This window comes from Solenopsis invicta, chromosome 16 (genome assembly GCF_016802725.1).
Source record: "Solenopsis invicta isolate M01_SB chromosome 16, UNIL_Sinv_3.0, whole genome shotgun sequence".
Lineage (NCBI taxonomy): Eukaryota > Metazoa > Arthropoda > Insecta > Hymenoptera > Formicidae > Solenopsis > Solenopsis invicta.
Window position 1 is genome coordinate 10,024,560 of NC_052679.1, and position 108,002 is coordinate 10,132,561.

Genomic DNA, 108,002 nt, shown 5'->3' on the forward strand with positions numbered 1-108,002 from the left:
AAGCCTCATTTTCATCTATCCGTGTTTGTAATCTTTGTATCTTGCGCATAACATCTTGTAGTGTCAAGTTTGCCTCTGGGTCGGCACCCAGGAGGTCCTGCATTTGTTGCGTTTCACAAGTTGTTGCGGCGTTCGACGGGCCGGGATTACTCGGTCCCGCAGCCGTTCCGACGGAGGAGCGTACCAATTGGAAGTTGGCATTGAACGGTAGTTCCGTTTCCGTCGCGTTACTAGTGTCGTTGTCTATTAGGCTGAAGTCGAGCAATCGAATTTAAAGTAGCGTTCGGTAATCACACGGGTTGAGTCGTACTCACTTGACGGAGTCAGCTAGCGCTTTATCTGCGTCGCGGTACGTTTGTCTAGGCGCGTTTTTCTCTACTCCACTCGTGTTAGGTGAGTCGGATAGTTCGGTTCTCTTCGCGGTCAGTGAGTCGCTTTTCTCATCTGACATGTGCGGGAAAAGAAGAGTAATAGTGACTTACATTACGGTGAGAATGACCGCTCGCATTTTGTCGTCTCGTTCTGCGCTGCGTAATCTGATGCTCGGCGGCTTGTCAGCAGGGCAGTAGGTCAGCGTTGGCCTTGTCGACTCTGCAGGTCGTTGGTTCATTAACTCAGCGTTTCAGCGGCACAACGGCTCGGTGGCTCGGCGGCTGGCAGCTCGTTGCTCAATGGATCTGCGACTCGATTGCTCGTGGCTCGATGGTTTTGTGGCCTTGTAGCTCGATGACTCCGTTGTTCTGCGGCTCAATGGTTCGATGGCCTTGTGACCTTATGGCTCGATGGCTCGACGGTTTTATAGCTCTGCGGCTCTGCGGTAAATGGCTCGATGTGTTGGTAGATCTCCTTGGGTTTTGGTAGGGGTATCTCGCCCTGGCTTGCCCTTTATTTTCCTTATCTCTCAGGGTTACCTCTTTTCCGTGGTGTCGAGATAAATACTTCTGACAGTTTTGTTGTGCGGCGAACGCACGAGGCAAGTCTAGGCTCGCGGACACCAAGAATCTCGAGGTCCGGCGGAGAAACTTGAGAAAAAAAGGAGTCCAATGGTTTCAAATAATAAATGTAATTGCCTCACGGTTAGTTACAGCGTAGTTACACTTAGATGTAGCTTTGGGTACGACAAGACACACTGTTGCACGGGCGACTTCGCTGATTACTCTCCGTCGCTTAATCGCTTCGACGATGCTTTTGTACAGAGGTAATTGCGCTAAGTCGTTATTTAGCGCAATCGTTTGTCAGTACTTTTGTGACACGGTTAGTTCAAGTAGTCCGCGGGTTTTGAGGATTTCAGGCTCCGTGTTGCGAAAATGCTTTACATTCGTTGCATGGTAACCTCATTTGATTGTCATGCTGCGTATTGCTAAATTATAACATTTTTTGTGGCATGGTAATCTCATTCGGTTGCCATGCCTCGCGTTATTGCTTAGCTGTAACACTTCGAACAATTTTTTGCAAAAAAAATGTTTAAGAAACTTCTTATTTCAGAAATAACTTCAGTAATATGTTAAATATAATGGAATAAGACTCATGAAATTGCTAATAATGATAACATAAAGATGGCAAATACGAGTCAAGCGCGCTAAGTAGTGCACAATAAAATGTAATCTCTGAGAGTTTTTAAATTTATATAATTTATTAAATGTTTCGGATGCTCTTCCAATTTCTTCCTGTAAAGACGTTGTTTATAAGATTTCATGTTGTGATTGCGATGCGTCTTATATCGGACAGACTTGAAGACAAGTCAAAACCCGTATTTCAGAACACCGTAACCATATTCGCAGAAGCGTCTTTTCTCAGTCTGTCATCACTAATCACAGAATTGAGTGCGGTCACGATTTTGTCTGGGATAGCGTTGAGATTCTCAATCACAAGAGATTTTACCATAAACGATTTATTTCTGAAATTTTACACATCAAACAACGGGCTCAATTTACAATCTAACACGGATTTCTTATACCACGCGTCGACAGCTTACAACTTATTTTTGTTATCTATTTATTTTCATCCGTATCTTTGTGTATCTCTTCAAATATCTGTTTGACAGGCAGTATCAGTTCTTTTCTCAGTATTATTTTTAATTATTTTTAATTCTTTTATTTGCGCTATTTCGTTGACATGTGGTTATCTGCACTGAATTTTTTATACATATTGGACAATTACTGACCTTGAGATGAGTCTTTTATCTTAAATAATTTAAATCATGATTCATTATAATTTCCCTGTCTTAATCTGAATCATGCTCCGATTTTCGAGCCTAACAACTCGTCGAAACGTAGCACCTTCCTGATAAGGAAACCTTTTGCCTAAACCTCAGCTGCGCCATCTCTTTGTATTTACTGAAAATGGCTCGAAGAATAAGCCGTTTAATAAATTATGTAAATTTAAAAACTCTCAAATATTACATTTTATTGCGCACTACTTACCGCGCTTGATTCGTATTTGCCGTCTTTACATTATTATTTCAGTAATATGTCTCTTCGAAGATGTAAGGTCTTTCTGAATCAACCTGTATATATAAGAATAATTTTTATTTACCCATACATAATCTTAAACTTATCTTAAACTTATATCTTTCAGTAATTTTTTTGTATTTTCTTTATGTACTTCAATAAAATAAACGACCATTTTTTTGTTTTAATTGATGTTTTATTCATTTATGGCTTTTTTTTATACAGTTGTACTTTTTGACTATTTATCGACATTGATCGATATGACCGACGTGACCATCACGTTATCGATGTGACCATAGTGAAAGGAAACAAGGTGAACCATTCCGGTAGATGCGCACTCGTCCAAAAGTAGTTAGCCAATCAGCTTTTCCCCAAAATTCAAATTCAATACTCTTACTTCATAGTCGACACTCACATGTGTCATTGATAAAAGTTTAACTTTAATTGATTAAAGATATATATGTTATATATTATATATTAAAGTATATATTAAAGTTATATATTATTAAAGTATATTAAAGTTATATATTATTAAAGTCATCAATATGCCGAATTGTTTTGTAAAAAATTGTAAAAGTCGGACAAATCATGTTTTTAATAAGTGCGTAAGGTATTTTTCATTTCCTCAAGATTTGGAATTGCGATTAAAATGGTTGAAGGCTTGTCGCAGAGATGACAATTTGAAGATTACTCATGGTAAATATAAATATCATTTTAATTAATTTAAAAAATATTACATTAAAATTAAATCATATATCATAAAAACTAAAATCATATACCCTTAATATTTTGCTTATATGTTTTAGTAAATATACGCGAGTAGTTATTGTATTATGCAAGAGAATGAAAAAATTTATTACTTATATATGTAACTTTCAGAACGAGTATGTGAGATACACTTTTCTTCTGACTGTATGGAATATCGAACGACCAAACCTCGTTCCAAAGATATTTCACCAAAAGTTATATGCAAATTAAGAAAAGATTCGATACCAACAGAGCTACTCGACTTGCCAAATAAAACGCAGAAACTGTTACGTAAGGCAACTTGTGATAATGATGCAGGATCTTCACAGAAAAGTGTTTGGTAAAATGTAACACAGCCGCAAAAATTATTTTTTTATAAAAAAAAATAATCTTAATCTTTTTTTATTAAAATACAATAATGCATTGTTTATGATGGATACAGTCCTGGAATACCAACGTACGCAGAACTGGTTAATTGCACAAAACATAATCCTAAGGCAGACATCTACATCCCACAAGATATTAGTGAACCAAGCAGTTCTGCGCTATGTACAACAAATGTACAAGAAAGAATGTTATCGGACAGCATCAATTTTAATGAAGAGTATGTACTCTTTCAAATAATATTAATTCTCCTTCGTTTAGTCCCAAAATTATATTAAATTAATATAATTAATATAATAAAGGACGGGTTCCGATAGCGCACGGTGCGATAGCTCACTAACCAATCATCTTGACTTATCTAACCCAACCTACGGAAAATCTCTAGGCATCTGCCATTGTGAGTGATTTATGTGCTATCGTGATGTGCGCTATCGGGATCCACCGTATAATAAATATAATAAATAAAAAATAAGTAGTGTGCACTCAGTGCGCACTAATTTTCCTAATGAAAAACGCTATTACATAAGTCAATAATAATAATTGTAATAGATTGTTTTTAAAAAAGTTGTATTATTGAATATACTTTATATTTCTCAGATCTTCGCCGCAATCGAAAGAAATAAAAACGCCAGAGAAATTTAAAAAGCTAGTGACCGTTTTGGCAGAAGTAAAAGACAAAAATAAACAGCTTGTTAACAAGAATCTTCAACTGCAGGCCGAATTAGAAAAGAAATGCGAGATCATTGAAAGCATAAGAAACAATGTGGAAAAAATGGGAGAAAATGTAGCGATAAATATTATGCAAACCATCTTCACACAAGTGAAGAGGATTATATCCAAAAAAATCGAGTAAAATAGACAACTGAAGATATACAAGTAGCAATTATTCTTCAGTGTTCAAGTGCAAGAGCCTATAACTATTGTCGCAACATTATGAAAATCCCGTTACCTTGCATTCAAACTTTGCGAAACTGGGTTGCTGAGTTCAAGATGAAGCCTGGAATTCTTCAAGAAGTTTTAAAGATAATGGGAAAAAAAAGATAAGATTTATCCACTGCAGAAAAAATTGCTGTTTTGACTTTTGATGAAATTTACATTGATAACAAAATAAATTTAGAGCGAAGAGAGCAACAAATTTACGGACCATACAAAACTTGCCAGGATGCGATGATTCAAGGTTTGTTTTCCAAATGAAAACAACCAATCTACTATGAATATGAAAAACCTATAACAAAAGACACTCTATTTAACATTATAAGCGCTCTATACGACATTGGCTACATAGTGATAGCGACAACCAGTGATATGGGTCCCCCATGGCCTTATAGAAGAAACTTAATATTGGAATTACAACTCAAAAAACACAACAGCAAAAAAGTAATGAAGATGTACAAAAACAACTTCCCGCATCCATCGGACAATTCCTTGAAAATTTTTGTGTTTGCTGATGTTCCACATCTGATTAAATTATTAAGAAACAATTTGTTTAATTCAGGATTTATTGTAGATGATAAGACATTAGAAAAATCACTTTTGGAAGAATTGTTAGGTCTGAATTCCAATAATTTAAAAATTGCATTTAATTTGACCAAAGCTCACCTCGACGCCAAAGGTTTTCAACGGCAGCGTGTGCTGTTAGCGGCTCAAGTCTTCTCAATGATGAATGCTAAGGCTTTGGAATATTGCAGGAAAAAAGAATCTCTTAAATGAAAATTGGCAGATAATGTCAAATGTAATAAAAATTATTAACAATTGGTTTGATGTGCTAAACAGCCAAGTAAAGTTTGAAAAGCATAGTGGTGTTCATGCTTACGGAATTGCTTTAGAAGAACAAAACAAAACGATAGATGAAAGGATCGAACTTATTGGAAAACTTAGAGTAGTAAAACATTCATGTCTAATGCTATTCCAAAAGGGAATATCAGTATCAAGTACATCACTAAAACAGCTACTACCTTACTTAAAAGAAAAGTACTCCGAAGAAATGTTCCAAATTCAATATATCATCTGATTTAACTTAAATAAAATACAAAATAGAAAAAATTACCGAAACATTATTTGAAAATAAAAATAAAAATAAAAGAAAATAAGTTTTAGAAACTTTTACTTATAATGTATGAACAAAGAAATGTGTATTTCTTACTTCTCTTTATAATAATAAAGTATTTTTTATAAAAAATAGTTTTTTATTCAGTTTATTTAACGTGAATTAACAAAAAAATACATATCTGTAGATTCTATAGTAAAGTATTTAAATTATAAAAAAAACATCTTATGTTTAAAATTCAAAATGTGCAATCGTTAAAAATTAATTTAATTGTTAAAGATACATTAAGAAAAATATTGTTCAAATATATTAAATAATTACTAATATAATTTATTATGTATAATTTTTATATGTTTGAAAAAAAAATTAAAATGTCAACAAAAAGTAAAAAATATATTATAAAAAACATTAAAAGTAATGTATAGTTACTTTTACTTTAAAATCACTACCATCGTTTAATTGCTGGTAAGTTACTTACAAATGGTTGATACTAAATTCCTCAAGAAAAGCTCAATGCGCAATATGTAGAGACGCAATTAAAAGGAAAATGCCTTTGCAAATTTCTACAAACTACAAATCTTCCCAAGAAACTTTTGTAGAAAAAGAATACGATTGGTGGGAAAACGCTTCTTCAAGATTTAAAAACTCCGAGAATAATGCATCGATAAGCAATCCTATTGTTAGCAACAGTAAAAGAAACAAATGTTGTACAGAAATTTTTCAGTGTAAAATTAAATGAGATGAAAAATAAGCAGGTAGCATTACGAAATATTGAATAGCATTACAAAAAATCTTCTCAACGATTTTAACATTGGCTCGACAAGGCGCAGCACTGCGGGTAACTCAAAATAATCAAATAATCAAAACAATCAAATTTCCAACAAATTTTAAATATGCACGCAGATGACGTACCTGAGCTGAAGAGATTATTAAATCAAGAAAGTTAGGATAAAAATAAAACATAGGATAACTTAGTTTCACATCTCATCATATTGTAGATGAGATACTTACTGTGATGGCCGATGCAAAAGGCAACATCTTTAAGTCATCAAAGCTGCGCGCAATTATTCTATATTATTGGACGAAACTGCAGATATATCTTGATCAGAACAAGTTTCCGTTTACTTGAGAATAGCTTCCGATGATTTAGAAACATTTGAAATCTTTCTAGGATTTTATAAAACTGAAGTTACAAAGGCAGAAACATTATTGAAAATAATACAGGACATCTTAACACGGTACGATTTGGATTAAGAGACGCGGTAGCGTCTCGCGTTAAGTGTATTTTTTTTTTAAATTGTTTTTTAACCAAGTAATTAAAAGACGCTACCGTGTATCATTTACAGGAAGGAACTCAGTTTTTTACAAATAAATGGTTGTCCTTTTTAAACAAATTATATTAGAAACTTGCGTGAACAATGCCATGATGGAGCAGCAAACATGAGTGGACGGTTTACTGGACTACAATCACGGATAAAAGAATTGGAACCTCGAGCCCTTTTTGTTCAATGAAATGCTCATAATTTAAGTTTACAAGACTGCAAGCACAAGGTAGTGTTGAGAACGTTCTGATTAAAAATTTTATAGGGATTGTTAACACGTAAATGGGTCTGAGAGACCCCACATGAAGTTTCGAACGCTTTCTGTATGAAGACGGAATGAGATAGGAGGTTCGGATTAATACGTAAAAAAAGTTTGAAATTTCCTCTTTTGATTGATATGGTTGATCAACTTTTTTGGTCAATTAGAATTCAAACGGCACGGCAGCAAAGTTTTGTTAGGATCAGTGCGACCAATATAGTGTGTATAGTAAGTGAAACTTTTTTTGTGAGTATTTTACATAAAAAAGTTGGACAAAATACATTCGAACAGGTTGGTTTGCGAATGTTACTCGCATATACTTTGTCTAAATCTGGATACTATAAAATGCTGTAGAAAAAGGAAATTTTCCAAAATATATCATGAAACACATCAATTTTCAATTTTAGATACGATTTAATCAAAAATACCTCATATTCGCCTTGTTACATAAGTACATTTTTTAATAGAAATGGCAATGATATAATTTTTTTTTTAAAGTATGAATCTTTAGCTTTAAAACGCCATATTGTAAAGTTCTTCAAAGTGTTTTGTTGGAAAGAGATGATTTTATTTTTCTAAGTGGATTTTTAGATGCCCAAAAATACCTCATATTCTCCATGTTACATAATTGTACTTTTTAAAAGGAATGACTTTGCCAAATTTTATTTTAAAAGTGTGACTCTTTAGCTTTAAAACGCCGTATTTAAAAGTCTTTAAACGTTTTTTGTTGCAAAGATATGATTTTTTAAAGGAAAAGTTGATTTTTAACCAATTTCTTATTTTTGTTTAATGGTTTTGCTTTTATAACTTCACAATAAATTATTTTTCGGCAATGCCGATTGTGCAGTCACACTCTTGAGATTCTGAACTTTCATTGAAAAAAAAAATTGTAGAAAAATATTGATTGGAATCAAAGTTATAGCTTCTCAAAGTTAAAAAAGTTTTCCAGACCCGAAAATGTGTTTCCGTATTTTACAGGATCGGCGTGTTTAAGGGTTAAGGACTTAATCAACTTTATTCGCGATTCGCCGAAAAGACTCTTAAAGTTTAAAAATTTGCATTCTGAAGGCAGCCTTAATTTGTCACCGTTTTGTCCAACGAGGTAGGTATAATATACTATAAATTATTATTATGGTTTGTTTGGTATATAGCCTTATTATCTGTGTTTTATTTCATAGATGGTGCATGCGGATTAAGTCATTGAAAACTGTCTACAGAAACTACGAATCGGTATTGAATTTCTTGAATGAAATGACGAACGATTCGGAACTTAATCATGTAGCATCAGCAAAAATTTCAGGATTCTTTAACCATTTATTATCATTTGAATTCTACTTCTTTTAATACTAATGATAGACATTTTTGAAAAAATTGAAATGTTAAATGTATTGATGCAAAGTTCGAATCTTCGCGTATATAGTTCGCATGAAAAAGTGAATATTATTTTGTCTATCAAATAGTCTATCAAAAGTGCAAGAAACAACATTTGAAAAGTCCTGTCAAAAAGCAACTGTAGGTGGTAAGGTATTGGATCTGAAAGATCCTAAATTGAAGCTGCAAAGATTCGGCTATATGTATAAGTGTCGCTGCTTCGTCACTCGTGGCATTCTCTGCCGATTCCGCCCAGTCCTGCCGTTCCGAGTCCGCTTTTCCTACAACTTTCCTATCCGCTCGCATACGAACTCAAGCGCCTTTGGTTCTGCCAAGCGATCTTGGCAAAGGGCATCGATCCGTCCTCCGACTTTACGGGCTCAAGCGCCTTGGGCTTCACCGAGAGATCTCGGTGGTTCGAAAACGCCTCGATCTGCTCTTCCGTTCTATCGGCATCGACTCACGACCAGGGGTGTGGAGTTCTGCGCCTCTACCAAGCAATCTTGGCATGAGTTGTTGCCACCGCCGCATAACATCGCGGTATTAACCGCAGCGCGTCGCGATCATTTTTGCCCAGTACAGCCTGTACTGAAGTGGCGGCGTTTATATAGCCGAATCTCAAGAGGAGGGGCGGTACGGGGGTTACGGACGGTACGGTCGGCGGAGAGGGAATCCCCGCCACTCGAGATTCGGTAAAGCCCAAATCACACTAGCGATTGCCGATTGCGATTGACGATTGACGATTACTTTTCAACCAATCAAAGCAAAGCAGTCGCCGATTGAGATTAGAGATTGCCGTTTAGAAAGCGCTCTATTTTATAATCGTCAATCGCCATCGGCAACCAATCGTAGCCAATAAAATAATCACGTGATTATTATAATCTAACAGAATCAGTAAAGTACTTGTGCCCATGGTGGACGTCTGTCGTATCATACGGAAAGCACTTTAATTATTAAAATTTTAACTCTAATTATCATAACAATTAGTAATGATCAAGGTCCATACTTGTGTTCTTGATGGACGCCCTTGGTGGACGCCTGTGCCATAAATGTAATATCGTAAGAAAAGCACTACTTGAAGACAATCAAGCTGATAGCGAAGAAAGAAACAATAATCTTGTAAATTCAATTAGAAGCAATATGTATTTTGATACAAATTTAGAGGTAACTATTACTAGAATTAAATTAATAATTAGTTCTAGAAGAAACGATGTCTTTTTTTAGCCGATTATATATTTAATTTTATTATAAATGTATGTTGTATGACCATGTTTTAGAAATGGGTATTGATACCACCTGATACAAATGCATCTTTACATGCTTCACATCAAGATGACAGCCAAACAGGTTTCAACCAGTCTTCAATTAAAACAGTTGGATTTTCCAGTACATCATCATTGTCATCTGAAGGATTTGGATGTGACTTAGAAAATTTTGAACCTGTTTCTGAGAATTTAACTTTTGTGACTAAAAAAAGAACGCGATTAGATAACGATCCAGTTTACGTAAAACGTGGGGCAATGAAGAAAAAATCATGTGTTATGGAAGAAGAAGTAGAAGCATTAAAAAAAATAAGTAGTGAGTAAATGCCACAAATTCAGCAATCAAAGCCTCATCATACTACTGATGCTTGTGAACATCTGGGTTTATATATTGGTGCTCGATTAAGAGAAATGAAACCAGATAGACGTTTGCGTTGTGAAACAAAGATTATGACAAATCTCACTACTTTTGAAAGTACCGAAACAAAAGAGTAAATAATACAGCATGAGTGCTATTGTTATGTTTGCTGTTTTTACTAAATTTTATTTGATTCAATTTTCTGTTTATTTAATATAGAATGTTTTTTTTCTATTTACATATAACTTGACATATTTTCATTAAAGGGCATTATATTCCTATGAAAAAAAGTTATTATATAACCGTTATTTGTTAAAAAAAACAGGTTCAGTAACATTACAGATATATTAAAATATTTAAAATAAGATAATATTTTAACATTTTTAAAAATTTAATACTTAACATTATGCATATTTAAAATAAAAATAATTAAAATGTTATCCTAGCAAAGTGATATCTTATATAATTTTAACGTTTTTGTTATTTCAATAAGATTCAACGATAACATTAATTTCATTGAAATGTTATTTAACGTCATTTTCAAATAATTTTTTTAACAAATAAATTTTACGTTTATTTTTATGAGAAATTTTTATTTCCAATTTCTTACAAATCAGTATATTATTCTGTATATTATTATCAATCAATGTCATATATGCATATGTATATACTCGTATTTGTCCTCGTTACGAGTAGAATGACGCATTCTTCATCTATTATTAATTAATAAAATTTATTTTTTTGAGAGCGATCTAATTCTATCGCTGGCTTGTTGCACACATTCTTTCATATACCCTTCCACTTTGGCAATTGTCGTATTTATTGAAATCATAATTGTTTCTAGAAAGAGATGATAAAATAATGGAACGGTTAAATGCGGAATGAATGAAACAAATAAAAAGTATATTGTGTTGTAACGCTGGTAGTTTCTCGGTGTCGGTTACGGGATTTAGGTTCAGGATCGGTTGCTCGGATGTGCTCGCCGGATGTCCGGGTTCGTGTCAAATGATAACGCCGTGGTTTGGTAGTGGAAACGAAATAGTTTAAATATATTTTGCTATGGTTTAGTACAAAAGAATCATAAGGTCCCGATCTCGTTATCGGATAATACTGAACTCCACGAATAGTATTACGGCACTGGAGTGCTTAATTGCGCGGTCGTCGGCCCGTGTGAAACTAAGAGAACGGTCATAATGTATTCGCGGCGTACTTAATATCTAAACACTTAGAAGAAACGGATTTTAGAAACTCTGGAAACAGACGGACACGTGTTATGCGCTATGCGCTCGGAGGTAGCAATCGGGGTTGCTCGGTTAACAGTCATCGGTTCCGCGGACAAGAAAATATAATTCGTGGTTTCACTTAATATTAAAGAACGGACTCGGATAGTTATAGCAACAGACGGACAGGCATTATGCGCAAGGCTCGGAAGCAATGATCGGAGTTGCCGTGAAGCGGCTAACTTAACTTACGGTTAAATGGGCCGTGATTGGTCCGCGCGACGGACGGTCGCGATCGCGGAATCGGCAGTGCGCGGTGCAGCGGACAGTTCCGCAATACGCGAGAGCGGTCGACGGTAGAGACCTAAGCGGTCTCTCCTGCGGAGTGTTGTCACCCCGTAGGGAACAGGTTTGCGGAATGAGCCGGAGGACGGCGTCGAGCATTCCCGACGACGGTGCTGGTCTCGAGAATCCCCGAGAACGGAATTGCGGGACGGACGGTTTCTATTGGCCGAGAATACCCAGTCGCGGAAACGACGAGTATTCCCGTCGCGGACGGAGGATGAGATCGGCCGAGTATTCCCAGCCGTTAGGACCGACGAGTATGCCCGTCGCGAGAAAGTTAGAACGAGAATGCCTGTTCCCGAGGAAGTGCTTGAGAATGCCCAAGCTAAGGAGCGTCGAGAATACCCGGCGCAGGAGCGGAGTAGGTTTGAGATCGGTGGCTCGGAGCGATCTGATTTCGGCTGCCCGCTGCCGGCTTATATAGCGGTCCGCGCGGTCGCAAGTACCAATCAGCGCGCGCGGTAGGGCCGGCCGGAGTAGGAGCGTTTGCCGAACGCGGCGCGCGGCACGCATGGTAGCGCGTGATCACGGCAAGCTTAGCTGAGCGCGTGCACGTGCTTGGTCTTACGCGTTGCATTCGGCGTTTGGACCGGAGTGGTGGCACGGCGGAGAGACGTAACGTTTCAGTGTAAATATGAATAAAGTAAATATATATATGTACCAATAATAACGTCTGAAATTTTAGTTTTCTTTAACGCTAATCTCTTTTTTTAACCTGTCCATGTATAAATTTGGGCCAATTCATCTGCAATTGTTTGAGACATGACATTTTGCACTATCTTACAGACAATATCTCCGCCAAACTTTGACATTTTTTTTTTCTTATAATATAATAGATATATTTTGAATATAAAAAAAAACACAAAGATATACATTTCTTTTAGTGTGCTTTGAAGTTGGAATTTCCAATTTAGCTTTTGAAATGTTTTATATAATACTAAAATTTATAAAAAAAGAATGCTTAATTATTCAATTATGAAACATATAAATTACAATAGTTAAAATAACTAAAAGATTATACTAGTTTTGCTTTTTATTATTATAGTTTTGTTATATTGTTATATTATTATAATTTTGTTTTATATTTTATATATTTTATTAATATTTTATGTCAATATCTCTTAAAAATTTATAAATTATAATAAACTTACGAATTGTCATTGAACGTCATTCTGCATCAATTACTCGTTGAAATTATTCAATTCCTGTATTGTAGTAAAAGGAAAATCTGGTAACAAGTTATTGTTATTTTGTTCGACTGGGTCGGCTTCATCACCTTTTTTATTTTCCAGCAGATTAATGATGCGGTTGAATTTACACTTTACTTTTGCATTTTCTTATAAAAATTTTCGTCGGCATGCGTTTGAAAGACAAAATAATTACTTTATTAATAAACAGAACACAATTCTATTGGTATCTTTTATATAACGTTATGTTTTACTGTCCTGGGATTGATTGTGTATTTTTGAAGAAGAGTGAAAATGTAAAAAGTAGCAGTATTGATTGATGACATCGTTAGATCTAAAAGTCTACACCATGCAATCAATGCTCCACTTTTCACATTTTCGCTCTTTCAAAAATACACAATCGACCCCCTGAAAAAGTAATCCTTTAATTCCTTTAATTTTTAAGTAATTATCAAAACATTACATATAATTACATCTTTACTCGAACACGACCATGTTTCTTGAACATAACCTCTGTGATTTTAGGTTTTAAAAGATACTCGCGAAAGACTTTCGTGCTTAGTGACTAAATCTAGTACGAAAAATCGTACCGTGTGCCATCGGCTTTACTCTTAAAATAGATGATTTTTATCATACTTACCTCGTAGATACCGAAGCACATGGAAGCAGGAAGAAACAGAACACAACACACGCAACACAGAAACTGGTAAAGAGAGAGGCTTGGGAGAGCTGCGCAGCAGATCGCAGCGCAGCTCTGTTGCTATGCTAACGGGCTACGAGCAAATTAAAACTAAAATTTCTTTTTATGTTAATTGTCTTTTTGGCAATATAAAATATCTGTTATTTATATCTTTTCGCTTTGCCGAAGAAAAAGAAGAAAAAGATATAAATAACTTAAAAAAGTATAAGATCTTTTGTCATAAAGAGAACAGAGTTTTTGTCGACTTTGAGTCATATTTCAGTTGACTATTTATTAACCATTTGTCGACTTTCAAAAATCGACAAATATAGTCAACAAACAGTCAATTGCTGTCGAGTTATAGTCGTTTTTAAGAAGTCCATAATGATAACACTGGATGTTTTTAAAACGTCTTTATCACTTTTGCTGCGGCTCTTTGGGGGTGTGGAGTTACTTGGACGCGGCAATGGTTTTTTTAAATATATCGCATGTTTGGTGTCAGAATTCGATTATTTTGCATCATGAATGTACATTACAGGACTTTCACCAATTTTTCTGCTCTGGCGTCGATAGGTGCCGTGTGCACCTAAGCTAAAAAGATGTTGCTCAGTGCTGAGCGGCGCCTATTGCTGTCGCGCAAATTTCTGACTGAGTTTTACTAATGGAGTGTAAGTAAACAATTTTTGCATAACACAAATAGAAAACATTTATTTAAACATTATGCTAAAGAAACAAGTCAATGAAAATAAAGTAATAACTTTTATAATAAAAGTAAAACAATAGGAACAAGAAATACGCACTAAACAAAAAGAATCAAAGAGGAATAATAGAGAACATAAAAGGAACGTTTTTCTCTTACAAACTAGGTATGAGCTATCGCGAAACACTCTCCAACGCAAAATCCTGGTTGTTCTGGATACTTGTCACAGTGGTATATTGTTAGTTTTCTTATCTTTTTTTCCAGAACACACTCTGCAACGCATTCTATTTATTCGGCCGTCGTTACTGAGTGACGTAATTTTTGTAAGTACATGTTTTGATATATTTCTACAGACAGGTGTCGGTTTACTTTCTTCTATATAGTAAAAGACTGCTCAAAAGCGATAGTCTGAAGTCGTAGAGCGACATTTTATTTCCAGAGTATTGCTTATATAATAAATGGGAATTCAGTACCATCAGCTGTATAAAATGTATTCCTAATTTCTTATACCACCTCACCGTTTTGTTGTGCGAGGGATAATAAGCGTTTAATTGGTCTTGGCGGTCAACACCGCCCATGTATTTATTGTAGTAATAAATGGGAGCAGGTTTCGTTCTACTGCGATTTCGCCTATCCTCGTATTCGATCATGTCATTTCCATGCTCGTTAGAGATATACAAAACGTCTTGATTGTTTTTCCATTTTCTTATAAATATATTATTCGAATATGCAGCTATAGTTTCACCTTGTTTTAGTTTCTTTGTAAGAACGGCTTTAGGATTGCTTTTTCTTCTGGAATTGAGAGTTCCAGTACAGTAAGTAGCACGGCTGGTTAGCTGATGAGCCAATTCAAATGAATTGTAAAAATTATCCGTGTAAATGGAATGGCCTGAGTCTAAACGTTCTTGCAATAAATGTAAAAGAATCTTTGTTGCGTGACCTTTTCCACTTGTATCGTCTAAAGCTCCTGTATATACCAATGATTTTAAGATCACACTACTGGGCTCTGTGAGCATATACAACTTTATGCCATACTTATGGCGTTTATTTTTTATATACTGGCAAAAAATCAATTGCCCACGCCATAACACTATCGACTCGTCAAGTGACAATTCTTTGCCGGGAGAATAAATGAAAGACATTTTATTATTAAAGAAATCTATAACAGGTCTGATTTTATGCAACCGGTGGGTTTTTCTCCTTGATCTGGATTTTTAGAAAAATGCAAGTACCGCATTATCAATAAGAAGCGGTCGCGGCTCATATGATCAGAAAAACATTTAAAATTGAACAATGGGTGCTTTTTCCAATAGTCTTGGAGGCGTTGCAGCTTTATTTTTCCTGTATGCAATAATAGTGCCACAAAGGAGGGGTGTCAATAAGGCCGTTTTTTGGACCACGTCAGAATCGCTCCAAACTGTGATATTTTCTTCCTACCGATGTAGCTCACAACCTCCTAAAACCGTTTGCTGTCCGAGCGTTTGACGAGCAAAAAAGAAGTGGAAATGCCACCCCTCTCGCTCATTCAAAAAGGGAACTTTCCTTTAGCTTTACCCAGAGCTAACGACGTGGACGTAGAAAGTTTTTGTAGCTCTTTTTTTGTTTTTTTTTGTTTTTATATATTTTTTGTTTTTTATATATTTTTTGTTTTTTTATATATTTTTTGTTTTTTATATATTTTTTGTTTTTTTATATATTTTTTGTTTTTTATATATTTTTTTGTTTTTTTATATATTTTTTGTTAATAACACCGTTATTTTTAATAGCAATATTTTTAATTATCGTTTATTTTTAATACCGTTACAATACTCTTCGAATTCACAATGAAGAAGTGAACAGTCAGTAATTGAGAAATTGGGAGTAGGCGCCGGAGAATCTTCAATTAGATTGGTCGCCATCTCCACCTGACTCATTGTCAGACCAGTCTGAAATGTTCTCAGCTGCATCTTGGATATATTGTGCGTAGGATTGGGATGGTCGTTCTTGAAGTTTTTTAGAGTGTCTTGAATACCCCAAATACCAAAGGACGGATGCCACATGTGCACAACAACCAACGGTTCTAGCACCGACCTCGCATTGACAGTACCAGGATATGATGGGATTGATTCCTTGACTATATTCAATCCACAGGTTATACATCTTCGATGATGTGTGGCGCGACTGTATCTGAAGACGTAAGATATTCCTCTCTTGCCTATGGACGAACAGTTCATACATCCCATCTTCAGCTGTGTGCTCCTCTGCATACGATTGCGCTTGCTTCAATTGATATGAACCAATGGTCAGATGAGCCAACTCGTCTAAGGTCAATTGAGGGAAATCAGGGAGTGAATCCGCAACTACGGGTTGCCACATCACCCTTTTCCTGGACCAACCTTCTCTTTCAACTCTTTCCTGGAGGAGGTTCGGCATTTGCGATAGACGCAACATACGCTCGACAATGGTCGTATCATTTGGATCGTCACTGATCCTCGGTGATCTGAAAGCATTGCAAAGAGCGGATACAATGCGCACGTAATCTCCCACATACGGTACTTGAGAATTTGGGAATACATAATCTAGTGCTTTCCACTTCTTGAGGAGACCGTTAACCGCCTCTATCACCCAGCGTATTTTAGTCACGAGGCGTGATTCATTGGCCTCAGATGTAGTATGTTGCGAACCTTCTCGGAGGAAATGGGGCATTTTAGTTATGAGACCTATATCTTGCAGCATCTCGAGGCAATCTCTGAAACCATGGTCCACCACCAAAACATCGTTAGGTTGCAACCAAAATCGGAGCCTACTCGCGTCAAATCGCATTATGCTGGTCAAAATGTTTGCATCATTATTTTTACCATCCGCGAAGTAAGGTCCGAAAACTTCTAAGATGTATCCTGTTGAACTTACGAGAATCATGGGTTTCACTAGCGGACGTCCTTTGTTGAGTGAGAAAGTTCGTCTCTGGAACTTGTAATTAGAATTTTTCTCTATATACATATACGTACCGTCGGCTACAAGGATACAGACATCCTCTTCACCCGCGAAGAGCGTTTTAGCCATGGTTCTCGTATGCTTTGTGATGAAATCTTCTCGAGAGATATGATTTGTTCCCAAAAAGTTCGGGACAAACATTGAAAGGAGAGCAGTACGAGCTGCAGCTATCGCTCTACCAACTCTTCTCTTTTGGAGAGCGAATAAGGTAGACAAAACTGAAAGCGAAAGACCAGTACGTAGTTTCGTCAAAAGCAAGGCAAGTCCGAGGAGAACGTCCAGATGTAGATCTAATATGACCAGAGATTGAAGCAAGAACGGAATCGAATTGATCTTTCTTCAACCCAGTCAGATTATAATAATCGTCATCAGTAAGTGCAGGTGGATAATCAAAATCGAGTCCTTTCCGAGAAGCAACGGAACGCAAGTTTTCTAACAAACCACAAAGAGTTTTATCATCTAGAATCGAATAGTTTGACTTTACTTCGATATCATTTGTTGCTGTTTTACTGAGAAAACCATTTTCCAAGTGTCTTCTACAACATCGAGTATCTGGCGGAATAATTATACCTCTGTCTATGAATATTTGTGTTCTCGCCACAGGAGAAATACGAGTCAGTTTCTTAGCCTTCTTACATACGATGCATCTCGCCCCGGATACTCTGCAGCCCTGGATGCTGACTCTTATTTTCACCGAAGAAGGGATGTTGCTTGATTCTGAGATGTTGGAGCACTGAGGAGTATCAGTTGTAGCAACAGATTCAGTACTGATAGTACTTAAAGTGCTGCTCGTACGATTGCTCATAATGTCGGATAATGGATATTAACGTAATAGTAACAAGAAAATGGTAATGAGCGATAAAAAGTAGTGAAAACGAGAAACTAAGCTACTGAAGAAGATCAGCGCGCAATACTGTTTATGCTCTGAAAATGCGCTGATCGTTGATAAAGACGATTCATTTAAACATAAGTGCGATGAGAATAATGTGGTGACAGTTCACCTACAATGCTTTCAGTTCAAGAATGCGCTAAAAAGACAACTGTGTATCCAAGTCGATGTTGAATCTGTTGAGAGGAACGAATGCCGGGAAGAAAAACAAAAGAACAAAGCTACTGGAAGTGTGGATAGTGCACAGTACTGTTCTCGTTTTGGGAATGCATGAATTGTTAATTAAAATGGAACGATTGATTATTTGTTGTACATACTGTGCAGCAGAACACAATAACCTGAATGATACCAATGCTCCGCGAAGCTGAGCATTGCATTCTATGAAAAAAAAGTCCGTTCCGGAAGGTATTCTTTACATCTCTTCACTGAGGTTTGGAATTCAAATATTTTTTCACAGTATGTGATTTCGAATATACATTGCATTCGCAAAATGATGTTATTCCTTAAAATCAAGTTTGGGCTTATAGTAGTATCGTCCAATTCATCACAAGGGATGCTATTGCATGATTGTTCAGTAATATGGCAATCCGTTCAAAATACCAGGCTTGATTCTATCTTAAATGCATGAAGGTCTGATGAGCTCCTTTTCGTATTTAAAGCAGCAAATACTCTAGTAGTTTTTGAGAAAATATGGTGATGGAAGCTCAACAATGACATGCTGAAATGAGACCGGCACTACCACCATGTGAAAAACTCTATTGATTTTTGAGATTTCAAGTTGCCCGTTCTCAGACTCTAATTGCTCGGACAGCAAACGGTTCTAGGAGGTTGTGAGCTACATCGGTAGGAAGAAAATACCACAGTTTGGAGCGATTCTGACGTGGTCCAAGAAACGACCTTATTGACACCCCTCCTTTCAACATTTCTTCGCAGGTAACCGGTTTCCATTACGTAATTCTCGATTTTTTGGATTTTCCTCCCGTGCAGAACATTTCTTCAGCATAATGATTCGTTTCTTCAACTATTAGATTTAGAAATTCGTCGTCGAATAGTAATCGAAAGTAATCAATAGGTTAATTATTGTTAGGAATCGTCACTAAAAGTTTAATACTTTTTGTAAAAGGAAACTGTAAGGAAATCGTAAAAAAAAATAAGTCTAAATCTTTGTTCGTTCGTATTCTGTCGAGACAAATTTGTGATGATATCAGGAATCTTATTAGCTATATCTGGCTGTGGTAATGGCAAAGGCGGTTTATCCGATATTGATAAAAAATAAACCTAATAAGACCCATAAACCTAAGAATTCAAAATTTTTACCTTCATCACCTTCGTCTGTATCCTCCTTTTCTGATTCAGAATCACCCTATTCTGGAGCAAAATCTAAATCGCTCATATAATCCAAATCAATAGTATCTTTATCACTAGAGTACAAAATACTAAAAAGTTTTTTATCTGCCAGTAATTTTGGATTTTTAAACGCTAACCTGCGTTTCTTAGGCTTTGAAGGACCCGCATCACTTTCCTGCATCTCAAAATAACAAAAATAAAAAAACCGGAAACGGCAAAAAACTTTCAAAGTTCTAGGTCCTAACCAACACGCTAACAAACACACTTGCGATTCTCTTCAGTGCCGGTTGCGTATTAACGCCTTGAATAATAAAAGGCATATGGCGCCTATCGGGGCCATGCGCATGCGCGAACGTAGGGCTTCGGCACCCATAGGCGTCAGCTGCAGCGAAAGTGTTAAGATATCCATAGATCTAAACTGGATATTTTTAATATGTCCAAAACGTCTAATACGTACGTTTTAAATATGTTTTTAAAACGTCACTGTGCTATCTGGGTCCATTAACAGTTCTTTAATCATCAAATGTTCTTGAATTTCCGGAAGTTGACAATAAAGAAGCTATTAAATTTTTTACAAAAAAATACAATCTGAAACTTTATTACTTTTACTACAATCATCTATTAGCAGCTTACAGTTATTGTCTATTGTTAGCTTACAATCATCTGGTGATGATTCAACATTTGTTCTTCGATTGAATAAAAAAGAAAAAGTTCTAGAAATGTCTTTTCAGTGAGTTGTAGCGTCGCATAAATGCTTTTCTTTGCGGTTTATCAACGGAAATCATTAATGTGCCATTTGAAGCCCGAATACAAGTCTTTAAAAAAAAAAGAATTTTTATTCCTAAGGGAAATCGGTGTTGTTCTACACACATCATAAAAAAAAGATTTTTCAAAGACAAATTAAATAATATAAAAATATATTCAAACTTCAATACAACAGAAGTATTAGACCTTATGAATTTCGTCAATCAGTTGTCTGACAACTGTAATCATGAATTAAAAAATGCAGTTAGAGATGGTTCTTTATCTAATGAACGCTTAAAAACATTCACTGGCTTCACGTGGGAAAATCTTAGTAAATTATGTGGCATGATGACATCAATGAGAAATTCAAAAACTTGAACTGTTTTGCAAACTTTAGTAGTTTTTTTATTCAAATTAAGAACTGGTAGTTCAAACAATGTGATTGCAGCTGTTCTTGAACTCGATTATGGGCAACAAGTCTCTGATTACTGTGAAGAAGTCATGAATCCATTTGAAAATTTTGCCAAATCATTTTGGCTATTCCAGTTTATCTCGCGAAGAACTCATTAATAATCAAATATCCGAGATAGCTAAAATGTTGTATGAGCTAAATGATCAATTGGTATTAATATTTGATGGCACATATATTTGTCATAAAAAAAGTACCAAAAATAACTATCAACGAAAATCATACTCTAGACAGAAAAAACTACTATTGTGTGAACTATTTACTATTTCCACAACAAATGGTTATATTGTTGAAATGGAAGGACCTTTTTATGCAACTCAAAACAATGCAGAAATAATGAAAATACTGCTAAATAATCCTAATGGTTTTTAAAAAATTATGAAAGCAGGTGATATTTGGGTAGTTGATAGAGGGTTTCAAGATGTCGTGAAACAACTGGAAGAACAAGGATATGAAGGATTATGCCAGTTTTAAAAGGAAAATGAGCACAAATAAAAACCGAAGAATCAAATGACTCTCGGGTTACTAAAATCTGTTGGGTTGTTGAAGGAATTCATGAGATTCTCGGGCAGAAATATCAACTTTTTCACCACACTTTGGATAATAAACTCCTTCCAAAAATTTGGTTATTCTTCAAAATTGCTTGTTTTTTTAATACTTTTGGCAAGAGACTACAATCTGATTTTGAAGTTTCGAATAAAATCATTCAACAAATAAAGTCTTGACGAAATGTAGAAAATTCGTTGGCTGAAGGAATAGAAACAGAACATTGAAACCGACAAAAAATTTAATTTCAACAATTGACATCAGCCAATTTACTGGATTTTTCTGAAATAACGGAAAGAGATTTAAAAATTCTTTTCACTGGATCATATCAATTATCACAGGCTATTTCCTATTTAGCAGAAATGATGAATGAGTCAGAAAAAATCATTCTGAAAACATCAGAAATCAAAATAACACTATAATAAAAATTCTTGTAAAATCTAGGCACATAAATAGCAAAACTTACATATTGTTACGAGCAAAAAGGGGTACTTGTTTACTCGCGCTCTCACTCCGGAAAAGAACTAGACTTCTTTATCAAACACAAAATCACTTTAATTGTTAACCACCAAACACGACCATATCATCACACACCAAACTCCAAAATTACAGACAGCTCATTTTTTTAATAAACAAGGCCGTTGTCAAGGAGAACGTTTCACGGCCTTATTCACACCGCAGCTCGAACTCGCCTCGCAGGGACGGCTCGGCTCGTAACACTATCCCCCTTCTTCAAGGTTGTCGTCCCGACAACTAACGCCAAGGATTTCCAAAAGCTCTTCAATTTCTAGCTTGTGCGCTTGTCTCTTCGTTTTTCGGACAAGGGGGAGGAGAAGATTAAATTTTCCAAGGACTCATCGCCATAAAGGCTCCCCAAGTCCCCGTCTCGGCATTTGCCCTAGGGCCCGCGGGAAAACCTTGGATCAAAAACACCGGGGCGAGACGGTCTTCTTAAGAACAAGAAATATTTCAGTGACTCTCTATACGATGTACATCATCTCAAAGGAGCCTTAGAACTGAAATGAAAAACAAAATCCGACAAGTATTTTTTTGTAAATAACATAACTCTGAAAAGAAAAAGCTTTAGTCAGACATCCTATGAACTCATCTCCCAAGGTGAAGATTTCTAGAAAAACACGACGATTTGCTGCTCTACCCCGGGTCACTGACACGGGTTACCGAGCGTCGCTCGCATTATTCCAAAACTCACACTTTTTTTAGGAGAAAAAGAAAATGTTTAGATGTTTTTTCCTACCCCAGTTTTTTACTTTGGGTAACTCAACACCCACGATTCAAACCAAAATGACGATTTCCTGCTCTACCCTGGGCTCCTGCCACAGGTTGCCGAGCGTCGTCCACTTCTGAGACCCATTTGTAAGACAAACCCATTTGTTCAACCCCGGATCTCAGTTATGGGTTACCGAGTGTTGTCTTCTAAAATGCTGAATCTTATGATAATCTCCTGTCACGGGGACTTTAAGCGTTGTCTGTGTCACTTCCAAATCAACAACAAATAAATTTTGCGGGCTCTGATTCTCTATTCTTACTCCAATTGCCTTTCCAAATACGGTGCTAACCTATCCGCATGAACCACTTTTTTCCTATGTCTCAATGATTTCTGGATACAGAATACCACTTTGCTAAGTTTCCTCATTATCTTATAAGGACCCTCCCAATTTCTTTGTAACTTAGGAGCTTTCCCTTTAACTCTTCGAGGATTAAACAACCAAACCTTTTGCCCTTCCTGAAAAAGAATTTGCTTAACCCCTTGATCATACCTGTTTTTCCCTCGAGTAGACCTTAAATCCATTTGTTCCCTAACGTCATTATGTATCGATTCCAACTTTTTTTTTAACCCTCTAACATAATCTTCATCAAAATTTTTTTCAAATTCTGGAGGACTTCCTCGCAACAAATCTAAAGGAAGTCTTAAATCTCGGGCAAAATATAACTCAGCAGGAGTTACACCAGTGGTTTGAAGATCTGTACGCTAGAAGAAACATTGGAACCCAATGATCCCAATCCTGTTGATTCTCGGAAATAAATTTTGATAAATAACTAATTATAGTCTGATGTTGGCGCTCTACCTGTCCATCAGACTGAGGATGTAAGGGAGTCGTCCTTGTTTTCCTAATTCCAAGTATACGCATTAATTCCAAAAACACTTTAGATTCAAAATTCCTTCCTTGATCGGTATGAATTTCTAAAGGAACTCCATGTCTAGAAATAACTTCTTTGACTAAAATCTCTGCTATCGTATTAGTCCTAATATTCTTAAGTGGAAAGGCTTCTACCCACTTGGAAAAACAATCAACTATAACGAGTAAATACTTATTTCCAGAAGAAGTTGGAGGAAGAGGCCCAAATATATCCATTTGTATTCTCTCGAATGGAGCTCCTACATTATAAATTTGTAAGGGAGATTTTCCTTTTCCGGAAGGACCCTTTTTAGAAACACAAATTCTACAAGTTCTACACCATTCTTCAACATCTTGTTTACACGTAGCCCAGAAAAATCTTTTACGAATTTTCTCCAGAGTTTTATTAACCCCAAAGTGACCTCCAGTAGAAGAATCGTGCGCTTCTTCTAAAATTCGTCTAATATGCGTACGCGGAACAACTAGTTGCAAAACTTTTGATTTCAAATTTGGAGACTCCCATTTCTTATAAAGAATACCATTTCTCAAAACAAGTGCATCCCAATATGACCAATAGATTTTACAAGAAGCATCTTTAGAAGCAACCTCTGTCCACGAGGGTCGTTCTCCTGAGACTTTGTTTTGATAGATGAAAGAAATGCTAGGATCTTCTTTTTGATCTTTTTGCCACTCTTCTAAGTTTTCTCCTTCCAAAATAAGACGTCTTACAATCCCTTCCTCTAATAAGCTATTTCTCATTTCCACCTTAGCACAATATTGACACCCGTAATCTTCACACAGTCGTCGAGAAAGACCGTCAGCGTTTTTATGATATTGACCTTTCCGATGGATCACTTCAAATTCATATTGCTGAAGCCTTTCCATCCAACGGGCTAGCTGTCCTTCTAAATCTTTAAAGGACATTAACCATTTTAGAGAAATATGGTCCGTTCGGACCGTAAATTTCCGTCCGTAAAGATAATGACGAAAAGTTTTTATAGAATCAACAATAGCTAACAATTCTCGACGCGTTGTACAATAATTCCTTTCAGCTTTGGAAAATACTCGACTAAAATAAGCAATGACTTTTTCTTCTTCACCTTGCTTTTGTGACAAGACTGCGCCAATTCCTACATTTGAAGCGTCAGTATCTAAAACAAATTCCCCGTCTCCCTTTGGAAAAGAAAGAATGGCAGACGATGTTAATGCAAGTTTCAGCTTATCAAAAGCTCTCTGACATTCCTCATCCCAAAAGAATTTTACTTGATTTTCAGTTAAAGCATATAACGGTTTAGCTATAGACGAAAATTCTTTAACAAATCTACGATAATATGAGCAAAATCCTAAAAAACTACGAATATGCTTTTTATTATGCGGAATTGGCCAATCTTTTATAGTTGCAATCTTTTCTGGATCCGTTGTAACGCCCTTAACTGATACAATGTGACCTAAGTATTTAATTTTTCTTCCAAAAAGAACACATTTTTTAGGATTAATCTTTAAGTTCGCGGAGCGAATTCGAAGAAACACCTTTCTCATGTTTTCCAACATTTCTTCAAAATTTTTGCCGAATAACATCATCGAGGTAAACTAAACAAATCTTTGATAATAAATTTTGCAAAATCTTCTCCATTAATCTTTCAAAAGTCGCAGGGGCGTTAAACAATCCAAAAGGCATCACATTAAATTCCCAAAGACCATTACTGATAGAAAAGGCAGTCTTTTCTTTATCTTTTGAAGAAATTTTTATTTGCCAATAGCCGCTTTTTAAGTCTAAAGAGGAAAACCAATCGTTACCTGTTAATTGATCGAAGATGTCATCAATCCTCGGTAACGGAAAAGAATCTTTTTTAGTAATATCATTTAATTTCCTATAATCCACACAAAATCTGATAGTTCCATCTTTCTTTTTTACCAAGACCGCCGGAGAAACCCAGGGACTTCGAGATTTTCTAATAACTTCATGTTCCTTCATATCCTGAATAATTTTTTTTACCTCTTCTCGCAAATGAATTGGAATCCGTCGAGGTGTCTGTTTTATTGGGGAAGAATCTTTTACATTAATGACATGTTCAACAATATCACAATTCCCTGCAACAATTTCATCAGAAAATACATCCTGAAATTCAATCAAAAATTTCGCAAAAATTTCTTTCTGACTTTCCTCCAAATTTTCTGAATCCTTAATAAAAAGCTCTTTCAAAATATCAGGAACTTCCCTGGAAAAACTTTCCATACGAGAACATCTTAAAATATTTTTTTCACTAGATAAAAATTGAGTTCCAAAAGCGGAATCAAATACATTTTTTAAATTCACGATTTTAAGAAAATCTACTCCTAAAATACAATCATCACTAATGTCAGCAATTAACATTGGAATCTCTACAGAATAATCTCCAAGTTGAACTTTCACAACTGTATTTAATTTCTTGTATTTAATTAAAATTTTCTCCCCCGTAGGATATTTCAAACCACAATCAAAAATCTCGACTTTCTGTTTATTAAAATCGACAAAACTACTATTTAAAATTGATACATCAGAGCTCGTATCTATTTTAAAGACACAATATTTATTATTTACTTCTCCAGAATAGCAAAACTCATTTAAATTACATTTAATTCTGTTTAATCTATAGGAATGTTTAATTCTCTTTCCCATAACCCTCGGGGCTCTTCTTCTCTTAGTCAAACTCACCCCGTCAAGTTTGACTATACCCCGTTTCCCAATTTCCCGGGACATTCAAAACGTAAATGTCCCTCTTTCCCGCAAAGCCAACATTCCATTCGATTTTTATTTTCGTATCTTTTTCCATTTCCATTTTGTTTTATGAATTTACTTTTATTTTACCGTTTATTTTACCCTGTTTATTTTACCCATTATCTTTACCCTGTTTCTCTTCTTTTTCAACATCACTCTCTCCTTTCCTTAAACTGAAATAATTCTCTTTTCTTTTATAAAAGTTAAAATTACTTCTCTTTTTCTGTTCAAAGTAACTTTCCTGGATAGATTTTACTGTCTTGGCTCTTTCGATCGCTACTTTTAAGGATGATATTCCCTCTAACTGAAGAGTTCTCCTTATGAAACCGTCCGATATCGCAGAAACAAATTGTGCACAAGCAATTTTGTCCCGAACGGAATGTGGACATTCGGGATACGCAAATTGAGACAATCTCTCAATTTCTGCCCCAAAAGCAGCAAAATTTTCCCCAGACTTTTGTTTCCTATTCGTAAATTGACAGTAATAACTTTGTAGAGAATGAATTTCCCCGAATCGCAATTCTAATTTTGATTTTAATTCCGCGAATTTAAAATTATCCAAATCTTGAACATTTTCTAATACCGCGCGAGCTTTTCCTCTTAAGCACGAAACGAGCACGGCAGTTTTCGTGCTTCCTCATTCCAACGACTCGCCCGAGCAATTAAGTTAAACTGCGAAAAGAATTCACGTAACGGAGTACTTCCGTCAAAAGTATCTGGTTTTAATTTAAGACCCGACTCATTGTTTAACAAAATTCGAGAGGTTTCCTCCTCTCCCGTGATAACAGTTTCCCTCTCAAGAGGCAAAATGTTCTGATCGCGTGCATCTCTGGTTTTATTAGCGGCACTATTACAAGAAAGACTTAGCTGGTTTTCTTGAAGATGCCGGAGTTCCATTTCTCGTTGTCGCAGAAGCGTCACAAGATCCTCCTGCTGCCGTATCTGTAGCGCGCGCTCTTCGCGCATCTGTTTAAGCTCCTCCATCGCCGTCCGAAGAAGCGTCTCCGCGCTCGACGTTTCACCTTCAACACTTTCAGGAGTCCGCTCAATTCCCGTTGTTAACATTGCATGCCCGGCGTCTCCCGAGGAACGTGTGCAGATCCCTCGGCGTGGGGTATTTGTAAGAGGCATTGTATATCGTTTCTCTCTGTCCGTCCGTTCGATCCCGGACGAGCCCCCAAAATGTTACGAGCAAAAAGGGGTACTTGTTTACTCGCGCTCTCACTCCGGAAAAGAACTAGACTTCTTTATCAAACACAAAATCACTTTAATTGTTAACCACCAAACACGACCATATCATCACACACCAAACTCCAAAATTACAGACAGCTCATTTTTTTAATAAACAAGGCCGTTGTCAAGGAGAACGCTTCACGGCCTTATTCACACCGCAGCTCGAACTCGCCTCGCAGGGACGGCTCGGCTCGTAACAATATGATAGATCGATTACATTTATCATTCTGTAATCTACTCTGGTATACAACGTTATGTATGTGATTGTCCTAATGATAGACGCAGATTTGGATCTTGTTCTCATATTGCTGCAATGATACACTACTTATTCCATGCTCGATATCTATTAAAAATCATAGGATCTAGCGTAATTCTATCTAATATGTACACTACAGAAAAAGTTTATCCAGTAATTAATGAAGATAGCGATGAGAATTAAATATGTTTTTTGTTTAAAAATGAATACCAGGTGTATGCATAAGTTTTTTCCGGTTTCACTAAGAGATGGCGCCAGCAAAAAGTACGCAGCGTATTAATTTGACACATATGTCATTTTGTTCGTCTGACATAGAACTACAAACACACACAAGTTGAGTCCGCCAAAAACTAGCGTCTTTGTTTTATTGTTCAGTGATCATGTCGAGTTTTATGCCTGAAAAACAACATTTGCGGCACGCATTGCTTTTTTTATTTAATCAAAAGAAAAAGGCTATTGAAAGTCATCGTTTGTTGGTAGAAACATATGGTGAACACGCTCCATCGATTAGAACATGTGAGACATGGTTTCAACAATTTAAAAGTGATGATTTCAATGTGAAAGACAGTGAGCGCTCTGGTAGACCACAAAAATGCCAAGTCGAGCAATTGCAGGAGTTATTGGATGATGATCCAATTCAAACTCAACGGCAATTAACAGAAGCATTACATGTATCACAAGAAACAATTAGCAGACGTTTACGAGCAATGGGAAAGATCAATAAACTCGGTAAATGGGTCCCACACAATTTGAATGAACGTCAAATGGAAAATCGCAAAGTCACTTGTGAAATGCTGCTTCAACGCTACGAAAGGAAATCATTTTTGTATTGAATTGACGGGTGACGAAAAATGGATTTATTTTGAAAACCCGAAGCGGAAAAAATAGTGGCTTTCACCTGGCGAAGACGGTCCATCAACACCAAGGCCAAATCGCTTCGGCAAGAAGACCATGCTCTGTGTCTGGTGGGACCAGAGCGGTATTGTGTATTATGAACTCTTGAAGCCCGGCGAAACCGTTAATACACAACGCCAACAAATGATTAATTTAAACCACACATTAATCAAAAGACGACCCGAATGGGCCAGAAGACATGGCAAAGTGATTTGTTACACGACAATGCGCCGTCTCACACAGTAAAACCAATGAAAGACATCTTAAAATCTCTTGGATGGAACATTCTTCCGCACCCGCCGTACTTCCCAGACCTGGCGCCATCTGATTATCACCTCTTTGCATCAATGGGGCACGCGCTCACAGAGCAACACTTCAGCAATTTCGAGGAAGTTGGAAAATGGCTCGACAAATGGTTTGCCGCAAAAGACAAGCAGTTTTTCTGGCATGGTATTCATAAATTACCTGAAAGATAGGCGAAATGTGTAGAAGCCGATGGCCAATATTTTGAATAAAAAAAAAAATAATTTCTCTTGAAAATTACGTGTTCTTTTTTTACCAAAAAACCGGAAAAAACTTATACATACACCTGGTAAATGTCATTCATTGTGAATCAAACTAACTGCTTTTTGACCCAGTGATTTATAAAATGAAAACTGTTCGTATCGTAAGCGCAATTGCCTTAATTCTAAAGAACTTGGAGCCCTTCCACGGTGTTAGTGGTCGGAGTAGACAAATTAAACTCTTGTTTTAGAATTCACTTGTCTTTAATGCTCACTCGATTCTCTCGCGAAATACAAAAGCGGGAAGGCGCGCGTTTTCCAAGCCGGCAAGCCTCGTGCTTCCCTTACACCGCCGACCAAATTCCAGTTGCTCGATCCACCGGGGCAACGGGAATTCGACCGGCAGGTACAGCCATCTAGTCTAGATTTAAAGGATAAGCAATATGAATGCGAACATTCCGCCCGCCTCGTCAAGTTGACGAAACGGACGCAATGTTGCCGGCGGAACTTCGTGAAGCGACAGTCCCGCCTATCGTTTTCAGGAGGCGCGGTCGCGTCTCGCGGTATTTTTTTTTTTTTTTTTTTTTTTCATCATCAGCGTTAGCGTCATCATCAGCGTCAGCGAGAAAGACCAGCGCCTCTTTTACGCGAGTCAACGAGTTCAAGCATAATGAGATTATCAGATCTCAGTAACGGCTGAACCGATCAAGTTCCGAGTAGTCTCAATCGATAGCTTGGGGAAAATTGCATAATAAAAGTGTTTTTATTTTTTCTCTCCGTGCCCTACGAGCTGAGATATCGCGACGCAAAGTCCAAATCTCGACGATTTACATTTAAGATACGTCATTATTATTATCGTCGCCAAGCGAATCTTGTCCAGTACATTTTTTCGACACGAGTAACGAGTGGCGCTCGTTACTACACTATATTAGAGTCCCTAGAAGTGGAGAGTCTGGACATTTCGGGGTTCCACGTGATTGAACTGCACCTAAAATGGCAGCACCAATACGGATCCTTATTTAATCCTCTTTAGCCAATGCGATAACAGCATACCACACGTTTATGTGCACACAATGATAAACATACACACACACATAAGGTATACATATGTATACATATATGTACATACACTGACATATTCATCACCGACATTTTAGGGGCAGATGTCCAGACTCTACTTCTAGGGACTCTACACTATATCAGCCCGCATGCAACCATGTGATGCATCACGATGGCCGCGAGTGTCGCGACAATGATTGTCGTGATATCATAGCTTTCCTAACCCGTAACCTGAACTGAATCGGCAATATATCTCGGTTTGCGGGACAGACGACATTCTTTTTGCCGATCGTCGCTAAGAGAAACTTGTATACGTTTTCGACACGGAGTGGTGCTCATTATAGCCGTTTTATGTGATTATGGGTGCGTTCCTTTTCATGCATAACATAACATGCGATTCACGCATAACATAACATGCGATGCATCATTTATCCTTGTTGTTTTTCAACTAACTAACGTTAAACGAGGATATATAATGCATTATGCACGTCATGCGCATCTCATGTGATGTGATGCATGTATATCGTATGGTACTATTTCTGTATTTTAACAGAGAAATTTTTCTATGCTAACCCATGTGGTACTCTCTTTAATTCTATACAAAACCTAAGTGATTCTATTTCTGCATTTTCATTGAAAAATCTTCCTATTCCTAACCCAAGTAGTATTTACCCAAGTGGTACTATTTGTGTATTTTAACAGAAAAATTTTTCTATGCTAATCTATGTGGTAATTACGTTTAACTTTAAGTCTACAAAAGTATATTATTGCTTAACACTACAAAACGCGTGATATCAGTACAAAATTACCTTTTCAAAAAAAGGTAAAAAAAGGCGGTATTTATGTGTGTGTGCGCACCTTATCTTTAATTTTACCTAAAAACACAAGTGATACTATTTCTGTATTTTAACAAAGAAATTTTTCTATGCTAACCCATGTGGTACTCTTTTTAATTTCTATACAAAACCTAAGTGATTGTATTTCTGCATTTTCATTGAAAAATCTTCCTATTTCTAACCCAAGTAGTATTTACTTAAAAATAAATATTTTTTATTTATTTAATCCAACCTAAATGTATTCTTCCCAAAAAATGTATGAAATCTTTAAATTGCGCCATTTATAAAGAGAATATGTTGCTCTTTGAAATAATTGCTGTACTACTTTTAACAAATAAAATGCAAGTGATAGTATCTTTATTTTTTAAATAAAATTTATTTTTTAAATAAAATCCAAGTGGTATCTTTAATTCCTTTTTAAATAAAATTCGAGTGATACTATCTGTGTATTTCTATTGAAAAATTTTTCTGTTTTAACCTAAGTAGATGTACTTAATTTTAAAAAGTTTCAAAGGAATATATAACATTTAATCTTAAAGAATTAAGGAAAAAACAGAAATGAGAAAGTTTTATTAAAATATAAAATTTTTAACTACAAAAAATTGCCGCTGCTAGATAAAAAAAGCAATGAAAAGAATTGACATAAGAAAGAATGCGATAAATGTAACACTTGTAAGATACGCGTTATAAAATAAAGTAATTACGCGAAGTAAGTTAATGAGTAAATTTCTTCAACACTTGTTTCTTTTACAAGTAACATTGTAAATTATTATCTTTTACAAGTAACATTGTAAATTATTATAATTATCTAAGTTACCATAACTATTATAATAAATATTTTACAACATTTTATTTAGATATTTAAACATCTAGCAGCGGCAATTTTTTGTAGTTAAAAATTTTATATTTTAATAAAACTTTCTCATTTCTGTTTTTTCCTTAATTCTTTAAGATTAAATGTTATATATTCCTTTGAAACTTTTTAAAATTAAGTACATCTACTTAGGTTAAAACAGAAAAATTTTTCAATAGAAATACACAGATAGTATCACTCGAATTTTATTTAAAAAGGAATTAAAGATACCACTTGGATTTTATTTAAAAAATAAATTTTATTTAAAAAATAAAGATACTATCACTTGCATTTTATTTGTTAAAAGTAGTACAGCAATTATTTCAAAGAGCAACATATTCTCTTTATAAATGGCGCAATTTAAAGATTTCATACATTTTTTGGGAAGAATACATTTAGGTTGGATTAAATAAATAAAAAATATTTATTTTTAAGTAAATACTACTTGGGTTAGAAATAGGAAGATTTTTCAATGAAAATGCAGAAATACAATCACTTAGGTTTTGTATAGAAATTAAAAAGAGTACCACATGGGTTAGCATAGATATATTAGTCGGCGGGAGCCCCGGCGACGTCCTTGGCGTAGTCCTGGGCAGGATTAGGATCCTCCACCGCCTCAGGACGCAACAGGCACAGTTTTGTGACTGGGCGCGTCAGCATGGAGGAGGCCGTCCTTACGGTGACCACACGTACGAGTCCATCCAGTCCTGGGCTCACCACTGTGACACATCCCAAGAGCCACTTAGCCGGAAGCAACAATTTGTCCTTGATCAAAGCAAGGTCTCCGGTTGCAAAGTTGCGTCGGCTGGCGTGCCATTTGGTGGTCAACTCGGTTGGCTGCAAATGGCTTCCACCTTGAAACATGGGATTTCAGCCAGCTGAGGATCACCTGCGCGTCTGTCCAGGCATAGATCGACGTTACCGAGACAGCTTCGCAGATGTTGCAATTTCTGCACCGCGGGGATGTCTAGCACATTATGTACGAACGAGCTGAAGAGGTCGCGGAAATCCTCCCACGCGAGTTGCTCGCCCGAGAACTTTGGAAGGTCGAGTTTCGGAAGATGCAGTTGTTTTAGAAGTGGCTGCGTACTAGCTTTCGATTTGTCAGTCTTCCTCTCCGGCGGTTGTTTTTTTAGATAAGGCTGTCAAAAACTGAGCTCGCACGGAGAAATAACTTTCTTCAGTTGTGGTGAAGACATCGTTCTTATTATACGCGCTCGCCTCGAAACCCTCGAGAGCGATCAGTGTCGCTCTTGAAACTGTTTCCAATAATTGTCAAATCGCGTCAAGCGCGATTTAATTTCGTGCTGATCGATCTTTGCCTGGCCGAGTTTCTGCATATTCGTCCACATACAAGAGATATAGCTGGCCTGCAAGGTTTGCTGTTTAACAAGCGTCTCCAAAGTAGCCATGCCAAACTCCGATTGAATACGTGGTTGCACTTAACAACAAAAATGCAAAGAAACGAAGCAGTGTATCGTGTACTTCCGGGACGCCCGGTATAGTTTCCGCGAAAATCGAATCCCGTCTCAATATTCGCGCGTGTGCCAGACACGCGGTGCGAGGCGACTCCGGGATACGCGTTCCTAGCAGCAACCCACAAGAGCGAGAGAAAGAGAGCGCGCGTGATCAGAAGCGGGTAACCCGCGGGAGCATCTCATAGACAACGAGCAAGAGAAATATAGCAAGTGCGAGATCAGCGCGAGTAAGACACGCAAGTATGCCACTAGCGGCGAGCACGAGAGAGCGAGAGAGAGAGAAATAAACAGAGCGCGTGATCAACGCAAGTAAGGCGCGTGATAATCACTGGTCACTAATGCGGCAAGATCGCACTTACCGTTTGATGTCCACTGCAGCAAGCCTCCAGCAGGCAAACTCTGTCCACTGCACTCACAAATGTATTAAAAAGTCACGCCATAAAGCGCGGTGCGACAAAGATCGCCACAGCTCCAACGAGAGCGGCCACGCAGTTCGTACAATGAACGCAAGTCACTCGCAAACTCGCGTTGCTCCGTAATTTTAAAAATCGGAATGATCCGGCTCAAAGGACCAAATGTTCGTATCGTAAGCTCGGTTGCTATAATTCAAAGGAACTTGGAGCCTTTCCACGGTGTCAGTGGTCGGAGTAGGAAAATTAAACTCTCATTTTAGAATTCATTTGTCTTTAATACTCACTCGATTCTCTCGCGAAATACAAAAGCGGGAAGGCGCGCGCTCCCCAAACCGACAAGCCTCGCGCTTCTCTTACTCCGCCGGCCGAATTCCCGCTTCAGCTGCTCGATCCATCGGGGCAACGGGAATTCGGCCGGCAGGTACAGTCATCTAGTCTAGATTTAAAGGATAGGCAATATGAATGCGAACAAAAACCTTATGTTATAGAATTATAAAAATTGAAAAATAATTTAACTATCACTAATTTCAACTTGTGATCAGCAAAACATTTCAATATGGAATTTTATAGACAAATAAAACGTTAGCAATTAATCTACTTATTTTTTGAAAAAAAATTAACAAAAAATGTTATTTTAATTTTTTTTTATTGTGGCTCACCTTTTGAAAAAATCTAAAAAAAGTATATGTTGTAGGTGTTGGGAGCAGAGATCACATGTAATTTTTTCAAGGTGGTCAATCAACGCAATCAGGGTGAAAAAAATGTTTAAAAGTTATTTTCATTTTTTTAATAATCGACATTTGCAGCGAAAACAAATGTATAAAATATTTTTATTAATGTCTAAGTGTAATTAATTTTTCAAAATTTGTTCAAAATTTTGTTTGATTTGTTACCAAGTGAAAATCGTGAAAATGTAAAAAAATCGTTTTTTCTTTCTATCTTGGTCATGTCTCCATATAGAAATCTAAAATTTGATATGTAAGCGTCTTTTCATGTAAATTATCTTAGAAAAAAAGGCCACCTCAAAACTCCGTGGGGGCACTTTTACCGTACTTATTGCGCTAAGCCCTTTAAACTTACTATTTTCTTCCCAAATTATCATACGCGAATAGGACTTCTTTACAAAATTAGCATAAGAGTTCATGACTCCTAATAAATTAACAGCCTTAGTACATACTGTCGTTGCGTTACAAGATTGAGGACATGAGCACAGCACCAAACATTAATTTGGTTAGGTACAGTTTTAGTGAACCATGCGGAAAATCCATTATATTGTCCGCGCATGTTGACCGCACAGTCAGTAGAACTCCTGATATATTTTCCTATATCAATTCCATTTTTATCTAATAAGTAGCTAATGAGATGTACCAAATATTTTCCTGTTTTGGATTTACAGTTTTCTATAGCTATTACACGCTCATTTACCTTATCTGTTACATAACGCAAAATAATGCACAACTGATCATACACATTATGTCCTGCGTACTATCAATTTGAATATTGAATTCCTGCGTTTCTTATATTTCTTGTGCTATATGTGCCTTCATTAGTTTCGAAATTGATTCTATTATGTAATTTATTGTGGTTTTTGATAAAAATGTTGTAAAAGTTTCAGATCTACCAAGATCAGAGTTATTTCTGTTTAACTTTGAACTTGACGTGATGTATTCATCCACCTGTTTTTGTAGAATCGGATCATATTTTGTCAAAAGTAATATAATTTCCAGAAAGTTCTTATAATCCAAATTTGAATCTTTCAAAATGTATGCTGTTTTTGCATTTTTTGCACCCCTATAACTCGCTCCTCGTTTTTCTATTAACTTTATCGTATTTATAATTCTTTCTAAAACTAATCTTCTCTCTTTAATATCTTCATGTCTTTTATGTTGAAGTGAGCTAACAATCTCCAATTTTCGTGACTATAACATATATGCCTCTGCGCATCCATGATGAATTATAGATTGCTCATGCATTCGTAAAGATTTCTTTTTCTTGTAATTCTGCATCCGAGAGTAAATCGATTATCTTTTTTATTAAAAGCTAGACAAAATGAACAAAAGAATTTTTATTCGAATAAGTTAACCATTGTCTTTTAATTTAGTCACTTTCCTTATCTTGAGCTTTATGAAAGTAGGCTTTAAGGAGATTAAAAGGAACTTACTGCATTGATTGTTTCGGATGAAACTTGAAGAACATAGTTAAATTTCTGTCTTTCTCGTGTTTCTTTAAATATTTGTTTTGATCCTTGTCATCATCGTGTGTATGTACAGATCCACTTTCAAATCTATTATTTTTCTAAAAATAAAAATATATTTTATAAATTTACAACCTCTTCAATTTCGTTTTGTCCTTAACTGCTTCAATTTCTTCGTTTTTACCATCTAGAACATCCGGTAACATCTCAGTGTCAGCAATGTCAATTAAGATTTTCTAGTAAATAAAATTAATTTATTAATTTTTATTTTTAACTTTTTATTACCTTCAGTAATAAAAAATAATATCTTGTGCTAAAATTCGCAATCCGGGTATAGATGCGCACTCTAATTAAAATTTTTTATTGACGTTATTTACTGTAATAAAGTATATTTAACCATGCGTAAGTTGCGCTTAAAAAATTCGGAGAAATACATTTCCGAAATGTTTTTAATTATCTACATATCACGTTATTTTTATTTTGTTTCATTGCATCTTGTAAATGATTGGCTTTATCACCGTCAGTTTCTTCTGCTTGAGCAGCCTAAAAATAATAAGAACGTTTCTCCGTATTTACATAGTTATTACATACTATTTATCACCTTGGATTATAGATATACACATTATACTAAATCGTCTATTATTAAAATTAGATTTATACAAAAATAGATTTAAAAAATTTCAAATAACTCTATTTTTCTATTATTTAAATCTAGTTACGTGTAGTTTTATAACAAATTTTTTTTTTATTTTTTCTTTATTTTGTTTACTTTATTTACATTACACTATATTAAATAACTATTATTATATTCGTACACACAAGGACTTTGAATCTGTCCATGGGAAAATTTTCCAAACTGAGAAATCGCTATCTTTCTACATACTTACAGTTCATGATTAACGTAACGACCAATAAGCTCTAGTCGTTTCATTAATCATGAACTGCGAGTATGTAGAAAGTGATGATTTCTCAGTTTGGAAAATTTCCTCATGGACAGAATCAAAGTCCTTGGGTGTACATTAAATTCCAAATAAGTGCCAACAATAATTGACATATATTTGACTAAATACTGTTTTCTGCAGTGAACAGCCAGATGTAACCAAATGTTACGTTCAGCCTGGAGAAAAAATAAATAGGAGGTGGATAAGGGAGAGAAAGACGCAACAATTTAAGATGGTTCACCAAGTGGCACAAAGCGCGTCGACGACCCGAGATATAGGCCAGTAGGCCGGGGATCCAACGACAAATATCCAGGATTTCTGCGTTACTCAATCCTGTTTCGAGGCAACATATTGAAACGCTTTACCCCAGGAGCATCAAGTGCTGATAAATCTATTAGAACGAGGGATGGCGGGTAAGGTTGAGAAATCAACCAAATAAATTTACATTTAATTCATTGGTTTATCAAGCGATGCGGTAGCGTCGCGACGCCAGGTATAAAAAATAAAAAAAGAAAAGTTTGTCAGAAAGTTTGAGTCAATATTTTGTGACTATGGCACTGGCATTGTCAAAGCGCTATTGCAGTAGCTTTATCACAAATTTTCGCCTTGACCACCCTAACAGCACAACTATCTATATGTCGACTGTAAGTCGACTTTTGTGAGTCAAGCTTTCAGTAGTTGACTGCAAGTCGACTTTGTATAGACGTCTGCAGACGTCTTTTAAAAGTTGACTTTAAGACGTCTAGAAAAAGATATTTTGAAATCAACTGGACTGAGCGTTACTGCAGTGAGCGAGCACCACTGCCACTGCTGCTGCTTGACAGCGCCGAGCGAGAGTCATCAAGTTTCTCGCGAGAGTCAAGCCGCGTTGTTGTAATCCTAGTCGTCTGTCAGATCTTTGCTTATTAAATAAAGACTATTAACTGCAGCCGTTCGGACATCTAGAGTTCTCTTGTACTCTCCGCTATTTTCTATTATCTATCGCAGCGTGTGCAGCCATACCAGTCATGTGCGGCAATTGCCATTGTGAGCCGTTGTTGAGGGACAGTCGAGTCGTGAAGTGGGACTATGGTATGTATATTTTTGTAAAACCATATCAATTAGATATAAATCCGAATATTCAAACGATCAATTGCGATTATTTTAGTTTCGAGATCAGTGGTGCCAAAGCAGTTAAAAACACTAGAGATACGTGTATCGATTTCTCTGCCAAAGCATTTCCACTCCATGGTATTTATGTCGGTGTTGAGGTTGAGTGGCACGAAAACTGGCAGAGTCATAAAGAACTTTAAGTAATGGAGAAAAGAAGCTACAACTGAACGTATTTACTACAAGTGAGCTTTGCCTTTAAAACAAAAATTAATTCGTTTATTTAAAAAACAACGTACATCAACAACTCTTACTTTTAAAAAATTAAAGATGTCTAGTTTTTACAACTGCAGCACTAAAATTAATTAAAAATTGATATTAATTAAATATTGTTATAAATATTAACATCTTGATTTTGACGCTCGATTAATTTTTTTTTTTATTTAAATTGAATTATTTTTTAAATAATTGATTCAATTGTATTCTCAATAATATCACTTTCAATTTGTGCATTATAATTGCAGAAAAGAACACAAGGAATGTACCAGCAATCAAGATAAACAAATTATTCCTCAATATCTTGCGTAAAACAAAGTGACATTCTTTATCTATGATACATATGGACTGGACCCCTTCGCAGCATCTACAACAAAGGATCCATTTCTTAAAAAGTTAGCTAAGTTCTATAATTTATATGGAAAGAACATTTTACATTGACATTGTATAAATTTAGAATCTATACATGTATACAGGATATCAACGAGAAGTGAGAGATAAAGGTTTTTTTTTCTTATGTGACGTCCATTAATATAATACAGTTAAAAGTTTTTATTATTATTTTTTATATTATTATTCTTAACAAATGCATCTGTATACAATATTAATATTATGCGAGATAATATTGTATACATTGAGTTATTGCGATATACGAGGTGTGTTCAAAAAGTATCGCGAATTTTGAATTTTCGCGGGTTACGTATATTCGAATTTCGATCTTTTTGTGGCGTTATGTTGGTACTCATGTCTCTCACTTATGCCGACAAGCTCGGCCATTTTGAATGTTCACTTAATTGTTGACAGCTGCTTTGCTTGCACGTGTTTTGGATCGTCTTCGATTTTTACCTATTCAAAAAAATGGATCAAAGAACCTGTATCAAATTTTGTGTGAAAAACGAAATTAAGTGCGCGGATGCATTCCGAATGTTGACTGTGGCATACGGAGAAGCTACCTTGGACCGAAGCAACGTTTATCGGTGGTACAAAATGTTCTCAGAAGGCCGAGAAGATGTGAACGACGAAGAGCGTTCCGGACGCCCGAGCACTTCAACAACAGACGAAAAAATTAATGAAGTGGAGAAAATGGTATTGGCCAATCGTCGAATCACCGTTAGAGAAGTTGCTGAGGACCTAAACATATCGATTGGCTCGTGCCATTCGATTTTTATCAATGATTTGGGCATGAGACGGGTCGCCGCGAAATTCGTACCAAACGCCCCTGCTCACACATCGTTGCTTGTGCGCGACTTTTTGGCCAAAAACAACACACTAATGATGCCGCAGCCACCGTATTCCCCAGATCTGGCCCCCTGTGACTTTTTCTTGTTCCCTAAACTGAAGAGGCCCATGAAAGGACGACGTTACGCTACGCTTGACGAGATAAAGACGGCATCGAAGGAGGAGCTGAACAAGATAAAAAAAAATGATTTTTTGAAGTGCTTCGAAGATTGGAAAAACCGTTGGCACAAGTGTATAATATCTCATGGGGATTACTTTGAAGGGGACAAAATAGATATTCATGAATAAATAAATAATTTTTGAAAAAACACAAAATTCGCGATACTTTTTGAACACACCTCGTACATGACACACACAAAGTTAAACAAATGCGCACAATACACATACACAGATATACACATTTATATTTGCTTTACATATTATAACAATTTTCTTTTTTTTTTAAATAAAACGAATCGAAAAAATAAAAAATGTCTTATAACATATTTTCTCGATTTCAATATTCCTTCTTTTACAACTGCATAAAATGTCTGTATGATAGCTAACTATAGACTTATAGTTGTCTTCAAATGTATGATTTAAAGACGTCTCTAAAAGTCGACTTATAGTTGTCGATTAAAGTGGGACATTGTATGACTTATAGACGTCTTTAAGTCGTCTAAAGTCGATTTATGGACGTCCATTTTCTAGACGTCTTGCATTTATGGCCGACTCATAGTCGACTTAAAGTCAACTTTGTGCTGTTAAGGCATTTTCCGATTTAATTAAGTCGGAATTTATTCGGAAACAAAAGTTATAATGAAAAAAATTCTAATGGTACTTTTATAATGACTTTTTACAAGCTTTCAATTGCAACCGGTCCGAATGAAATCGGTTCAGTCAATCTCGAGATTTCAACATCGAGTCTATGAAAAGTGTCACTTTAATGATTTTAGTTTTCAGTGTTGTTCGTCTTTTTCAGTCTTGCGAATGTCCAAGGCGCATTTACAACGCTCGAGACGGACAACTAATCGTCAAGATGGGTTCTTATATGAGGTTATGCACTATGCAGCTACCTAATCAAGAGAGCGCTCGAGAGAGAGAGAGAGAGAGAGAGAGAGAGAGAGAGAGAGAGAGAGAGAGAGAGAGAGAGAGAGAGAGAGAGAGAGAGAATGAATGAATGAATGAATAAGCATTTATTCTGTCCTAGGGCAAGCCCTCTAAGGACGCACAGAAGTACAGAAAAACGTAGAGAGTAACAATAATATCACTTACAAACTAAGAACAAACGACATTGCAGGAGAATACTAAGCTGCAAAGAAGAAGTAGATATAACTGAGATAACTAAACTATATAATCTACTAAACTATATAATAATTCTGTAATAACAAAACAAAACAAATGAAATAACATATCGGTGATAGTAATGTTTGTAGTGAGTGAAGTTGATGAGCGCTATGTGCCTGGCGGGGGGGGGGGGAGGGATTATAGCACGACCGCGGCTCAATAAATAGCCGAAGAGCGAGCGCTTAAAGGCGCTAGTTGAGGCAGTCTCCCTGACGGCAGGAGGGAGATTGTTCCAAAGAGAGCATGCGGTCGAATGAAAGGAACGTTGGTAGGTGGAGGTGCGGCAGAAGGGGATGGCAAGATCGAGGGAAGAGGAGGGGGAGGAGCGCAGGTGTGAGAGAGGGCAATGAAGAGGACGGAAATTTTCTGAGAGATAGGGGGGAGACGAATTAAGGATGATGGAGAATAGGAGGCAACATGTGAGATACTCCCTCCTGTCGTCAGAGCTGAGCCACCCCAACCTCTCGTAGTACCCCGAAATGTGCTCAGAGAGAGAGAGAGAGAGAGAGACAGAGACAGAGAAGTATAATAACGCTTTTGAGTAAGTCATAAATTCAACCCGAGTCGGGTTAACGACGCCGTATATCAGAATCATCCAATCAAAACTTAAAATAGAGCATGTGACGTCATTAAAACGAGCTAGATAACGTGCATGTGCTCAACGCCGCGCTGATTGATTTCTTCAGTGTGATGAGGTTGTGGGACAATTTTCTTCATTTTCTCTCATTGGTCGCTTGTGTTATAGTATAGATATAATAGTAGCGACACTTGCCATGCAATTCAATTTTCATTGCGCATGAAAATTGAATTGCATGGCAAGTGTCGTAGCCGCCATGTTCCTAGCCGAAATACATAGTAACCTAACATTCAGATTATAGCAGTAAAGCAATCTCACAGACTTAATATTATGGACAGTTGTAAAAATTGACAGTTGTAATAATTAATGAAATGAGTGCGAGGGCATATTGTGCTGCTACAAATTGTTCTAACAATTTGTAGAATTGCTTTTACAGTTTTTTCCAATTTCCGAAAAAACTGAAACGGTAATTAACCTTTCGTAAATACCGCATAGTGAGTCGCTGAGAAAACATTATATTGTATTTTTTAGAAACTTTGAGCTCAAAATAATCTAAAATAATTCTGACAGATTTTTTAAATATTATTTAGAAATAAGATTTTATAATTATGTGATCCAAATTTCTTACTGTACGTGTCCAAATAATTTAAGATCAAAAAATTATTTTGAAAGATTTACAATATGCGGAAGTTTAAATATCTTTTTACTATAAAAACAACAAAAACTTAATGTATTTTATATATTATTCTTTACATCAGAATTAGTTATCAGTGTTATTCACAGAATGACAATGAATAGTATGATTTCATTGTCATAACTACATCAATTATTCAATAATATAAAAATTAAATGTATTTTATATACTACATGGGCTGAAAAATCCCGGGATTTTTCAGTAGGTGGCGACACTAGAAAATAAACATAATTTATTTCGAGAGGTTCATCTGTCACTAGTTTATGTGCGAAGTTTTATGACATTTCGTTTATTCGTTTACAAGCTACAATCGTTTAAGTGTCGTTATCTTTGCCTTCGTAAAAAAATGGAAAAACAGGAGTATTGCATATTGATCAAACATTGTTTATTGATGGAAAAAAACTCCTGAACAATCAATGGTTGAAGAAATGTTATCCCACATCTGCTCCTTTGAGAACAACAGTTTATCAATCGTTTAATGAATTTAAAATGAGTTGTACAAGCACCGAAGACGCACTTCGCTCTGGAAAACCAAAAGAGGCTATGAATCCGGAAATCGTAAAGCAAGTGCATCAAATCGTTTTGAGTAATCGTAAAATGAAGTTGTGCGAGTTAGTTGAGGCCGTTGGCATCTCAAAAGAACGGGTGGGATACATTTTGTACGATGTTTTGGATATGAAAAAGCTATCTGTGCGATGGGTGCCGCGTTTGCTGACCGCCGACCAAAAAAAGCAGCGCGATGATGATTTAACGGCCGATTTGACGTTGTTGCAGCATAATCAAGCGGACTTTTTTCGACGTTTTTTGACGATGGATGAAACATGGATCCATTACGATACGCCTGAGTCCAATAGGCAGTCTGCAGAGTGGCTGAAAAGCCACGGAAACCGACCAAAGCGGCCAAAAGACCAACACTCAGCCGGGAAGGTTTTGGCCTCCGTTTTTTGGGATGCAATCTTCATCGATTACCTGCAGAAGGGAAGAACAGTTACGTGAGAGTATTATGCAGCGTTATTGGACAAAATGAACGACGGAATAAAGAAAAACGGCCTCATATGGCGAAGAAAAAAGTTTTGTACCATTACGATAACGCACCGTCACACACGTCCTTGAAAGCGATGGCCAAATTGGACCAATTACGATTTGAATTGGTTGTTCACCCGCCGTATTCTCCAGACTTGGTCCCCAGCGACTATTATCTGTTCCTAAACCTCAAGCGGTGACTCCAGAGAAAAAGATTCACATCGAATGAGGAAGTCATTGCGGAAACCGAGGCGAGAATTTCGAAGGCTTGGACGTTTCGTACTACAGAAAGGTCATCGAAACGTTGGAAAATCGCTATACTAAGTGTATCGCACTCGAAAGCAACTATGTTGAGGAATAAATATAACTTTGTCCAAAAAACGCTTGTTTTTAATAAAAATCCCGGGACTTTTCAACTCATGTAGTACGTAGTTGCACAATTTTGTAAGCACACTAATCTTTTATATTACATATCCAAGTAAAAATCTAAGAACACAACGTTGTTTTACCATGTAATTTATATCTCAGATTATTTTCGTTGTGTGCAAACAGATTGGAAAATTTTTGTATGAAGAAAATATTGACACGCGTAGACATATTAAGTTAAGAATAGCTAAAACAAATAAAAATTTCATAATTTTTTTTGTTCTCGGCATAAAATTGACCGATGTGAGTTACATTTGTGCTTATACTTTAATTATAGATGAGAATTTTTTAATCTGTAAATGCAATTAGGAAAATAGTGCCCTCACAAATTTCACGTTTGATTTGTAAAACAGGATTACTTTAGCACCCTCTTAAATACAAGCAATATAAACTTTATATAAAATTACTTATGAACTTAATGAATCAGAAAATGCGCACGCGTACACAATTATTTATACATAAAAGCTTAACAGTTTATTTTTACTTAATACAATGTGTTAAAAATATTGATACTATATTATTAAAAATAAACTTTTATATTTTAATAATTTTTCTTGCTGCGATATGCAAGATTGTAATGTTGCTACAATGTAGTTGCAAAGATACTGTGCCGTAGATAAACCTAATTATACTATATAACTGCTACTCCCAAAAAGACCTCGTTAATAAAATAAATAAAGATGTAAAAAAGCTACAAAGTTATATTATTTTCATCTCATCAAGAGCGCGTTCTACATAACTCTTGGAATTATTTCATCTGTGTTGCTTATTGAAAATTAAAAAACAACAAATAATGCTCGTGAGTGTTGCAAGCGTTAAATAGAATGTGCTCCAAGTTACAACCAATCATCAAACAAAAAATAGTAGCGATATGTAAAACTAACTAAATCATATTACACAATATAAATAAAATAAGTTGAACAATAAAATAACTTTGAAAAAAAAAATTTTTCAGATCTTTTATCGGTCTAAAAATACAATATAAATATTAGAAACAAGATTTTCCTAAAGATTGCCGCAAATATATCATTAATATTTTGTCAAAAATCCTTAATTACGACATTATTATCTTAAGGCCCTTGAGTAGTCGCCACGGTTGTATTGAAATCGTGATGTCATAAACAAGAAATTACACATAAAAAATTTTGCGTGCCATTTGTAAATAAATAAGATTTGGATAAAACAACATAATGAGATTACTTTAAAACACTTATTAAAAATGGGTCTCAACTATTCTTTTCTCCCTTAACAGTCAGTAAATGGTCGTAAAAAACAACTAAAGTGAAGTCTATTCTGACAAGAAAATACACGGTTAAACTGAAATTTTTTGCCACGTTGTCATTATATGGTAAATAAAAAGAATTTAGATAAAACAAAATACTTAATTATTTTAATACACTTGTAAAAATGGGTCTCCACTTTTCTTTTGCTCCCTGATAGTCAGTAAAAAGTCGTAAAAAAACGCGTAAAGAGAAGTCTATTTAGACAGAAAAATAAACGGACAGCTATTGAAAAAAATGAAAAATATGCTTTTACATATAAAATTCAAAAATAATTTTACTTGCGGTCCATTTTTACAAATTTAATAAATACGAAACAAGTCACATTTTTATAATAAACTGACGTAAGAACGAAATGACATGGAAGAGAAAATTTCATTGTCACATATCACACCTATTAGTTCTAACTTTTTTTGCGATACTACATCGCTATTATCAACGGCGAGTTCTCGGCCGACTACTCAGGAGCCTTATAGATGACAAATTTTGCAAAACTAATATTCAAGTTATCAGTCAGACCGCTAACAATATGATAAAGAAATTCAGACCGTCAGCGAGTAGCGTCGATTCGAATGTATATTGTATTCAGACATGATCTTAACAACACTTTATTTGTTATCAGAGCATACAAATAAATACTACTGGCCCTTATATGTATCTTTATTTTGGTAACCTTGAACATATCCGGATGTATCTGGTATATCCTTGCGACCTGCTATGCCTTTACCTTTTCCTGTCTCGTCAAAACGTTGCTTATGGGAGCCGGTATATTTAGTAACATCGGTAAGCCTGTCAACTGTTGATGCCGCTTTGCCAGCCTGTAAATTAACATAAAATTATGAGCAAATTGTATAAAAAGGTATCGTTGATTCGTGCATAATAGTGAATCACATCTTAGCAAGAAATAATCAAATTGACATAAAATCGAAGTAAAAATTATACAGCGTGGTATGTGAACAGTAGAGATGGTTTCACCAGATCAATCTTAAAATCGCAATTTCTTATACCGAATTTTGATAATAAATTTGAATTGAATATGCAAGATTTGCTTTAAAAAAGAAAACATTTTATGATTAGGGAGAGTGAGTGGAACTCGCAGTACAGCTATCTTCACGTGGTGAACTCTAAATCGTTTTATTTAAAATTTAATAAACAAGTGAAAAGTCGTTTTATACTTTACTTATTTATAGAACTTTAAATAAATTTTTTATTGTATAAAAATTACTTTAACATTAAAAGGATTACTAACAAAAAATGATATCAGAAAATAAATGTCATTGGGTTTTGTATTTAGTTTTGTATTAGTTTATTAATTAGTTTGTTAGTTATTCCGCGTTGTAAGTATTTAAGCATTTATTATTTAATTGTAAAACACTATTCGAAGTTAGCGCTTAATTTGTCCTCTAGTACTGTCAACATAGTAACGCGATTTCCCTAGCAGTAGCGTTAAGCTTTGTATACACGATGCTAGAAATTGGTTCTCGATCCAAGTTCTCGAATAGAAATAGTTGTACTTTGATGCCTCTATATAGCGCTATAGTCGAGTTTGTGAGGTTAGCTCGATTTAGCTATTAAACTTTATATCTTTTTATACTTTATTGTGATAAAGGCTATAAAAATTACAATTTTTGATGTCCAATGTCACATTAACCAACATTCATCAACTATTTATAAGGAAATAGTTGACTACTATGAATTGAATCTAGTAACTAGTACGAAAAAATGGGACGAGATGCATTTTTCTGTTTGAGATTTCTATTCGAGATTTTCATCGAGTTGCTTATGTCCACGATTCGAGTTTTAGTAACTTTTTCTCGGATCGAGAACTCGGACTGATTTTTAGCATCGTGTACACAAGGCTTTACGATTATCATGGGCTCATATTTATAGGCCGATATTCATAGTCTCACCTCCGCGCCGCTAGCTGTCGGACTAACAGCTATAACAATTTTGAAGGTATCATACGTTTGCTAGTCGTTTGCTAGTGTTTGCATGTTTTTTTGTTTCGTTTGCATATTAATTAGTTTAAACAAAAAATTAAAATTAAAATTTGGATAAATTTGGACAAGTAAAAAGCCGTTTTAGCCTTTACCTTGTGATTTTCTGAATAATTCAGTGTCGAATCGTTTGCTAGTCGTTTGATTGTTCTGAATATATATGTATTATTCTAATTATATTGATAAATAATTTTATCCCCAGTAAAATTTGTGGGTGGCATAAAATCGAAATTGAAATTTGAACAAATTTAGACAAGTAAATAGCCGTTTTAGCCTTTATCTCATGATTTCCTGAATAATTCACTGTCGAATTGTTTGCTAGTTCCGAATGTATAAGTATTATTCTAATTATATTAATAAATAATGTAATAATTTATTTATTAATAAATGAGATTTTATAGTAACTTTAGCCCTAGTAACTTTCTAGGTGACTCGATCACCTAGAAAGTTACTAGGGCTAAAGTTACTATAGAAATGCCATTTATTAATAAATAAATTATTACATTATTTATTAATATAATTAGAATAATACTTATACATTCGGAACTAGCAAACAACTAGCAAACGATTCGACAGTGAATTATTCAGGAAATCACGAGATAAAGACTAAAACGGCTATTTACTTGTCTAAATTTGTTCAAATTTCAATTTCGATTTTATGCCACCCACAAATTTTACTGGGGATAAAACTAGCGCATGCGCATCGAGTCACCTAGAAAGTTACTAGGGCTAAAGTTATTATAGAATCCCATTTATTAATAAAAGAATTATTACATTTATCGATATAATTAGAATAATACTTATATATTCGGAACTAGCAAACGACTAGCAAACAATTCGACACTGAATTATTCAGGAAATCACAAGGTAAACGCTAAAACGGCTTTTTACTTGTCCAAATTTTAATTTTTTGTTTAAACTAATTAATATGCAAACAAAACAAAAAAACATGCAAACACTACCAAACGACTAGCAAACAAATGCCTCCTTCAAAATTGTTATATCTGTTAATCCGACAGCTGGCGGCACGGAGGTTCGAGTCTCAAGTCAGCACTTAAGACCGTCTTGGCAAAAATCGTCTTATAGCGCTTTTCACTGGAAAAACTAGTGCGCACTGATTGTGCATTGGCTGCAGGTAATTAGGCGTTGGCACCGTCATTGCGCGAACCAAAATATCCAATTGCCAGCGGCGAGTGCACACTTAGTGTGCACTAGTTTTCCCAGTGAAAAACGCTATTATTCAAATAAGATTGTCTCAATAGTCAGCGGGTTCCGATAGCGCACATCCCGGTAGCACACAAACCACTCACAATGGCAGATGCCTAGAGATTTTCCGTAGGTTGGGTTAGATAAGTCAAGATGATTGGTTGGTGGGCTATCGGAATGTGCGCTATCGGAACCCCCCCCCCCCCCCTCAATAGTAGTACCTTTTATAGTCATGACTTAAGGCGAGCTTGGCAAAGAAGTTCTTACTCAAGTTGTGCTTATTTGATATAAGATCGTCTTCGCGAAGTAATGCTTAAGGTAATAGTTATTTATGAATCGGCTGTTTTCGTAATATTTCCTATGAATCCTCCAATGAGAACATTGCATACATTAAGCTAGACGGATCAGACCAAATATTCCATTGGATCTGTTAAACTATAAAATTAACGAACTCAAGTATTATACCTATATTAATATTATAACTTCAACAGGAGACTCGAGAACTTCGAGTCAATTAGTGTAATATGATTAATTGTTTAAATTTTATTAGCTCACATTAATTGTGAACAATTAAAATAATAGATAAGAAAAAAATTTTATTTATTTAATGTAAAATAAGATACAGCAAAATATCTTAAAAAATTCTACATGCAGGATCATATAAATTAAAAGTAATGAAGGATAAAATTCTTAAAAAATATGATTGAAAATAGAGAGAATGTTATAAAATATAAGATTATTTATTAAATTTGAGTTTTGTGATTATCAAAGTATATCCCATTCAGGAAACAATATTTTTTAAATGCTTTTTTAATATTTATTTAATATTAATTATTCATTGTACAATTCATTATGACAATAATATTTATTAAAAAATTATTAAATAATTATTTAACATTAATTAAATATTTAAAATAATGATTTAAAGAAAATATTAATTTAATATCTATTTAACGTTTATTTAACATTTATGTTTGATTAAATACTCATTTAAAATAATGATTTGGGAAAATGTTTATTTAACGTTTATTTAACATTTATTTATGATTAATATTACATTAATATATAATTTATTTGCAATAATGATTCAAAGAAACATTAATTTAACATTTTTTTTAAATTAATTTAATATTTATTTTACATTAATTTTTTATTGGAACAATAATTTTAAAAACATTAATTTAACAAAGTATTAGAAGACTCTCAAGATTTAAGACAAAATAAACAGCTAAAACAGGCTAGTGAGAGTCATCGCGGGTTTAAGAGCGCAAAACACAATCAGTGTTCAAACAATTATTTATTCATAATGAATCAAAAGTAACGAACGTTTCGGCTCTCTTTGAAGCCCTCTTCAGCGAAATTACAAGTAAAAAATTATTTTAATCGTCATCTTCAGCGTAATTACAAGTGGAAGTTATTTTAGTCGTCATCAATCAGTTACCGAGGATTAAATGAGTCATCAACGGTTATTCTAGTCGTCATCAGTCAATCCCCGGTAACCGACTGATGACGACTAGAATAACTTCCACTTGTAATTACGCTGAAGATGACGATTAAAATAATTTTTTACTTGTAATTTCGCTGAAGAGGGCTCCAAAGAGAGCCGAAACGTTCGTTACTTTGATTCATTATGAATAAATAATTGTTTGAACATTGATTGTGTTTTGCGCTCTTAAACCCGCACTGACTCTCACTAGCCTGTTTTAGCTGTTTATTTTGTGACTAATTTAACATTTATTCAACATTAATTTAATATATACTTTACATTAATTTTTTTATTCAAAACAATAATTTCAAAAACATTAATTTAATGTTTATTTAATATTAATTTAATATTTATTTTATATTAATTTTTATTTGAAACAATAATTTCATAAATATTAATTTAACATTAATTGCATATTTATTTTACATTTATTTAATATTTACTTAATATCTATTAATGTTTAATTTAAATATTATTTAATACTGATAGATATTTATTGTCTTGATAAGTCAATAACATGTGGTCCGCTGCCGAAATTGCGTGTCTGCGGAGATTTTTAATATATTTAACATTTTTAATATATTTCTTCCTGTGAAACAATATTTCGACTATCTAAGGTAAGTCTATAGACGGATCTAAATAGACGTAAAAGTTTTATCTTTTAGACCTCTAATATACAGATCTAATAGACGTGTCTACAAGATGTCTAATAGACGAGCCTAATAGATATGTCTAATGTCCAGATAGAACACGGAATCATAATAAAGTGCCATTAAAATCGATTTAAAAAGAAGTAATCCGAATCGATTGGGATTTCTGCACCGAAAATACGGTATTAAGACCGATTGAAAAAATAAGATCGGAACCCAGATAGATTTATTAAAACAGAATACATTAACGTAAACGTAGTAAATGTTTAAGTTTACAAAAAAAGTATTTATTATATCCTTTTCGTTAAAAAGGATTAAAAAAGATAAAATTTGAAATAAACATTTAATTTACAACGTTTAATGTACAAGACTAAATAACAATACAAATTGTTAGTTGCATGTAAAAATATAAAATTTTATGTGGAACAGTGTTCCACACACGTCATGTTTGAAAACAAAGAGAGCAAATATTCGTCTCTAGGTTATAACATGCAGCATCTACAAAGCTTCACTAAAGTACGAGTTAAGGAATTAACCGCCGTAGCGTCTATATACAGGGTGTCCGGGAACTTCTGGGGGGCTCCGGAAGTCTGGGGGGCTCCGAAACTCTGGGGGGCTCCGAAAGTATGCTGCACGCGTTACCGGAGCCCCCCAGTCATGGACCAGGGCAGGACACCCGGAGAGGTTTTAGTGGGTATGTCCCCGCCGACACGTCGTCGGCGGGGAAGAGCCCCACATAACCATCAGGTCTCCCCCGGGGCCTGGGGTATGCGGTAACGCATTTCTTCTCCGTTACCAAAAAAAAAAAAAAGGGTGTCCGGGAACTAGGAAACCTAACGTTTCGAGAATATAAAGAAGATGAAAAGGCACAAAAAAGTCTTATACCATTTTGCGATATTCGCTATAATTATTGATTTATAAAATAAAACGTCTAAATCAATGTGCGGTGACGTCGCGCCATCGCGCCTAGCTCGTAGGCAACGGCGTGGGGTGGGACAGGTGACGCATCGTTGTTTGAATTTGCACGGCACGACGGTCTGAATTTGCCGCATCGCGTGTACATACACTGCAAAAATCAAATGTGTTATTTATCAAATGTGTAAGGAAAAGCTTCAGCTAAAATAACACTTTTGATTTTTGCAGTGTATGTACACGCGGTGAGACGAATTCAGACCGTCGCGTCGTGCCAATTCAGATAATAACGCGTCACCTTTACCGCCGCGCGCCGTTGCCTAGGAGCTAGGCGCAATGGCGCGGCGTTACCGCACATTGGCTTAGACGTTTTATTTTATAAATCAATAAATATCGCAAAATGGTATAAGACTCGCGAATATCGCAAAATGGTATAAGACTTTTTTGTCCCTTTTTATCTCCTCTATATTCTCAAAGCGGTAGGTTCCCTAGTTCCCGGACATCCTGTATAACGCCAGTCGCCGCATTCGATACACGAGAAGATCCCCGCGGTGTGGCCGCTTAGCGGCGGCGCCAGCACTCACTTATTAAATCCATTTCAATCTCAATATGGGCATTATCTCATCCATTGATCACAATAAAGTCACATATTTTAATTTTAATTTATATTAGATTTTCTATTGTTTACATTATTTTAACGATATATTAAAACAATATAAGTATTTTGGAAGCTATAAAGAATGATTTTGTCTATAATATAGTGTATAATTTCTTTTTCATTTTTAAATCATTTTTGAGTCATTTCTTATCAGCGACTTTTAAATCATTATGACTTTTGTGTTCTACCCGAATAGATGTGTGTAATAGATAAAAAAGGGACGTATATATTTCATGTATGTCTCATACATATTTAAGGGGGGAAATCCAATTAGAACTTTCAAAAAATCGAATTTTTTTTTGCATAAAATGTTTATTTAACATTGTAAGAATATGTTCCCAACGTTTTAAATCGAAATTCGCAGCCATTCGGAAGTTATGGCCTCCGAGCGCAACAAATCTCTTGAGCAGCATCGAAGCTCTAATAGCACGCAGCAGGTATATTCACCCGGAGCGGGGATTTTACCTTTCAGGGCTGCGATCCAAAACGTATAGAGATGTAACTAGAGTTTTACTGTAGGATTTGGAACGCACCCCTGGTAGACGGCTTTTATTTCTGTTGTTACGTTTAGTCGAAACCGTTGGGTCCGTTGGCGCTGGCATCGAGCAGAACCGGTTCTCAGTTTAGCTCCGAAGTTCGGCCTGTACAAAACGACAGTGCAAATTCGAAATGTCCTATCCGAACACGCCGAACCAAAACAATCGAAACCACGCAAAAGAAAGTTCCATGGTAATCAGTTTTCAAATAAAAAGAGTGCAGATGAAGAAGGATGTGAAAGTACGAGTGCAAGAAAACTCTCCAATGCTAGTGCTGAAGATATTCACTGGAATCCATTGCATGGCTATCGTTTGATTGAAATATTCATCGTTTTTACAGCCTTGACAGAGCTCCTTGTTTGTCGTATTTGTAAACAGAATGTAAAGTTTGAAGAAGCTGGGAATCGAGGCCTCGGTTTCAAGATAGTTTTACTTTGTCGCTGTGGTCAGAGAAACATCAATTCAGGACCACTAATCAACACTGGATACGAAGTGAATCGTCGGATGGTGTTTGTTATGCGACTCTTAGGTGTTGGCAGAGAGGGTATTAATTTATTCTGCAACCTCATGGACATTTGTAAAGGAATGAATGAGAGCACGTATAATGATATTATCACGTATATTCACTCCTGTACAAAATCTGTTTTTGAAAATCTCTGCAAGAAAGCTATCGAAGAAGAAAAAAAATTCAATGAAGAACATGACAGGTCTATTTTAGATTTGAAAGTCTCTGGAGATGGCTCGTGGAAAAAACGTGGATTCAAATCGCTGTACGGAGTTGTAACGGTCATAGGCTACTATTCGGGCAAAGTCATCGATTTAGTTATCAAAAGTAGCTATTGCCATGCATGCACATTTTGGAAAAAGAAGGTGAACACTCCAGAATACGAAGAGTGGTATATAAATCACGAGGAAGAGTGTACAAAAAATCACGAGGGCTCAGCCGGAAAAATGGAGGTCGATGCGATTACAGAAATCTTTTTAAGATCAGAGGAAAAGTATGGCGTTAAATATGGTAATTATATTGGAGACGGAGACTCCAAAACTTTCAAGGCCATTCTAGATAAGAATCCTTACGGTGATGAATTTCAAGTTGCAAAAAGCGAATGCATTGGCCACGTAGCGAAAAGAATGGGCACTCGGCTCCGAAATATAAAAAAAACACAAAAACTCGGTGGTAAAGGCAAACTAACGGATGCTTTAATTAAAAAGCTCACAACGTACTACGGTCTGGCAATTAGAAGGAATGCGAATAGTATTGAGGGAATGAAAAAAAGTATTATAGCCACTTATTACCATTTGATCTCTACGGATGAGAAGCCACAGCACGAATACTGCCCGCCCGGCGAAGACAGCTGGTGTAAGTGGCAGAAAGAAAAAGCTATTGGAGCAAATTGGGATTCTTTCGAGTACCCTCCTCCACTCGATCCAACAGTCGCAAAACATATTCTTCCAATTTATGAAGATTTATCTAAGGAAGAATTACTTCAGAGATGCTTGGGCAGTCATACGCAGAATTCAAACGAAAGTTTCAATTCTACGATTTGGCGTTTAGCTCCAAAACATCTTAATTCTGGGCTGAAAATAGTTGAAATTGCATCCTACATCGCTGCTGGAGTCTTCAATGAAGGATATTCTTCCATTCTACAAATTATGATGGAGTTACAAATAATTATTGGGAGCCAGACCAAGAACTATGCTGAGAACGTCGACGGGCGCCGGGTATCTCGACAGGAGCGGCGCAACTCTTTCAACTCTAAAGAAGCTCGAAAGGCCCGAAGAGAGCAGTTATTGGAGCAGAACGAGTTCTTCGAGGAAGCAGAAGGATTGTTCTATGGCGCCGGGATTGCTGACTAAGAGGTAAATTATAGATATCTTGTATCTTTTACTTGTCAAAACTTTAAACACGTTTTTCTCAAAACTGTATTTTTCTGCACTGCTGGAACTCTCATTTAAAAACTATTCAACCGATCGCGCTGAACTTTCGCACACAACTTCGTGACATCAGTACAATGTCGGTGAACCTAAATGTTTGTGAAAATTATAATAAAAAATGACTTATTTATTGCAAAAATTGTGCAGAGAAAACGTCAAAAAATGGAAATTTATTTTCATAAACGTTTCATATTCAAAATTTTTGACTTTTTTCATTTTTTTTAGGTTCAATTACGAATTATGGGTATAAATAATAAGAATTTTTTCGCTGCTTGTTATAGGATCAATATCACGGACGCCATTTGTCCAGCAGCTGAGCAACTCGCACGCGGACCTGCCAAATGGGATGCTTCATATGTCCGCCATTTTTAAATATTTTTGGAAAAAAAAATACGTATGGACAGTCCAAATCATATATAAATAAATGTTTAAGTTCGAAAAATATAGAAAAATTCTTTTTCCTACAAAAAAATTCTTGAAAATAGCTTATTTTTCCTCGTTCTAATTGGATTTCCCCCCTTAATTGAATGCATTCAATACTACCGCTCATTAAAGCAGTTAAGTAGCAGTTGAATGTAATTGGTTCTTACCTTTAGATCCAACCAATCATATTAAATTACTACTTAGCCGCCCAATGACAGATCGTATTGAATGCACACAATTCTCCTTATATGACTTTTATAATTTTGAATAAGGTAATGAACATACGTATTACCTTATTAAAAATTATAAAAGTTGTATAAGGAGAACTCCATTCCGTATATGCAATACCTGTTTCAAAAAACACATTCAGAACTATAGACATTTCTATAGTGTTCTAAAGTAAATTTGCGGCAGGGTTGTTTTTGGCCAAAAAAGTACTCACTAGTAACGACGTGTGCGCAGGTGCATTATCATGGTGCAGAATCCATGAATTTTCTTTCCACACTTCCGGACGTTTTTTTCTTATTGATTCACGTAAACGCCGCATAACCTCAAGGTAATACTCCTTGTTTACTGTACGACCTTGTGGTAGGAATTCTTGATGCACAACGCCATGGTAATCAAAGAAAACTGTGAGCAAAACCTTCACATTCGAACGAACTTGGCGTGCCTTTTTCGGTCTTGGCTCTCCTGGACTCTTCCACTGGGATGATTGGGCTTTCGTTTCGACGTCATAACCATATACCCATGTTTCGTCACCAGTTATAATCCTTTTGAGCAGATCAGGATCATCATTGACGTCGTTCAACATGTCTTGGGCGATGTTCATGCGACGCTGCTTCTGATCAAAATTAAGCAGTTTTGGAACGAATTTCGCTGACACGCGTGTCATACACAAAACATCCGTTAAAATTGATTGGCATGAGCCAAACGATATGTTAAGATCATTAGCTATTTCTCTAATCGTGATTCGACGATTTTTCAACACAATTTCTTTCACTTCCTGAACATTTTCGTCGGTTTTTGACGTGCTGGGGCGTCCAGAGCGAGGTTCATCGTTAACATTTTCTCGGCCCTCTTGGAATAACTTATACCATTTATAAACATTTTTTTTGCTCAAAGTTGTCTCACCGTACGCCACTGTCAACATTTCAAGAGTTTTTGAACACTTAATACCATTTATTACACAAAAATTAATACAAACTCTCTGCTCCATTATTTTTAACAGCAAAAAATCGCCGAGCACGCAAACACGAGTCTAACCTTTATGCCTCTCACATAAAAACAACACATGCTATATAGTCAAAACTGTGAGACAGGAGGAATAGTAGGATTGGGACGGGATTTGGAGGTTAGACGGGAGAGCAGGTATAAAGAGTAGAGAGGAAACGGAAAAGAGAGAGGGTAGCGACATCGGGCGGTAGAAGTGAGAAGCATAGCAGGAGAGAATAAGTGCAGTTGCAGGAAATTTTGAATTAGAGTAACTTTTGAGTAACTAATATATTATCTTAATATATAATTTTGTATTTTTACATTTGCTACATTTATATAATGATTTTACAAATAAGCTAAAAATATTATTATCTTAAATATAAAAAAAAGTTATATTTTCTAGTAAATACTTTTTAGAACTGCAAAAAATAGATTACATAATTAAAAATTTTTTTTTTCATTTACATAAATATAATAAATAAATAAATAAACAAATAAATAAATAAATAAATATTAAAAAAAAAATTTTAACCCGACTGCAAGTAAATGAACTCTTGAATAGGGAAAGTTGGCAGGTTAGAAGAAAGACAAGATGAAGGAACGAAAGAAGGTAGGGAAGGAGAGAGAAAGGGAAGTAGAGGAGTGAAAAGGGGAGGAGAAGGTGGGAAGACCGGGCAAAGCAGAAGGTTTGATGAGGGATAGAGTATATAGTCTGTCGCTGATAGATGCGTTTAAGAGAGAAAAGGAAAAAGATAGATGCATTACAGACAGATATTTTTAAGAAAAGTATAAAGGTATTAAGATCGCCTGAAAAACAGGTAGAAAAGCAGCCGAAAAAGCAGCTGGAAAAGCAAGAAGAAGAAGGGTTGAGTAAGATATTAAGGGAGATGAGGGAGGTTTTAAGGAAATTAAAGCGGAATTAAGAGAAGTGAAGGAGGGGAAATCAGAGATGAGGAAGTGGATGGAAGATATGAGGAAAAGATTAGACAGTTTAGAGAAAAGAGTGGAAGAGATCGAGAAACGTAGGGGGAAGGAGGAGAAAGAGGAAGGGGGTGAGGAAAGGTAGAAGGAGGAAAAAGTAAAGCCGATAGAGAGAAGAAGAAAGGGAGAGATGAAGGAATTAGAAGAAAGAATGAAGAGAATAGAGTTAGAGGGGGAAAAGAGGAAAAGGAAAAGAGGAAGAGAAATATAATCATAAATGGAGTGAAATCAAAAGAGAAAGGGATAGACGGGTTAAGAAAAGAGAAAGAAAAGATAATGGAGGAGACAGCGAGAGTGGAAGGGATGAGGAGTATAGGGAAGAAGGATAAGAGGGGAAGGGAAATAGTATAAGATTAGCGAGTGTAGGGGAGAAAATTAAAGTGATGAAAGGAAAAGCTAAGCTGATGGAAAGAAAAGAGTGGATAGTAAATAATCTGACAGAAAAAGAGAGAAGGATAGAGTAGTGGATAAGGAAGGAAGCGGAAAGGATAAGGAGGGAAGGTAGGAAAGTAAGAGTAGGATATATGAAAATATGGTTTAAGAAGAAATTATGGGTATGGGATGAGATTAAGGATGAGTTAAGAGAATGGTACAAAAAAGAAAAGAATGGAAGGGTGGATAGAGGAGGGTAGAGGGGTGGAAAAAGAAAAAGGGGATTTTTAGTAGGGTGGTGGACGGTGGGGGAGAGGGGGAAAAAGAAAGAAATATTGAAAATGAGAAACATAGAAAAAAGAGGAGGAATAAGAAAAAAAAGAAAATGGTAAAAAGATAGGCTTTTGGAATGTTCCCGTAGGGGTCTGGAGTCGTTTCGGGGCCTCCCGAGGCTCTGCAACGACTCCAGATACAGGAATTGGCGTTCCTGCGGTTTCCCGAGCTCGCTAGGGGTCTGCGGTCTCTCGTAGGCCGTAGATTCAGGGATCTCAGCGCCCGAGCTGACACACCGTAATCCATCACGCCCTGAAATTACGTGCGGGATGGACCGGGGACCTTGGCTTCACCGCCCGGGTCGCGAGGAGTCAACCTCTATAAAAAATCAAGGAGACGGCGTCTGAGTGTCGTGTTTTCGCGCCTCAGACGCCATGGTGGTGTGTACTTTGTTCAATGTACGGTGTTCTTCGCGGCGGCGGGTCGGGTCGCCTTCTCCTTGCGAAATCCTGGAGCGGTCCTCTGGTTGATGGTTAAATCCCGCGCGTTGACCCGCTGGTTGTCGATGTCTCCGGCTAGCCCGGGTGCATCGGCGCCGGGCCCTCGGGCCTAGGATCAGCCCGTACACCGGTGCGACTGGCACTACCTCTCGGGGATGTTCCCCGTTAGCGCGGGGGCATCGTCGTGGGGGGTGTTAGCTCTTGCCGAGGCCTCTGGTCAGGGGATCGCTGTGGGTGCCTGCCGGGATCGGGGGTCCCGTCTGCCCGCCGCAGTCCATTGTCTGGTGCGCGTCGACCATGGGTCATCCCGAGTGTGCGCTTAACCGCGTGCCCTTAGATTTTGTTTTCTGTTTTCCCTGGTCGGCGCGTGCGATGTGTGTGCTGTCCAATAGAGTCGCCTTGGGCCGGTGGTCCCCGGACACCGGCCTGTAGTATCCCTCGGGGCGAGGGTGGGGTTCCCCTCGTAAAACAATACCCCATTTATGATTTTTAATGGAACACGATAGGGATACGTTACCGCGCAGGGGGGGTCGGATACCCCAGGGCCGGCAAGGGAGTGTCCCGGGTGCCCCCTTGTCGTTATCTTCCGACGGGCGGCCGCGCGGAGTGACCACAAGCTCCGCCGGCTATCGGGCTAGTGTGGTAATTAATGTTCGTGAACGTCCTCGCGCTAGGCGGTTGGGCCGAAAGTCTGATCCAGTTCACTGGATAGACTCGAGGTCCGAAGCCTATCAGCGCTTCCTATGGTATCGCAGGCTGGACAGGGCGCTGACGCCTTACTGCGAATTCACGAGCTCCGATTCGTGGAGTCTCGTCAGTGTCGAGTCTGTGGATGAGTTTTCCTCCTCCTCAAGCGACGGTAGGAGTGCCTCCCTTGACGGGGAGAGCAGAGTAGAGCCGTCCCCGGTGGACGAGGCCTCCGCCCTTGCCGTCGAGGGGGACACGATCCTGCTGGTCGGCGACAGCTGTAAGGCGGTCTCTGACCAGCGGGACGATAACACGATCGGGTCAACGAAGACCCGATTTTTCGAAAAGATGGCACATCCAGCGCCATCGCAGAGCGGTGAAGGTAGAACGCCGATCCGCGTCCGTGGGGGAGGCTCGAGCGGGGAGGACCTCGCCGACCCGCCTCGCAGGAGGCGGCAGGGGCTCTCTCAGCTCGATGCTGAGCCCATGGATGTTGATCGGCGCGACGACGAGGAGGAGGAAGCGGTGGCCGGGAACCCCTTGGAGCCGGTCATCGATTTGGATGAGTCGGAGGGCCGTGTCCGGATCCCGGATGTTCCGGGGGACGGATCCGACCTTCCGACTCACGTCAGAAGCAGGCGCGCCCGTGGCCGACCCCGTTTAGACGGGAGTGGACCCTTCAGGTCCCCCTCCCCGTTGTCCGGGCGGCCGCGGAAGACCGGCTCCACGGGGTTCCCCTGGAGCGATTTAGGGCCCGCCGACTCCGAGCCAATGTTATCCGGAGCTCGGAGTCGGAGGGAGAGGGAACGGGGACGAATGATGCGCGGCCTCGGCAGCGCATCAGGATTCCCCCGACCCTATTCACGCCGGACCAGCGGCGATATATCGACCGCAATCTGGGAGTGATCTCCCGGAGTACGACCACCGATCTAGCCGGATTGACTGATGGGTGGCTCCGGGAGGTCGAAGGGGCGCGAAATAAGGCCTCGACGGGTTGCCCACTGTCGGGCAACCTGTCGGGGCGAATTAAGTTGAACACCCATCTCGCTCGGGAGGCGCTCATGACGCTGGCGTACCGCGCCATGGGCCGTCTCGGGCGAGAGGATGGGCAGGAGGAAGCGACGACCGCGGCCCGGGAGGAGGAAATGCGCTCCCTCCGGGCCGAGGTCGCCGAACTGAGGGGCCAGCTGGGGGTCGCCAAGAGGGCCCTCATGCTCCAGAGTGGTCCCTCCTCGTCCGCGGCTGTCCCACAGCCGACCAGAGGGAGAAGATCTCCTTCCGCTCCGCCGCCCCCCTCGGTTGCTTCTGCCCCGGCTCTTCTCCTTTCGAGGAGCGAGTGCTGGGGACGTTGGAGCGGCTAACGGTGACGGTGGAGGGCCTGGAGAGGCGCCTGGCGCGGGTGGAGACGGGGGCTGTCCCGGCCGCCGTCCCCACCGACGCCAGGGGCAAGAAGAAGAAGGGTAAGGGGGGAAAGGGGAGTGCGGGAGCTCCGCCGGAGGAGCCTCCCGCGCCCCCCGCCGTGCCGGCGGCAGCGCCCGGCCCCGATACGCCTGCGAGCGATCGGAGCTGGGTCGAGGTCGTCGGCACCCGGAAGAGAAGGAGGGTGGACAAAGGGGGCCGTAGAGCTCCCCCCACTCACCTCACGGAGAGTGGCTGGGGGGGGTTCCCCCCAGGATTCGGTACGGCCCCAGCCTCGGGTCAGCCATCGAGGGTAGCCGCATCTGCTGCCCCCCCCCCGGCGGCCGGGCCGGGCAAGAAGAAAAAAGAAAAACAGAATGGAGGTCCGCCGCGAAGCAAAACGCTCGCGGCGAAGAAGATTGGGAGGCGCGTCCCCAAGTCATCGGCGATTCTGGTGACGGTGACTGGGGACGACGCTTCCTACGCGAAAGTTATGCGGCGGGCTCGCGAGTTCATCGTCCTTGGGGACATATTGCCGCAGGGGGGAAGCGGGCTTCGGGTTCGCCGAGCCTAGACCGGGGGTCTCCTCCTGGAGATCCCTGGCGAAGATAGCAGGCCAGCCGCGGAGAGGCTGGCCTCTGAGATGAGGCGCGTCGCGGGGGGCCCGGACGTGCGGATCTCATGCCCTCTACGGAGGGTGGGAATCCGCATCTCCGGGTTCGACGAATCGGTAACCCCGGAGAAGGTGGCCACGGCGGTCGTCGACTCCGGGGAGTGCTTCGTGGCGGACCTCAGGGTGGGTCGAGTAGTGCGCAGTCGGCGGGGGCTGGGCTCCGTCATAGTGCAGTGCCCGGTCGCTGCCGCTGCGAGGCTCGCTCGAGCGGGGAGTCTGACCCTGGGCTGGGTGGCGGCTCGCGTGGAGGTGCTCAAGGCACCGCCACAGCGATGCTTCCGCTGCCTAGCTCAGGGACACACGCAGCACCGGTGTCCTGGCGGTGTCGACAGGGCCCGGTGCTGCTTTAACTGTGGAGGTGAGGGGCACACCCAGGCAGAATGTGCGAGTAGGCGGTTCTGTCCGGAGTGTGCCTCCAAAGGTAAGGCGCCTAATCACCGCCCAGGCGGTGAGAAGTGCGTCCGGATTCCCCCGGCTGCTCGACCGGGGAAGAGGGCTCCCCCTCCTCCGCAGCGGGAGGAGGGCGGAGTCTCTGAAGAAGATCGGCCGCCGACCCCTCCGCCTCCCACCCCGCCCGGCGCTCAGGCCGAGGATGGTGGTGTGGCGGGGGGACCGGTGGCCGATATTGACATGGAGGAGACCCCTCCCGTGGCGGAGGCCTCTGCCGATGAGACCTTCGTCACGGGAGTGATAGAGATCTCGTCGGAGTTGTCCGGAGCATCAGGGCTCCGGACGAGTCCGCCGACTAAAAAGAGGTGCGAGGCGCTCGACAGTCCGAGCGCCTCGCATCTCTCCCAGGCGAAGGTGGTGCTCCAGCCCCTTTCTCTCCCGCAACGGGAGAAGCGAGTGGGATGAGACTCGAGCACCCCTCTCAGAAAGGCGTTGAGACCTCGGGCGGAGAAGGCGTTGACGCCTTCTCCCCCGGGGTCGCCTATCCTCGGAGACAGGGCCGCGAAGTGACTCCCCTGGGGGGGGGGGGGTTATTACGCGATCCTGGGCCTCGTTTCCGGCTGCCCCTGCGCTCGGGGATGCCCAGGAAACGAGGACCCTGGCTGTTGGGCCGCCCGATGAGTAGGGGTCTCCGCTCATCTGGCCTGCCGGCCACGCGAGGATAGGAGGTAGGCCCGGTCTGGTCCCCTCGGGACCACTGGACCTTGGGTAGGGGGTTGGCGCGGAACGGGTAAGTTCGGCGCTCGCCTCCTGCCCTAAAGGAGCGCGGGAGGGCGTGCGGTGTTTTTCACGGCGCTACCCCGGAGTGGACAAGGCGGCAGCTGACGTATCTCGGCTGCCGCCCTGGCACGTCCTCTCCCAACCTGACGAACTGGCGCGTCGGGGGGCTCACGCTCCGACCCCCGGGGGAAGGCTACTGATGAAATAGCGTATTGTTGGCCGGGGCCTTCCTTCGATCTGGGGCGAGGTGGGGTTTTTAGTTGATAGGCGGGTTAGGGCGAGCCTGGCCGCTGAAATTACGTGGCCGGATTAGCACCGTCCTGACTCGAGTCCAAAACTGTCAGGTCTAGCCAACCTGTCGTGCCATGAGCATTTCCCTCATCGTACCACAAAAAAAAAAGGCTTTTGGAATGTTGCAGGTATGGAAAACAAAGAGAAGGATTTCAGGGAGAGACTAAAAGAATGAGATGTGATGTTCCTGAGTGAGACTTGGTTACAGAAGAAGAGATGGGAAAGACTTCAAAAATAGCTGCCAAAAGGATACGTGTGGGAAATGCAAGAGGCGGCAAGGAAGAGTAAGAAAGGGAGGGCAATGGGAGGAATGATTATGGGGATAAGGGAAGGGATAGGGAGAGAAAAGGATGATAAGAAAAGAAGAAAAGAGGGATTACAAGCAGTAAAAGTAAATTTAGGGGGAGAGTGTTGGAGGCTAATAGTAGTGTATGTGAATAAAGATTTGGAGGAAAAAATGGGGCAGCTGAGAGAGTGGATGGAGGATAGAGAGGAAGGGGCGAGGGTGTTAATAGGGAACAATTTTAATGCTAGGACGGAGAAAGAAGGGGAAAGAGTAGGTGAGAATAAAGAGGGAGGGGTAGAACAGGGAAAGAGGAGCTTGAAGGATGAAAAAGTGAATAGAGAAGCAAAGAAACTATGTGGTTATATAAGAGAATTTGGATGGTCAATATTGAATGGAAGCGTAAAGGGGGATGAGGAAAGGGTTTAGACGTATACAGGAGGGAAGGGAGGGACCGTAATAGATTACGTGATCGGGAATGAGGAGACAAGAAGGAAAAGATGAAGGTGAAGGATTAGGTGTACTCCGACCATCAGCTGATCACGGTATGGGTGGAGGGAGAAGGGCGGACGGAATAGAGGACCGGGAAACGAAAAGGGAGAGGAAGAAGGAGGGTTTGAACGGAGAAGGGAAAAAAGAAATTTGAGAAATAACCGAGAGGGTTTCCGGATGGATACCACGTGCGTGTTGGGCACTTTGCCGACGTTTCGCAAACATTGCAGCTTGCATCATCAGGGCTGAGAGCTCCGATATTGGAAACTTGCGACTCGTTGAATATTGTGCAACGTCAACATAATGTACATAAATTGTATTTTAAGAATATATACTCATGTGAATGATGTAAACTGCAAAGAAGAAATCAAGACATGTAATGTTTCTTCTCTCACAATATAAAATGGAATATAAAATTTAAATTAATAATATACAGGGTAGTCAAAAAGTATCGGAACCCCCAATATTTCCGTTCCCTTGCATTTTACAAGAAAATGTTTCAGACAAAAGTTGTAGGGTTTAAAAAGATCTATTTAAGATCTGATCTTATCAGTTTGACCTTGGATGGCGTCGCCAAGGTCAGATCAAAATTACATTAACTTTTTTAAATGGAATACCTAACTTTTTATTGCATATTCTTGTAGCTTATCTCGAGACCTTTCCAAAACACTACAAGAAAGTTTATTTTCGTTGAGTACTTTCCAAGTTGTGAGGCTTGAAAGCTACAGTGTACTCTAGTGTGGGTCTAGCCAGTTAAGGCAAGAGTGGCGTGTGAGTCCGGCCAGTTAAGGCAAGTGTGGCGTGTGTCCGGCCAGTTAAGGCAAGTGTGGCGTGTGTCCGGCCAGTTATGGCAAGTGTGGCGTGTGTCCGGCCAGTTAAGGCAAGAGTGGCATGTGGGTCCGACCAGTTAAGGCAAGAGTGGCGTGTGTGTCCGGCCAGTTAAGGCAAGAGTGGCGTGTGGGTCCGGCCAGTTAAGGCAAGAGTGGCGTGTGGGTCCGTCCAGTTAAGGCGAATTTCATTCCAATTGGTCAGCTTGGGCAAAATATTCAATTGTACCAAACAATTCACAACAAATGTTCAAATTGTTACCCTTCAACAGTCTGGCAATGTGCCAATCTGTTATAAACAGCTGAAACCGCATTCCGGTACGTTTCCGGCGGTATTAGTCGTACCTCTTGAGTTATTCTCCCTCTTAAATCATCTAAATCTTGAGGTTTGGTGGCATAAACTTTACTATTCAAGTAACCCCACAAAAAAAGTCAAGTGGGGTCAAATCTGGAGACCGAGGTGGCCACTCAATATGACCCTTTCGCCCTATCCACCTGTCCTGAAAGACCTCATTCAAATATTGACGGACAATGACACCATAATGAGGTGGAGCTCCATCCTGTTGGAAATAAATTTCATCCATATTTCCACCAGCTATGTCTCGAATAGCTGGAACAATTTGTTCGCGAAGCATGACTGTGTAAACCTGTGCTGTCAAATTGCCTTCAATGAAGAAAGGACCAACTGGTCTATCATTAAGAATACCAGCCCATACGTTAAGTTTTTGTGGATATTGGGTATGATTGTCTCTTTTCCAATGAGGATTAACGTCACTCCAGTATCTACAATTGTGTCTATTTACATTTCCAGTCAGTTCAAATGTTGCCTCATCAGAGAAAACAATATTATTAAGTAATAGAGGGTCCTCGGCAATCATCTCCATCATAATATCACAAAATTCGATGCGTCTATCAAAATCGTTTTCGGACAACTCTTGGCACAAATGGAGTTTGTATGGATGCCATTTATTCAATTTCAAAATTTTACTGACAGATCCATAAGAGATTTCGTGTTCTTGTGCAATGCGATCGATGGAAATATGGGGATTTTCAACGACAGACTGTAAAACATTTAATGCCTTATCATTATTTGTTGCTGTTTTACGTCGACCATCTCTTGGGCGGTTTTTAACGCTACCAAGGTCCTCGAAACGTTGAATAGTACGGATTACAGTACTTTTAGAGATCCTATTATTTTCATTCCGAAAATTTTCATTAAATAATCGCGTTACTGTTTTATACCCTCTTTGTTGATCTTCCCATCCTCGCATCATTAACAGTGTTATTCGATCTTTTTCAGAAAGCTCCGCCATTCTTAATTAGAGTAAGGAAGAATTAAACAGGTAAGTGATAGGAAATCACGTCCACGACGTGAGTGCTACTCGCTAAGAAGACAGCACTGCATCAAAGATTAAAATCAGTGATCTGTATTGCTTGCTCAAGAGCTCGTACATTGGTACTTGCGAGAGTGAGAGAATAAAGATCGCCTTTAATTAGAGAACTACCGATACTCTAACATTGTATCTTTGATGCAGTGCTGTCTTCTTAGCGAGCAGCACTCACGTCGTGGACGTGATTTCCTATCACTTACCTGTTTAATTCTTCCTTACTCTAATTAAGAATGGCGGAGCTTTATGAAGAAGATCGAATAACACTGTTAATGATGCGAGGATGGGGAGATCAACAAAGAAGGTATAAAACAGTAACGCGATTATTTAATGAAAATTTTCGGAATGAAAATAATAGGATCTCTAAAAGTACTGTAATCCGTACTATTCAACGTTTCGAGGACCTTGGTAGCGTTAAAAACCGCCCAAGAGATGGTCGACGTAAAACAGCAACAAATAATGATAAGGCATTAAATGTTTTACAGTCTGTCGTTGAAAATCCCCATATTTCCATCGATCGCGTTGCACAAGAACACGAAATCCCTCATGGATCTGTCAGTAAAATTTTGAAATTGAATAAATGGCATCCATACAAACTCCATTTGTGCCAAGAGTTGTCCGAAGACGATTTTGATAGACGCATCGAATTTTGTGACCTTATGATGGAGATGATTGCCGAGGACCCTCTATTACTTAATAATATTGTTTTCTCTGATGAGGCAACATTTGAACTGACTGGAAATGTAAATAGACACAATTGTAGATACTGGAGTGACGTTAATCCTCATTGGAAAAGAGACAATCATACCCAATATCCACAAAAACTTAACGTATGGGCTGGTATTCTTAATGATAGACCAGTTGGTCCTTTCTTCATTGAAGGCAATTTGACAGCACAGGTTTACACAGTCATGCTTCGCGAACAAATTGTTCCAGCTATTCGAGACATAGCTGGTGGAAATATGAATGAAATTTATTTCCAACAGGATGGAGCTCCACCTCATTATGGTGTCATTGTCCGTCAATATTTGAATGAGGTCTTTCAGGACAAGTGGATAGGGCGAAGGGGTCATATTGAGTGGCCACCTCGGTCTCCTGATTTGACCCCACTTGACTTTTTTTTGTGGGGTTACTTGAAAAGTAAAGTTTATGCCACCAAACCTCAAGATTTAGATGATTTAAGAGGGAGAATAACTCAAGAGGTACAACTAATACCGCCGGAAACGTACCGGAATGCGGTTTCAGCTGTTTATAACAGATTGGCACATTGCCAGGCTGTTGAAGGGCAACAATTTGAACATTTGTTGTGAATTGTTTGGTACAATTGAATATTTTGCCCAAGCTGACCAATTGGAATAAAATTCGCCTTAACTGGACAGACCCACACGCCAATCTTGCCTTAACTGGCTGGACCCACACGCCACTCTTGCCTTAACTGGCCGGACACACGCCACACTTGCCTTAACTGGCCGGACCCACATGCCACTCTTGCCTTAACTGGCCGGACACACGCCACACTTGCCTTAACTGGCCGGACACACGCCACACTTGCCTTAACTGGCCGGACACACGCCACACTTGCCTTAACTGGCCGGACTCACACGCCACTCTTGCCTTAACTGGCTAGACCCACACTACAGTACACTGTAGCTTTCAAGCCTCACAACTCGGAAAGTACTCAACGAAAATAAACTTTCTTGTAGTGTTTTGGAAAGGTCTCGAGATAAGCTACAAGAATATGTAATAAAAAGTTAGGTGTTCTATTTAAAAAAGTTAAAGTAATTTCGATCTGACCTTGGCGACGCCATCCAAGGTCAAACTGATAAAATCAGTAAATAGATCTTTTTAAACCCTACAACTTTTGTCTGAAACATTTTCTTGTAAAATGCAAGGGAACGGAAATATTGGGGGGGTCCAGTACTTTTTGACTACCCTGTATATCTTAGTGTCGATGTAGTAATATATATCTATATATAGCAATGTATATAAATATATCAATATACATAGGTTAATAAATAAAAGTTAATAGACAAATTTCTCTAAAATTATATCTTCTTTTGTACATACACAATGTAAATGATTGCATGTATATACAGTGACACATTCATAAAATGCATTAAACAGTTCATGAGTAATTGCTTTATTTATCAAAATATATAAATGCGATCGAAAATTAAGTAATGACAATCAAATTGCACATGATTCGGGTTTAACGTAAAGTTCCTATTATTAATATTCCTTGAATTATAGTTATTCGTACGCACAAACTATAACCTTTAAGTGAGAAGGTACATTGATTTCTATATTGTAGACATAGGATAATAGATCGATGAATAATCAAAATATGCAATTGACAATATTATTATAATATTTAATATAAATTATTTTCGTAGTTGCTAAATTACTCATGCATTAAGTAATAAAATGTATGTTCCAATTTTTTTTTTAAGTTAATGATTCGCAATTATTTAAAAAATATTATTAAAAGTTAAACTCAGTTTTTGCTGTTTTTTTACTTGAAAAACAAATTTGTTTCGTATAATGTAAATTATTACATCAATCTAAATACAATATTTTCCATCGTTTTCTAATATCTTTTACTTTTTTTATCTTATTAAAGTTTAATCGTGTAAATTAATGCAATTAATGAGAGGGCGCAACAGATCTAATAGAATATTGGGTATGATCCGTTTAGCTTAATGTATACAATATTCCCATTGGAACATTCCCCAAATGTGATTTCACATGTTAAGTAAACAAATGCACTTCACGAGTTATTGTAAAGTTGCCGTCAATTTACTGACGCCGAAGTCCTGTGCAAACTAAATTAGCAACATGAGAACAAATAGCCATCAATAGTTATGAAATTTCAAGAGCAAATAGTGAGGGTTATAATAACGTGTTATGTTGATAGCAAGATGACGACATGCGATATTTTGCATTTCATATACAATATCGTGCCGACAACATAATGGCAAACTGATGGCATATAAGCGAGCGCGCGCATCTCCGCTAGATGGTCCCGCCGTGTGTGTAAAGCCGGTATCAGACTACACTTTGGAGATTGAGATTAAAGATTGAAGATTGGAGATTGTTCAATTACATTACGATATTACAATTAATAAAATGACTACGTTCAAAAAATAATTCAGTTCAGTGAGATCTCAGTGATTCTTAATATGATTGGTTCTTTTCTGGATCTAAGTTTAAAAACCAATCATAATAAAGAATAATGGAGCAGTTTTGCTGAACATATTAAAATATCAAGAAATAACCATAACCTGCCATACTTAAACCATTTATATATTTTGATGTATCTGCACTTAACCTTTCTTCTGCGTGTCTCTTGCTGTCACCTTGCATCACATGACCAAAGAATCGCCAAGTTAGGCCCAGTTTCACAACTTTGGGTTTAACCCGAGCTTAGTTGAACTACCGTCAAGTTTAACGCCACGGTTAAACTTCTATCGCGTTTCACAACCAGATTTTAACTCTAGGTTACGTAAACCTATAATCTATGCGAAGAAACTTCAACAGACTTATCTTTCTTCTAGAACAAGTAGTGTGATTGGTTGTTACCGAAGAGTAGGGAATGAGATATTACAGGTTCTATACACCAAGGTAAAAAATAATGAACAAATTTAAAAGTTTTAAGGTTTTCTTCTTACATGTTTCCAAATCAGTTTGAACTAAACAATTAAATTCAATTGTTACTGTAAAAATTTACACTTTATTAAGTACATTAAACATTGGAACACTAATTAGAAAAAAATTTCTCATAAAATAAAGAACAATAGATTAGAATAAAAGACAAAATTGAGTTTTGAAAAAAATAAATAAATCTAAAAGACAGCCACTCGAAATAAAAAAAAAATTGTTCTTTGGAAAAACACATATATGGTCATCGTAATTATAGTATGTAATCTATAAGTACTAATTTAATAATATTACAAAACTATTTTTACTGTTCTGTTTTATGAGAAATTTCTTCTTTGATTTCTCTTAAGACTGCAGTAACAGATTCCTTGGTTAAGCGAAATCGAGCATAAAAATCAATGTCATCAAATTCTTCAAAATATGACGGTCGTCTTCTAATTATTCTCGGGCGTCGATTTATTATTTGCACAAAATCTTCATCGTCAGATGACGATAACATATATTCCAGAGCCATATCTTGCAACATAACCTTTTTACAATTCCGTGGAGATATCAGCCATGAAGTACAATTTTCGAAAGATTACTGAAAGCAGTGGCGCTGCAGTATTAAACCTCGGTTATCTACCTTAAACGCCCGAATTTCGCCGTTCAACTTTAACCGCAGTTTAACAACGTTAACCGAGGTTTAAGACAGTTGTGGGACACAATATTTACCGTAAACCAAGTTTAAAGGTTTAAACTCCGGTTAAACTAAGTTGTGAAACTGGCCCTTATTGGCTAACATTGCGATTAAAAATTGAGAAAATAGACTGACAAGGGGAGGACCAGGTGAGAGACCTTGCGATTTTGATCCCAATTTTTTTAGTTATTCTGGAGACAACAAAAAGTTTACGTCTCTCGGCGTTTCATTGAATAAGCCTTAGTTTCGAAATAATAAATTTGTGAAAATTGGCCATACCGCGGCGCGCCATATGAGCCTTCCCGGTAACTGTTCTCGCAACCAGTTCAGTCGGCTCCGTGCGTTAGGTGCTTGCTTCACAATCGTAAGATCCGGGTTCGCTCTCGGATGTGTGCAATATTTTTTTCTTTTTTTTCATTTTTTAAATAAATGTATTTATTTATCTTGATGATATTAATATAGTATGCAATTTTCTAAAATAAAAAATTTAATTTAATATCATTTTCTAAACTTCAATTTAAATTTAATTTGGAGGGAATTTGAATTCAAGTAATAATATTTGAAATAATAAATAGGTATAATAAATAGGTATAATAATAATAATAATAATAATAATAATATATAAGTTATTTGAAATGGATAACATATAAAGGCAACGTATTTAAATTTTTAAATTGTTTAAATTTAATACTGGTAAAAGAAGCGGATATAAAATGGTAAATAAACGAGAGATTTTTAATCCCCTTGCAGATATGTAGTCGGTTATAAAGCCGAAATACTTTCACGTTTTGTCCTTGCTGCGCAATAACTTCTTTGCAACTCGACGCTTGCATGTAACTGTATCTTCAAGTAGGACTTTTAAAAAATTACGGTTATAGTTAAGTTATTATTCTTCTTTTACGATTAATTATTTTAAAAACTAGAATTTTAAAATACTGTTAATATTATTTCCAATTAAATTTTAAATTAAACATTTTGAAAATTTAGATACGTTGCCTTTATATGTCATCTATTTGAAATAACTTATATATTATTATTATTATTACCTATTTATTATTTCAAATATTATTACTTGAATTCAAATTCCCTTCAAATTAAATTTAAATTGAAGTTTAGAAAATAATATTAAATTAAATTTTCTATTTTAGAAATTTGCATACTATATTAATATCATCAAGATAAATAAATACATTTATTAAAAAAATGAAAAAAAAAGAAAAAAAGTATTGCACACATCCGGGAGCGAACCCAGATCTTACGATTGTGAAGCAAGCACCTAACGCACGGAGCCGATTGAACTGATTGCGAGAACAGTTACCGGGAAGGCTCATATAGCGCGCCGCGGTATGGCCAATTTTCACAAATTTATTATTTCGAAACTAAGGCCTATTCGATAAAACGCCGGGAGACGTAAACTTTTTTTTTGTCTCCAGAATAACTAAAAAAATTGGGATCAAAATCCCAGGGTCTCTCACCTGGTCCTCCCCTTGTGAGCTCTATTTCCAATCTGTAATCTCAATCTTTACTTTCTGTATTCTGATTGGTCAAAATCCAATCTCTAATACGCAATCTCTAATGCGTAGTCTGATACAGGCTTAACGCCCCACGCGAACAAATAAGTGCTTGCGCCACCGCTAGGCAGCCACGCCGTGAGGGATCTTCTCATGAGTCGAGTGCGGCCACAGACGTTATATCTAGGCACGCGATCAACTCACCAGCTCACACTTCAGTGAAATTTTTAGGAAAATCGCTGCTTATTGTAACCTCGAGACGAGTACTCGCTCTCATGTTTTTCAAACATTACATGGAACGTCCCACATAAAATTTTATATTTTTACATGTAAATAATAATTTGTATTGTTATTTAATCTTGTACAATAAATTAAAAGTTTGATTCAAATTCAATCTTTTTTTACATCTTTTTTAACAAAAGATGCCGTCAACATGCTGTCAATATGCTGTTAAACGCGGACAGCAAACCGATAGCAATAATTGCCATCATGTTGCTATCATACGTATATTCTTTAAGTATATCAAAGTGATGCCATCAAAATGCTATCAATTTACCATCATCAAATTTAGAATTTATGTAAAAGCAAGATTTCGCACATAGTGAGGAAGCACCTTGTCCCTAGTTTGTCGATATCAGTTGCTGAAACGGTTAACAGCAACATAACGGCGTTTTGAACTCACTTGCTTATCTGGGTTCATAGGAAATATCACGGAAACAGCCGATTCATAAATAAGCATTAGCGTAAACATTGCTTCGCAGACAATCTTATATCAAATAAGCACAACTTGAGTAAGAATTTCTTTGCCAAGCTCGCCTTAAGTCATGACTATGAAATGTATTACTATTGAGACGATCTTATTCGAATAAGACGATTTTCACCAAACTGTCTTAAGTACTGACTTGAAACTTGATTATGAATACCGGCCATGGTCTGTATTCATAGTCAAGACTTATTTTTAAGATCGTCTTAAGTACGGTTTTAAGATGCCCTCTAAATTCATAGTCATGAATCAAGCAAATGTTTTAGTAAAATTTCAAGACAAGACTTATCTAAGACAATTTTGTTTCAAGACATTTTGGCAAAATTCATAAACAGATCTTGTTCAAAATAAGCATAGACTTAAGACTATCTTATTAGTCATGAATTCATAGTCGTAATAAAACGTCTTGTATGACGTATATACTAATATATATATACGTATATATACGCTAATAGCGTATATATACGCTAAATAAGACGATCTTTGTCAGGTCGTGGATGGTCCACACGAAGTGGACTTAAGCAAAGCTGTAGAATACTATTCTAACCTCAAATTAATGTTTGCCGAAGTTGAAATACTTAAATTTTACATCAAAGACGAGACTAGTTAATTGTAGATTTGTAATTCCTTTATTTTTGTAAAAACATGAAAACTGGTATTAGAAAAAAATATAAGACATTTTTAGTTTTTCTACACAACTTACATACCCAGCAAACGCAATCTTTTCATAACAAATAAGCATGCCGCGAATATCTTGCATATTCTCTTATTTCAAAAGACTATTCCAGTTACTATAGTAGAATTTCCTATAGAAAAATTTACTTTTGATCATAATTAATGTGTCCACATTTTCATAGATGATTACATTTTATAGAAGAATATGCTTCACGTAAGATTTTTTTGCTTAGAGAAAATGAGGAATTCCCTATTTATAAGTAGAATACTTTTTTAGGTGTTCTATATTCATAATTGTATGAATTTTGAAATCATCATTCTGGGCATAGAAACACATTAATCTATAATAAGCAAATCAAGATATCAAAATATTTACAGTTATAAATATGGAATGCCACGTTTAAATCCAAGATTGATGAATGTGGGTAATTTGGCTGAATTACTACATTCACCAACTATAAGATTTGAATGAAATTCCACATTCACTGTATGTATTTTGAAATCAACATTCCCACATAGAAACACATTAATCTATAATAAGCAAATCGTTATAGGAACATAATGACGCTATCACTTATAGAGACATATACACGCTGCATTGTAAAATGCTCATAAGAACTTATTAACTATGGAAAATTCTTATTGATACCAATAAATTCTGTAGTGAGAAAATTATTACAGTGAAAAGTTATTTAATCTTATTCAGACACATAAATACTGTATACGTCGATTGCTGCCTGCACATAAAATCTGTACAAAACTATAGCTTACGATAGCTATACGAAATGTTCACAGATTTTATAGTTTTCTATATTCCTATATAGATTTCTACAGTAAATTTGCGGCAGAAATGAGAATCGGAAAATTTTCTGTTTTTCTCGTGCCATCTAATTCCTAACGGAACATGATGTCATAGAAATAATCAGTTTTTATGCGGAGTAGAAATAATATCTATAATATATTCGGAATATTTTTATAAAATCTCTATAGAATATTATTTCTCGTATGTCGTCATAATATGCTCAGAATATTCATATCTTTATAGAATATTATTTTTTATATGTTGTCAGAATGTGCTACAAATATTATAAATACACTTTGCTATTTATACTTATTTTTTAATAAAATCTTTTTTATTAAAAAGAATGGACTAAATTGAATCGAAAAATCTTGTACCATTTTACGATTTTTGCAATAATTTATAACGAGTTATTAATTTATAAAGATAGCCGAATTCACCGGTCTATCGTCAAATGTAACCGCGCGAAAAGATACTACTGCTCAGCGGTTATCCTTGCTAAGTGCATGAGAAAAAGTTTGGAGGTGTGTTCTACGCGTAGATATAATATATAAGATAGACCCAGCATTAGGTACACATGTGAATTGACAGAACGGAGCGAGAGGTAAAATGCAGAGAAGTCTGTCTTCGTTTGATTCTCTAGTTAGCTGTCTTTTATTTTTAAGAATTTCTGTCAATAATGCGCGCGCAGAAGAGGACCGAAAAAAATGGCATTCCCCGCATTTTGCATTTCACTCCGTTCTGTCAACCTCATCTTTAGACTATCAGAATGGGTAAATGCTGAGTCTATCTCATATGTCTATTATCCAACACCCTGTATATAACAATGCTATATATTTTATGGGCATGATTTGTAATTCACCTTATACTATATAGATAAAATTTGGTCATAAATTGGTATACATACTGCACCAGCGCCTCCAGTAAACCCAGGTGGTCCACAATTTGCCATTTTTCTTTTTATTTCTGCTAATTCCACTTTTTTACCTTTGGCCAATTCTTCAAGAAACATTTTGTACTGTTCAAGACCAAGTTTCATTGATCTATCATTAATAAAAAGAAAAAGAAATGTGAGAAAAAATTTTTTAATAAATAGTTAAGTTTATTAAAAAGAGAGATTTAGGCTGAATTCCGTAAACTACATATGCGCGCATATAATACACGTAACGTGTACTATAGATAAATGCGCGCATATGCAGTTTACGGAATTCAGCCTTAGAAAATTTCTTAAAAAACTTACTTTTGTTTCTTGAAGTAAATTCCTGTGTCCGTGGTGGTAATTTTTTTTCCATCAATCACTTTTGCCTGCTTCATCCATTTGTCACTTTGACTTAACGTAATCAGTTTGCCATCGCTTTTTGAATCGCCAAATTTAGAAAACGCTTTAAAGCTCGCTAGAAAGCTACCCGGTTCAGTGCTGCCAGGACTACTTGGGGTTAAAGTCGTTGAACCGTCTTCCATCTTCAAATTTGTTACCTCATTCGCAACTGAAGTCACGTCGTTGAGAGCATCAGTATTAGTATTGCTCTTATCCGCTTGCATCGTAATCACTAAAATAAAAATTTGTCATTTATTCAATTAAGTCATAAGCAGCGACAATTCAGTCATAACCAGCATTTTATTTCCTTGATAGCATAGAGAGTTCACAAAGAATTCAGGCTTATATCATCAATTCAGAAGTCATTTTTAAATACAAGGAAAACTATTTTCAGAAAAAAAATTTTTTTGCATTTTAAAATAAACTCCGAATTGATGATATAAGTATGAATTAAAAATTTTTTTTTTATGTGTGTGTCATCTTGTATCTCATAATTATTTTAGTAATGATCCAAATCAACCTTTGTAATAAATGGAAAGGATTTAGATGATAATATGCGATTCATACATAAACATAAGAATATTTCAAATATATGTGCGTGCGTGCGTGCGTGCGTGCGTGCGTGCGTGCGTGCGTGCGTGCGTGCGTGCGTGCGTGTGTGTGTGTGTGTGTGTGTGTGTGTGTGTGTGTGTGTGTGTGTGTGTGTAGGGGGGTGAGAAAAGGGCTGATGGAGAGAGTAGTATGCTATTATTTAGTTTTAAAAACACATATTTCAAAATGTTGAATAACAAGAAGTAAACATACTTATTTTCAAATTACAAATATGTTTTTAGACCTATAGTGTAACAACACAATGATAGTAAGAAAGCCTTCTTCGGTCGCAGCTAGATCTCAGTGCCTATATTTATTCGTGTGATTTTATGTACTTCTTTGAATTCAACAAGAATGTGCGCCGAATTTTTTCCGGTCATAATACAGCATATCGAATAAAAATTAGTAATATTACTATTTTTATTAAATTAATTAATTTAATATAATAATTGATGCTGATTTGCATCTATATACCCATTCCCCCCTGAAAATACTTATTTGATACTTATTTTCACTTACTGAAAATTAGTCACATGCGCACACACGCACACAGCTGTCGATCTTGACAGCTTATCAGAGTACTACAATGAAGTTGTTTTTTATTAAGTACTTTCCAATGAAGCTTGAAAAATACATTATACTTTAGTCTTTAAGGCGATGCTGGACTGACGGTGAAACTCACTCGACGTCGGTACTTCAGATTGCTGCAAATTTTTCTTCTACGAACTGTCGCGCGTGAGGCAAAGAGTAAGGGGAATAGGCTAGCGCTCTTTGTCAAACGCACTCATCTTTCCTTGTTCTTTTGACTTTAGCGCCCCTTATGCAACATCAAAGAACTAAACTAGTGCTCTGTCTCACTCAGTCTCACTCTTCACCGATTCTCACATCGATTCTGCACGCACACATAAACACGATATTTTTGATTGGAAATATCTTTTATACTAAAGCTTCTAGGATCGTTTTGAAAGCACACTAACAATCTTACGTGTAATTCATAGTACTGGATGGTTATTTTGTAGGTACAAAGTCTAGAACTTTTATACGCAATATATATTGTCACGAGACTACTACAGAAGCACATAGTTTTGCAACTTTTTTCCGTTTTTTGTGTCAAATTGTAGCCAGCGTATTATGTTTTTGTCAATACTTTAATTGTAGAGAAGGATTTATCATTCTGTAAATTCAATAAAAAGTTTACTGAAATTAAAAATAATATTGTTCAGTCGGTATCTCCAGCATTGCCTTAAGTCTCATAACTCGGAAAGTACTTAATAAAAAATAACCTCATTATAATGCTTTAAAAAGCTCTTGACAATAGCTATTAGATTATGGAATCAAAAACAGGGTGTTGCATTTTACGAAATCGATGTGATTTTGACGACGCCATCCGAAGTTAAAATGATAGTATCAATAAATAGACCTTTTTAAATCCTACTTTTGTCTAAAACAATTTTTTTGAAAATGCGTCGTTTCCGAAATATTAAAAGGTTTCCACACTTTTGAGAAGACCTTGGAAGACCTTGTATATACAAAGTGTAGCAAAAAAGTAATGAGACTGACTTTTTTTGCAATAATTTTATTTTATTTTTATATATCAATGTTATCCCTCTCAAAGTAGTTCCCTTGGGTAGCTATACATCAGCAAAGGCGTTGTTTCTAGTCTTTGTAGCACTGCTGGAAAGCCTCAAATGGAATCACCTTCAGCTCCTCGGTTACGCTCCTTTAAATGTTATCGATAGTACCAAGATGATGTCCTTTTAAGTGGTTTTTGATCTTGGAGAACAAAAAAAAGGGAACCACAGAAATCCATTTTTTCGTCGAAAAGAAGGAAAAAAAAAGAGTTCGAAAAAAGAGAAAAAAGGGTTTTCTGTGGTTCCCCAATCTCCCTATTCGCCGGATCTCAGTCCGTGTGACTTTTTTTATTCCCTAAGATTAAAAACCACTTAAAAGGTCGTCATCTTGGTACTATCAATAACCAAAAGAACGTAACCGAGGAGCTGAACGTGATTACAGTTGAGACCTTCCAGCAGTGTTACAATGACTGGAAACAACGCCTCCGCCAATGTATAACTGCTCAAGGAAACCACTTTGAGAGGGATAATATTAATATATAAAAATAAAATAAAATTATTGCAAAAAAATCAGTATCATTACTTTTCTGCCACACTTCGTATATGTATATGTGTATGACGGAGGGTAAATTGAATCTATTTACGGTTTTTGCTCTCTATAAAGCACAAATAAAGTCCTATCAAACTCAAATTCTACAAAAAAGAAAATTAAGTTTGATATAAATGTCTACTATGACGAGTTTTGCTGATGTAGTTTTGTTTGCTATAGCAGCAACAATAAATAACGGATTTATTATCAGAATTAGTCAAGTTTATAAAAATAATTTTAACAATTCCTATAACTACGTGTACAGTTCAACGTATATTTATTTCTTTAAAGAGTTTAACTTACTATACTAACTTATTTACAAAATACTACGACGCAATATTGTTTAATTTTTTTTATAGCATTTTACATGTACATACATATAAAGAAAGCGATAAAATTAGATTTATATGCTATAATTGACGAATTTATTAATGGAGATAAAATTTGATTTTCAAACTTTTTATATAGAAAAAAAATCATAAAATTTTTTTTTCAATTTTGAAAACTAAATATTTTGTAAATTTTGTTTTCCATGTATAAGTATATAATCTACATATTTCTGTACACTTCAATTCCTCTAATAATGTAAAGACTTAAAAAAAAGTCATTTGAAATTTTTTTGCCTAGCCCCTTAAAATTTTGTCTAATTCGGCGTTTATGCTTAAGATCATTTTAACGTATCTCTCACCTGTAACTATAATGAAAACTATAAAAACGCTTTTTCCGGTCCGATTTGGAACCACTAGTTCAAAATCGGTTAACTCTTTGGTCCAAATCGGACTCTCCTATTTTTATTGACCTTTAGATAGAATTTTAAAAGATTTTAATATATTTTTGTTTAGTATTGAGTTAGAATGAACAACTTGGCAATCAAAATTACAATTTTATAAAAAAAAAATATTAGTGACAGTTTATATAATTAAGCTTTTATAATACCTAATATGATAGCTTATACAAAGTGTCCGATAATGACCGGGTCATCTCTCGTGGGTTGATAGAATATGTTAAACTGAGCAAAAAAATCCTTTATCATTTTGCAAAATTTGTAATAGTTACCTAAATAATAATTAATAAAGATCAGCGAATAAAGGTATTTACCATACCCACGGCGCACGAGAACCGTCTAGCGATCGCGGTCGCGTAGCAGTGGCACGCGGCGCAGCGGGAGGAGGAGGGGTGCAGAGCAATGGATTCAGTAGATACTCATTGAGCAGCTAAGTAGTAATTTAACCCTTAATCACACAAAGGGGTCAGGAAGGTCCCAATAAAATTTCAATCGTTTATTGTGTAAAGATTGAATGAGATGGAAAATCCGGACCAAAGTGTAAAAAAAGTTTGAAATCTCCTCTTTCGACTAATAGTTGATTAACTTTTTTGATCAACTACAGTTTGAACGACACGACAGCAAAGTTTTGTTGGGGTTAACGAGACCCATATAGCTTGTAATTTTTTGTGAGTAATCTTATGTAAAAAACGAACAAACCACGTTCAAACAGGTTCATTTACGTACGTTACTTGCATATAGTCTGTCTAAAGTTAGAATAGTATCTCAGATAGTACACAATTATTTATGATAAATATTGTAATAATAAATATTTTTCATATTTTATAAAAAATATTTCATACATATTTTATGTACACGCACCGGCATAAATGGTGTCTCTCCGCGCTGACGCTCGGCTGCCGTACACACGCGAGCTACGCGAGGCGCGCACGGACGTGTTTCGTGGCAGCGCGGTGGAGGTCGGAGTGCCGGCAGAAAGTAGTGGGGGGCGTTTCGATACCGCATCTTCCTCGCTCGACGCTGGATCAAGAGAGAAGACACCGAATCGTGACGCTCGAGAAACTGACAGAAATGGTATCCCTTGCGCCTATACGGTTGGTATACGGGATACCGCGGTTCGTCGCGCGCTGTTGTAATTTTTAATTGCATAAAAAAATTTACTCGGATACGAATATTTGTTTGAAAAATAATGTAAATAGAATTACGATTTTTAATAATAAATTAAAGTTATGTCATCACGGCAATACAGCACTTATACGAAGAAAAAAATTTTCTTCATCTAAGCAAATTATGTCAGTTTAAGATCATAAACTCTTCTAAGAAAATTTTATATTGTTGCTTATATATAAAACAATGAATTGTTGAATTGACATTTAATTTTTTTCTGTACAGTAATAAATTAAAATTATGTCATCACAGCAATATATTTTAGCTTTAATTTGTGGGACTATTACTTTACATAGAGACATAATTTTAATTCATTAATGAATGTAAATCTCTTTACTTACTTATTAAAATAATCTGTATTAGAAAATAATTTTAATTCGATTAATTTATAGATATGTTAACGTTATTGGGCAAGCTAGTTTACTTTGTAATTGAGGTAAAACAATACTCGGAGAAGTGACAGACTTCTTCATATTTTAACGTTACAAATTACTGTACAAAATTTAAGAAAAATCAGACGTTCATTCGGCTCCTCTCTCAGAGTATTGTTTTACGCCAATTATAAAGTAAACTGGCTTGCTTGATAATGTTAACATATCTATAAATTAATCAAATGATTAACTTAACAATCCATTGTTTCATATATAAGCAACAATATAAAATCTTGGAAAAATTTATGATCTTAACAGACATAATTTGCTTAGATGAAGAAAATTTTTCTCTTCGTGTAAATGCTGTATTGCCGTAATGACATAATTTTAATTTATTATTAAAAATTGTAATTCTATTAACATTATTTTTCAAACAAATATTCGTATCCGAGTAAATTTCTTTATGCAATTAAAAATTAGGTAAACCTTCGGAAAAGCGGCTTCCTCGCAAAAATGAGTAAAAATATTCAATTCCTATGTACTTTTGCCTCCTGAATACGAATATGAAACTTAAAAATGGCGGTCAAAACGCGCACACACGCACACACATACACACACACGCGCAGATAGAGAGGGTTTGGAGTCTTAAAATACTGTGGAAGTGACGAACCACGGAGTCCTGATCTCTATTTGCAACATACACAACACACATACAGACGCACGCACACACACATACGCACGCACACACACATACGCACGCGCACACACACACACACACACACACACACACACAACATACCTTGTACAGTGTATTGAATTGTATTAAATGTGTTAAAAATCTTTTTTTTTACATAACGATAAAATAAAGGAGTTTACGTAATTAATGTATATAACCTTTTTTGTAGAGTTTTTTAAGTTCTTCATTTTTTGTCTGAAACTTTTGTTTCTAAAATCTATATTTTCGGAGATACACTGTGAAAATGTGAGTTTTTCAGAGTTTTTTGTGATTTTGCGGTACTTCCGGTTTCGACCGCCATTTTTAAGTTTCATATTCGTATTCAGGAGGCAAAAATACATAGGAATTGAATATTTTTACTCATTTTTGCGAGGGAGCCGCTTTTCCGAAGGTTTACCAAAAATTACAACAGCGCGCGACAAACCGCAGTATCCCGTATACCAGCCGTATAGGCGCAAGGGATACCATTTCTGTCAGTTTCTCGAGCATCGCGATTCCGTGTCTTCTTTCTCGAGCCAGCGTCGAGCGAAGAAGATGCGGTATCGAAACGCCCCCCACTACTTTCTGTCAGCACCCCGACCTCCGCTGCGCTGCCGCGAAACACGTACGTGCGCGCCCGCGTAGCTCGCGTGTGTACGGCAGCCGAGCGTCAGCGCGGAGATACACCATTTATGCCGGTGCGTGTACATAATGAAAATTATTATAAAAATTTTTATCCAAAGTATTATTCAAATATTTATTAAATATTTTCTGAAATATTTATGCTAAATAAAAAGTAAATATTTACGAAAATATTTTATAAAATATTTCTATAAATATTTATGATAAATAAAAAATAAACATTTATAGTAATACTATATTTTAAAAACATTTTTTATAAATATTTTATTCATTTAAATTTTCGAACAGTACACAGTACTGCCGCTAGGTGGACACGAGAGTTTTGTATCTCGCAGTTAAAAGAATCTCAGAATAGAATAAAAGCGTCACATTATGTGATTTTTCACTCTTGTCTTAAGAGGTTGAGCCACAGTAACGCACAAAAAAAACAGTACAGAAGTTTTTACTAAACGCTTATTATATTTAATCTAAGTTTGTAAAAGATTTATTGTATCTGTACCAAAATAATATATAACGCATTCAAAGAAAGAGAGAAAACCGAAATAACGCATATTTTTAAATTGCACAAAACTTCTATACAAATCGAGTTCCTAATGTGTCCTAATGTAAGGTAACTCACTGTTCAAACAATTGACATAAAGATTAACGTATACAAATGGAAATTATTTTGCTGTACTGCTTTTTATTAATTGACACGCTGCCACAATGAGGATTTCAACACATAAGAAAATTTCGTATTGGATATGAATGCACTGAAGAGGACTCGAATTGTGAGTCGAAACGTCTGCGTTTTATTGTAAAAATTATGATATAAAATTACTAGCGTCTAATGTACGCCTTTTATTATCATGTCTTATTGCTAATAAATTTTATGTGCACACAAATACTTCCTATCGACTCTTATAAGCCAAATTTTGTTTTCATCTATATTTGTTACAAAGAGTCTGTATTTATCAATTACTGTTTAAAAACTTAATGTTACACTATTAAACTCTCAATACACATAGTCAAAATATGCGATCTCCACGATGACAGCCTTCACGAAGTAAGTGCTGAATGAGAACCAATCAGCACATCAGAAACGCGACAACAATAAACTTCAAAAAATTAAGTATTGATGCAATGCACTTTTACAGATAGAAAAGTATAATAAAAACATTTTATCATAACGGTTAATAAACATTTTCAAAATATTTATCATAAATATTTTTGAAACATTTGTGATAAATATTTATGACTTTTTTTCTGTTTACGGAGGGGAAATACTTTATGTATACCCCTCGGGGCCTTGGGGAAGAGCCCAAGGTTATGACCTGTCAAATCTAAAATCATAAAAACCATTTATTAAATGTTTATGATAAACATTTATAAAATATTAAAATAAATATTATAAATATTTAGTAATTGTTTTATAAATATTTTGTACTGTTTGAGATATAATACTGTGGAGAAGGGGGCTTTTGCGCGGGTTCCGAAATATGTCATAAAACACATTAATTTTCAATTTTACACACCTTGAGTTAATCAAAAATAATTCACATTTTTCTTGTTACATTTTATACTTTTTAAAAAGAATCATAATATAATTTTATTTGAAAATATGACTCTTTAGCTTTAAAACATTGTATTGTAAAGTCCTTAAAAATTTTGTTTCAAAAATATGATTTTTTAAAGGAAAGGTGGATTTTTGAACAATTTTTCATTTGCGTTTAAAGATTTATCCTTTATAATTCCCTGGATAAAATATGTTTAAGGGTTAATATGATTGATTAGATCTATAGGTAAAAACTAATCACATTCAACTGCTACTTAGAGATGCTCACAACCAGTTAGAAATCGTAGTACTAAATGCACACCCCAGGGAAAGTTACAAAAAATTGGAATTTATAATTGATGCTGAAGTAGTCATATGAGTGTTTCTTAATCATTATACTATTAAAATAAAATTAATTACGCACTTATGTGCTCAAAAAGATTATTAGTAAATGTACAGAGCATGATATTTTAGTTTGCATAATATACAGGGTGTCCGAAAATTCCAGGATTCCTTATTAAATAATACTACGTATTTGCAAAAATAGACAAATTTTATGGCGGATGTAATGAGACGTTGCGATGTTAATAGATTTTTGCGTGCTGAACAGGAATTTGTTGAATTTAGTTATTATATTACATTACAATTTTGAGCAAAATGATATCAAATAGATGAAAAACGACGATTTGGAAAGTCTTCATGATGTTGAAACATCCGCAGCAAATTGTTTTTATAAATCCCTTTACGCCACGTGAAGACGCACTTTTAGCTTTAAAATCCATTTTGTTTCATTTCGCTGAGATCTTTTGTTTCCTAGATATAGTTAGAAAAGAAATACTGTGCCCGCGTATCACCAATATGGTTGCTCAATGCGATGTCCCCCCAATAAGCAGCATAGTTATTTTGGACGTATTTTTGAGTAAAATAAAAACATTAATAGAATTTGGTTATCACATTGGGCTATCACATCACAAAAACAATGGAACATTATAATTGTTAAAAAATTGAAAACAAATACAAAATTTAAGGCTCATATGAATATCAATTCAAATAAAACAAGGCGAGCTAAAGAGCCGTGCTGGATGTTGTGCGCCAAAAACAAACAAATGCCAAATAAAAAGACTCTGATTCCCTTTAATGAATTTCTCAAGATACTCAATTTAATATTAGACTCTACTTTTTTAAAATTTAATAACATCATCTATAAACAGTTCTGTTGGTTCATCAATGAAATTTCCGTTGTCTCCTATTTTAGCTGATTTGGTCATGCAAGATTTGAAGTATACTGCGATAAAAAATCTTCCGTTTTATCTACCATTTTATTTCAGATACGTAGATGATATCATATTGCTGGCGCTCGAATACTCATTACTTTATATTCTTGACACATTCAATTCTGTGCATGACCGCTTACAATTCACATTGGAGACGGAAAAAGAGGATAAAATTAGTTTCCTTATTGTGTTATTGATTAAATGTATAATGTGATTATTTTCAATCAGTACCGTAAATCTACCTTTTCGGGTAAATAACTCAATTTTTTTTGCATCACCCGTTGTGTCATAAAAAGAGTATTGATTTTGGTATGCTTGATAGAGTTATTTCATTATCACACCCGCAGTTCGATCAAAAGAATTTTGCTTTTTTGGTTAACATTTTACTTGACAACAATTACCCATTAAATTTCATATTTTCCATGATCCAATTTAGATTAAAATACCTTTTTCATAATGCCACTGAGTGAGCGAATAAGGATGTGACAAAGTATTTCACAATTCTTTACATCAATCCGGTATCTGAGAAACTTTTGTCGTTCCCTAATAAGTATGATTGCAATGTAGCCTTCATAATTCCATATAAACTTAATAAGTTTGTAACCATGGGAAAAGATCATATTGATCGACTATCATATAATAACATAGTTTATAAAATCAATTGTAGAGATTGCAAGTCTTTTTAAAGTCTTTTAAGTGGGACAGACAAAACGTCAGTTAAAAACGAGAGTCTCTGAACACAAAGCAGATATTAAAAAAGCTTGTTCTTCCTCAGTTATTTCGAAACATCGTATCAAGAATAATCACGATTTTGATTGAGAGAACGTAGAAATTTTTAGATAAAGAACCATCTTTTGTAACAAGATCGATATTTGAAATGTTGTATATCAAAAAACACTCAAAAGGACTCAACAGAGCGATACCAAACTTCTTCCTGACGCGTATCTTCCGATTCTTGAACGTATTTCCCCTCCTTAACATCTTATTTGGTTCGAGAGTCTTATTTATTATATTGTTAATTTACGCTGGCTGCAAAATGCGTCAAACATTCTTTAACTTTATTTTTACGACCTTCGGTTTATTTGCGGTTAATTTGATGAAGCTATGGATAAAACATCACAAGATCATAATTAGAAACAAGATTTGCATTAGATTTTTAAGATCTTGCATTAATAATATAACTCCGCCACACCTGTATCATATTTCTAATCATAAGCGCAATTTTTCTCATTTTCGATCCAAACATAAATGGGAATATTTTTGTAATCAATTTATTTTTAGAATTTTAAAAATCAAATTAAATGACGCCTTTAGAGCTGTCAACCATTCCCAAATGCAGATTTACTGTCTTCAAAGACAGATCTCGCGACATGTACCTATTTACATTTGTCAGACATTTTTTGGGAAAACACGTTCCAACAACATTTAAAACACGAAAATAACAAATTGGACAAGAAATTGGAATGGCTCTTTCTAAAAAACAAAAAACAGTTATTTGAAAACGTTAAACCGATACAATATTACTATTCGGATAACAACAACAAACCAACATTTTCAAACAGTGGTATCTCTCGTAAGCACAAACTTGAAATCAAGGTCAACCCTGAAGAGTTTGTCAACGAACCAATCAAATCATCTATATATGAAACTCGAGATAAATAGTTTATAAATTTATCGTTGACTCACATCTCAACTGTTAGTGCAACTCGGAGAAAATTTTTCGTTACCTCTAATAGACAGAAATAAAATAATTCTTACATACATCAAGAATTTCGAAAGCAATCTAGAAAAAATTAATCCGTCATTACATTTAGACACGAGAAATTCTGCGATACCAATTTTTAACAATCTCTTATCCTTTCCGCAAAAGATGAATGACAATAATGACAAATTGAACTTTTTAACAAAATTCACATTTAATTTCATCCAGAAGAATCCCCAGATTATCTTCACGAGAGCTGATAAGAGTAACATCACTGTAGCCTTGAACAGCCAGGTATATAAGGAAAAAATGCTGGGATTGCTACAAGACCAAAACACCTACGAAATTGTTAATAAGGATCCAACTAATAGCATGACTAAGAATGTGCGTGGACTGCTAACTGTAAGCGACAATTCTAATTCATATCGCGCGCGCCCTATGGTAAACACTCTGTAACCGCGAGCGCTGTTCGTCGCCTGCAGATGGCGAACGAGCAGCAGATCTAGGATCGAGGACGAGCGGCAGGGCGAGACTCGCTCTCTCGGGAACGCCATTGTAGAAGCAGGATCGGTCAAAATAAAGTGAACAAGAGAGATTTAGCCAAGTTACGAAACCCTTTCCAAGTTAGAATTAACGCTGTAACGAGATGGAAAGATCAGAATTTTATCACGCCGTCAACATATAAAAAGATTTTTTGTAGTGACGGTAACCTCCCGAGAGCGTACGGACTTCCCAAAATTCACAAACCGGGATGTCCCTTGAGAATAATAATATCTTCAATTGATAGTCCTATGTACGCTCTAGCAACATATCTACACAAAATCATATCCGACAATATCCCAAATGCCTTCAGCAAGGTTAAGAACAGTTTCCAACTAATTGAAAAATTAAAGGGGGTAGGGTTGGAGGCTGATCACGTTTTAATTTCTCTAGATGTTGTGTCACTATTCACGAACATCCCAGTCGAGTTAGCACTAAACAGTCTCTCAAATAGATGGCAACATCTTGAGATTAAATGTAACATTCCCAAGCACGAATTTTTACAAGCCGTAGAATTGTTGCTTAACTCGACATTTTTTACCTTTGACAATAATTTTTATAAACAAAAATTAGGCACATCAATGGGGTCCCCTCTCTCCCCTGTAATAGCCGATTTAGTGATACAAGATCTGAAGACTAAGGCTCTGAAGAAAATCGGAATACGTTTACCGTTCTACTTCAGATATGTTGACAATATTGTGACAGCTGTCCCGAAGAATTCAATTGATTTTACCTTATCGACCTTTAACTCATTTCACTCTCGTCTTCAATTCACAATAGAAATAGGGGAGGGGGGGGGAGTATCAATTTTTTAGATGTTACTGTTAGCAAGGCAAACACACGTTTAGAATTTGACTGGTATCACAAGCCTACTTTTTCAGGTAGATACCTTAATTTTCTCTCGGCACACCCACTGACACAAAAAAGAGGTACAATTATGGGAATGGTTGACAGAGCATTCTTATTATCTAATCCTAATTTCCATAAAAAGAATGTTGAGCTTATCATTAATATACTGTTACATAATGACTACCCTGTAAAGTTCATCTTTGTGACTATTAACAGCTGGCTGAAATCACTGATTTATAAACACACACACAAACAAACAGAGAGCACGAATGATTCCACTGTAGAGGAAAAAACTCCTTGGTTTTTATTACCATATATTCCCAATATCTCTGAAAAATTTTTATCCATCACGAAGAATCTAAATGTAAAACCGGCCTTTTTTAGTCTTAACAAATTAAACAGGTTTATTAAAGGACAAAAGGATGTTCTCCCAACGAGTTCTATGAAAAATATTGTATACAAAATCGCTTGTAAAAAATGCGATGCTTCATACGTAGGCCAGACAAGCAGGAAACTGAAAACAAGAATAACTGAACATCGCAACAACATTAATTGGAACACTAAGAATCCCTCCGTAATTACTGAACACCGGGTAGAACTTAATCATAAGTTCGATTGGGAGAACATCAAAATCCTTGACTCTGAACGTTTTCTTGGTAAACGATTAGTGTCTGAAATGTTGCACATTCAGATGCAAAAGAATGGCCTGAACTCACAATCGGACACCGAATATTTACATCATGCGTATCTTTCTCTGTTAGAGAAATTGCGATTTTAGAGTAAGAACCTTTTACGCGTCCGTTCACTTATTCAATTATTCATGCACCTAATTTATCTATGTATTTTTAAGATCCAACTCTCTAGTATTTTTTAAACATTTATGTATTAATTTATTTATTTAACGGACACATTTTCTTCACGGCGGAGTTATGTACTTTTGTTTATATTCTCTACGACTTATACTTATTGTTTTGAGTTGCTTGTCTATATCCTATTGAATTTATGTATCTCCGACTTGCTTTATTTACGCTTAACGACCAGTATATTGGGAACCGCTTGATTGGAAACATCTTGTACTGACTGCGGCATTTCTTAATTCCGTTCGATAATTACTAATGTAAAACGCCTTATCCATGGCTTCGCAAGTCGTCGTCGATTTTCAACGGTGAGTCATTCAAACCTACAACTCCTAAAAGTTACTATTACACAGCATCAATTATAGGGTGATCAAACCTTCCCTCATATCAAGTTGAAATATTTTTCACTGCGGACTCGACAAAACGCTAGTGACAACCATATGGGATCGGCGATGGCTTGAGTACTGATTTGTTAAGAAGACACGATCGCTTACGAATTTTCGATTTATGTATTTTTTATAAAAAAAAATTTTTTGCTGATGATGACTCCAAAGAGAGTCCAAACATTCAAAGAATAATGTCAATCGATTAAATGATTCTCAGTCTGTAAATGACTATTTACTTTCGCGCAAAATCAACCGCGCAGCACTTTCAGTAGCCCTCCTCTTTATATTTTTATATTTTGGTTCGATAGTCATTATATTGTTAACGTCTTATCCTTTCCTTCTCTCCACTCCTATCCTTCTGTTTCTGACAATTCTCTTTCGTTCGTTTCTTACTTGTGTTGTGACATTCGTAGTAGCCTCTTGTAAGATGTAGTTTTCGGAACTCATAGATATGATATATATATCAATATTTTTACAATTTTCTTTTTACTATTTACATTCCTTTTTACAATTTTACGACTTTGACTTGTACAGATTTCATTTTATTATATTTATTACTCGTGGTCTTTAGTTTTTCCTTTTTACAATGTTATTACTTTGACTTGTACAGCTTTCTACTTTTTATTACTTTTTGTTCTTTTTTATTAGTTTTATATTTTGACTTTTAATACCTTTTGTTCTAAATTATTGCTAGTTGTCCCTTTTTAGTTTTTATATATTCTCTTTATGTAGCTCTTCGGTCTGTTTTTACCAGATCATGTTCCGGAAACGATATCTATTCACGGTCCTCGAGATTATTTATTTATACTACGGCTTTTACGACATATTACGATTTTGTAAGTGGATGTCGCATTTTCACATTTGGTAAGATTTTTATTTGTCAACTAATTCGATGCATTAATTTGAATGCTTGTTCTTATAGATTCTATGTCTTGTACTGAGGAAGACTGTTGATTAAAGGTCGAAACGTTTATATTTATTTGGCATTTGTTTGTTTTTGGCGCACAACACCCAGCACGGGTCTTTAACTCATCTTGTTTTATTTGAATTATAATTGTTCTTATTCTGCATAATACCAGAGAATTCCATAAACTTCTTAACTTAGGTATCAGTTCTAGGCCAAATATGGCCCCCTTTAATATCCTCTTTTCTTAATATAAATTTCTATACATGAAAAAAAAAAAAAAAATATATATATATATATTTTATATTGTGTGTACATACACACATACATACATGAATGTATTGTATTTGTATAACCATTTCTGAAATATTAATAAACATTATAAACACCGTATGTGTATACATACAGGGCAGTCAATCTAAAGTGCGACAAGTTACGCATTATACAATAGCAAAAATTATTTAGGATGAAAGTTGTATGATCTAGAGGAAAAAAAATAACAATAAAATCAATTTTCTTGAAAATTAAATTTTAAAAATTACATAAAGATTGCCGTTTCTTAAATGAAATTGTCAAGTTTTTTTTATGTAGTTTAATTTCTCTAGTTATTCTGTACATAAAACTTATTGAAAACTCAATAGTTTATGAGACATTTTATATTTTATTCTAACACACGTTTTGACATGTAATGTCAAAATGTCTAAAATATATCTTATGAATCTCTCTTCATTCATATATTATTTTGAAGGAAATTATACCTTACTACTTTTAGGCATAGAATAATCATATAAATCAATTAATGTGACGACAACGTATCTACGATTAATTTTAATAAAATGTACAATTGCATATTTTTGAAAAGCAACTATTTTAAAAAGTAACAGAGTGTTTTCTTTACAACAATTAATTCATCTCATTATTCTGTACATAAAAGGTTTAAGATAGCTACTAAAAAATAAATGAGTTTACGAAATATGTTATATTTTACGTTAAAGTAAAGTACTAGAATAAAACGCGTAATATCTCATAAATCATTTAAAAAGTGTCTACGACCTTCATTAGACTTTAAAAAATTAACTTTTTCCAAAATTGATTTCACCATTATTTGTTTCTTTTCATATCATATAACTTTTGTCTGGAACAATTTTTGCTGTAATGCGTATTTTCAAAATTAACATCTTTTTTCACACTTTACATAAGCTAGTCTGTATACACAGGATGTCTGATAACACAGCCACACAAAAAACGTGTCATGTCCGAGAGATTAGACTCATGTATCCTTATGTATTTTGAGGCTCTGAAACCGAATATGACTTCAAAATTGTGCCATCAAAACAAGATTTTTTTACCGGGCTGAATAGTGTATAATTTTAAATAACGTTTGGCAATTCTTTGAGGGTAAAAAAATCCTGATCTGATGGTGCAATTCTGAGATCATATTCGGTTACGGAGCCTCAAAATACATAGGGATATATGGGTCTAATCTCTCGGACATGATTTTTTCTTTTCTGTGTAACTGTGTAATTATTGACACAATGCTTGCATAGAAGTAAAACGGATTAAACAGCGTAGAAAGTTAATTTTGTAAGAAAAATTTTGTATATTTTACACTTTTCACATGAGTTATAAATTAATAACAATAACCAAATTCGTCTGATCTATCGCCAAACATTAAAGCGCGACGAAATACGACCACTTAGCAGCAGGTGTCGTTGCTACCCTGGAGAAAATATAGCGGAAAACGTCTTCCGTGCTGGCGATCGTTGCGAACGGACGTTAATCTCTGTACTCAAGTCTTAAAAGTCAATTCAATCAATGTAAAGCTAAGCGAACTAAGTGAGACACTTGGTGTCACTTAATATAACGCTTGCCGGAAGGAGCCCACGTAATGCAGCTTGGCGCGTGGGACATCTAAAGTGTCAGACCACATCGCCGGTAGGCGAGCACGTTCCGTCGCCAAATTACGATGAAATCAAGACGGATCTATTGCGGTTCATAAAAGAAGGATCTCAGAAAGAACTACCAGTAAGTTCAGAAGACAACATGAAGGTGGAGAATGTTAATGCATTGAAGCGAGGCCACCACAGAGGAAGAGGATATGTCTGTAAATATCGAACAGCTCAGCAAGAAATTACCTCGAGAAAGCAAAAAAGCTAAGGCGAAGCAAAAGGAGCAAGACAAACTTGTCCTCAACAGAGGCTCACGCTAACAATATTGGTACTAATAGTATGCGCCGGTATGACAGAAGGATATCCCAATCAAATCAAAGAAACAGGTGAGAAAACAGCATCCGTGGTAACAGAAAGGAAAGCTAAATATGATGCCTTCTCCAGAGCACCCTTCGTGGTACATTTTCGAGTTGAATCAGACAGCAAGACGCGTAAGAAGCCAATGCCATTAATCCAGATATCAAGAAAATTAATGAACTTTAATATTAAATTTAGTAAAATTATCAAATATTCGAGAGATATGTGGAAAGCTAAATTTCCCTCAAAAACGAACAGTGCAGTGAGCAATAGATTTTTTTTCAGGGGGCCGAGATTACGGCTTTTGTAACGAACCGTCCTGTCGCCACCCCCCCCCGGACGGTCTATCGTTTTATGCTGTCCGGCCAAACATCCGCCGGACAGTAGCGAAAGGCGTAACGCACCGATAAAGTTTTTACGTTCGCGCGTTCAAATGAAGCATCCGCGCAATAGTAATCTTGGCGCGCACGCGCAGTCGTCGTCGATCTCGAACGTTTGAGAGTACGCCGCTTTTCCGTGCCCGATTTCGTGTGGCGGAGATGCTGACTTCACTTCCAACGGTTCCCAAGCATTCCCCTACCACCGAGCTAGGGTATATAAGCCGCGAGAGAATGGATCTCCTGGCTCTCTTCTGTCTCCAAATCCATTTCAAAAAGAAGCCACCCAGGTTTCGTCCGGGAGTCAGGTATCTTGGCTTTTGCGAAGTGATCTTTGCCAGCGACCACTCCGATCCCGCTTTCTGCCGAGTATCGTGGGCTCAAACGCCTTGGGCTTCGACAAGCAATCTTGCCTGCTCGGCATCCAGCGAACTCCAGTTCCTGCTACCGGCAACGTTCCATGACCAGGAGTACGGGGGGATTCCATGTTTCTACCAAGTGCTCTTGGCGTGGACGTTGCCATCCGCCAAAATCTATTAACCGCCACGGGTCGCGCCGTTTACGCGATCAGCTAATCTCGCAACGCGGTACCGCCGTGTCCGCGCGGCCGTCCGGTCTACGAGCGCCCCAAACGCCATAAATAGCGTGAGGCTATGGCTGATCGCCGACGAATGCGATCTTCGGTACGCGCGCACGACGCCGCAAGGCCGTGCCCTAGGCACCTGCTTCTGTAAACAGGTAGAGTTTAAATCTCCGAACACGTTTAAATAATTCCGCGAATTGTCTGTCTGTTTCCCGTTCGTCCGTCTCGTGATACATTACGTTCTATCCGTCACACTTTTTATATCACATTGCGTTATTCTGTAGTTTCATTAGTTGTTTATGTTATACGTACTTTTATTATTTTTTGCAATAAAATAGATATTCTGTTCCACCAAAAAGAAATCAAGTGCGAAATTAATTCTCTCCCTGCAATCCTTTGCGCTCTCGCCGCCGTTGTCGTAAGCGTGTGCAAAGCGGGATTGTTTCACTTCTATACTCAAATACAAAATCAGCAGGAAGATGGTTATTGGTGAGATATCGGAAGACATATCTATGCTGGAACTGAAATCAATCCTGAAAGAGGAGAACTCAAATATTCTCATTGCAAATCTTTTTTGACTCAAACGCCGTAATAGACTGACAAAAGCAATCAAAGAATCAGAGTCAGTCTGTATGGAAATAAGGGGTGAGGTCATCCCGAAGAGTGTCTTCATCCTTAGAGCGGTCCAATCCGTCCGGCTATAGTTTAAATGTGGCCGTATTGGTCACATAAGCAAATTTTGTGAGAAACCAGATGCTTGTCTTACCTGCGCGGAAGAACATCGTTCATCATAAGAGAACGTCTGTCAATTGGAGAAGAAGTAAACTGCGGAGGCCCGCATAGTACACTGGATCATACGTGTCTCATCTTTGTGAAGCACGTGGAGATTTCGAAGATTATGGCATACAATAACGTTCCTTTTCTAGAGGCAAGAACAATGGTAGAAAAGAACACAAGAACATCGACTTCAATTCCGGTCAAAACCATCAGGATTTTCCCGTCGTTACGAGTGGGAGAGACTTCACTGGAACATGTCGCTGGAAGTTCACAGGGCAATACACAGAAAAATATATCCTATAAATTAGCGTTAGTTAAGGGGATCAAAGGGGACGTTAAGAGACAGATAAATAATTTAATTAAAATTATATTGTTTGTTCCAGATTTGGAAGTTTTGTGCGATAGGTTAAAACAGACTGTAGATTTACATTTAAATAACTTACATAAAATTAAAGTTGCTAATGACTCAAACAAATTACAATAATATTAATTCGTTAAAAATAAGTTAATAGAATGCAAAATCGGCAATGCCGAGAATTAATGAACTAGATAAACATTGCGAAGACTTTAATATACTTCTTTTTTCAGAAACGTGGGTTACGCTGGATAAAGATTTCATGCTCAGAGGCTTCGACACGGTAAGGAAGGATAGATCGCAACAACGTGGGGGAGGGGTTAATACTGATCCATAATGGCATAAGGTACAAGAGAGTCCAGAATGTTTTTAAATGCAACGATAAAATTGAAATATGCACAATAGAGCTTTTGTAAAGGATGAGACAATTACTTTGGTATCGTGTTACCGCTCTCTAAATGGAGGAATTAGATCTAGTCAAGAATGGAATAATTTTTTCTTGCAGATCAGTGATAAGGCTCTTTTCGAGAGAGATTTTAACGTTCACAACGTAGTCTGAGGCTTGTTACACACTTGTCAAGCAGGCGCTAATTTATGGCATGCTCTAGAAGAATTAGAGTTCATATCATAGTAATGCTGTTATCGATTTGTTTATAGTTCATGATTCGTTGGCCCTTAGGTTAAATTGGAGCGTGAAAGACGATGCGTGACCATTTTTTCATTGTTATGGAGTTTAGAATTAAACTTGATGATACAAAAAGATTCCACAGAACTCCCCGGTTATACAACGCCATACAGATTGAGACACATTTCAGACTATTCTTGATAGGAATTTGAAAAACTTACCGGAGTACGAGGATATGAATGTACAGGTTCTTTATCCATCGTTTATCTCGATCATAGAGAGTGTTCTTGATTGTGCAACTCCTAAGCGGAGACCACGCAGAAATGTAGGTGGCAGGATTGTCACTCCCTCCCCTCCCCCCCTCCCCTCTCAGTATCCATGGTGGTCGAATGAATGTGACAAAGCGATTAGATTGCGCAAGGCGGCTCTTCTTAAGTTCAAACATATAGGATTACAGACGAACTTTATTGAATATAAAAAAAGTGTCGCTAAGGCAAAATTCGTAGAGTAAAGCAGGACAGCTTTCGATCTTTTTGCGAAAGTCTTAGGAAAAACTTAGATTCATCAGCGGTGTGGCAGACAATGAAGAAATTCCAATCCAGATATAACCGTTCTAAGACCAGCAAAGAATATAGACCCGAAAAGATTGATAAAATTAGAGAGCAAATACAGGAACTTAGATGTGGCTAGGTATCATCGCGGGCGCCCTACTTTGGTCATGAAAATCATGATTTTTTGCATGGCCGTTTACGCCTGAGGAACTTACACATGCCCTTAGAAATCTGCGAATGAATTTGAGTCCAGGCTTGGACAACATAGACTATTTCATAATAACGAAACTTACCCCACTCGCTAGGTGTTTCCTCTTATGTATTTATAATGGTATCCTTCAACTTGGCTCTTTCCCGATGGAATGGAGCAGGTATCTCATTACGTTCATCCCTAAAACAGACGGTGTAAAGTTCCGTCCAATATCCATGGCATCATGCAAGATAATGGATGATTAACAAAGATGATTAACAATAGACTGTTGTAGTGGTTTGAAGTTCATTATAGACTTCCGAACTCTCAATACGGATTTTGTAGAAATAGATCTTGCACAGACAATTTGGCCATTCTTTATGCCGAGACGTTGGAAGGAGTCCAAAACGACACAGCGGTATCGGCTGTTTTTCTAGATATATGTTCAACGTACGACAATGTCCTCGTAGATAATCTTATTGACAAAATGACCAGATTGGGAATTTTCTCGGGAATGTATCGCTTCGTATATAATCTCGTATCGGCTCATCAGGCGTGGTGCAGATATGACGGAGGAGGTTTTTTGGTTGTACAAGGGACTGCCACAGGGAAGGGTTTTGAGCTCCCAACTGTACTCAATATACAGGTATGTAGTTGATCTAGAAGTCGTCAACTCCCGGACTTGCAAATTGATTCAGTACACGGATAATGTTTGTGTGTTCTGATCGGTTAACCTAATTGAGGAAAGCCTTAGAATAATAGAGGAAGTCGTGGCTCATGTATCCGATATTTTAGACTCCTTGGGACTAACGCTTGCTGCTGCCAAGACAAAGTTATGTATATTTAGCAGAGATGACAAAGCTTTGAGGATTACGTTGGATCGGAGAAGCGATAGGGCATATTACAGGTAAGTTTATTCCATTGAGGTACAGGGAAAAGAGATATTTAATTCAAACAAAGTTAAGTTTCTAGGAGTAAATTTTCAATCTAATTTGAAGTAGTCGAATCGTATTGGTTACATTAAACAAAGATGTATATGCCTAATTAAAATAATTAGGTGCCTGAGGCATGCGTGGTGGGGGGCAGACCCACGTTGCCTTATGATGGTTTACCGGGCACTAATTAGATCCATTGGACTATGACAGCTTCATATTCCATGATTTATCAAAAAAGACAACTTCGCAGCTTGATTGAGTCCAACTTCGTGCGTTACGGTCGGTCATAAGTCTGAGAGAATCCATCCCTATAAATGTTATTCTGAGCGAATCGAAGGAGCCTCCTCCAATCTTACCGCTTACGATCTCTTAAAGCAAGGTTGTAGACCAACACCAAGGAAATATTTTATTAAATGTAAACGAAATGTTAATAGAAAGTTACTTAACTTTTCTGCAAGCGTACACAACAAGTAAGGAAGCGTTATCGAGACGTAAAAATAGAATTTGTTTTGATAACGTTCCATTACTTCTCATGTACTCTTGCTCAAGTTAGAAAATAGGAGTGTGGGGGGGGAGGTAAGATGACGACCTTAAAGTTTATCGATTTTTGCTAATTTCTATGATAATGTAAAAATAACAATCCCGTTTTTTTTAGATTCACATCTTGTTATTATCAATAAAAATTAGAAATTTTTATATAAATTGAAATTTTTTTTAATTAAAATCTTTTTAGGACGTGTCAACTTTGTCATTTTGCTTTCATATGCGGATGAGATAATTTCTAATATTGAGTAAAATGAAAAACAGTCAAAGTTAAAAATGTACTCTTATAAATAAAAGGGATTTATTATTATATAATAATCTTATACTATTCTGATATTACAATATAGTTGAAGAAAAATGTGTACATGGAACAAAAAATATTTATACAATCTGCAAAAATAAAATTATTAAAATTGTGATATACATTACAATACACATTGCTATTAAAATTATATATAGTCAGAATGCTGTTAAGATCGAAAAAACTGATGCATAAATGCATTACCTTGCCCATGCACGACTTTTGTCATCTTATACACAGTTCCCGTGTTTATTTGTTTGTTAAATATAAATATTGCAACATAAAAATTGAAAAATGTGAATACGTTATTGAATACGTTTTTAGCTATACAATATTGTGATTTTATAGAAAAAAACAAAAATATTTATTATAATTATGTCATTCCTTATAAACAAACACTAAAAGTTACGTATAGATGCTTCTAAAACACATTTCTTTATTATATTAATCTACTTTTATGACAGATTGAAATCAAACTCTGTCAAAGATTATTTATTATCATCTAAATTTTCTAATAAATTAAGTTACTGGTTTATCATTTACTATTAACTTGGAAAACTTAACAATTCGTCATTTTACCCTTATCGTATCCACTTCGTCATCTTATCTCCTTTCTCCTACTGACAATAAATCCTACTCCGTTGACATTCTTTAACAACTTGAAGTCTGGTGTAAAGTAAGTGTTGACGATGCGTATGTATGTACACCCAAGGACTTTGATTCTGTTCATAGGGAAATTTTTCAAACTGAAAAGTCGCTATCTTTCTACATACTTACAGTTCATGATTAACGTAATAACCAATAAACTCTAGTTGTTTCATTAATCATGAACTGCGAGTATGTAGAAAGTGATAACTTCTCAGTTTGGAAAATTTCCCCATGGACAGAATCAAAGTCTTTGGGTGTACAGTCGTGAGCTAAAAGGCTGCAACACATTTTCTTCGATGGTTAGATGGTTCGATGCTTAATTGGTTGGATCCACAGGTAAGAATCAATGTTCGCCGTTCGATGAGCAAGTCTACATTTCAAAAACAATCAAAGAAAATGTGTTGCAACCTTTTAGCTCACGACTGTACATAGAGAGTAATAAGCTTATGAAAAATCTAAAAAAAAACTTAAACTAATCTTCAAAATAGATAATGTTATTTCAAATGTTCAAATGATATTGACTCACAAACGGGATTGACTTCCGAACGAGATAAATGCCCAAACTTATTTTATTTAAAAAATGTTTAATATTGTAAAGAAAAATGTTTTCTTTTAACGTTAAATAAAATAAAAGTGTCTTTTAATGTAAAAAAATATATTCGGCCATCTTTTTCTCAAGACTTTTTTGGAAATTTCCAAACGGTTATCCATTCAAGTTAGAAATACTACCAACGTGTTTTGACTTCCGTAAATACAAAAACTGCTACTTAAGTGACGAGCCGTGAATACTTTATATTAATACAATATATCACCGATAGATCACTTCTATAGAATGTTGTAGTTTATTGTAGTTTAACATAGCTCCACCGAGAAATTCGTAAAAAAATCGCAGTAATGACGTACTACAAAAGTATAAATTTTACAAAAATTTAGAAAAATATTCTAATTCTAGCATTTTTATGTGGATTTATAGCATTTCTTCAAATTGTGTAGAATTTTGTAAAATTTTTCCCACCAAAAATATGATGTTACGTATCAATTTCATAAAGCATTGAAGAAATATAAACAGAGTGTAGAAAAATGTCGATTGTTAGAATATAGAAGAAGCATGAACGTTTGGTATACTTCTTACGAATCGTTCATGAAACGTTTATGGAACATAAATCAAGGATAAAAAAATGTCGAACGTTGTAGTGTAGTTAAAGCTTAATATGAAGTTTCACGCACTTTTTATAAAGTATTCGGGAAATGTAAATTAAGAGTTGAAATATGTTGGAGCGTAGAAGAAACGTATCTGAACATTTTGTGATCTTTTTACAGAGCGTTTATGAAATATAAACTAAGAATAAAAAAATGTAGAATGTTGGAGACGAAACGTAAATATCTATCCAGACAAACTTGCATAGATGCATAACTGTATATGTATAAAGTAATCAATTGGACCATTATTATTAACGGATGCATTACCATATGCATAAAGAAATGAATTAATTGATGCATTAGCATATACATAAAGAAATGGACGTTCCTTACAATTTTTACGAAGAATTCATAAAGCGTGTATTTTATATTAATTTGGAGGCATATTTAGACATTTCAAATCTTGAAAAGTCAAGAAAACATTAAGCGAGTTGCTTGAACACTCCACGAATAGTCAATGATGAATCGCGCTTGTATTTTATGATGCATCAGGGAGCTTTCTATTTTCGTCAAAGTAAGAGCGCAAAAATTTCAATACTTTAAATATTACTGTACGTTTTTACTTTTTTTATAAATATAACTATTTCAATTTAAATAAAACTCAGGGAAAAATACCTATGTTCTAAAAAGATGATTTTGCGATTATGTTTTCTTTGCTTCTTTTAAGATACATAGTATAAAAGTACATAGTTAACAAGTCCAAGTGTCTTTTAGCCTCTTCTCTATAAATACAATTTGCAAATGTAATTATAATTTAAAATACATTACAATATATTTATTATGTATAATCTACCAGATTAAAATTTACAATGCAATTAAATATTATTTATTTTCTTATTTTATAATACATTTTTAATTTATTTATATCTTAATATTTTATATTTTGTATGTATAGTTTATATTTTAGACAGCATTTTAATAGTTACTGTCAGGATTTAAAATTTATAATATACATATGCTATAAATGTTTAATACTAACAATAAATATTAAAATGCCCTCTTAATAATGATCTCTAATGAACAATAATCTCTAAAAACAATGTTTAATTTAAATTTCTATAAAAATTGTATTGTACTAAAAATAGTAATAAATAAAGATATTATTAAAAAGAATTAGAAAAATTATTAAACAAATTTAATATTAAGAAAAGATATATTCTATACATAGACTAGTTTAAAGAATTTTAAGTTTTAATACTTATTATTATATAAAATATTGATTATTAAATAATAAAATTTTAAAATCTAATAACCTACTATAGTAGTATGAAAACTTTTCCGTAACAAATCGTTACTTTTCAAGTAACAAAAACAATAACGCGTTACTTTTTGAAATCAGTAACAAGTAATGATAACGAGTTACTTTTTACAAAAAGTAACGGTAATGGTAACTCGTTATTTTTTTAAGGTAATACTCCTGCACTTAGTAACAATCGATGACCGCTGAACGATAGTATCTCTTCGCGTGCTTACAATTGCGAAAATTATAAAATAATACAGAAGATTTCTATTCAGTTTAGTTCGTTCTACCTCTATACAAGCGTGTCAATAATTATCATATACGGGGTGATCCAGTAACCGCATCATTTTTTGTAAGTTAATTGGGCAGATGAAACTGAGCAGAAAAGTCCTACATTATTTTGCAAACTTCAGAATAATTAATAAGATCGCTGGCAGCCGTATTCCGTTACGCGTTTAGATTTGGCAATAAAATGGGCAAATTCGGCAATCTATATAAATTAATAACTAGGTAACTATTGCAGAAATCGTAAAATAGTACAAATAGTACACTTTGATTCATTATCAGTTTAGTCCTTTTTATCTGTATACGATCGCTTAGGCCAATCCTTATAGGATACTGTATATATTATTCGTCCCATCTATTGCTAGACAACATAATCGATGCACAACAGACAGGTCATCGCCAACTGTTGCGTTCTCATTCACGTTATACACAAGTTCTTTTTCTGGCTCGCCAATGTATTATTGACTATGACCGGCATCACATCATATCATAATAGAAGTCACAATATTCGTTCCATCGCGCGAGCGGTAATCTTTTACCAATAATATACAATATTGTTTGCTACTTGTTAAAAAAACTAAAATAGCTAACTAAATTAGACTTGTCATTTATTAAAGTAAATTTATTTACTTTCTTGATGAAATCTATCCGATATTTATCTGCAATCAGTGGCCAATCAACAGTAATTAAAAGTCTCACCTATATCGAAAGGTTGTCACGAGTTGATAATAAAAAAGAGATGAAGATTAATATATTATTATAATAGGTGTGCAATTAATAGGTGACATAACTGATCTGAATCAAATTGTCACTTATTTATTATCCTAATAGCCAAACATAAAAAAACAGCTAGATTATGTGCAAAATATGCTATAGGGTAAAAGTATCTAATATAAGGTACCATTTTTTAAAAACCTGCAATTTATTTAATTTAAATATAAATCTGGTGTATGGAATTCTGCAATAGGTGCGCTAAGGATGAATACAAAGACAGTCGGAATATTTGAAATTATATACAATAAAGGATTTAAAGTTTGTACATTTTAATTTGCACAATTACAATGGTGATGTTATTCTAGTTAACCTTCCAGAGTTCCATCAAAAATTTTTCGTATTGTCAATAATTACTTTCTGTGGTTCTAATTGTTATCCAACTGAAATAATTATATTTATAATGTTTGTTTAATGTCAATTCAATTTCGAAAACTTTTTTTGCCTACATTTCTGATTATTATTTTTTGTTTTGATTATTATTGTCATACTGCAAATTTAAGTAAAATTTTTATAGATCCAGCTTTCATTTTTTACATTTTTAACTTATTAGTAAGTGTACGATATACTGTGTACTACATGAAAAAGTATTAGATTTTTTATCTATATTTTTGTAAAATGAAAAGTATTTTTAGATTACTTTGATTTATTGTGACTATGTCAAGAGATAAAGCATTAGATACAAAAGAAAAGATTATGATAATTGCTTATAAAGATTTAAGCCTATTTAACAAAGAGAAATTGCCTTAAAAATAAAAAGATCGCATTACGTGATAAATAATTTTATTAATTATATGATTTGTATGGCAAAAATCATCCGAAGGAAATAAGAAGCTGACGCAAAGACAAAATTCTTTAATTTTACGTGCTGCAGCAAAAAAAATGTAGCAGTTGGTCAAATACAAGCAAATTTAATTAAACTTTCTGATCAGTAAAAGGCGTATATAACAAATTTTACAAAATACCAAACGCTTTAAATGATGTAAAAAGATATCGAAATTACCGTTAACACTTCGTCATAAACAAATAATACTTGCGTTTGCTAAGAAACACATATATGACATGGAACGAAGAATGGTAGAACGTCGTTTTTTTCCGATAAAAAGAAATTGAATTTAGATGGGCCACATACAGATGATTTTAAGTTTTATTAGCGATTTAAGCAAAACACAAGATATTGCTATGAGCCAAAATTTTGGTAGCAAAACTATTATAATTTGGGCTGCACTTTGCTTTAAGATACCGATATGCTAGATATCAAACAGGATAAATTCCAAAAACTATATAGAACTTTTGGAGAACGTTTTAATTCCGTTCATGGAGCAGAGAAATTCTGAACTCTGGAATTTTCAATAAGATAACGCAGCTATTCACAATTCAAAATTAACAAAAGAATGGTTTCAAGAAAAAAGTATTGAATTAATGCAGTGGCTCACCCGTTCACCAGACCTCAATTTTATCAAAATCTTTGGGGAATACTAACCCGCAAGGTGTATGTAAGTGGAAAACAATTTGCAACAATTAGAGAACTTAAAGATAGTATAAGACAAGCGTGGGCTAGTATGTATAAAAACATCGACTCTTTAAAACTTAGTTCAAAGTATAAACGACAAGATTTTTGAAATTATTCGTAAAAATGTAGTAACACGTATTATTAATATATAAAATATTTTGTATAAATTATCTTAACAAAGCACTCCATTGAATAAAACTATAGAAATTTCGCTGGTTTTTTCAAATAAAATTTTATATTTCTCAAATAATTGTTCGAATAAAAAAGGCAATGATTCAAATAATTGACCTTGGAGTTTCTTGTGGTCTTTATAACAAACTTAATATTACGTTTATAAGCAGAAGTTTAGTTTTAACAAATTATTCGATATATTGACGTATAGTATAATTACGATGGTAATTTTATTAAATATATATATACATAGAGGAGAAGAGGGTAATATGGCACTCATTTTCATTTTATTGAATAATTTTGTTTATAATTAATATTTTCTATTGAAACTTGAACAATTACATTTGTCAGAGTGTTGTTTGACAGATTCTAGACTCAAGGTAATGAAACATTTATTATTTAGGACGTGATTTATAAAAATCTAATGCACTGCATAATCGGTGAAAGAAAAAACGTGATTGTAATATGGCTATCCATAAAAATCATTTTTCCATAAAAATTAGTTTAGTTTAAAAGAAACACAGTACCTTGTTACAAAATTATATAATTTTTAATTTTCCATTGTTTAGAATTTTCCTGCGTTCAGAAGCTTTAGAAATCCCATTAGAAATTTCATTAAAAATATCATTTTATCCCTGTTTAACATTAAACAACAAGCATAAAATGATATCTCTAATGTTTTTAAACCTTCTAGAACAACAAACTATTAATCGAAGAAATATTTCGATATAAAAATTTCGCTTAAAAAACCATATTAACAAAATTCCATGTTATTGCTTTAACTTTGTATAACTCGAAATGTATATGACCAAATAAAAAGTTAAATAACATAAAAACACTCAAGTGTATGTACCTTCGTGTGATAATACACTAAAGTTTATGAATATTGAGGAAGTGTATGTAATTGAAAATTAAAAGTGTACCTTGAAAAAGTTTAGAAGTGTTCAAAAGTAAAAATGCCTTATAACAATTGTCATTTATTATGTATTGGCATATTAGCATCACTATGAAACGGCGGGCTACTAAAGAAATATTTCCATAAGCAATTATTAGAATACATCACATAATAACGGAGATTATAGAGATAGCCGTATTATCGATAGTAGTCATAATACCCTCTTCTCCTCTATATAATGCTTTTCAAAATTAACTTTTAATTTAACTTGATTTTTTGTTCATGCCATTTTTAATTATCTTTTGTTTATGTAACTCAATTAATTTCATAAATTATGAACTTTAACTTAATTTAGTTTAAAAAGATTTTTAATTTGCTCATTTTGGTAAAAATTCTTCTTTAAATTTTTATTAAATATAATTATTCTAAATTTTTAATACATTTTTTAAAAATTTTTCAGATTTTGTTAATAAAATGGAACATTTTTCAGAAATAATTTTAAAAAATATTTGTCAGATTAACAGAATGCTGAATATTTTTCAGATTAACACAATATTTAAAATACTTGAATAAGGATATTTAAACCAATTTAAATTTATTACATAAATATTACAGGTATTTGTGACAAAATAGTATTTAATGTATTATATTATACTATCAAAATACTTTATTTATTTTGATTTTAGAGCTCAATTTTAGAGGCTTATCTTCAAAACGTAAATTTTTATTATTTAAAATATACTTAAGAATTATTGTAATGCTATATTTCTATCTTCTATACACTCTTTCTATCACAAAAAATGAATCTCCATCACGGGTATCAGTTCATTATATCTCCTTATAACAGAAAAAGATTTCCTTTTAGAATAATAATAAAGGTGTACATTTTTACTAAAAATCTTTATACATGTGAATTCTAACACATTCTAAAAATTTTTTATTCTATAATTTAAAAAAAAACTTTAAATATCTAAAAAAATTTTAAGTGCTTTTTTAAAAATTTTCAAACATTTAAATTACAACAAATTTCAAAAAAATTATATAAGAGCAACACTGACTAACAATAAGCTGTAAGAAAAATAAACCTGTTATCTTTTATAAATATTCGTGTAATTTTAAATATATTGTATTTTAAATATAGAAAGTAAAGGGATTATGAGGGCAAATGTACTGTGCTGGTAATATTGAACAGACGCTCTGAAATAAAGCAGACTCCAGACGTGAGCGAAATGAAAAATATGTGTAATGACCGCATAAACGTCGAAATAACAGCGTAGCGCGAGAAACGCCGCTAGGCATAACATTATTTCATAGTTATAAATAGAGATTACGAGTGTCGCGCGTTAACATAATTAGCGTCGTCGATAGGGTAGTGCCGATTAAGTAACACCGCATCAACGATTAGATGTCAAGTATCAAGGCACTCGTTGTCAGTCCTATTGTCATAATTCGAACGTCGTTGGTATTTATTCGAATTAATTTGCACATCTTTAGTTGTACGTTGTCTCTCGGCAATTCGGTCAAGAGAAGTGACTCACCGGACCTGTTAGCTATCGGGAAGAAACAACGATGACGTCCCGTCAAGTTTAGCGTTTCTAGGTCAGTGTGCGCGTAATAATTCCGTCGCGGCGGTGGCAGCGGCAACGACGGCGACGACGACGATGACGACGGCGAGATGACGATGTTTCGATAGCACTGAACTCGAGAAAGTAACTTTTGTGTTTCGTGCCGTTTCATCAACAATCGTACAAGCGTTTTCAGAAATTTCCGTGACCACACCTCGGAAAAACGTACAAGTGTCTAATCAACAAATCCAAGAGCGAACGTATGCAACACAAATTGCGTAGAGAACTCGTGCGCGCTAACTCGGGACGTGGTCAGGCGCGCATGTATTCTATCGATCTTCTCGTCCCAGGAAGCATGTAACAGTCACCCTCCCGCATCTTCAAAACTGCGTTTCATCGTGGGATGGCTGCCTCCTGTCAAAACGAAAGAAGAAACTCTCCACTCGATATTCGCATCTTCCATCGTCATTACCTCGTCTGATTTGTGCATTATCTTCGCATTCGCATTAAATAGACAAAATAGATTTTCGTTTTTCATCACTCAACAATTTCGCTTCTATTGCGCGATGTTTTAAATATATATCGACGAATCTTTAAAGCATAATGAGATATATCTAAATTCTAGAAATGCCTTATTAGTCTTTGTTTTAAAATTGGTGCTTATATGACTGAGACTAAAAAAACATTAATTTACTAATTTACTAATGGAAAATGTTTGAAATATAACAATTTTATTTTAACCTTTGCAAAAGATTCTTTTTATAGAGAGAACTCGGTGAATAATGGAAGCGTGTAAACGTCTCGAGCTTGATGCTATCGAAACATCATCACAGTTTCATTTCTGCGATCTACCATACGTTTTGACATACGTTCATCCTTTCATTATCTTCCGTTAAGAAACACACGACACTCGCAAGTTAGTTATTTATATATTAGCTGTGCAAAATATCAAAAGTTATTTACGTAATTTATCATATTCATATGTGTGCAGCAGGCAACGACATCGTAATTTGGAAATGTTTATAAAAATGATAATTCACAATTAAAACGGAAGAGTTTCACAAATTAGGATATAACAAAGCTGCTTGATAAAAATTTAATCAACTGTAAATGAAGTTGTCCATGTTCAATATTATTTATCTTCATTCTTTAATTACTATTAAAGCATCACCTGCTTGTTATAAATAAAACTTGTTCGGTAAACGATCAACTTTCAATTGAGACAAGCTTCCCTCATTTCCGCAGATCTAACTAGAACGAAGCTGAGAGTGAGACTAAAGCTTTTCACCGCCCGCTACCGCAATTATAGCGAATAGTATCCCCACTTACGCAAATATAATACTACCACGTCGTAACTTTTTATAGTGTGGAAGATATCCCTGACGAAAATATTTTACATAACATCTCATAATACATTTATATAAAAAAAAATATTTTAAAATTATGAAAAAATTATAAAAAAGAAAAGTTAAAATTTTTTCCAAGTTTTCTTAAAATTTCTTTAAAAATTATAAAATAAAGAATTTTAAAATATATCAGAATTTAAATATAAAATTTTTTAGGAAAAAACTGTTCCATAACTTCTAATCGTTTACCGAACAAGTTTGTAAGATTTTTTTAGAAATTGTAGAATAAGAAATTCTAAGAATGTATTAAAATTCACATATATTTATAATTTATTATAAGGTATTTTATTAAAAAACATGCTTAAATAAGGTAAGATTGCCGATATTGTACCGGCTCCTAAATTGCACCATCTTGCGTATAAATTCAACTACAGTACTTGTACACTCTTTGCAGGATTATTTGGGAACTATAACATTATCATTATCTTTTATTGAACTCAACACGTTTCGTAGCTTGATTGCAAAAAAGGTAAAATAAATAATCAAAATTTCGATAATTTTTAATGATCACAATACCCATGCGAGAAATAAATAGCGATAAAATACTAGACTAGTACCAATTTTGGATATTGAGTACTGGCGTTGTACTAACAACGTTCTAAGTGCCAGTACTGGTGCAGTATTGTTTAAATACTGGGATGATAGCAATGGGCCAAGACTTGAATTATAGTACCACCACTGTATGTACAAGAATACAATACCATAACAGTATCAAAAATTAATATCAATTTAGTATATTAATATCAATTTAGTAGTAAAAAGTTAGTACCAATCTTCTGCATTTTAACAATACTATTACCGTATTACAAATTAATATCAATATTTTGCACATTAACAGTATCATAACGGTATCAAAAAGTAATATCGATTTTCGGTATTTTAACAATACTATTTCCATTTTACAAATCAGTACCAATTTTTTATACTTTAACAGTACCATAACAATATCAAAATTAAGTTGCGAATTTCTGTATTAAAACAATAACGCAATCATGTTAATCCTTAAACATACCGATCCCGTAAAATACGTAAACACATTTTCGGGTCTAGGAGACTCTTTCAACTTTGAGAATATACTATAACTTTGGTTCCAATCAACATTTTTCAACAATCATTTTTTACACGTAAAAGTTCAGAATCTCAGAAATGTGACTGCATAATTAGCATTGTCAAAAAATAATTTATTGTGAAGTGAGAAAAGAAATCATTAAACACAAATGAGAAATTGTTCAAAAATCCACTTTTCCTTTCAGAAATCATATCTCCTCAACAAAAAACTTTTAAAAACTTTCAAATACGGCGTTTTAAAGCTAAAGAGTGATACTTTCAGAAAAAATTATGGTATTAACATTCCTTTTAAAAAGTTTAAAAACAATTATATAACAAGGAGAATATGAGGTATTTTTGGGTAACTAAAAATTCACTTCTTTTTAAATTATATCTTTGCAATAAAAAACTTTTAAGAACTTTACAATACGGCGTTTTAAAACTAAAGAGTCATACTTTCAAAACAAAATTATGTCACTGCCATTTCTATTAAAAAATATGAGCCGTTTATTTTGAAAGTGGCCTAACTCCGTTTGTCAATTTTTTCCGGTTGCCATGGTTACATGTACAACTTTATGTTATTTATCAGTAAAGCATTTCAGGTTGCTCATATTCCGAGCAAATACGATAATTCTTGACACATAAGTTTTCAGAGTTAGTTCAATAATTGAACCGTGTAGTTTGAAAGTGGCCTAACTTCATTTATACTTAAATCAAGATAATAATATATTATTAATAATGTCTGAAGGCAGTGATGAAGGTAAT

The 108,002-nt window shown here is 35.9% G+C and overlaps 3 protein-coding genes across 8 annotated transcripts; 1 reads left to right on the plus strand and 2 right to left on the minus strand.

The window, feature by feature from the left end:
* The first annotated feature begins 9,203 nt into the window (after nt 1-9,203).
* On the plus strand, nt 9,204-10,166 carry LOC113005219. Its single transcript, XM_026140463.2, has 2 exons — nt 9,204-9,744; nt 9,858-10,166. The coding sequence occupies exons 1-2, from the start codon at nt 9,598-9,600 to the stop codon at nt 10,164-10,166; spliced, it is 456 nt and encodes a 151-aa protein (XP_025996248.1). The 5' UTR covers nt 9,204-9,597.
* A 2,426-nt stretch (nt 10,167-12,592) lies between these two features.
* Nucleotides 12,593-15,952, minus strand: LOC105203177 (piggyBac transposable element-derived protein 4). The gene has a single exon (XM_039459157.1). The coding sequence runs from the start codon at nt 15,471-15,473 to the stop codon at nt 14,697-14,699; it is 777 nt and encodes a 258-aa protein (XP_039315091.1). The 5' UTR covers nt 15,474-15,952; the 3' UTR covers nt 12,593-14,696.
* Nucleotides 15,953-43,956: 28,004 nt separating this feature from the next.
* LOC105203181 (tubulin polymerization-promoting protein homolog) lies at nt 43,957-106,084 on the minus strand. 6 transcript variants are annotated; one of them, XM_039459156.1, is made up of 6 exons: nt 105,956-106,080; nt 104,763-105,198; nt 94,821-94,918; nt 74,460-74,769; nt 74,127-74,262; nt 43,957-45,603 (listed from the first exon to the last, which is right to left on the minus strand). In XM_039459156.1, exons 4-6 carry the CDS (start codon nt 74,759-74,761, stop codon nt 45,424-45,426), a joined length of 618 nt encoding a protein of 205 aa, XP_039315090.1. In that variant the 5' UTR covers nt 74,762-74,769; nt 94,821-94,918; nt 104,763-105,198; nt 105,956-106,080; the 3' UTR covers nt 43,957-45,423. The 6 variants fall into 6 exon arrangements, with proteins under 6 accessions (XP_039315090.1, XP_025996242.1, XP_025996244.1 ...); XM_026140457.2 differs by lacking the exon at nt 94,821-94,918 and having other exon boundaries at nt 104,758-105,198; nt 105,956-106,084; XM_026140459.2 differs by lacking the exon at nt 104,763-105,198 and having other exon boundaries at nt 105,956-106,079.
* Between the last annotated feature and the right edge of the window lie 1,918 nt (nt 106,085-108,002).

What these genes read in the sequence shown, in the direction of transcription:
- LOC113005219 (XM_026140463.2), top strand. Translation starts at nt 9,598, where the DNA reads ATGGACGCCCTTGGTGGACGCCTGTGCCATAAATGTAATATCGTAAGA. An exon ending in ATTTTGATACAAATTTAGAG is followed by an intron (nt 9,745 to 9,857) that starts GTAACTATTACT and finishes ACCATGTTTTAG; the next exon opens with AAATGGGTATTGATACCACC.
- LOC105203181 (XM_026140457.2), bottom strand. Translation starts at nt 104,956, where the DNA reads ATGAAACGGCACGAAACACAAAAGTTACTTTCTCGAGTTCAGTGCTAT. An exon ending in CCCGATAGCTAACAGGTCCG is followed by an intron (nt 74,770 to 104,757) that starts GTGAGTCACTTC and finishes TTTTTATTTTAG; the next exon opens with TGATTACGATGCAAGCGGAT. An exon ending in TTACTGGAGGCGCTGGTGCA is followed by an intron (nt 45,604 to 74,126) that starts GTATGTATACCA and finishes GTTAATTTACAG; the next exon opens with GCTGGCAAAGCGGCATCAAC.
- LOC105203177 (XM_039459157.1), bottom strand. Translation starts at nt 15,473, where the DNA reads ATGTCTTTCATTTATTCTCCCGGCAAAGAATTGTCACTTGACGAGTCG.